The 144,179-nt window shown below is 39.6% G+C and overlaps 1 protein-coding gene across 1 annotated transcript; it reads right to left on the reverse strand.

Annotated features, from left to right (window-relative positions):
- Nucleotides 1–31,629: 31,629 nt before the first annotated feature.
- Nucleotides 31,630–112,556, reverse strand: RET (ret proto-oncogene; the record flags this gene model as incomplete). Its single annotated transcript, XM_082002213.1, has 20 exons — nt 112,209–112,556; nt 68,034–68,285; nt 66,156–66,449; nt 65,441–65,682; nt 63,553–63,754; nt 62,906–63,105; nt 58,260–58,518; nt 57,010–57,135; nt 56,010–56,120; nt 52,105–52,224; nt 50,310–50,566; nt 49,035–49,182; nt 46,604–46,711; nt 44,783–44,997; nt 44,552–44,674; nt 41,613–41,683; nt 37,497–37,634; nt 35,481–35,580; nt 33,688–33,835; nt 31,630–31,787 (listed from the first exon to the last, which is right to left on the reverse strand). Exons 1-20 carry the CDS (start codon nt 112,252–112,254, stop codon nt 31,630–31,632), a joined length of 3,318 nt encoding a protein of 1,105 aa, XP_081858339.1. The 5' UTR covers nt 112,255–112,556.
- Nucleotides 112,557–144,179: the final 31,623 nt, after the last annotated feature.

Below are 144,179 nucleotides of genomic sequence, written 5' to 3' on the forward strand. Positions count from 1 at the left end.
AAGCCACTCCATGCAGAAGCTAGCACATATTAGATCAGTCAAGGGATACTGAAAAATGATCAAACTACCCGACTTCCGTAAAATATTGCCAAATCCAGTCCCAACTATTTTTCATTGCACAGCCTTATTACTGCTGTCAAGAACAGCAGCATTTTTGCATCGCCGCATACACAAACACAGCTACCGCACCACTACAGAAACCAGCTTTTCAAGTTATGAAGAGATGCTTTTGGTACTGGGGACAGGGTAGGAAACAAGGCTGAGTCTTACAGCTCAGCAGGACACAAAGAAGAGAGCCTTGTGTTTTTCCTTTACCTTTCTCCTCACTATTACAGGACAATTAAAGAAAATGGAAGCATGTACTAGAAAGCAGGAGCTAGTATTTCTAATTAAGACTGTTTTATGAGATTATTTAGGCTACCATGGTACAGTTTGATAATAGGCAGTGCAGGCAGCTGCAAATCACAGCCAGATTTGGTTCATGACTGAACCTCTAATGTAAAGCCACCTCAGTCATGCAACCTCCTACCACCATGGGCTTCAAACAATCAGTAACTGTTGTTAAGTGATAAATTGACACCCCTGAAGCTGGGACATTAGCCTAGCAGGCCTTTATTCAATTCTTGCTCTACCAGTAAATTGCCCTGTGTTCAACTTCGATGAGTCACTAAGTTTCTCTAGGTCTCATTCATGTCTTAGAAGCAAGTGACAACAGACTTCCTGATGTGGTGTCAAGAAGACACAATGTACCAGGAGATTAAGATTCCCTCCGACAATAGCAGAGGGCAATGAAAGAACAGCTCTGTTCTTAATAACTTTTTAAACTGTGGCCAAACATCCATCGTTACGGTAAGCATGGATTAAGAAAGTCAGCACGCCTCCACAGGGACTCGCCGCTTGCATTGCATCACCAACGCAAGAACAAAAGATTATTAATAACTGCAGATTTCTAAGCCTTCCTACTGGCACTTTACCTATTTACACGAGAGGGCTGGTTTGTGGAGCACTGCCTTAAGGGGTGCTTAGGGAAGAAAAACCATAAGCCGTTTCTGAAGCAATGGAAACTACATGTGGTGGGCTGTAGAGAGATGCTCGCTCTTTTCCTTCTAGGCTCTAATTATTCCCTCATTAGTCGAAACTCTTTTCTAGTGAGCTAGTGACAATCTTATTAACAAGACAGCCTTTTTGCACAGAGATAGGCCTTGCCTATTTAACAGTTTTCGTGTGACACCATAAAGAACCGGCATTTTTCCCACAGTAGCTTCCCTGTGGCCTCTAAAGGCAAGGAACATTTGTGCAACCGCTTATGTTAAACAAGATTAAAATTCTAAATTGCACATGGAGAGCTGAAGGGGTAAGTTAATTTGCTAAAGCAGTGGGGACAGAGCCAATCTGGAAATCTCCCCCCCTACCAGTATTACTTGTGCTGAGGAGAGTCATCATAAAGGAGTCTGACACAGATTTCATCTTGCATCAAAGAGCGAGTGAAGCCAGTAAGAATCTTCATTCTCATCCCATCAGAAAAGGAGGGTTTATGAGCCCTCTATTTCACTATCCTCTCTTTTCAGAAAAGCACTGGTTTTGCATATGTACAACCCGAATTTGATATGAATTAGGTCTGTCACGGCATTATTTTAGGAATTCCAGTAACTACCCCCAGGCTGTAGAAGATGATTACAAGAGAAAACTGGCTGTGAACCCCAGAATTAGCAAAAGCACACAGGAACCCAAAAATCACATCAGGAAAATTAATTCAGTGTCACATGGTACATTATGAAGCTTACCTGGAAATAAGTAATCACGCAGTAGTGCCTGGGATCAGCATTTCAGTGTTTAAAGATTAAGTTCCAAATCTTTAAATTGCACATGCTGATATCTCACTTCAATTCTTCGAAACAAGTCTATTTGCAATACTCCCTATGATCTCCAAACAACGAGACATCTCAGGCTTATACAATGCTTATAAAGATGTGCAAGTTTTCCAGAAGCAACTGGTTGTTATTCTTTCTGCATTTCCAGGGCCTTATGTATATTCAACTATGGAAATGTTTCTGTTCCTTACAAAAGAGCTCATTGATTCTCTACACACGAGGGAATAGACCAGCATGCTAATTGAAAATTCTTTTAAATTTGTTTTTATTATATTAGCATTCTATTTTGGTTCCTTGTTGCAAAGGATGACTATGTCTTTCTAAAGAGGGGAAACATTCACACTTAAAGCGGTGACCTAATTCAGTATGCACTTGGCTTCATGCCAGACTGTACGGACATTCCTCATTTTAGCATGTTCTACTTTAGACATGTCCTTTTCATTCGGCATGCCCTAGATGGTCATAGTTTAGCTGCTTATGAAATTCCGGTTGATTTTCATAGTTATTTTATTGTTCATAATTTCACCCAGATGCCACAGATATTCACTGTCTTAAACCCCCTCCACACACACATACATCTCTCCTTGGCAAGTTACACATACATAAGGTCCAGTATCATCCCTTGAATATTCCTTCTTACTCTGAAGGGCATCACTCAAAACAGAATTCCTTGTGAACGTTAAACACTGTGCACGCAGTTATTTTCTCGCTTGCTGAAACCAACACAAAGCAAGTTGGCCATCTTTGCTGTCACAGACAATCTTTGCATAAACCCTACAGTGAGAAACCTCAAACCATACTTTAAGCGTGCAGAAACACATCATCTCTGCTTAGACAGTCCGCTGAGGCATAACTTCAGAAAAGACACAAAGAAATTTCTTCAGGGCTTTATTATACAACCCTAGTCAAACGAGTACCAAAGTCAGATTTTTCAGCTGTTGGGAAGGTTGATAGAAAGGGAAATGCAAAGAAAAGAAAAAATATCCAAGAGAAGAGCTAGGGACCGTAGTTCTCACTTTCCACAGAAAGCTAATCTTTAGTCTAGTATCTCACCCTCGCTGGACAGACTGTCAATAACATGTTTTTATCACAATTCCACCATCTGATTTGCTTTCAGCTACAGTTCTGCACATGCAGTGCTGGATGGGAGAGAACTTGAAAGCCACTATCAGTTTATGGAAAGAATATCTACATCCAAGAAAACCAGCATGAAAGTAAAAATAATCACTAAATATTTTAGACCTAACCAGTTTAATAAATCCTGAAGAATTTGCTTATAGCAACATTTTTGCCCACAAATCAATCACAGCAGCCACAAGCAGCAGCTTATTTTCAAATTTTTGCAAGTTTAGAGCATAATACATTGTTCCAATTCATCACAACACGTAAATTTAGTTTGTAAGCACAGAACTTCAGCTTTGCTACTCACATTATCTGGCTGATGCTAACATGACTTTTTCCTCCAGCTACCTCTTAAGATTTTCATCAAAATTTCCTCATGGCCTCCTCTGTACCTTCCCAGCATTCCCATCATACGGCATACTACGTCGGCATGCTCACATGGGCAATATTGTGGACAATACTATATAGGACCAAACCCATAAAAGCACACACCAGCCCTCCTCAACAGGACAGAGCAGCTTCTGCAGAAAGTTATTCTTCCAGACATTGCAGATCTAAACCAGAAGCCCAAGAGTTAAAAAAAAAAAAGAAAACAAAACGACGAGACATCTGCCTTGGCAGACTAGGTGACAGAATCAGCTCTCCATCAGATCTAACCCAACCCCAAAACCTGTGATGCTTAATTCTTACAAGCTTTTTAGCTCCACTTGGTTGATAAATACAAAAAATGGTTGCATGGGCTCACGACCATCAGCCAAGCAGCATGAGCGAGGCAGTCGCCCGTGTTACCGCAGCCAGCCTCACCTGGCTGCTCATCCGCTAACAAGCCAGGATAAGGCTGAGCGCTGCTCCTGCTCACTCACAGGGTTGAGGTTTTTGTCCCCCTTTGCTTTCTTTGTTATAAACTCTCACTGGTAAACACTGCCAAAGCCAGAGTCCCACTGGGGGACAGGGGAACGACGATGACTTCGCACTGATCATCTTACTTCATTTTTAATTAAGCACATGGAAAAAAAAACCTCACCACACGGTCAGCACAAGAACTACTGTATACATTATGAACAGCCTGTGATAAATTATAAAGTGCTCAAGCGTATCTGCAATAGGTAACTTCAGGCATTTGTTTGGCTCCTAAATGGGAAGGAAAAAAATTCACGCCTTTGGCACAAGGATCATAGCAGTACTCACAGTACACCAGTAACAAGTAGTTCAGGCACGGGAACCTGTAGGAAAAAGTCACTTCAGTGACGGGTGACAACAATCACAGAATTTATTACTGAAAAAATAATATTCCCTATGCAAATGGTTTATTTTACAAAAGCAACACTGTTTTTGCCAGCAGAAATGCTGTGCTCCAACATAAAATTAAGAGGAACCCTCCACAAGTTTCCACTGTCACATTAAGGACTCCAGCACATGGGGAAGATATACGGGCTTATCTCCTTTGCTTCAGCAATAGATCAACTCGCTCTCAACGCTAGAGAGAGACTTTATCGATAAGAAATTCTGCCTTTTTCCATGATCTGATCCTGTTTATTAATTGCATCTTTTCAGGAGATGCACCTGAAGCAGCACACTTTATACCAACAACCTTCTTTAAGAACAAAACACAGAAAAAAGTAGGGTTTCATTTTAATAGCCAAGTCCAATCATTGTAAGATCACGTTTCCCTAGGCTTAGCGCATGAAGAACAATCAAGCAGGTCTTGCTCTTCACAGCCTTCCCAAACCCTCTCTTGCAATTTCTGCCTCAGCTTCAACAAGTTCACTGGCGTGTGCTTCTACAAACCAGACCACCAGGGCTGTGAGAAGGACTCATCCTGCCCCTGCACCACATACCCCTTCCTCACCACATGTACATGACCAAAAGATAAATCAGCATACCGAGCAGACAGAATAGGAAATCATAGGAGTTTTATTGTCTCCAGTCTCTGAGAAAGCAAGCAGGAGATATCCAACAACCTAGAAATGGTGGGGTTTTTGCCACAGCAGTCCCTGGAAAAAGCAGTCATGCTGTCATCCTCAAATGAAGGAAATATTAACTGCACTGAAACGGCTTAAATGCAATTCTTACGTGATCCACTGTAAAGTAACAAGGAAAGAAAATGGCCTTTTGCTGAAGCAGTTTTATCTCCCGTAAGTTAGAGAAGCAAGCAAGTTATCATACGTTCTGTCATTTGTCGCTCCTACACAAAACCAAATCCATCCCATAGTTAAGCGGACAAATGAAAGAACAACATTATTCGCATGGTTTACTTTATACCTAATCAAGGTAAGCAATGAGCTTATGAATAGGAGCCCTGCTTTGGCTTCAGTGAAGCCAGAGCAAGCCCATTTGTCTGGAAATTGCCGAATTGAAATTGGAACTTGAAACCCAACCAGCTACACCTTAAGTACGCGGGTCAGTATTATCCCATTTCAGATAAGGCCAGGAAGTAACAGTCAACTCATAAGCTGCTTTACTGTTTTTATGAAGAGACATCTGCTGGGCAAGAAAGCAGCTGGGTAAAATGTTCTAGGTAAGACTAGCTGAAGGAGTTTTGTTTGCTTGCTGTTTTTAAAATTATTACTGAATAGCTATCCTGAAAGACTCACTCCCTTCAGCTTCCATAAGGTAAATAACACTTTTATTTTACACACCTTTTCCTATAGTTTATACTATTTAGCTTGTGGGTTCTTGAATTGCTGTAGGCACTATTCGTCTTTTTAAAACTGGCAAAAACCCCCACAAACTCCAAACTTAAAATAAGGGGGAATGCTTCTCTAAGGGAATGAAAGGAACAGCAGTATTATATGACTAGGCTTATTTTGCCTACCCTATTGGTTGCTAAAGTTCAATCTAGAAATGGGAATAAAAGTACAAGTAGCTACAATTGTCAGGGAAGCACTTTCTCCTGGTAATTCCTAACATCTCGTAAGTGAAGTTATTTTTTACATGAGCATTAGGCAAGAATCTGACCTACTTTTACTACGTGCTTTGCAATACCCTTATTAACAACATACCCTCCATGAGGGACTGCATAAGTTATATGGGCAACTGTAACACGGCAGCGAGGTGGGCTGTCGGTCCAGGGCACACCACCAGAGCAACCTCACCTAACTGACAGCAGTACTCAGGTCGGTTCCCTGAAGGCTGGCGGAATCTCAAAACAGTGCAGATAACACTGCACACTCAGACGAGGGCAAAAGGACAGTCGCGCTATGGTGGCGGAGACCTACACCAAAACTAAATCACAGTTCTTGCAACTTTAGCTTATCTTCAAGGATGCATAGTAGTCTCAGAGCACATAGAGCAAAATCTTTATACTCCTCCTTCAAGTAGGATAGAGCAACAGCTGCAGCAAGAAGCAGAAATAAAGCTCATGATGCCCAGTACTCTTCAAAAAGGTAATGCAAAATCATCTGTTTTAGGACAGAAAAACCAGTTACACTTAAAGTGCATCACCTTACAGTGTATGAGGAAAGGTAAAATACTCTTTAGACACCCAAAGTGTCTAAACATCTTAAGAGGCCCCAGCTAAATATTTCCCCCATACAAGCTGAACATGCTCCAGCAAACGCGATGGAACAGTAAACGGTAGCTAGTGATCCTAGCTTGCGTGCAGAGCATTTGCACAGAACACCCACATTTTCACTCATGCCATTTTCTAGTCATTAAAAAACCAAACACTAAAAATGACTGAAATTGTCCATGGTAGGAATGGTAGCAGGCAAAACCAAAGAGTTGAGAATGATGTGGCTTTCTTGGTATTGCTTCACTTAAGTACCACATCAAACTAGGTTCTCAGAATCAAGTCATCCGCTGTTTTCTCACATCTCTCTAATTATCATCTAGTTCTCTATGTATGGAGACCAAGACAACGTAGTTACTGTACCCTGAGCAGAGTGAAAATATATATATATGCCAATAGATGTAATCTCTTGTGCTATTTTTAAAGGGCAGCTGTCATCCAAGTTCATACACAGAGCCAGTGGAAGATTTCCCACTGTGGGAGGTAAGGAGAAACGTCATGCATCCAGTTTCCTTATACTTGTAACGCAAATCTGAAAATGCTGTGGAGCACATTAGATTCCCTTTGGGGCTCTCAAAGGTACCTAACAGGTGGTTATCACATACAAACGTCTTTTTTTACTCTGCGAAAGGAAGAGATGGAAATGAACAGTTCTTAGCCAGGGTATCTTTCTAATAGTTGCACAGGTAATTAGCCAGCGTTTTTAAAAACAGTTAGAGACTTAATCCTGTGGAGTTAGATTTTTTTTGTTTTCATTTTCTATTATTTTTCTATGGTAAAAGCTACGCTGTTTTCAAGGAGGTGAAAATCCAGGTTATGATGAAGCTGTAGCAATTGAAGTGAAAATAGTGAGAACTTAAGTTCTCAAGTGCACCCAACTTTCTTAAAAAGACTTTCAACTTCTATCAATATCTGCCTTAAAAGAAGGAACATATAAAGGCAATTGATTTAAATTTCATTAAAAAGTTTCACTGGACAACTGTGCACCAAGTACTACCACAGCAACATTCTCATTAAAGTTACAATTTATTGGCAAATTTTGTGGGGGGCACCCTGGACGAAGTAATATTTGCACAGAAATCTCTTCATTGCCAGTTTGAAGAGTTTAAAAGCCCTGAAGTGATCACTGGAAGACATTTCTGTGCATTTTGTCCCACTGGTAGTTTGGCTTGAGAGTTTTAAAATATCTAAAACCAGTTTAAAATATAATTTGATACAGAAGTCCTGAGAAAAATGCTGACTTGAAAATCAATGACCCTGAAGTTTTTCGTAAATAAACTGAATCAGATAGCTTAAGTTTACATGTGGTATTCAAAACTGGGCTCACTTTGCTATTCTCAGTCTATGAATCGGAGATGGAAGGAGGAACACAACATACAAATATTTTTAGAATGGCTAAAAATCAGCATAGTAGTTTAGGTTCTGCTTTCAGCACAAATCAGCCATGAATATGTCACCAGAAGTGAAAGCTGGATGCCAAACAATTGAGAAACACCTGGTGCGTTCCAGAAGCACAGCTAGCTGCACTTATGTCATCTGTAATTTTTCAATTTGACATCATAACTAAGCATTAACTTACTCTTAAAGGACTAGCAATACCAGGCTTCACTGAAAGCAGAGAAGGTAGCAGCTTGTCAGAACCATCTATCTTATTAGTTGGGTTTTTTTCAAGTTGCCTTGCATTGAAAAAGACACCAGTATCAAAAACAGAAACACCAAACATACAACACTTCACATTACCCTGCTCCATCTCTCTTTGTTTTGTTTTTCAAGTCCCTGAGTCCAGTCTTTGGACCACTCAGACCATTTTTTCCTCCTCTTCTCTTCAGAAAGATGATCGTGATTTGGAGGGGAGAGAAGCCAGGAGCTTCTGTAAGCATCTGCTGAGTTTTTGCAGGTCCCTTGTGCCATTCTTCCATTGTGCTTGTATTCCACAACTCTTTTTTTTAAAGTTTTGCTTCACAGCAGGGAAATACAGGTTGCTACCACAGACATTTACTGTAAACTATCTATTCAGGCTCCCACATTTGACACATGATCCTACTGGCAGCAACTTCTGCTACACTATTTTAACACTGGTTTAAAAGTTGGTTACTTTCTCCTTTTGCCCCTTCAGACAGCCAACTTAAATCCCTATCACACTTACACCTCCCCATCTAGCTAGGTAAAATTCTAGGACCTTACACAACTAAGGGTTAAGTGCAAAAAAAAAAAAATCGAAGTAATTTGATTATGTCTGAAATCTGTGGGGGGGAAAAAAAACCAAACAAATTTAAAGGAACAGGGCTTAGTAGCACTTAATAGCAGAATCTGATACAGCATGTCGGATGTTAATACTCAGTCCTGTTCCAAGCACGGAGTGCTAGGGCAGAGTTTGTCCTGTACAGACATCTTACCGGACCCCTGCTTCCAGACCGCGGGGAAGAGGCAGGCACACCACTCACGCCAGCCTCTGTCCAGCCTGCAGCAACCACCACCAATACTCAACCTTCTATTTGCAAATCCTATGGCTGTTCTCCAGAAGCCTTCTATCCATATCAGAAGCTCCCAGGTCACATGAATGATGGACTAAACTACTATCACTCAGCACTCTTAATTTCCACTCTACCAGAGCACTAGGAAGACATGCAAGCCATCTGCTGCCCTCAGGGCTGCACGTAGTATCAACAGTGCTGACAAGTGTCTTACCATTTTTGACACCACTGCTTGGGGAAAACTTTAAAAGACAGCAGAAGTGCTACTACAAGTCATCTGAAAGCCATCACCCAAAACACTCTTCCAGGACAGATTTTATTTCATAGGTAATAACGACTTAGCCCTCCATATAATCCCAGGGACTCTAAACTGTGTGCGAGACTAGCATTTTGTATTTTCAGAGTGCTTCAAAACACAAGCTTGTTCACCTCGTTTCCTCTGCTTTAATGCATTTCTACTGCTTTAATGCAGCAGTGTTCCCAACGGGCTTCAGATGCTTCCTGTGCATCACTGCTCAACACCTGCCCTTGCAACAGCAAGAAAAACTCAACCCAGAAGAATTGTTTAAGTAGTATCTCTGCCATTTCTACGGAGAAGATACACATATGCAAACACCAGACATGGACACTGGAGTAGCAAAAAATCTGCCTGGTTAGGTACTTTGCTACAATTAACTATCATATGTTAAATGTCATAGGATATACCTGCAAATCAAGCTTCCAACATGTACAAACAGAATTATTTGCAGCACCTCTGTAAAACAGCACCTCAGCCATGAGCTTTAAATGCGCAGGGCCTCCTGCAAGCCAGAAACTGCCCTTCCACGTCGTCCTCTTGCAACTGGCATCTGAAAAATTACTAGGGCCCTTTTTCTTACAAGATTATCTGGGACTAGTCACCTTGATTTCCAAATCCTAATATGCTAATACAAAACTAGCCTTGCTTCGTATACAACTTTTTTTGAGAACTCAGGTGTCCTACAACTTTGGTCTTTTCTAAAAGCGCTGATCTACTGTCTTGACAAAAAGCACAATTAACAGTGCAGACACACTAACCTCCTTTTGTGGTTGATGTTCATTTGTCAAAGTTAAATGCAAGAAGCAGATATCTACACAGGGATAAAAAAATAAGCTGTTTAGCAACTGTACTTGGAAATATTTAACACGTGCAAGTATCATATTTCTAAGTCTACGTTTAACTCCTAGCTGTTGTGCATTGTATTATTTTACCTTTGAACAAATGAGAACCAGGCTTGAGTCATGTTCAGCTCAATGACAGCACTGCTGTCAGTGACAGCCACTAAATATGTGGCAGGACCCACCTCCAGAAGATTTGTTAGCCATGAAATAATTTTACTTCTGTTCTACAACTGGAATATTGGTCTCCTTTAACAGAAATTCCCTGCAGTATGCCAGAGCAAAGTAAAATTAGTTCCTTTAGATTTTGGAAGAACAAGTGCCAAAACCCAACCTTCTCCCAGCTCCAGTCCAGCCATCTCTACGCTGCTGAGATGACTGCACTATTTCAGTTCCGGACATTTTTCTCTTTAGTCACCTATTGTGTACTTGCACTCAAACTCCCACAGGTAAACATTCCTACCCCTCCATCTATTGAATGAAGTAATGCATTAATTGACAATTCAGGTAATTTCTGGCCATTAGTAGAGAAGTTGATGGGAAGACCCATTTTTGACACCAGAAGGACACACATGCTGGCCATCAAGTACTGATCCAGGCTTTCCCAACAGCTGCCCTAAGTGACATCCCTACCGGAAAGCCTAGTACCATAAAGGTGAAGGATCCTCTTCCAGAAGCTGCTTCACCAGTGAAACAGCACCATTTAGTACGGGGGCGGAAGAAAGGGCAAGAAAAACAGTGAGACAGACCTGCCCTGTATCACCCACCCACTCCAGCAATGAAAGACTTGTTTAATACAAAGAAGGAAGAAGGTGAAAGAAAAACACAGGCAGACCTGCCCTTTCTGTCACCCACCCACACAGTTGCCAACACCACGATCCTCAAATGCACCTACCGAGGAGGCATACTCACCCTCCACCGCAGGCCGGGGAGGCAGACAGGGTCCAGACCAAGACCTTCTCAAGACCACAGTAAGGGCAACAGAAAGCGATCAGACCCAGGAGCATGGTGTTGGAAGGCACTTGTACTGCAGGCAGACGCTAATGAGCAAACAGGCCAATCACTACAGTTATTCTTGACTACAGTCAGAGATGATTAAGAATGGCAGGAAATGGTTAGATTAAAAAAAGTACGTGCAAGATTTCCTCACGATAGCTTCCTCACCTCAAGTCATATTCGGATGCTCTGAGCTTCGCTTTCAAACACTGGTGCTCTACTGATGCTCTTTCCAAAACTCACATTTGCACTCACAGCACCTGCAGTGGCTTGCCAGCTTTATCAACTTGCTAATAACAATTTGGGTTGTGAATAGGAAAAGCCTTTAAAAACAGGCAAGGTAAAGCAGAGATCACTCCAAGATATTCTTCCCATCATACTCCACCCTGAAATACTTGTGGAGCAAGTGTCTCCTGCCAGCCTTACCATAAACAAAAGAGAAGCAGTATGGACAGCCTAGTGCCAGTATAGAAAGAGTACAAGTTTCTCACACGTTTTAGTGTGCCATATTTTCACATGCAGCAAATCTTCCAGGATTAAGAAAAGCAGCGCATTTTCCTTTCCCCCTGAACCTCTGATCTTTAGTAACTACATATAGCTTGCAATGACTATCAGTTACTCTTACTTTTTAAAAAAAGTTTCTCAGCTAGCAGTGACCATCAGAATCACCAATTTAGATTAGACATGCACCAAGGTATAAGACACCCAAGAACTATTAAGCTAACTCGCCTGTCTACATTTTTAGGTACACGGAAGATACCTGCAGCCTTACTACAAAAATTTTTAAAGAGTCTTAGATGAAAACAGCAGCTAGATGCACCTAAAAAAGGGACAGTATCTTGTCCCACTCCCTTCGCATCAGAGGACACTCACGACAAGGAGGGCTGCAACTTGCAGAACTGTTCCTGTCTTCAGGAATGTTTTTTGGCTTTTTTTTTTTCCCCAAAAGAGCTTCATAAAAAAAGAAATTAAGAGTATTAAAGTCATTGTACACTGTCAATTTTTTCTAATAAACAACGATATTAATGGATGTGCTTGACTTTTCTAATCAGTATTTAGAATGAAGCAGTTCTGGCAGACAGTGAGAAATGTCCTTCCACAAATAATTCTTACAAGCTGTAGCCATATCGCAGAAGTAAAACTATATTCCCATTCCCTTAAAGCAGCATTATATTTCTTTATGAACATCTTGTGAGTTATGATCTCATTTTCCAATTTACAGTACTGAGCTTGCAAGAACATAATTAGTTGCACAGATAAAGCACAGTACTTTTTCCTTTTTTACAAAAGCTCTTATGCTCCTCAAACATTTTCTTTCTATTGTGCCCTTTGAGAACGCTTTTCCACAGACAGTTGTGTTTTTTTTTTTAAAGAAAGTCATGTGCTTGAAAATCCTGTTTATTTGCTATTTTATTTTTCCAGAAGCAATATTATCTCTTGCCATATTTTTATTCTGGAAGGCTGGTTCTTTAAGAGGGCAGAAGACAGATGAGTTAACAGAAAGCCAAGCACATTATCAGTTCCAGTGCTTATCCAAAGCCTAAGTTTCATCCCACCTCCATCATTCTGCTTCAGCATTATTTAAAAATACTGCAAGTCATAAAGCTTGCTTCATAATGACAGACTGTTTCAGAGTTAAGAAAAATATTGTGCAATTTGTTTTCTGCAGGAAAAAAAAAAAAGCTTCATATTTCTCATTCCCTCCCTTCCCCAAGGTCAGTTTTATCTCTTTTGAAAGTTCAGGACATTCTGGTGATCCTTTTTACAAAGAGGTCCACAGAACACTTCTGGCAAGCACTAAAGTAGCAGACTGTGGTGCAGGGGTAGAAATTGTTGTGCCAGATATGCTTGTGGGTTTTCTTGGCAACCGACCACAGCCACTTATCATTTAACTATGCCCTCAGATGATGTTTCTCACTGACTTGGGAAGACCCATATCCCGGGGCTGGAACTTAAAAGCAAAGACTGTAAATTCAAAAATAATTTGATGCAGTTTCTACCATGATGCAGCAGCCTTAATGATAGGTTTGGGTTTTTCTGGTTTTTTTTCTTCCCCCTTTAAGCCCACGGAAGACACTGAAACTAAGTCATGGGATCAAGAAAGGAAAGAACTATTCACCATCAACTGATCTTAATCACTCTGAAGTTTTCATGGGTTTTCTCCAGGAACAGACGAGCTAAACAATTTCTATTTGCGCCTTACGGTCCTGTACTTCAGAAATCACTGCTCCTCCTTCCATCCTGAGCCTACTGATGGTCCAGGACAGTGGTACTGTAGCAGCACTCAGTGTGGGTCTCCCGATACGACAAGGACTTATTGGCAAAGAGCCTCCCATAAAAGCCGCAGGGTATAATTGAGACCCATAGCTAACACCCCATCTGAAAAATATGCATCTACCTCCACTGACAGCTACTGGGAATACTTCCAAGCCACCACCTTCGACAGTGTTTGGGACTCACTATCTACCTAATAAATAAAGGGGAGCCAGCAGTCTCCTTCAAACACACTGAAGCAAAATAGGAACTTTCAGCTAGTCCACAGTGGAAAAGAAGAAACTGCCTTACTCACATGCCCAGGCATTTACAGTGGCCAAGAAAAAAAGAATTGTTACTGTATGACCTTAGCTTGAAGGATATTCACTCTGTGTTAAAACGTCACTCATTTCTGCAGCTCTTCTGAGTTACCCATCAGAGCAACAGAACACACTTAGTCCTTAGCCATCAAGCTTAGGAGAAGCGACCGGTGTCTCAATTTCCGCCTGAGAGAGGGACTTGAAGAGGAAAAAAACCACAAACAAACAAACTAGAAAAACCACAGAATAACATAAACATTAATTATGCATATCTGGATTACACTTCACTGAAAACATGTAGTATCAAGTTTAACTTCTTGTATACTCAGCTTTAAAATCTCTTTTTCAAATTGACACCCCCCCCCCCGTTTCTGCTTTAGAATTCCTCCAATAAATGAGTTCATTTCAGGATTAACAGACTGACAACAACGACACAATTTTACTTTTTACATTGCTCAATAGCCAAATGTTCCAACTTCCAAAATTTACAGAATTTACCGATCAAGAACCCAGCTGACAAAAAGCAGGAGATGTAAGCCGTTGTTAAGCAAGTCTGAAAAACCCACTGGAAATGATTAAGTGTCTTCTTATCACTCTTTCGTCTACTTTTTTTTTTTTGCGGGGGGGGCGTTGGTGGAAGGAATTTGGGTTCGTAGCAGTTCGAGCAAGTCAAAAGGCAACCCCCAGCCAACGCAGGCCCTGGGCGGGGGAGGTGTGTGTGTGTGTGCCATGATGGATGACCGCTCCCGCTCCGCACTATCGCGCACCGCGCCCGGCGGCGCCTCCCGCAGAGGTGTCGCGCCTCGCGGCCGTGCCGAGGCGGCCCCCGGTGCCTGCGCCTCCGAACCCGCGCCCTCCCGCACGGTTAAGCCGGGTAACACACTGGAAGCGCAACCGTGAGGGGGAAGAAAGACGAGTTTTATTGTTGAGGTAGCGCTGGGACAAAAACCGAATTCGGTCTGTACGGCGCCCGCCACGAGGCCGGCTCGGAGCAGCCGGGGCTACCGCGGTCCCACAGGGCGCGCGCCCCGGGCACCGGGCGGCCGCGAGACCACCGACCGGCCGGCGCGCGCGCCCCCTCTCCCCTCCGCCCGGCTGCCACACGCTCCCGGACGGGAGACGGGGACGGACCCGCCGCGCTACCGCTACCCGCCGGCCGCCCGGGCGGGCTCCCGGGGCGCTGCTCGGCACCTTCCCTCAGCGGCAGGGAGGCGGCCGCGGACCAGCCCCCTCGGTGGGCCGAGGCCGTCCGGCAGGTGAGGGAGCAGGGAGGCGGGGGAGGGAGGTGCCGAGCGGGGGGAGCGGGAGGGCCGGAGGGGCGCGGGGCGGCCGTACTCACCGCGCGGGCCGAGCCGCGGCCCCACTTCCTGTGTGCTAGGAAATGAGCGGGCGGGCCGCCTCCGCCGCGGCCCTTAAAGGCCTCGGCACCGGCCGCCCCCGACCGCCTCCGGGGCGGGACCGGGCGCCGGCGGTGGGAGCGCCCTCCCCCCAGCCCTCCCGCACGTGGCGGCGACCCCCGGGTTGCCCGCGCGGGGGCCCGGCGGGGCCGTTACCGAGCGGCCGATAGCGCGGCGGCAGCGGCGGCAGGGAGGGGCCGGCGGGGCCCCGCCGCCTCCCACCCGCCCGCCCAGCGCCCCGGCCTCCACACACCCTGAGGCTTGAAGGCGCGCGGGGCTGTGGTGCGCCCGCGAAAGGCCGGAGTACGTGCCTGAGGGCTCGTGCTAGGGGTGCAGCAAATGCCCCCGTATGTGGCCGGTAACGAGCAGCACGCAGATCTACCGGACAGCGCTCGCCTCTGCAGGTTTGTTCGTCACCGCAGGGCCCCAGCCCACGCGGGGCGCGCACGGACCGCGGCAGATGCGCGGGGGAAGGGCGCGCTCGGTCCAGGCCCAGCCGCGATCGTTGCCCGCCTTGCCAGTGCCTCCCCGCCGCCGCGCTGCCCGCGCCCCGCCGCCTCCCGCAGCGGCAGGGTGCCGACAGGCCTTCCCTTCCCTTCCATTCCCTTCCCCGCAGCGTGCCGGCGCTCCTCCATGGGCACGGGCACGGCTCTGCCCGGGTGGGGTCGGCAGCCGCTGCTGTTCCAGCCCTGGAGCTCGGCGGCTGGCAGAGGTCCGGCAGCAGCACGGCGGTGCCGATTTTTCAAATGTTAACAGAAGTGTAGAATTCTCATGTAGCCTTTATGCTGGAGGCGTGGGCTCTACAACAAGCAGAATTTGCTGATAATTATTTTCTACTTACCCCCCAAATACTTATTTACAGTTCTGTATTTCCAGAAGAATATTTCTTTTTTTTTTTTTTTAATTTTCCTGCAGGGCTTGACTTGAAGCCAGGCTTAGGATCTCGTGCCCTTTCCGGCTGTCTCCGTGAAGGGTGGCCTGTAACAGCTTAAAAGGGTAAGTCCAAGAACAGCTCAGGAAGTGGGTGAGGTAGTAATGCTCTTTCATAACTAGCGTTTCTGGCCCCACTCATCAAAAACAGTCAGATGCACTCAGAAGCAAGTAAAGGCTTATTCTGTAAAGACCTGTACCTCCTGCTTGTCATCACGCTGGTTTGCCTGTGACTGCTCACCTGCCCGAAAGGTGGGCACTGAGTGCTTTCCAGAGTAGAGCCCCCAATGGCCTCAGCAGCAGAGGCCAACTCCTCTTGGCGGTATTGCTCTGTCGAGGTCTGCACCCTGTTTAGCACAGAGCAGCCCTTTGTCTTCAGGCAGGCAGAAACCTGTTCGTTCATAAATAGCTATACTGCACAGCCTGGGAGGGGACTGGGTGTCCAAGGATCTGATCTGTTCGAACTAGGTATCACAGAATCACAGAATCACAGAATCACTAGGTTGGAAAGGACCTTTAAGATCATCAAGTCCAACCATTAATCCAGCACCACCATGTCCCCTAAACCATGTCCTGAAGCGCCACATCCACACGTTTTTTGAACACTTCCAGAGATGGCAACTCCACCACCTCCCTGGGCAGCCTGTTCCAATGCCTGACCACCCTCTCAGTGAAGAAATTTTTCCTAATAGCCAATCTAAACCTCCCCTGGCGCAACTTGAGGCCATTTCCTCTTCTCCTATCACTAGTTACTTGGGAGAAGAGACCAACACCCTCGTCGCCACAATCCCCTTTCAGGTAGTTGTAGAGAGCGATAAGGTCTCCTCTCAGCCTCCTCTTCTCCAGACTAAACAACCCCAGTTCCCTCAGCCGCTCCTCATAAGACTTGTGCTCCAGACCCCTCACCAGCTTCGTTGCCCTTCTCTGGACACGCTCCAGCACCTCAACATCCTTCTTGTAGTGAGGGGCCCAAAACTGAACACAGTATTCAAGGTGCGGCCTCACCAGCGCTGAGTACAGGGGCACAATCACTTCCCTACTCCTGCTGGCCACACTATTCCTGATACAGGCCAGGATGCTGTTGGCCGCCTTGGCCACCTGGGCACACTGCCGGCTCATGTTCAGCCGGCTGTCAACCAGCACCCCCAGGTCCCTTTCCGCCGGGCTGCTCTCCAGCCACTCCTCCCCAAGCCTGTAGCGTTGCAGGGGGTTGTTGTGGTCGAAGTGCAGGACCCTGCACTTGGCCTTATTAAACCTCATACAGTTGGCCTCTGCCCATCGATCCAGCCTGTCCAGATCCCTCTGCAGAGCCCTCCTACCCTCCAGCAGATCAACACTCCCACCCAACTTGGTGTCGTCTGCAAACTTACTGAGGGAGCACTCGATCCCCTCATCCAGATCATCGATAAAGATATTGAACAAGACTGGCCCCAGAACCGAGCCCTGGGGAACACCGCTTGTGACCAGCCGCCAGCCAGATTTAACGCCGTTCACCACAACTCTCTGGGCTCGGCCATCCAGCCAGGCATATTTAAGGCAATACCTTAAATAAATGGTGATTTTAAATAGACAGGGTGTTTCTGTATGGACTGGGAACCTTCTTACTGCTCTTTGCTGTCAGGCTCCACTTCACTGCTCTAGTCTATTAATGGGGAAAGCACACTTGGCTGGTGTCACCAGCTGTCCATGCAGGCACTTTCCTATCCTTTGAAGCTTGTCAGTTAGGCTGGATCATCAAAGCTGGGTATCCATCAAAAGATATATTTGAAGAGGAGAAGAGAGTTATCAGAAGGTTTTAGATTTTCACGTATGCGCTCCTGAAGTAGGTAAACCTGGGTTCATTCGTTTTTTTAAACGGTATGTGAATGTACTACTATTTTAAACCTGACCTCATGCGAAATTTGTGTTGCATATTACAGGTGACTGTTGAGTACCCCTCAGCTCCTGCTGTCTTCCGTGTTGTGATAAACGGGTGGCAGTTTACGGGACACCCATGTTATTTTACTGATACTGGAGGCTGCGGTGTTCTGCAGACATAATATTCTTTGGAAATACAAGAAGATAATAGAATGGAAATAACTGATATTACTGATTTCATTAACTAATGCTACAATGTAGATCTCAAACAAACTAAAAACCCTGCCTCGCCCACTGGTCGGTCTACAGAGAGCAACCAGGCTCTGAGTATTGTCCTTCAGGTTTCCCAGGTACCACTTTTCTGCACAAGAGCTAGTTGCTACAATGTGAGGAGATCTCTACAATGCCTTACAGGAAAGCGTACAAAGAATACTTCTTCTTTAAGTGTCAGTTTCCTCTGTTTACTAGAGTTCCTTCACGTCCAGAAAGATTTTTTTTTTTCACATTGAGAGAAGGAAAGAATAGGTTTCATAAACTCTAGTAACAACAACTTGGGTATTTATAGTCGTCCCTGTATAAGAGGTCTACCACAATGATGTTTTTGCAGCGATGTTGTGTATTACATCCTTACTCTGCTATCAGAATGAGCTATTCCAAGATTAGACATTCCTTCATAACTCAGACCTATACTTGTGCTGACAGATGTTGTAGTTCCCATTTGGTGTTAGTCTTACAGGCCTACAGAGGAATTCCCAGATTTTTGTGAATAAAGCAGACAATAAAACATTCAGAAAATGTCTGTGTTTTAAGACACAATTCATTTCAGCCTGGGGATTCTCCTTAGGTATTTGCAGACCTCCTAGCATCTGAAAGCAATAGGTGTATAAATATAGGTGAGACAGCTTTGAATTTTATTAAAATATTACGATAGGATGATTATTTGAGAGACATAGAAAGGGATTGCAAAAATGTTTTGCTGAACTTTGGTAAACAGTGTTCTTAAATTGGTACAGTTAAGGGAAAGGAAGTGGCTGGCAATAGCTGATTCAAAAAAGAAGAGTTTTCCAGAACAGCATTAGCTCCAGCCTCTAGTGGTTTTTGGTTTTTTTATTTTCTTTTTTTTTCCTTGCTTTTTTTTTTAAGCATACGTGTGGGCTGGAGGGGAAGAAACAATAGGAAAAAAGAGAGAGGAGCTGATCTGAGAATATGATGCCGAAGTGAAACAGTAATGTAAATGAGACCAAAGGAGAGGGGGAAAAAAAAAAAAGCAACCCTTCAACAGTGGAGATTTTTGTTCTCTTATCCTCTTGAGCCGAAAAGAAATGTGTATGTGGAATAAGAAAAATGATCTGTTATTTTTCCTGAAAATTCAGAGCTTTAATTGCCAAACAATAGTCAGTAGTTTGCCTTGACACAGCTTTTTGTCAAATACCACAGCTCAGCCTTACTGGTGGCACAATTCCAACGTGATCGCATATGAAGCTGCTTTATCCTTGTTCTAATTGTAGCAAATTATTTATAACAGATATTGAACAACACAACAAAAAGTATAAAGAATTTTTAATAGCCTGAAATAAACAATCCTATGTTACTTTAGTCATCTTGACTTGTATTTTCTTCCCTTAAAATCCTCATTTTGAGTTTGATTCCAAATTATATTCCAGAACCCTTTGTCACCGGTCCGATCCAAACACATCTTGTTGCTATGGGCTATAAAAGAAAGAGTCATAGGAGAGGTGGTATACTACAGTAGAATTAACTTATGTCTGGCTTGGGGAATGCTAACCTCGACCTCAGGCTCTGCTGACAATGCCGTAGTGAGAGCATCAACCAGGTCACTGAAAGGCTAACCTAGGGCTCCCTTTGTGTGTATCTCCCAAAGTAAAAATGACACCATTACTGTCTTACCATTTTCATGGGGCATCTACAGTGACTATTAAAGGTGCTTGGAAGGTCTGGATATTTTACTTCACTGCTTTAGAGGCTGAAGTCATCTCTTGACTTACGATAGGTTTAGGAGGCACAGCGCATATGTAAGCTTACTTTGTACCAACACACCAGAGCAACTCTACCATGCAGTTATCTTCCTGTATTCATTGTTATCGTTCCCTTTATTTTGCATTGTTGCAACATTTGGATTTTGGCAGTGCTTAGACTTTTGGCCTCTATGTCTTTGAATGTTGAAGGACTGCATTTATTTATGTAGTGGTTTGGTATCAAATAAATACTAATTCTTTGGTATTATAATGTACTGAATTTTGGACCCACAAGCATATAATTTCTATAATGTTTGGGAAATGAACTGCTATAGATTGCTTTTTCTTGCCATTTTGGGATCACAGTTGCTAAACTGCTTCCTTTCAGAAATTCTCGTTAGAGAACAGTCTGTACAGACTGTATCAGCCAACTTTAATTTCATGTAGAGTCTTTTCATACATTAAAGCAGACTCAGTAATTTTTATGCTCATTCATGAAAATAGAAGACGCTCCTTATTGGAAAAGATAATCAATACAATCACAGCTATAAGTTAATGTAGATAAGATTTAATGACTTTATCTACCGTCAGAAAAAGCTTTCTTCTGGTGACAAAAATGCTTATTATAGTCTACTTGTTTTTTCTTTGAATTGTGGTAATTTAGTTTAACTTTATCAATGGTACTGGCATCTGGTAAAGTTGTTTGGATACAATCACTTACAATAACTTTTTCTTTTTGAAATCAATATATAGTCGCTGTTAGCAACAAGTGTTTGCTGACCTCTTTGAGGGTAGCAAATGGGTCCCAGAAACATTACTGTACAAGAAGTACGGGCGTCACTTTGGTTTGTGCTGCAGAGGAACGGGAAAGCAGAAGGGGAGTTGGAGGAAGCTGTGTTAAGTGCCCAGGCTCTGGTCCCCACTGCAGCTGGGAGCAGCAAGCAGTATTCTGCAGCAGGAGCTGATCATTTTTCCTGGCCACATGGCCTTATTTTTTCTGGCAGGCACAATGGGTCATATGCCCACGGCTCCACCACCCACTTGCAACTGCACCAGGGTATCACACCAGACTAACCAGTAACAACACGTATGGAAAGTAATCGACGTAAGTAGTGCTGGAATTCTATACTGGTTTATTTCTGACTATTCCAAGACACCTTTACTAGGTGTCTTTAGCTTCTGTTTAGTGACACCAAGAGGAGCTTTAGGCATTTTTCTAAAAAGAGAAGACAATTTTGTCACAAATATATTGACTATAAAGCAGCTCTGAAACAAAGTCCAAGCAGCCATATTCTGTACCTAGCATGGAAAACAAATTAGGAGGACTTTGACTAGAGGACTCAATATTATGCAAAACATATAAAAAATGACACATTCCTTTTTTTTTTTCTCCTTCTCCAGTATTGCAGAACAGTAACCTGTTAAAACTATAAAGTAATACATTTTAAATCAATCCTATTACTTTTTAAATTGTAGATTTCACTGTATAGGATAAAAAAGAGTAGTAAGTTAGATCGTTCTACATGTGAGATTAAGACAGACAATCTTTCATGAGCCCTCCTTGTCTGAGAAGATAACAGTATAAATTATCAAGGTCTTTTGGTTGGTTATCTGGTTGGGTTCCTTTTTGTACTTGAAAACCTCATGCACCAAAGCTCAAGTTATTCAGATAAATATCTACGTTAAATACAGTATCTTTATAGAGGGAAATATTTGGGCTTCCTTAACATGAGATGCTTCATGTTTTATACAAAATACTCAGTATATCAGTATTTAATACACCTTACTGCCTAATCTGTTGTACCCACTGGGTCTGTCCAGAAGTCAAAAAAAACCCACCACCACCTTCCAGACAAAGACAAAGCTGTAGGCAGGTGCAGTACAGAGATGATCATCCATGCTGACAGATTAGCAAACAGTACAAAGCCTGTGTTCATTTCTTTGTACAACAGACAGGACCAGCGACAAAGAAGCTTCTCATGTTCATTGTCTGTACTGTGCTGGCCCATTTTTGGCAGTATCTGTCTACTCCATTCCAGTTTTGGTTGTTTTTTTGTTTGGTTGGGTTGTTTTTTTTTTTGCCAGTGTTAGCTACAGACTCCCTCTGAGTCCAAACTCCAGTCAGTTAGTTCATAAAATAAGTTATGTTTCTTCTCTTGTTTCTGGTACCATTCATTGTTATGTATACATTATTAAAATGTTTTTAAGTGCAACATTTTCCATATTTGTAAACTATTCCTCCCATAAAATTACATGGAAATAATAAAATCACATTATAACTTTGATTTTATTAGTAGTGCTTTATTAAGGACTGAAAAATTCATGCAGCGTTGGAACAGTGTAAGACAGGGCTAAAGGAAGATGGGATGTACAGTATTCCCTTGTCAAAAGGGAACCCTCCTGGGTACCACAGAATATCAACAGACAACCAGAAAATAATACCTTAACTCAACTGAGCAATTGAAAACACTGTGTTTAGATTTTTTCATGGAAATAGGCATCTGTTCCTGTGGTGCATGAAAACAGTGGCTGATTTTGAGAAACATACTAAAGCACCCTGTTGAGACTTCACTATTATCGCTATAAAAGCAACTGGTAAAGGTAAACTGATTTGCAAAGTCAGGATCAAATGTCATTGCACTACCTTCATAGCAGCCTCACAAGCTCCTCTTTAATTTTGGACTTGTAACAATTGTTTTGAAAAACTATTATTATTTTTTTCCAAAAAAAAAATTTTGAAAAGAAAAAGCTTTGCTAATAACACTCTTGCAATGGCTCACATCTGTCGGTAAAATGGAGCTCCAAATCAAATTAATTCAAAGCAAGATTTTACATTAGAAATGCAATCCTAGGGCAGCCAAATAGCAAGATGCTTTGAAATTCACTTGAATTTGTACCCACTTCTCCTCAAGAGCAAGGAAAATTTGTTCCTGCTTCTCTTTTCCTGCTCCTATTTTTATAACTAGAATGACAAAGACCTGATCTGGCAGCCTGTGCCCCATTTAAATTACGGAATATCAGGTTCAAAAGTATTTACTAGAAGGAACTGAATGGTTATAAATGACATTTCTATTCAATTTTTTTTTCTTTAGTTTAAATTTCAAGATTGTCAGTTACCAGTTCTTTGACTGTGCTAGACAAACAACGATTTGTACTATTTTAAAAAACAAATCATATCTATGATAGGATAAGGACAGAGATAAAAAGTTTTTAAAATTGACTGTTTCTGCAATGCAGGCATCTTAGAAACGGTGTGCAGGCTGCATTAAAGTTACTGAAGCGTACTGAAAACATGAGAATGTTCATTACAAATGCAGACTGGTTTATAAAATTTGTCCATGTATAGCAGATGAGAAAAATAGCTTACCCTGTGAATGCTAACAGGCTGCTGATTATTTTGTGTAGGTTTGCATGGGGCAAATGTTTACAGTTTTGATCTCAGTCACAAGCCAGCTGCTTGAGAGCCACAACTGGTACAGGCTGGCTCTAAGATTTGGTAAGACCTTGCTAAATGTGAGCAGCTTGTCGTGAATCCTCCAGCTAATAACGAGACATGAGGCAGAACTGGCGATGAGGATGGTGCTTGCTTGGGCTTCTGCACATAGGCTATTTACACGGGGAAAAACCCAGCATGGCTGGGGCTCTGGAAGGATGAGGGGGTGCCAAAGGGAGGGGATGCTTGGGCAACCCTTGCCCGAGGTGGGTAACGGCCAGCAGCAGCCCGGCACGAACTGGCACAACTTTCTGCCCCAGCTTCCCAGGCCAGCAGCAATCTCCCTGCAGTGGAGCGAGCTCAGGGCACAGCAAACCTAACGCTGGGGACGGGGACCCACCGAGGGACTGTGTGGAACAAGCAAGTAGGCTAAAAGCTCTAACCTCAGTTTTTAACTTAACTCCCATATCCAGGTTAACTAGGGGCTCTTGTTTACCTGTGACACATGAGGAGGTGCTACTGAATTGCTGAGGGGGATGTGATATTTTTGTGTGCTTTCTGTTGTAATGTGGATTATAGGGTCAATATGCAAGGCACAGTACTATACCATCCTCCTCTGCTCCCCTGAGCTATGTTCAAATCTTATTTAACAAGGTCTTTACTGAATGTTTGATGCCTTTTATAGCAATAAAGATAATATGTGCTATTCATATTACTGCATTTCAATGTCTAAGACCCATGAATAGTGTTCTGTTATGTGTTGCCTAATAAAATATATGATTATCATTTGAAATGGTAACTATTATAAGTAATCTCTAGTTTAGGGCCTAGTATTTCAAAACATTCATTTCACATTTCGTAACATTAGTAAACCATAATGGCGACTCAGTTAAGCAAGTCAAAATGATTCAGTAAACATTTCTGTTTGGTTAAAAAGTCGTCTCTGTTGACAACTTGTTGCAGTCTAATTTGCTTACTTTATCTTTGTGCACATAAAAATAGTGATAAATTCTTTCGGTATAAATTAAAATATTCTCAGTAGTGTTTTTACAATAACCCATGTCATCTGTTTCTGCTCAGTATTTAACAAATTCTCACAGTTAATTTTAACAAATGATCCTGGAAGAGCACCACAGGGTGAGACTTCTAACTGTCATGTTTTAAAGTAAAAAACTTTACAATCAGCATAGACTTAATGCCTTTCTCTTTGCTATGTCTGGACCAGGCTACTGTTCAGAAAGCTCCTCTGCACAGGAAAACCAGTTAAGTAAGTGTTTGAATGATTTCCTGCCTCAAGGCTAAAAATCTCTCAATTATTTATACCCTGTAGCAGAAAGAATCATTTGTGTCTTCTGCTGTCAAATCAATCACTAACAGTCCTGAAAAGACAAAAACTATCTTGGAGAACAGTGAACTCTGCTTCCTTCTTGCTGGCCGATTTCTTGAAGCTGCATACGCATTTAAAAAAAAATATACTATAAATCTGGTATTTATCTCTTGGATATTTCCATAGGCTTTTCCAACATCTCAGTCTTTACAGCGCTCTTCCAAACTTTTCAATCATCGAGGATGAACCCTTTACCAGCTTTTTCAAGGAACAAGAGCAGCCCCGTCCACTGTCATATCAGCCACCCCTTGGGATTCTACCCTTTTGACATTTTCCTTCCCAACAGATATAAGGTTCTAATGAAGCTACTCCAAATCTTTTTGGTTTTTTGTGGAATACTCTTGAATAAATGGAAACTATTCTTGTTATTGGCAGCAATTTGGTAAACAAGTAGCATCAAAGTATCCTACTCTTTTATTGATTTGCACTGGGCTATAGTTTACTTCTTCACAAAACCTGAAAGAGGAAATGGAATGCTTTATTTTTTTTTCCAAAATAACCGTAAAATTTACCTAAATACAGGCAAGCAAGATTCTTAGCAAACCCAATGCTTATAATACAGGTTCATTTGATGTAGTTTTATTAAAAATTTTAAAATACTTCCATCCTTAAGCATAGTAAATTCAGACAGGAAATTGCATCGGCAGGGAGCTATGAAAATAGCACATGTTGCAAATAAAAATCAGTGCTCACATCAAACTCTTTCAACTATGATCACATTAAGAGGGAAAGCCCTGAACAGCTGAAAAATTGTATAAGGGCTTTAACAAGTACTTATGTGACCTGCAGAATGCATAAAAATTAAGACTGGAAACTGCAATGTTTTATTAATAACCAGATCTAGGCTGAGTTTCTACAGGAATTCAAATCTGTGTCTATATCATGGGCTAAAAAACTCAAGGTTGGCAGTCCGAAGTTTCTTGAGACCTGAATGAGAGGTCTACTAGCATAAGGCAAAAACTTAGAGAAATGCATGTGTGTCCAAGGAAATTTGCTTCATTTGCATCTGAACACAGACTGGATCTGTTGTGTATCTCTCAATCTCCTAAAAGTTTATTTTGGCATTTCTAAACTTTCCTTTTGTAGCTGGCAATTTGTTGAAATTAAAAATCCAAATGTTTTTGGTTAGTGATAATTGCACGTTTAGAGACAATCATATAAACAGATTGGTTAACAGTGAGAACCCGGAGTTAGAAGTGCCAAGGGGTTTTAACCCCTACAGATTTCTGTGAGAGGAGGTGTTTTAGCTACGGCCCCACTAGATGATCTTAAAGGTCTTTTCCAACCTAAATGATTCTATGTAAGGATAACTCCCTATTTTCATACCAACCTCAGAGCTTTGGGAATATACAGTCACAAACCATGCTATGTATATTATACATATATTGTACCCTGTCAACGTCAGAGGGTACACGTACATTAACTTCTCAGTTCAGATCAGGACTATACTTTTAAAGTGAACCTCCGTTCTTTAACTTCACGTTGCTTTTGTTACATTGCAGGGCTTATGAACGTGAGCATGAGACTGGACCTGTGCTTCCCAGCGAGCCTCCCTGTGAGCCCTCACATAAACCCTCTGTGTGGCCTGTGCCTGGGAGGCAGGACATTTGTCTTCTGCTGGTACCGTCCGCTCAGTAGCTTGTCTGTTCACAAGCTTCAAGAGCGAGAAGGTAGGGAACCCCATCCTGAAGAACATGTATAGAAGAAGGGGTCCCCGTCTCCTCACCATCTCAAATCCTGTCCCTGCAGACTTCAGCACATTTGCCCTGTGGGCAAATCCATGTTCCTACCCAGAACAGATGAAATGGGGAGTAAGGTAATCTTGGGGTGATTGCAGAGAAGAGACCACACATCTGCTCTTTGCAGTCATCTGTTGACTCCTTGTCCAACAGATGTAGTGCTAGTGTGGTATGTAGTAACTCTACAGCTACTTTTGGCACTAGTGTTGTGAAAGATTAAAATCATATGTCCCTGCAGTATTCAATAAGAAATTATTTTGCAAACAGAATTCTAAAACTAAGGCCCTAGATGTGTTGGCTTACGTCTCTTCTGTCCTCCACTTAGAGGAGATAATGAAACACATAAAAACCTAGTCCGGCTACAACAGACATGCTTTCTAGCAGGGGACCTCTATTTCTCTTTTGGACTTGCCAAGACATTTCTGAAGTTAAGAAATAATCATAATATCTGGTTCTGTTAATCACTTGCAGAGAAGGTGAGAAAATGAAGCTGATCTATCAGCTTCCCCCGCCCAAGTTTCTAACTTCATGCTTTATTTGTATGTTTGTGTTCTTTCCACTACATCAATATTGTGATAAAATAAGCATCTTTTTATATTGATATTTTGAGTCAAGATTTGCACATTGGCTATACTTTCTCTCCATGAAAATCAGCAGAGGTTTATCCGGGACGCAATGGGAGGTGACCTAGGTCAAAGCTGAGTGCTTTGTGAAAACCCAATCCATTTTTATATGTTGGAGCCAATGAAAAAAACCAAAACAAACAGAAACACCTACTGTAAACATCACTATTTATTAAAAATATGCACATTACTTGCTATCAGTGTAATGGTTTGAACCTCTACAAACTTAGCTGATTAAATGGAAAGCTTTTCTCATGGCAAGGTAAAAATGGACTTAAACCAGTTATATGTTAATACACATCTGCTTATATCAGCAAGGATAGAATCAAACTGTCTGATACCTAAAGACAGCAATCATTACATTGTCATTGACTTCAAAAGTTACTAATTTTTTTAACTATGTTGGAGATGAACACATTTTTCTTTTGTTCTCTTTTCTAATAGAGAAACTTGGAATGTTACTTCTTGACATGTAAAGTACAACTGCAAGGCTCTTAAATTGTTCATACCATTTCAGATTGGCCTGTAATCCATATGAAACAGCTCCCAGATGAGGTGCAGTTAGATTTTTATGAAAGGTACCTTATTAGCCCAAAGGAAGGAGCTAATTATTTCAGATGAGTTTAAGGGGAGGCGTACTTGTCTGTACTCAGGTAGGCAAAACCTTTTTACTTAACTTCAGAACATTATCAGCAAAATCAACTTTCATAACAGGTCAAAGAAATCCGTTTTTAGCAAGAAATTTGTTGTGTTGAAATACCACACAACCCTGGTATAAAACCAGGTAAAACCAAAAAACACACCAGGAAAAGAAAGGAACTATTGATCTCAAAATGCATTAAGAGTATATATGTCTCTGATATACATAGTCTTCGCTCTGGAAGACACAGGTTGCTGTCCCAAAGAATTAGAAATGAGAAACTTTGAAACACAGCTTGAGTGACTCATCTTTACTGAAGAACTTGAAAAATATTTCATTCGCTGTCTAGATATACATTAGAGAGATATTTGTGCTTAACCTGTCTTCTAGTCTCTAGTACCTGCTTCTAGATAGACAAGTTACAATATTGTGCTAAGGATGGGTAGGCCTGGGCTATTGCTACTTTGTCCATGTTTTGAAGATATCTTTTGTACTTCTGCTAGCAGACTAGTGGAATATTTGATTTTGACTAATTTATTCATGAATGATCCCTCAGAGGGGCTACTTAAATTGTATGAGGTTAGATGTGGTGGACCTGAACAGCTTAGGTTTTCTTATTAAGATTTTATACACTTTTATACATCTTTTGTGAATCACAGGATTCTTTTTCGGAAAGAATGGACAAGCTGTACCTTGTTTTTGGGGAACGTTGCCCGGTGCTACCTAGGAGCTGGTGCTGTTGAACATCATCGCTAGTATTTTGTTACAAATTTACCATTGTAGCTGCAGTGAGCGGCACAGGGCTTTTATGTGGGACAAGTTTGGAAACGACCATTTCAAAATCACAAGTAATTTTTTTTGAACTTTCAAAAATTATAATAGAAATATCCTTTTTGGATATATTTTGAGGCTTGTATTATCTGTAGAAGATTGATTATAAAACATCAAGGAATAGAAACTTGCTTTTACTCTATGTTTTTGAGAATTACTTAGGTCCAATTGAGTGTACCGTAGAGATTCACGCACATTTTGCATGATAAATTGTAGATAAACCCACATGATTTAATTATTATGTACCTTGTTTTCATGGGACAATATTTTTTAAAAATTTCTACTATATGAAATGGGCTAATACCTGCAGATTAAAATCTGCAACCTCACAGCAGATTTTTCCGAGTATCAAATCTCTGAAAAAATTTATAGGAATGAATATTACAACTTCCTTGTGGTGCTGTAATGACTGGAAGAACACATGGGATTCACCCTCTCCCCCATCTGTCACAACTCAAAGCACAGCCCAGGTAAACCCTGTCATCTCTGCGGATATTTAGAAAAGGCTGGCAGAAATTTTTAGAAAGTTATTCCCTCCAACCTGTACATTTAGGTGAGTCATTTGTTCCCTTCGAATTCACTTTCCTCAGGGCAGCCAAGGGCATAAGTATTTTTGGCACCGATGGAAGTAATCATCTGCAGTATCACTTTTTTCCCACATGGGAAGTACATTTACTCCCTAACGGGGAACTGAAACAAGATTGTCACCATTCTGACTAATGGCAACACAGAACAAATAGGAAACACTTTAAGGGAAATATTTATGAAAATAGCATACATGGAAGACAGAAGCTTTCATATTATGAATAAATACTTGAAAGTAATAATCTATTTCTTAGCAACATTCACGGGCAGGATGGGAGTCAAAATTAGTTGGATTAGGAAACACTTGTTAAGAATTTTTCATTAAGCAGCACTTAATGCAGGTAATTGTGTATGGTAACTACAGTTACGAACTCTGTATTTTATATTCAGGATCTATGTCCAGTAACATAGGGGACAATAACTATTAGTGAAATTTTTCACAGGAATTAATGGTTGAAACAACATTGACTTACCCTGCAAGTCTAAAATACAGCATACTTTCTGCATCCACTGGTTATTTCAGCATCATTTACTATACCACTCACCTGTACAGCTGTACAGCAATGTCGTTGCAGGGCTTTTCAGGTTAAAAACTGGGTGTTTCACATCTCCCAGTTGAATACTGTTGCTGAGGATAGCTGACAAAAAGAATTTTTTAATTTAAGGAAGAATAAAAACAAAACAAAATCAAAAATACCTACAAAAATCTTGATGCCTTGACTGCTCATGGCAAAGAATTCCCATTTACAGACAAAAAATATAGGAAAAGGACTGGAAAAGCAAAAATTTACTTACTACAAGTGCCATTTTTCTCTCCTTTTTTCATAGATCTCCCATTAGACAAAAAAGCCCATATAATGGGCTTAATTTTCAGTGCCGTTTATTTTAAAAGTATGCATTCTGACAGTTGTGTCATGCTAGCGATGATCACCGTTATATCACAGCTGAACCCCTTCTGTATACATAGCTTTATCTGCTTATTGTACATAAGCATTACACAACACAGTAAATGTTTGTAACAAAGAAAAAGTCACTCTGCTTAGTGCTTGTCTGAAACCAGGGCAGGATCAAATATGATGTCCAGCGCTGAAGGTGTCTAAATTCCAACAGAGCACTTTATATCCCACTTTTTGTAAAATGAAAATCTGCATTCGGGTTTGGCAGTCTGACTCTCTTGTTTCTGAAATCACAGATTTTAATGGAAACATAAAGGTGATACACAAAACAACATCTGAAAACAGCTACATTGGATTGTAACTGACAGGAGCAAGCTTTGGTAAAAGTGGATTCTTTAGAATAACCGTCACAATGCTAACAACGAGTCACTCAGGATTTACATCCCAACATTTGTAGCAAACAAGAAGTTGTCTTAAACCATATTAGATTGCAAATAAAGACAAAAGTAGTGCTGATCATTTACTCTCCCACATAGAACACGACTCACAGTCTGATCATTCTGCCAAATATCAAGTCAGTGTTGTAAGCACAACATTTTTAGATTTCACCTTAACAAATTCTGGTGATGTTTTCCTTGTGTAGTTTCATTAACAGTAGAGTTTTAGACCAATTTTGCTGTGCAAGTGTCATTTACTCATGACTTTCAAGGTAATAGGTTTATTTGGAGTTATGTCATGGCAGTGTCCTGTGCATGGCAGTGTATCCAATTTGGAGCTGAGAGGAGGACTCCAACCCACTGAATATGACTGCAAACCAAATCTCTTCACTTGAATTCAACCTAAAAATCCTGTACAGTCTATTCTGAACTCATAAGAGGAATTATGATTGTACAAGATTGTACGTTTTAACATCAGTAAGATGTAGGTGATGGAAAGTAAAACGTGTCAGACAAACACCCTTGATTGCCATCAGTCTATAGAGCTTATCTTGTATCAAATTTATCTTCATTGTGCTAAAGGTAAGATAAGTTAAAACTAATAAAACAAACTCTCTTCTCATTAAGACAAGACAATACATTTTACAAGACTTCAAATGTTGAATCTCAAGTCCTCTGTTGAGTTACTTAATGTTTGCTTCCAAACCAAGATACAGGCTTCGTTAGTGCCAACATCATTGTAACACTTCTCATTTGATAGCCAGCTCAGTAATTTGGGAGCCTATCTCCCCCCTCCCTTCCATATATTGTTTGTGCTTCCTGCTTAGATCAAGTGGTCGAGTGCTAACAGCCACTGTAAAAGCAGCAGTTCAAGTACATTTTCCCGTCCAAGCAAGCCGTAACACAGGATTGTCAGTCTGAAAAACAGCAAGAGGCCATTTGCAGTAAGAAGTTGCCAAACGGAACCGTATGCAAAATGGCAATCTAGAAAGAAGTACTGGAACTACAACTCTTATCCAGCTTGATATGTTTTCTGAAAGGGGAAATCACCAGTTATAGTCTTCCGCATGAATAACACACTTTAGAAACTACCAATAAAAGGGTTTGCCAATTTAAAAGTTAGTTGTTGATTGTACAAAGAACGAGCCAATGGACTTTCCATTCTTTGCATCTTTGTTCCCCTCAGGAGTCCATTACCTTTCACAAAGAAAATTTTAGCTATCAAACTTGTCCATAAATTTTGCCGCTGAGTGTGAAACCATCCAGTTAGCATATACACTATCATTTGCATATCTTGAAAACACAGAGTTAGTGCCATCGAATCTTGTGAGTGGAACGGGGCTCTCCTCAGGCCAGTTCGGGTATGACATGCCTAAAAATGAAAACAGATAATTCGTTCTGCACTGAAGAACCATAACTTCATGTGCAGACAGTAAGGCCCTTGGCAAAACTCCCTTCAATATTTTAAGCCAGTCCACTGGCTTTTGTCCCAAACCAATTCATAAAAATGACGTTTCAAAATCCCTGAAGCACAAATTCAGATGTAGGCAAAAACCTTGAAAAAATAAAGTGCTTACTTGATAAAAAATTGTGTGCGCACACACAGATGTGCATAATAAAAAGCTAATAATTTTTCTTCTGATGAGCCTCCAACTTGCCGTAATTTTCTTTTTTAACAATCGTGTAGCAATATACTGCTTTGCAAGAGGAAGTTCTTGCTGTACAGGAAGTGCTCCAGGAATTAATAAACCTATTTGGGACAGGCTCCAAAGTCCATTCCAATGACTGAGAGTATTTCCATTTACTTAAATGGGCACCTTTCCTTTGGCTTCAGTGAGGTTTTGGGGACACTCTCGCATCCTCACCAGGGATCCCCTGCTTAATTTTAGGAAATCCAAGGAGCACAAGTGAGTAAAGTCCAACAAAGTCCTGAGCACTCTTGTCTTGATTCAGCATTTAAACGTGTATTTCAGGCCTGTAATTATTTGCATTGAGTCCAGTAACTGCTTCTCAGTTTAGGCACAGGTGATCACCAAAATGGAAGCAGAGTGCTTAGCACCATGTTGATCCAGCTGTACAAGCAGAGAACCATACCAGGGTCAAGATTTTCAAAACAGAAATCTGATTTTGTTGCTTATTAAGCATTCAGCATCTGCCATCAACCTTGGTGGCAATTTTTCCTGTTACTGCATTCTTTTAACAGTCTGGCCACTGAGTGCCCCAAAGTGAACGTGAGGTGGGGGAACCTATTAAAGAAAATTATAGCTAGGGTATAGATCAAAAATAGACCCACAGCCATGTAATAATGGCAACTTTTAAGCTAAAAGATCCAACTTTTCAAAAGTCGTACTGCTTGAAGAATGAAAAAAAATATCTGTGATGTTAGTAAATATCTAAAAACATGTAGAATATTTAATCAGGAGACAAAATGTAGGAGTTTTGGCAAGAACCATTTTTACTGTCCATCTCACCATCACAATATGAAAGCATATATTCTTTTTCAAAACACTTGCTACATCATTCAATCAAGGTTTAGTACTGACATTTTCGTAATAAATCAAAGGACGTGAAAACAGCTGAGTGTATTTTCAAAATGCCCATTGTTAATTCAATTTTCAAAGGACTTTACATGTTGATTTATTCCGTATATAATACTTATATACAGTATTTCTACCTTCTGTATATAATACTCTGGTTTCATTCTATGATACATTAAATAGACATTTCAGCTTATGGATCCAGAATGCATTAACAGCAGCTGAAATTTAGAAATCCATCTTGATAAACGAAAAATGTTACAGATGGGTCCTATCATTGAGCTATGGCAAAAAAGCAGTATTTTTAAAAAAAAGTCTATTGCTTAAATTAGAGGTGCAGAATCTAACATACTTTAAATGTTCCTAGTCTCCCCCAACAGGATAGTTGAATTAGATACTCGTTAGCATTTTATATTTCCCCTGAGAATACTTCCCTGATCTTTTTTTCTTTTAATGTATGATATCTAGTCATTTTACTTATTTTCACATCCTTTTAAAAACGTTTATTTTAAACACAGCTGCAAAATGACTAAAGGATGATTCTGATGCAAACTTTGACATTTACCAAAAGAAAAAAACAAACAAAAAACCCAAAAAAAGCTTCCAAGCAAATTTTGATTGGCTTCATTCAGACAAGAAACACTGTAATGGGGTTACAGAGTCTGAGAACAGTGCAGAAGAAAAATCATTTTTTTTGGTGTTGCTAGAATCTAGTAAATGCATGTGAAATTCTACCATAGAGTTTGTTTTCAATCCATGTGGAAGGGAGGGTTCGAGGGAGGGGAGCATTATTACAGTCCACGAGTGGTGTCTCCTCTTCTGAGAGCCCATCATCATAAAGTAAGGAATCGGAAGGTGTGGATGCCGCAAGATCTAAGTAGTCCTAAGAAGCGAACACAGAAAAAGCTGGGGTTAACCTACGTGGCAGTGTTACTGGTTGGGTATAAAGGCTAAATGTGCATCTGGTTTCTTTAAAACAAGTAACTACAGACCTCACTGCATTTGTCCTCTGATAGTTCCTCTAGCACCTGAGTAGGCTCTCCCGTTCTGCAACCACCTTTGGAAGTATCTCATTCGCCAGAACATTAGATATGCTAGAGACATATTAATACTTCCCTTAATTCTGCACATCAGTAAGTTAACCAAGAAATTAAAGGGCTGTGCTGATTTGTTTGACATTCAGTTTCTGTAATGCCTGATACATACATGTGCCTGAAATATATATATATATATATATACGCACATAGGCACACTTGAATGAGAAGGTACGCATATCTTGTCATCATTTTACAACAGCTATTACGTAATCACATATAAAATTATCTGTGTAAATATTGCCAAATAAGGCTTTTGCTGCTGCTGTTCTAAAACTAAATACTTAGGTCAACCCATAAGAATTCATAGGTTTTCATCTATGCTGCTGAATTGCTTTGATGCAAAAAACCAAGTGTGAAGCATTTTCAACCAATCTAAAATTTTTTTTTCCTTTGAAAATGGCCTTTCCTTTGGAAATTTACTGAAACTAAACTTTAAGAAGGTAAAATTACCCAATTTTATAAATTGAAATATCTCCAGAATTTTTCATTCAGAAAGGCATGAAGAAAAAAGACTAATTTGTCGAGCTCTGTTTTGGATTCGTTTCGGGTTTAATTATGATGAAAATTTCAGAAAACTTGCCAGCCTCTGTATTACAAGTCTGTCACTGCACATGTAGATTGTTTGCATACTGATTCTCAGCAGCCATAAGTGGTTGACAAGTCAGTGATTTAATGTACAGCCTAGACCTTTCCCTTTGCCATTTTTAATTTAGAACTTATTTTTACATTCTCATTCTGAAAAAAATTGTTCCCATTTGTTTATCAGTTCTCTTTGCACCCAACGTAAACACCATCACATTCTCAAATCTGATAATGGTCACTGTATTTCCTCTAGTTTTCATTTGCAACTGCCCCCTTCACATAACTAGTAGATTTTTTTTTTTTAAATTATGTGTTTATGTGCAATAAGGTATGCATATATTTTATAAATATATGGAACTTTGACTTATTTTTAGACTTCAGCATCTATTCATTCAAAGAAAGTCTATACAGCTTTACAGTAGTTTTGAAGTAACTCAGAATGGTGGAATCATACAGCTTTAGTATCTCTGTTGCTATCGTCCTGTAACTAAGTAAGATTTAAGGAAATACTGCATTCTTCTAGTTCTAGGCTTCCTAGGGTTATTTATTAAGGAGTGCAATTTAGGAGTAACTTTTCACAGTAAATTTTAAATTTTTTTTTTATTATTTAAGGAAGCTAGACAGATTAAGGATAACTCATCTGCATTTAGGGTTAAGTCACCAAAGCCACTATATAAAGTGGTACTGCTTTCAAAATGCTGGATGCATTTAGAAGAAACTAGATACTTAAATGCTTTAAAATTTGATCAAAAGTAAATTTTCATTTTTTTAAAAAAATCATTATTTTTGTATATTCAAACTGAGATGATGACAAAAAACTTTCAAAAATTCATGCTTTCCCACACTTACCCTACTCTTCACCATCATTTTCTCTAGTTCCTTGCTGATCTCAGCAAATGTTGGTCTTTTATCGGGTTCTTGCTTCCAACAGCGCAACATCAGGTTGTACCTGTGACCCACCGCAAGGTGAAAAAAAAAAATGTTAGAAGTGGGTCATGCTTCTGCCCAAATAATTCACAGTACTGAAGTTGAACTGTGGCATGAAGACCACACACAAGTACATCAGTCTTTGTTGTGTGTTCTGTTGAACATTCCTCTGAATCAACAACTGACATTCACAAGAATGGGTTTTTATTTTCAAGAGTCTTTATGAGTTTAAATGATGATGCACTTGACTGTCCTTGAAGGACTGTAGTCTTAGATTTCTTCCATTATTTTCACTTTCTCAGAGGATCACCTCATGGAGGCAGCATGCCAGGTTTCTAAATGATTTTGTTTGCATATGACTTTAAAGATATTTGTTATCATCACTGATGTGTATCTCTCAACCTGAAACACTGCAGTTATATCAGAAAGTAGAATTTTGTTCTTCATCTGTTTAAATTCTGAAAAGTTTCTGTAAACTTTCCTTCAAAGTGAAGTGTAACCCAAGACTATTTGCACAAACTAGCATTCTTTTGATTACTTAGATTATGTCTATTCTTACTCTGTCTTTAACTCCCTTCTGTAGCATACAGCGTAGAAACGAAAGGGAGCAGAATTAAAGTTTTATAGTTGAGTGACTCTCAGACAGACATTGTCCAAGCTCTGGAAATGTAACTCTGCAACCTGTGCCGCTCATGTTATTTTTCTATCTATCTCAAGTGTTTTCAGGACTAAGTGATCTAGTCACAAAAGTGTTCTAGTTGTGGAAATAGTTGGCTACAAGAACTACAGCAAGCTATTGAAAAGCATTACATTTTTTACCCTCATCCATGATCTCTCTCTTATTCAACTGGGTAGAGCAGAGAATGCAATTTAAGAAAAATGGTCCTTAAAGTGGACTCTGAAAAGCTGTCAGGAAAATTTCTGAGTAAAACAGAAAAAATCTAAACCAGTCAGAAAACCACGGTGTGGCTTGAATAAAAAGAGAAATTCAGGCACGGTCAGCTTGCCTAACCTTATATTTATCAATGATATAACATATGTTTGAGGAATGAAGTCTTATTCCCTGTTGGGATGAAACAAACAAAAAAAATTTAAGTATTTGCTAGAGGATATTTGCCAGTGACATTTATAAACTTCTACCCTGCCCTAACTTCAGAAACCTTTAATGTTTTTTCTCTGTACATGGTCTTAAAAAAATAAAATTAAATTATTTATAATGTATTTTCTCAGCCTGGACGTGGCCAAAGCATCCTTCATACTGAAAATCAGTCAAAAGAGATGTCATAGTGATTATAGCCTTGTAACTTTCTAAAAAAACCCTGACCATAACCAGATTTGCAGGCTAAACATAAAATCATGCCTCATCTCCAAATGCCATGGAAGAACCACAGCGAGAAGATATTTCACATTGAGAGTGTTTTAATAAATCAGCCAATGAAATATGAAAGTCTCCAAATAGAAAAGAAATTGCCATGGACTTATCAAGTCACAGAAAATTTGTGTCTTCCAGGGTATAGATTTCTGGGTCGAGGTATCCTTTTCTCCTATGTAATGCCAGGACGACTAATAGACAACGACTGTGGATGGAACATCTATCTCATTTGCAGAGAAGTACTGAAACGTTTTCCTGCATACTTCAGCTACCACTGTGTTTTATGAAATTCTCCTCCTCCCCCCATCCTCAAAAGTTTTGAATAATCAAACTCTTTTAATTGTTTGGCAAGTGTGTTATGCAAATATTTTGGATGTAGCTGCAAGCATTCTGTTGGCAGTTCTCTTCCTGCACTTGACTGTTCGCTAATTTCATTACATTCTTTTGAGCACTACATATTTTGATTATACCTCTGAGATATACAGGATAGTATTTAAAAGCTTTTTTAAAAAATGTATTTATTCAAGAGATGTTTTATGAATCTAATCAGATCAAGAGCTACTTACATTTCTTCACTGCAGTTTTCTGGTCTCTCCATTCTATAGCCTGTTTTTAGGAGGTTAAAGAGTCTTTCAGGAGCAATACCTGGGTAAGGATTGCCTCCCAAAGTTACAATCTCCCATAGCAGAACTCCAAATGACCATCTGAAAAAGAGAAAATGATCTTAGTGTGGCTTTCACCCAACAAATCTCTTTCCAGTATTTTGAGAACCCGACCAAATTCAAGACATTGCTGAGCTAGAGGGGCTGTACAGATGCATGCAGGGCCATCCTTGTTCCCAAATACCCTTCGTTAAAAAGATCAGCAACCAAGACAGTAGAGATAAGGGATAACTTTCTTTTAACCATTGACAAAAGCTAACTATCCTGCAAAGGCCCATCTTGTCTAGACAGCAGAAAGAATCACAAAGGCTTGTTCCTCTTCTGTACAGTGTTCCTGGAGGTGCCTCTCTTTTTCCTTTGACTACAGAAGGAGTCTAACCTCCCTAATTAGCCCTTAGAGTCCTATTCAAAAGTAATTGTCTAAATTTACACAGGCTGGCTCAACCAGTTACCAAGGGGCTGGTCTGCTGTCTTGACTGTGAGGTTATGTTTCTTTATATGCACAATGTGTTTATTTCAATCATGAGCAACATCTTTGATTTCAGCTGGTCTGTTGGGCCGTTTCAGTGATTCAGGACTTAATTTTCTTCTTACAGTTGATGAAAGAAGAGGAAAGAATTTATTCTGGAAATGCCAAATGCCTAAAATACAGTTTAACGTAGAACAGAAGACAGAAGAAACTGTTTTGTGAAACGAACAGAAAAACCTACTTTATTGACGAGCTCAAACAAAAAGACCTTGCTCAATGGGTTGGAAATATTTAGATAGATTAAATTAGTCCATTTTTGGAGGGCAGGCAAGGAGAAGAGAGGCAAAAATGTTTTTCTTTCCTTCGTGGAAGGCTTTTTTGAGACACAAAGAAGCTACAAATTCCTCTTGAATCTGCTCAACTGACAGAACTGCCAAAATTTGGATGTTCAAAATGAAGGAAACCAGCCAACACTGTTTCACTCAAAGGGGATATTCAAAGGGATGCATCTGGAAGCAAAATTACATACAATTTATGACAAGTGTTAGCATTTGTGCTTTCATCATTGGGTAATTTCTGTGCAAACTCCACTTTCAAGATTTTAGGAAGTGTTACAAACCCAATGCCAAACCAAACAGCAGTGTCTAATTCCCTTTAAAAATTCCATCTCAAAGCGTTAGCCACCATCCTCACCTCTTGTCTGACTACATTCTACCTGTGCTTCTCACATTTTAAAGAACAATGATAACCGCAAAAGTCCAACCCCTCTGTCCAAAAACAGGCAGAGAAGCCAAAGTGAGTCTCACGCAGACCTAAGTGATATGCTGCCATTTTTCCCCCTGATGCCATTCATTGAATTAATTTTTAATCAGTCTGCACATTCTTCCAAGCTAATTAATATTTATAGCATCTTCATATACTTTATTAATATACCTCCCCATACCCTTTTTGAAGCCAATTATGCTCTGCCATCAGGTTATAATTCTGTCCATGACTAATTAAAATAAACTTTGTAGCATAGCGTGTTTTATTTTTAAAATCCATCTCTTCTGCTCAAGAGGAATTTTAAAGAATACAGAAGGAGGGATCAGATTAATAATTTCTTGATTAAAGTTGTTTAGTAAATGGTCATATTAGAACAGAATGCTGTAGAATGCTGCAATGCTTTCAAATCATTATACAAATTAAGTACTGTGGGAGGAGAAACGGGAGTTGAAAAATTTCCTACTGTCCTATGTTTATTGCGGAATAAAAATGTGATCAGAAAAAGCCAGGAAAGAAAAATATGTGAAGAGGAAGACAGTAGGCTAGCTTTCCACTGATGTCATCAACCTCTGAAGCAAAAAGGGATTTTGTGAATGCTGGCAAGTGGTACTGCTATTAAGCACTGCTAACCACTAACTATATAAAAAGCCTTTAGAAGGAAGAGGCTGGGAAATAGAAACAGAAAGTATCAGAAAAAAAGAGCATATTGGAAGGGTTATTGAGTATATTAATATATATGTTCAACTAAAATATAATTACACCACCACAAACAAAAAGGAATACTCATAAAATAATATTTTCAGTGAGTGTAATTATCTAAAATAACAATCAATGCTGCAAAAAAAGTGCTTCACTGATCAGTTTGCTGCTGTTGGAATGGCATTCGTGGAACCTAGTGCTGGAGAGGATTTGCTTTGCCAACACCATGTGTCAGTACTGTTCTGTAGGGACTTGTCTAAATTATGAGCTGCTATCTAACACTTAGATTACTTCATGTATAATGAAATGAATAGTGAAGGTAACCTCACTAGTGAGTCAAAGGCACTGTGTAAGCGTGGCAGATATTTAGACCTTTTATGCCATTGCATTGAAGTGAACCCACAAAGCCCAATGTAGTGCTCTGTCAGGAATGCCTGATGCTTCTCCAAGAAAGCTGGTAAATCAGCATGGCTTTACACGGACATGCTAAACCGGATCTGGGAAGCAGTAAAGCTACGCAGCACCAGGGTGCAGCACCCAGGCTCAGAGCTAGCTTCCCTAACACCAGCTGGGCAGTCTCTGCGTGGTCTTGTAGCACACATACAAGAGGTGGGCTCCTGGGCTTAGAAGCAGCCCATCAGGAAAACAAACAGGGAGGAATAGTATTAGATCTGGAAGATCAACCAACAATCAAAGAACGGGCAGTTAGATGACAACACAATCTGTTTTGGCCCCAAACCATAGCGACAAATCTATTTTGCAGAAAATTAAGAAATTAAAAATATGCTAAGAATTTTTTAAAGGAATTTTAACAATTCTCTGGGAAAAGTCACTGTTGAGAAGGTCAGCACAACATTTATCCTCTGAGGAGGATAAAAAAAGAGACTTGGAAAAAACCTGAAGCAAACCTAAGTAAAAGTGACTTTCTCCCAAGAATTACCCCAATCTTTGTTTCACTTGGAGTAAGAAAAGAAAAAAGTAAATGAAAATATTTTGGAATTCTTTTTGTAAGGAATTTCTAAGGCAAGCAAAGTATTTTATTTCACTAAAACTGCTCTGACCTGCAGAGAGGAGAGTAAAAGGTGAACGTAAGTAATTTTGGAAGTACAAATCAAAAGGTTCCTATTTGCACATACTGCTATTACCAAAGTGTTTTCCCTCCAAAGGGAAATGTCATTGAGATTGGTATGTTTTACTCCATTTGAGTTTAATGAAAACATTACTATAGTCAGATCCTCTTTCAAGGGAAACTTGGAAAGTATCAAAATGGTACCTAGCAGAAAATAAGGCATAAGCACTGCTGCTTTTGCAGTCCCTTAGAGGTTTTTCTCCTAAATAAATAATACTTTGTTTTACAGTGTCTGCCTGGCGACTAGTCACAAGCATCATTCATTCCAGAGAGAAAGAAATTAAAATGTCTGATCCTGAGTAAAATGTATCCAAACGCTCCTCTGCCTGGCTCCTTCCTTATCAGCAGTGAAAACAGCTTAGCTGTGATAGCTTTGCCACCTAATCATCACAGGTGGGGAAGGAGCATATCCATCTTCAGGATCTGTTTCCCTAATCATGCAAATGAACTTGCATCTTGGCACTGGAACTGGACTATTCGCCTAGATCTGAGCTGGCTGTCATTAAAATTAATTGGAGTTTTGTCATTGATTTCAATAGAAGTGAGGTCTGGCGTTAAATTCTTCTCTTCTGGCCACCCTATTCCTCATCTGCCAGCAAGTGTGACAGACAAGTGATGAACAGGAACTGGGAAGTTGGGGTATGATCATTATCTTTAGCAAAGACTAATAATTTGTGTGTACGTATTCAAAGGCAACCATGTCACATGAACAGATCCAACCCTGGTTGATCTCGACAGGAATCATGTACCTAAACACCTCTGATAAGCTTTTCTTCAGATAAAATTCAACAGCAAAAATCTTACATATCTTTGCCAGCTGATAGTGCCATCCAGGCTCTGTTCTTCATGCCGCTTTGTAAGAGTAACAGCTTCAGCTACTATGTACCGTGTTGTGCTTCCACCCTCATTTCCATAAACAAGTCCATAAACCATAAAGAATGCAAGAATGTACACTTACACATCACTTTGTGTTGTATAGATATGATCGAATAGGGACTCTATGGCCATCCATTTAACAGGTATCCGACCCTAGCAGAGAAAAAAGCAACAATGCAATTACTGGTCAGAAAATTAAGTTTCCAAGTGGAAAACCAAGGTATTTATCTTCAAAACTGTAACAGATAATCTATCCATACTCTTAATAATTTTCCAATGGGCTGAATGATTTGGCATTTCAGAAGAAAAAAAGTGAGGAGAACAATTGTACAAGTTTTTAAAATCACTCATTCATTTCATTCCACCCACTTCAGTAATCTAATTATATACAATAAAGTGGTGTATTTTTTTTCCAGATGGTCACCAGTTTAAGTCAGATAAACTCAACTCTAATCCTCTTAACAAAGAGCTTTATCCAAAGAGTTATATTCTTCAGACATGAATGTCCGTCTTCTAACATTCCTCATGGCTTTTGGGAAATGTGCAAATGCAAAAATGATGGGGAATGGTGATTAATGAGGAAGAGCTATCTCATTTATATCAGGGATGATGCATAAATGGAAGCACCCAGCTGTTATGATACCTTTGGTTTCAGAACTGTACCTGGGCAGTCGTATTTGGTTATTGGTTACTAAATTGAATCTAAAAGTTGCTACTTTCCACTGGCAGAAAGTCACTGATGAAATCTGAGAAATCTTCACCAGATATTCATGAAAATCGAGCTTTGCAAAATTTCCAGGATGCTTCATAACCTTCACAATATCACTAGCATTTATACGCCTTACTTCGTGTTCTCATGAAATTCATACATATATGCAACAACTGTTTCAGTAGGATTTGAAACTTCTCCTTCTTCCTTCCTCTCAATTTTTTCTTTTCCCTGTTTCCCTATGCAAGCAGACAGATGCTTGTTAGGCTCTGAAGAATGCTACGGCAACGAGTGTCTCGGAAGCAAAGAGAAAATATCCATTCAGTACATCAACACCCTGACAAATAGAATGAAACTGCCTTTATGTAAATGCGTCACACTTAAAATACAGAGCAACTGGTATAGATCAATGTAAAACACATACATCAGAAGATAGCTAAATGAACATGGCAAAGCCCTTTTACATGTGATCATATTGTCCAAAAAGTTTTTTTAAACATTCACACAAACTGGCCTGAAAAAAACAGGGAAAGCTAAACTGAAAATTCACAGTATTTATGGAAATCTTTTAATAAAACTCTAAAATTTTCACATGCCAAAAATTCTGTTGGCTACTCTTTCATATTTAGTCATAGAGGGAACTGAACCAACACTACTCATCTTAGAAAGAGTCAATAGAAAATAGTGTCAGTGAACATCACAATCTGGCCTGGGATTGACTTGTAAAAGTCCTGCAGATGTCAGTGACGGGTGGATGCAAACAGGCAGGAAGCAGAATTTGACTTGCTGTATTTGACAGTGTTTTTTACAAGAATAAATAAATGATAAGCCTTAACTTATCTTCGTAGTCTCTAAGTTATTATGCTCAAACGTTTCTTTTCAGTGATGTGACTCAACAACTTGTCCATCAAATTTCCTTTGCACAGTCATACGGGTGAAGCGTTGCAGCATGCTGAGTCCTGCCGTGAGCACGGCGAGCAGACAGAACTGTGTCTAGGCACCTGACAATAATTTACTGTGGCAGGCAAAATAGAATTGCTTTAAATAACCTCTGGCAGGTAGCATGAGCTCCTAATCTACCACGACCTGTGAAGTACCATTTTGATTAAGATTTGATATCTTTCATACATTTGGAAGTATTTGGAGAAGGCCTTTGCTTCAAGTCTTCTGCATAGATGTGATAATTCCTGAAATTAGGATCTTTATAGAAATTGTCTAAATTTTTTTCAACTCCTTGGGATTTTTTTGTTTATATTTTTGATTATAAATAGGAAAAGAGACTGAGAAGAATTATGGTGGGTTTTGTTTGTGTTTTCAAGCAGTGGGAAGAGGAACTGGATAAGTAAGAGGGCCCACCTCATTTTAAAAATGATCTGCCCTCTACCTGTAAAAAAGTTAATAGCTAAAAGCTCCTGCAGTGAAAAAAGGTGTCATTCTTCTGTATTTGCATTAACAAAACACATGCTGTTTTAAAGCATCCTGGGTGAACTCTCTAGCCTTAAGAAATAATTTATTACAGACTATTTGGCACATAGCTTTTAAAAATGAGCAGATCTCATCCTACTCTTTACGTATTGACTTGCAACTTTTCACAGGATCACAGAACCACTGAGGTGGGCAGGGACCTCACCCCTCTGCTCAGAGCAGGGGCAGCCTCAGCAGGTTTCTTGAGATTATTTCCAGACAGATTTTTAATATCCTCAGAGATGGAGATTCTCTGGGCAGCCTGTTCCAGTGTTCAATTACTGTTACAGTAAAAAAGTTTTTTCTTTTCTTTAAATGGCATTTCTCCTATTTAAAATAGTGCCCATTGCCTCTTGCCCTGTCACTGGGACACAGTCAGGCTCTGTCAGCTTTATTCCCTCCCATCAGGTATTTATACACATCAGTAAGATCCCCCTGAGCCCTCTTTTCTCCAGGCTAAACAAACCCGGCTCTTATCAGCCTCTCCTTGCATGTCAGATGTTCCAAGACCTTAATCACCATAGTGACTCTTCTTTTATTAACTTTTACATATTAGAAATAAATTGCTTTTGTTGACGAGTCAACAGAAAGAGGTGGAGAAGGTAATGGTGACTTAAATATGAAACTTTTTTTTTTTCTTACACACACACATATATATATATTACTGTCCCACTGATTAAGCTCATAATTTTGCTTTATCTTCATTTTTATTTCTTTAAAATAGACAATTATTCTAAGTTCATAAAAAATAGCTATTGTCCTTTTCTTTTGTGCTCAAGTCCTGCAGTATAAATTCATTCTCTTGATGAGGTAATAATTCCCACTACTGTCTTTAATATGCACTGTACCTTGCTCCGCTTGACATACGAATCTTCTTCATATACATCACGGGAGAGGCCAAAATCAGAAATCTTCATTTTGCGCCCTTCTGCCACCAATACATTTCTGGCTGCTAAGTCACGATGGACAAGCTTTTGGAAGAAACCAACAATAGTGTTTATGCTTCTTGTGGAGGAACTGACTGCTGACATGTCCCTCTATCACAAGGACATGCTCAGATCACTGTTACACTGCCCTACCTTCATTTCTGCAAGGTACTGCATTCCCCGTGATATCTGCCATGCAAACGATATCAGATCTCCCATTGTTAAGGCTCTCTCATCAGGGTTATCCAAATAACTTGAATTTCTGTTGCCGTCACTACCCACGTAGCTTGGTCCTACTTTTCGACTTTCCCTGAGAAAACTGCGCAAGGAGCCGTATTTAGCATATTCCACAATTAAATACAGTGGGCCTGAAATAAACACACACACAGATAAGTAAACAACTAATAAATAACCATTTTAATTTTTTTCAAATAAGTGTCTTCTAATCAACACATTGTTTTGAACAGACAGAGGCTCCAGACACCTCTGGCCTTTACGTAAAAGGCACCGAATCAGTCATGGAATCGTAGAGTATTTTTAGCTTACATCCTCTATGCAAACTGAGGGAGTTTCAGCCTAAATCAAAGCAGAATTCTAGCTCTTGCCTAGATTCCCTCATCTAAATAATTTGAAACTAAAAAAGAGACAACCTTCTTACAAATCAGATCTGTGAAAGAGCTCAACTTGGACAAACTTTGAACAAGAAAAACTAAAATCAAAATACTTTTCTGGAGTGTGTGACACTGCGCTCCCAAATCATCTGCTAATTTCAGTGTTGTATTTAAGGTGCCTTTTCAGAGCACTTAGAAATATTCTGACATTGCAATCCATTAGTTTCTCCTCCCCATTACCCACAGGAATAATATACACTCAGTGCTTTAATGCTAAATACATCTGGCTGCTGTATCAAAGCCCTCCCACCCCATACGCTAATGAATTAACTTGGTATTTATTAAAAGCCTGTGACTCAGAAATAATTCACTTCCTTTGGGATGAAAAAATACATTGTACTGAAAAGAAAAAAATACGTGTATCCTGCCCCGCTGTTCATTACCTTAGTAAGACTCAGGGATGACGCAGTCCTGAATTATATTCTCTGTCTACAACTGAAAGTGCCACTTGCAACAGAACCAGGTGGGCAAAGGCGGCGGGCCTTTGCCCAAGGTTGCAACATGCATACTGTGATTTTCAGCTGCATAATTAAAGATGCAAAAGGAAGAGGATGTTGCCGTGCAACTTCATTTAACATGGACAGAAATTATTCAGATCAATTCCTATGCACAACAGTGAAAATTTGCTTCATTGGCAGTTTATAATGTGTGTCTGAAAATTTTCCTCCTTGAAATATACCTTTCAATGACTGTTGCTTTTAGCAAATATTTCACAAGAGGGAGACAACAGTTTTGTGACGGAGGAGGAGAACTGAGCATCAATCTAACTAACGAGCTATATTTTAACAAAAGGATCTGTAGTTGTCTTTTTTTGTTCAGTTGGGTTTTTTTGTGGGTGTTTTTTTCTCTGTTTTGTTTTGCCCTTTTTTTTTTTTCCAAAGGGAGAACTGGCTCCCTGGCTCAGGTCTCAAAGCATTGTTTTCCTGTGAATAATAACAATATTGAAAACTCCATTAAACTTTAAATATAACCCATATTTGCAAACACTTACTTAGCATCAACATAATACAAAAAATACATATTGATTGGAAGAGAATTGGTAGTAGATTGGTTAAATTTAAAATAGCTTCAGAATCAAATTGTGCATTGAAGAAAACCACAGGAAGAATACTTAGTTACACTGAATTAGTATTTCCCCTTCCCTTCAAACATTGCTTTTCTTATATGTCCCTCATTTCTTCAGCCAGCAGCAAAATTAAAAGGTGCTCAGCCGTTATTAAGCAGTGGTACAAACCCATCAACAAACTGCTTTTTATTTCCTTGCTTGACATTTTCATCTTACTAACGAGCTTCTAATATTTACCGTCTTGACTGCAGGCTCCATAAAGTTTGATGACATGAGGATGGTTCACCTGTTTCAAAAGGTTGAACTCTGAAAGCAGATCTCGCAGCTCACTTTGGGAAGCATTTTCTGCAGAAAGTGTCCAAACACACAGTTGTGGTTAGGAAAGCATTACTCAAGAGTTCTCTACCTACCATCTGAAGTATGAGAACACAGCCATTTCTCCTGGGATTAGCAAGAGGTTGGCAAACTCCGTACTTCCCCACAGGAGAGAAATTCCCCCATCTCCACTGTCCTGCAGTCATTCATACCAGAACCAGGTGAATGGGACTGCTGCTGTTCTGGCTTGGTAACCTGCTCTAATCATCAGTCTGCCCTAATGCAAGTGACTACAGAAAGAGTAGGTCAGACAAGAAACAGGACCAGAGCCTGTAATGTCTTGAAGATGCCATGAAATTATTACAGACCTTTCCTAGTGTTCTAAAGCAGCTTTTTAGCGTGAATCAGTGCAATCAAAGCTTTAAAAGCATAAAGAAGCCAAGAGTTTTATGTTGATCAAACAAAAAAGACTCGCTCAGTTAACTCCCATGATATAGCCCTCCTCCTCCTAAATACATTTTCTGATGGAGTAAAAATCCACTAATCTACTGGCTTACACGTGTAGCACACATCCAGGTTTAGAGTTCAGAAGCTAAATGTACAGTTCAGATTGATTTTACTGGAAGACATGTATGCAAACTTTGCTGATGTCAGGGGGAATCGTATAACAATATATAGCCCCTAGAGGCTTCCTTACCCTTTCAAGCACTTTGTTTTTGCAGGATTCTTCTAACAAACTTCCTCTTTGAACGCACTGGGGCTTGAAGGAGATCTTTAGTCATAAAGACAACATAGGTCAGAGATAACCCTTTTTCTACCTCATTCTTAATCTCTCTGACACACAGAACCTCCCTGGATAGTTCCTACAGAGTATTATTACTGGGTAGCTGACAAGTATGTGGTCACCTTTACATAAGGCTAATAAAAAACAAGCTCAGCTTCTGCTCTTTGGTGCTGTACTGTATGTTTTTCCATAAAGGCTGTAAGCACCAAAGGATTTATTTACATATCCATTTAAAATACATGTGCTAATAGTTTGCCCTGGTAATGATAATGCATTTATTTCTTTAGTAAAATGATGATATGCAGCATCTTTGCTCTCAAGCAGCAGTTGATGTGGTTTTTTGTTTTGTTTTAAAAACAACTTGACATATAATAGAAACGGTAATCAGTGTAACATTTTCTTACAATTACATGTTTTTACTTATAAGCAGCAGTGAGTGGTTGAGGTCATTCAGCTAGAGCTAGCAGTCCAGCAAAAGGAATCCTCTTGCATCCGTAAGCCTTTCTGAAGGTTATTTCCCCTCTTTGTCTCATACATTCCTAGGTGCCTGATACATAGGGACTACATGCACATATGAATTAGCACACAAGACAGTAGAGGAGGACACAATTTTCGTACCTATTTCATCTTTCAGGCTGTGGTGAATAAAGGGACTTCTGAAGGAACTGGTTTAAGCATTTCCACTGACCTCCTTCACTATCATTGCATGTCTAGTGAAGTCGTTATTGGAAACCAGGCTCAGTCATTAGATATGCAAAATCTATACTCATATATATGTAACAGTAAAGGCGGCAATAGCCATGCATTACAACCGCTTCCACCTGAAGTGTACAGTGATAACTGGAGACTTTCTACTTCAGAGACCAAACAAAAAAAATCAATTTCTTCATGCATTTTTTTTCAGTACAATTTCTTTTTCTATATGGGAAAGAAGCAGATATATTTGGGTCTAAAAACTACTGAACAGAGACAGGAACAAGAGCTCAGGGTCTCATGTTATGATCTCAACATTATCTAGGCATTCTTTGTTTTCCCCAGCTTTAAAGTCCTAGGGAAAAATGAAGACACCTGGAGACAGCACTGGGCTATTCAAGCCAGTCTGTCAGAACTCCTCGTAATCAGACCAGAAAGTATAAAAATAGATGGAATTCTCACTCAGAAAAGTAACTTAATATGTCTATTATGTCTCTTGACATTATTATAACGTTTTATTTTAAAAGCTTTGTCAAAGAAAACTGGGTAGAGAAAAAAAAAAATCAGGAACCTTTAACAAGCCCTTGCAGTATTTCCATCAATGCGAAACAAAAGTAATACATTTGCTATGTTAAGTCAGGGGCTCCTTGCACATCATGAATTAGAATCTTTTAAAATTACGTATTTGGACCTATGTGATGCCAGCTCCTAAACTAAGCAATCTGTCAGAATATAACAGAATGCTGGAAAAAATGGAGGCTGTGACAATGGTTGACTTCAGCTGACCTTTTACTTTCATGCTAGTCCCTCTTAAAATCCATTCAGAGGTTACAAAAAATAGTTTTCAAATAATTTCAGACACAGATGGGAATGTACCTTTTAGCATTTTCACTGCCACCGTGGTATAGCCAGCTCTTCCCTTGAGTCGGAATGCTGTTGCCTTGACGACCTTTCCAAATTCTCCTTCTCCAAGAGTCTTGCCTAGAACCAGGTTCTTCCGAGGAAATTCCCACTTTGGATCTTCCTGCAGGAGAGAAAAGGAGCCCTATAAGATGAAGCAAGAAAAGATGTGCCTAGCTACACCCAAAGCATTATTGTTCAATAGGAGACCATTCTTCAGGGATAAGTACACTTCGGTGTGCAATGTTTGGTTGCTCTTTATATCAGTATCAGAGTATTCCTATAAAAGCTTCTGAATTCTAGCTATTTTGAAAGTGGTTTTCCATTACCTTGACATCACCTACTTCAAGAGGCTCTACATGTAGTCTATGGATAATGGATCGTATTTACAGGTCTGGGAAATCAGATACAATTGAAACATGAAGTGATACAGGGTTGCTTTCAGAATAACTAAGAATATGTGACCTTGGACTTCACAGAGGAGGTTTATTCACGGAATAAGGCTTTCCCTTAAAAGTTCATCAGAGACAACAATCCTCCTCTTATGAAATTAGTGTTATTAAACCTTACAGTTGCAAAATGATGACAGATGTACAGACCAGACAAGAAATTAAAGCCAACGGAGCACAAGGTCTGTGAAGACCTCAATATCGAACATCCAAATAGATTTGATGTTGCCACATATGTCATATAAAGTGGCAGTGTTTCTCTGCCATGTTGGTCCATGAATACGCACCAGCTGGCAGGCACCCTGGATAGTATGCGATTCAAAACAGAAAAAAATAAATTAAAGGTATGATAGTGTGACTACGCAAAAATCCTTAAAATGTGGGTAAAACTCACACTCCAGCTGACACCTACAGCCTGTTCTGTTTTAAACTTACCCTTGTGGTTCTATCACACCACCACAGAGACCACAAACCTACTGATTATTAGAATTTAATTGGACAAAGTAAAACTACACTACTGTCAAATGTAGAGTTACATTTAGAAAAAAACATTGGCTCAAATTAGGCTTCAGATATACATTATATTAAAACATAACAAAAATAGAAAAATATATCATTAATCAAATTACTCATTAAGTCCTTCAGTTCCCTGCCTGTACACATGGTTTCTCTTTAAGTTATTTGAATTGGATATTTCTATGAACAGATTGCATTTCTGTAACATTTTCTGCACACATAAACAACTTTCTTTAGAAACAAGAAAGACATAGAAAAAGAGCATGCAAAATGACGTCAGACTTACTGGTATTTTAAAGGTGTCTACAGACACCTGGTTCTCCATGGAATCTAAAGAAGGCCGGCGGACATTAGTGGAAGAATAACTGATGGGGTAGGACTGGGCTGGGCGCCGGAACGTCATTTCTGCAGAGGCAATAGGCGGCTTCGGAGAATTCTTGTGGTACCGATGGATGAAATAGGAAGAAAGCAGCACGGAGATGATGAAGGACAGCAGCACTGCCCCTGCTATCACTGTCTTGCACACATCATCACATAGTTGCTCTGTGGACCAAGAAGAGCTTCTTAGAACTTTGCTTGTTGTCTCCTACTTCCGATTTGGCAGTACATGACACACACAGGTGTGTGACAGAAACAGAACTCAAAATAATTTCAACACCTAGAGGAAAGCCTAATAACTAATTCCCACTGCACCTACTAATTCTTTTTTATTTTGGACACCAGCAGGTAACTGTTTGTCTAGCTACCTGTGTAAATGTAAGGATAGGTAGCTTGACCTCATAGGCCTTATCTTTATAGACGTAGGCTGCATCCGACAGTCTTAAAACCCAGCCTACCGTATATTAATTTTCTGCTACCACTTATCTCTGTGGAGAAACATGACTGAGTTTTGCTTGTGGAAAACAGTTTGTGCTAGAGCTATTCAACCCATTAAATAAAATCTTCTTCAAATGCAAATTTAATTCATTATGTCAATCGTTAGGCATTAAAAAATATTTCTCTTCAACTTTTTAGATTATAAGGAAATTTAGAATATCTCTGCTTTGTATTTAACAAAATTATTATTTCTGAAAATGTTGCCTAATGGTGCGACTGCTTCTAAAGCAATATGCATTTTTTCCTCCCTATTTAACTACCTCCCCTTTTGCAGAAGCACTTTCAGTGTCTTACTTTGGAAACTTAAGTTTCTTTAAGTCTGTGTACCCCTAGACAGCATTCCTAGGGAGTCGCTTCCTGAAGTAACTGGGATATCCAGAATAGAGTCCTTGTGCTGTTGTTCATCAGATAATCCTGACTTCAGATACATAGTTAACTTGGCTACATCTGCAACGTGGACCCCGGAAATAAATGGAAACAGCACAATATCTTTCTAGAAACAAAAAAAGCAAAAGCCAGAAGCTTTATACTTCCCCTTTCTCTTCTTATGCCTATTGAAAATTTACTCAAGAGTAAATTGAGATATATTCCAAACAATTCAGTTTTAAAATATTTTGTGTGATATTTATCATTAGCAATAATAATAAGAATTTTTTTTTTTAAAAAGTCTAAACAGTATTTAATCCTCATCAATCTTTTTCAAACAACTGTGTAGAGCTTTTCTGCTTAAATAAAGGACAATGAAAACAGTAATCCACTCCTCCTCCTAACACAATGGGTGCTGGCTATCTCTGACATTCTGAAGCTGAGATTTTCAGAAGTGATTAGGAGACTAGAATTACTTGCAAGTAATAAAGGTCGTTATTCTAGTTCTCCTAGCTGTCTTTGCAAATATCAGGTGAGTCTCACTGAAACGCAAATGCTGCTGGAAATGAAAGGATGACCAACCTGTTTGTCATGGAGTAATGGATAAAAAAAGAATCTTTAACCAAGGATAGAAATAACCCCCCTCTGGAGATTTTCAGGCTCCGCAGTAGAAGTCAAGGTGCCAGTCCTTAATTAATTTTATATTACCAGTCTCTGACCAAAAGATATTGCTTATTAACATACCCACAAGTTTAAGTCATTGTATATGTACAGATGGTAGATACAAACAGAGGAAAAGATTAATAGGAGAATAGCAGGTAATGTTTAGACTTACTTACCCTTGATATCATCTTTCTCACAATAACAGTTTTGTCTGGGGAAGCAGTAACAAATCCCATGTCCTGACTTAATTCCAAGATTTCCAATGCCTTTCCCATGACCACCAATAATGTTTCCACCTAATCAAATACAAACACAAGCTAAGATTCTTATATGTGTTAAAGGAAAAAAAAAATAAGGCTCAAAGTTTTCGAAGGGTTTGTCTTAGTATGCATCTGAAATTTGACAGGGTAGCACAGTGCAGTGATAAAGACTGGGATTCCCGAGAATTACGGGAGACTCTAAATTCTGAAATTTCCAAGATCCTGAAATGAGATGATCTTGGACTGCTTGAACATTAGCCTTGATTAGCAGTTATTCTCATTATGGAAGATTCTGGATTAAAATTTATCTGTAATAAAAATAGAATGGTTCTCTTTGCATTGCATAGCTGGGATACTTTCCTAATTTCATATGTGCTTAAAACCTTATATAGAATCACATTATTTAATGCTAAACATCTAACTCAAACGGTCATCTCATGGCAGTCCTGACTCAGTTACCTCACATAAAGCATTATGGTTCTGTATCAATGAGGTGTTCTTACATTTTAAAATTCTCCCTGAAATATCTAGTCTACTTATTTTAGTTTCTCTCTACCGTTGCCTTATGTAGTTTTTTATGCATGAGATGATGTACAGTCCAGTGGCATAGACCAGTGGTCTACACACTTAAGTTCCGTTCCTGATGCTGATGCCAACTTCCTCCTACCTTGGAAAAGTCAGCATACTGTTCTAGATATCATTTGTTCCATTGTCAAGTGGAGATAACAATACTTAAACACGTCTGTAAAATGCCGCAGGATAGTCTAGCAAAAGCACTGAGAGTAAGTGCCAAGTGTAAGTGATAAAAAATGAATCTTTCATTATCTAAAAAGGCATTACTTAGTATTAGGAGAAAAGTGCAGCATCTCATACAGAACTACTCTTCATTTCAAGGAGTTCTTCATGCAGAGTGATTGCAACTGTATTTCCAAGTATATAACTTTTTTCTGCATATATTATAAAAATGACCATTAGTTGTGACATTTTTCATCTATAAACTGCCTTTAATCACAAACAGCATTGTATAGACAGAAACCAATCAAGTTCCGCAAGTTTAGCTGCCTTTCAGAAAAACTGCCTAAACCATAAAGGGATTCAAAAGATGAACAAGTTCTTTTTCAATATAGTCGTCTTTCTGTTGCAACTCATTTTCCTCCATCCCATCTAAGTCGATAGTAGAGTCAATAACCATTTCTTTTACATTTCTTTGGATTCAACATGAATTGAGGAAGAAGATATTTTTTGGCAACATAAAGGCAAGCATTTTTTAGAAGAAGTGAAATGGGGACTTGATTATTTAAGCAAAATAGATTTTTACCATCTTTCTAGAGAGGCCACAGGTACTAAACTGTATGCAGCTCAGCTAGTTCATTTTGGAAGAAACTGTGCTGAGTCTGTCCTCTGTGCTGACTCTTGTTTGAAGAAGTGTTGGTGTTCCCAAAAATTCTGGATTATTCCCTGACCAGCCAACTTTCTCCGTTGTGAAGAGGTGATGAAATAAAGTTTCCAGTAGCCTCAGAAAAATCCTATGTATTTATCTATGTCCGCCTATGTTTGAGGACCTGGAGAAGGGTGAAGTAGGGGATGAGCAGGTCCCATCTAGCCTGTTCTTGAGTGAGGGGTTTGAAGGCATAGGGTTTTTACACAGCGGGGAAAGGCGGAGTACATTTTCACTGCAGGTGTACATTGGAAACATGGAGCTTCCCCTATATGCATTCCAGAGACCCAAAAATGTATTTTTCACCAATGCGTTGCTGGTACGGAAATTACAAGGGTTATCAGTATTGTTTTGAATCGTGTGGTGTTTCACATGCTCCTGTTTCCATTGCTCTGTGGCGAGAAAGGCTTTCCCTGCTACTAGGTCATTTGGAAAAAGGAAGAACTGTGGCCCTATCCCACACCATATAGAAACTCCAGAAATTCAGAAAGTAAAAACACTAGATGTTGGACAAAACCAAAGACGATGTCTGACTACCGCTGAAAACAAAGACATACAAAGCAAGGTAGAAGCCTAAGCACTGTATTTTTTTTTCCGTTATCAGAAAGCCAAAGTTCAGAGGAACCTACAAATACCAGTCATTTACAAATTTTTAGCCAGATTCACACACTGCAACCAGCCCTGAAGCAGTTACTACAAGAAAGTCTCTTGCTTAGAATGCAGTTAGGCTGCCTCTGCTTGTTAGGCACAGCCACAACACCAGTTGTTTCAGCCGAATGTCCTTGAATGTAATATTCATAGTGTTAGTGTGAGAAAGCGATTTTGGGACTCAAGTACATAGCCATCCTAACGATAGATGAATTACAAAAGTAAGTATTTTAGCAACTGTCTGTACTTAAAGGATATCCTTGATCTTAACGCATCTGGGGCTTTCTATTTATTGCCTGCCATTCCCAAAGAAACATCCCCGGCCAGTAAAAGCTGGTATCATGGTACTCCTGCACCTCTGAACTCCCAAAACACACTCATTTCTTTGTCTGTAAATACACTGCTTTTGGGCACCAGCCCACGTCCTGCATTGCATCAAATCATATACAAAATTATCCATCTCAGGCATTAAAAAAGCATACATAACATCTTGAAAGCTTGTCTTACTTTCCTGTTTCTACTATCTAATACGACAGTAATTCTTTCAGGCTTCTGTTGAGCAAAACATCTGATGTTGCATATGTTGCACATTACATACTTCAGCATTAACAGCCTCTGGCACAAATATTTCCACCTTTAGAATGACAACTGATTCCGGTTATTACCAATAAGGAATTCTCTTCAGATGATTAGACAGTCATTTGCGTTCATTTCAAGCATTCCTGCCACTTTAAGGATTGTTTTTATGCACTCTAATGAAAAAATTATCTTTGCGATAGAAGCAATTTACAGTACACAATCACATTCTTGCATGTAAGAAATACAAAGATGCCTCTTTATTCATTCATTTTATAGAAGAACATAAGTCCTAGCCTGTGAGAAAATGCTAGTTCCTCTAAGACTCCATTTTAAAATGTAAACTTGGAGTAGACAATGTCAGAGCCAGAAGAATTATTCAAGAAACATCTATGTCTTTATTCTTGAATTATATACTAATAGATAAAAAGATCCACTTAAAAATTATCATCTCATAGAAGACTGAAATTGCTTAAGTGCAATACACTGTTTTTCTAATATTTATATCTTCAAGGGTGATTTGTGAACTTGCAGGTATGAGCGGGTATACGAGTGGAATGTAGAAAGATGCATTCAAGAAAAAACACAAATGCATTTCAATTCTTCCTTCATAAATGTTGTTCATACGAATCTCTCCTTTTATCTTCAAATATATAAGGTACTGGATCATTTTAATGGTCACCTGCCAAATAAGGCCAGGTGCATCTCCCCAGATGATCCTTTGTAAGCACATTTATTTTAAATTGAAAGTTGTTTCTACTTTCTTATTTAAGCTGGAGTTCAAATAGGCATGGTTTCTATCATATTGTGCTAAAGTTTGGAAATTGGGCATTAACTTGCCTAAAACCTATACTTTTTTCAGCAAATACCTCCACTGAAAAACACTACCTGTGAATTAAGAGGGGGAGCAGAATGAGAATTCCTGAGAAAAACCTTCTCTTTCCATCACTGTCAGCCAATAGGTGTTGGCTGACTGGCTTAAGAAAAGAACAAATTTAGTCCCCATAACCTTAGCTCTCTTGGATGATTCAAATGCAGGTATGACCACGCAGAGATGGTAAATATGTTGAACTTGTAAAGGTATCTGGGATCAAGAAAATGGAACTTGAACAGCAATCAGCAGTGACACAGAAAAGCCCATCCTAAAGCATTTCCATACTTGTGCAGTCTTGGGGACACACAGCTGGATCTTTGCTCTCAATCACGTCACAGGTGCCATCCGGACAAGTCTTGATACTCGGGGTGCACGTGGAATAGTTTGTGGTGATCCCTGTGAACACAGAAACAGACGGCTGCACAAATACCATGAGACTTTGAAGGAAAGCTGATAGCATCTTAGTGTATGTTCACACACCAAAGAACAAGTCACTTTTCTTTTTAAAGGAAACACTTATGAATATCTATAAATACCATCTGCTGAACTAACAGACAGGACAACAGCTAAAAGCAACTGGAAGGAATATATTTTTCACTATGTTTTCTGCTTTGTGCCTTTGACAGTCCTTTGGGTGTGTCGCAGTTACAGTGAGTACTACTTGAAAAAGAGCTAGTTAACCATTTTGAGTCTGAAGAGCGGCTTTCGCAACTAAGGATGTCTCTACACTATTTCACATGTATTTGAATATGAAGTTACAAGTAGTCGAAGAGAATTTGTGATAGTCATGTAGTTTGAAGGGATAAAGCATCAACACAGAAGCATTGTTCTGGAAGAGTCAAGAGTCACCCGTCACGTGTCTGCTGCAGACCACAGAAAACAGAGACAACAGACACTGCTGCCATGCTCACTGTCTGCTAGGGCATGCCTGCTCAGAGGCTCATTGCTGTGTTCCAAACTCAATTTGTGACCACAGAGGTTATCTTGCAAGCCAGAAATCACCTGTTCCAGTGACAGTGGTGCAAAACCAATTCAGTACCTTGCATGTTATGTGTTGTGTTCAGCATTACCAGAGACAAGATCAAGAACGACCATTCCAACTTAACAGCATTTTCCTTCCTAGTGGATGTTTTATTTGGGTATTATGATCAATTTTTTTAGCCACAGCTGCTGTGTAGTTTATAATACGATGCTGTCCAGTCAGAATAAATCAGATTCTATCTATGGAAATCAAATGCACAATTATGACTAAACAGAAGCTTGATTTCACTCGACAGAAACATACCTTTTCCACTCCCCTGTCTCCACTGGCATCTTCCTGTTAGCACTCCCAGGCCACCACACTCTTCACATTCAGCATGGTGCTTACTCACAGCACAAGAGTCAGGGCAGTCCTCCTCTTTTTTTAAAACTGTTGGGAAAAGTGTTTGGTGTCAGTTCAGGACAAAGCAGATAAATACACAAGCAAGTCAGCTCAAATCAGAAGGAAAACTCCGTTCTTAGGGGTGGATAGGAAGGAAAGAAAGATGAAGAAAGGGAAGAAGGATGCAACACTGACTGATGCAACTATCAGTACACTTAAATAACAATTAAAGAAAAGTCCAGATGTTTCTTTTCTGTGAACTGTAAGATAAACATGATGGCATAGTTATCTTTGCTTAATAGCCCACTATCAATGCCTAGAGCCGTAGAAATGTGCAAACATACTGATAGAACAGAAAAATAGGGACTGTAAGTACTTCATACAAAACCTTGTAATTAAGGGAAAACACTTAGTACTTGGGCTAATGCAATAACAGGCCACAGAGCAAGAGCTGGAAATGTGCGATTTCAGACAGCACAAGGCCCTTGCAAAAAGAAAAGTCCACTGCAAGCTTTTGTTTCTTCTTCCTCAACTCATTTGCTCTTAGCATAGGAGTTGTGATATAGTACAAGGGAACAGAGGCAACTGTCAGGTAGAATTGTAAGGTTATGCACAAAGGGCAATATGGTTTGGAGAGAAATGATTACGTTTCCAGTGTAATCTCCCTCTGCTGTGGATGTTGTTGAATATTTCTTCAGTAAAATGGAGTCAATGCAGTTGCTACATGCACGTTAAGGAAAATTATTTTTATAAAAAGTAAAAATTGGAGAGAGAAGTAGGGAGAAAGATGATTGAATGAATATACTTAGGCCAGAGATTTGTGGTTTTCTATATATATATGCACACACATATATATTTTTTCCTTCCATGGGAATATGTGAAATACAAAATAAAGGTCATAAAGACACACAAAAGATTCTTCTAAATCAAATATCACAATCATTAGGAATTGCGTATAATACACCACCTTCCTGTGCATTAGTTCAAGCAAATACCTGCTACAGGCAGGACTGAATCAAAACTCAAAACACAAACTTTGCGATCCGTATCTTGTAGTTCAGGCTCATTTTCATTGTTAATGCCGTCAGTTTATAGATCACCCTACTAATGCATCATCTAACACCCGTAACACTTGTAAATTGTAAATAGTTCTAACTGACTCGGGTACTTACGAGTTCCTTCCAATACAATAGTGAGGAGGGTTTTGGTATGTTTCCTGCTCTGCTTGTCTGTAGCTTGAATAGTGTATTGTATTTCCTTGCATTCAGGTCTGCGTAGCACAGAGGAATCATTCACATAAAGGCTTCCATATTTGTCTTCTCGGCCTTGAAGTATGCTGACAGGATAGCAGCTTACGTTGGGGGACAGTAACTTGTAGGTGATGTTCACACCACGGAATTTCATACAGTTTTCGATGCAGGTTTTTCCTATCTAGATTCAAACACCAACAAATAGATCACAGATAACAGAAACAAAACTATACATTAAAAATACTCTGTGCTTCCCAAAAATATCTGAAAGAAAAAGGAGCATATTGCACCGTGCAGAGTTCAGCATTTATCTTGGGTTTACAGATTTGATATTTTACTACCAGTGCAGTACATGAATGCCTCAAATGTCACTGATTCTCAGTAAAAATGAGAGGTAAAGCGTTACCATCGTCTTCAGCCTAACAGTGGACATGCAAAAAGCCTTGACCTTTCAGACTGAGACTCAGTGACACTTGGTGCCCACTGCTGATAGTCAGCAGTGTTCAGTGAGAGCAAGACCCTGTGATTTGGGAAAGTCTGAGTTCAGCCCCTGCTCTGTCCCAGGCTGTTCAGTGAGAAAAACTTTGGTTTTGCTTGAGAAAGCAAACAGCTCAGTGTGAACAAAGCTGAGGCTCTTTTCAAGTATGTTAGAAATAGAAATTGCTAATGCATAATTTTCATAATGTTGCAGTCATAAAGTTTCTGGCCAGCAGAGTTCTCTGAAAACCTTAAAAGGAATAAGAACCTCATTGTTTCCCGTTTGCAATTTTTAAAACATTTTTATCTAAAAATGAAAATATATTGGTTTCCCACATTTGAACTTGTGCGTGCCAGAATATCTATGCTAGAGCACTCTTCAGTCTGAAACAATTTATTTAAGAAGCACAGGAATGTAAAGCCCTGTCTCATGTCCAGCTCCTATAGGAACTGATCCAAAGCTCCCTTTGGTTTTTCCATTTACAAGAGTGGGATTCGGATCAGGTCCTGAGGTATTGGCTTTCCTTGCAGGGAAAACCACAATGTGAAGGGTGGGGTGTTATTTAAGGGAACTTGGTGATGAATTCTTTTCAAATGCTGCAGTAGAGATGTGTTTTCAAGTAACACCACTGCTGCTAAAGGTACATATATCTGTACACCTTGGGTTTAGCATTCTTATTAAAGAATGTTAAAAAAATTTTTTTTTTTCTTTGTACTAAGACCTCTTCCCATGAACCTGAACTATTTAAAATCAGAGAGGAAGCTTTTGCTGTCCTAGAAGCTTACTTTGTCATAGGATAGTCCCACTTCATCTAACTTATTCCCATTCACATCACTGACGGGTCACTTGGCACCATTTGCTGGGTTTTTTTGGTGCGTTTTTTGGTGGCAGGATAACATACAAAGACCATTAAAGCAATCAGAAGCTAGGCCATTTCTTCCATGCCATCTCCTCTCCACATGCTGTGACTGGCAGAAAGAAAAAGTACTAAAGACAAGACTTTCCCTGTTCATAAACCCTGTCTAGACACAAGGTCTAGACAGGTCCCTTCCAGAACGACGTCATCTTAGCTTTGGTGCTGCATTGCAACGGGCAGTGTTTTGCAACTGCTTAGATGTTGTTTGATGCAGTAGAACATAATGACGTTCCATGGCATTAACCTTTATATAGACTAGATTAAACTGTCCTTTCTGCCTACTCTGTCATAACGGCTTTTTCCAGGCATGTTTTTGATCAACAGAAATTTCCTGCAAAGGGGATGGAGAAGACCCCATAAATTCAGGGTCCCTGACGAGCAGATTATGCTTACAGTAGCCCGTGGGCCAGTTTTGCTTTCTCTGTATAATCTGAGGAGAAGCTAAAAATGGCCCCCTCAAGAAATTTCTACAAGACAGACAGGCTTTCTCTTTTTGTGTGATTCCACTAGGGAAAGCCCAAACTTGTAACTTTGTCCTGCACCACAGGTTCTGGAGGAAGCACAGTTCTCAGACGCCGCAGAGCACAGCCCCAGGGGAAGGAGACAGAAGGAGGCAGTTCCTCTTTCTCATGAGGAGGGTGAAAAATAGCCTGGTAATCAGGATTAACATCAACATACGGGGAGGAACCTACAAAGGTGCATTTTTCAAAACTCTCAACAGTTAACACAGAAATACCATTATCAGAAATGGGAACGGAAAAATCCATCTTTTGTGCTCCAGAGTTTAATAAAGTCTGGATAATGATAATGTTCCTCTTCACTGAATTCCAGGGACATTTGGACATATAAGCTCTCTAAAAATCTCGGCCCATGTTATTCATCATTTGACTCAGTAAATGTCAATAGAGCTTTAAGTCCTTTGATAAGTTAAATGCCACTGGGCAAGCCTGTACCGTCAGGCCATGCTTTTGTTATTCAATTCATTTAGCTGCTCAAACAGACAAATGGCATCAGCCCAGCAGTTAATCATTTCTTCACGCTCTTGCGTTTTCCTTAGGGCAAGAGACAGTTCAGCCTTCATATTGATTTGGCCCAGTACTTTTCCTCCCTGCTCTGGCACATCACGGCTAATTATGCAAGTGACTTTAACAGTGTGAAGTGCTGGGGACTAAGCTGCTTACATCGACTTGAGCTCCAAGCAGAGAGCACGCTGTGAATTCAAACCCAGACTCGGAAGTAAGTGGATGACACTAACTGATCAAGAACGCTATCTCCAGAGCCAGGATGAGTTTTGCACTTTGTTGGCCGAGAATCAGAACAAAATCTCTTGGTGAATTTGTGTTTAGGCAGCACAAAGGAAGATCTCTTCCCACAGACTGGGAATTCTTCTTGCCAGAAACAGTTTTCCCTGCTACTACTGCCACCCAGTGAAACTGCACGGTTAGCGGGAAGCGCCGTTGTTTCCAGAAACCCTAAAATTCCCTTTCAGGTGTCTGACTGTGCTGACAACACGCAAAACCAGCAGCTTTAAAAGTTAATTGGGTTGTTTCGTTCGTTGGGGGTTTTTTTTTGTTTTGTTTTGCATTCTGGAACTAGAAAAATATATAATCCCAAACTTCAAACAAATGTGTTCAAGCAATCTAGGATATGCACAGATAAACTTGCACAGATAAACATGGCTTAACCAAATTTAATTTGGAATTCATTCAGTCATAATATTATTGTATGCATACGCCTATATATAAAATCTATATACATATATATACACACACAAAAATCAATTAATCTATATTCATACATACCTAACATGATGAGTTTCCATACTTTTTACAGTTACAGTCACATTGTGACATACATACATTTGGGGCCCATTTCTAGATGCCAAGAACTAGACTATGAGTATCTTAGACACCTATGCTATTATTTCTTTTAGGGGGAAACCCACTGGTTTCACGCTATCTCTAGGCAAGAGGGTTTTTTTTACACTGCTGAGAATAAAGCTTTCACAATCTGGCGCTACAAAAAAACCCAAACCTAACATAAAAAATACTGTGATCTGCACAAAAAGCACAGAATATGTTCTGAAGTGTCCAATAGACTGCAAATTTAAAAGTTGCAGCCACAAGTCATCGCAAAATGTCATTAAAAAGTAGCTTTTCGTGGGGAGCCCGCTACGTGAGCACACTTGGTATCTTTCTCTTATTTAGGATATTCAGTGCAGACTCTGGATAAGAAGTCCCCTGACGAAGCTGCAGCGTTTTTATTGCTCATGTAAGGCCTGCTCCATACTCTGATGAGCTATCAAGCCACAGTGCATGTCATTAGACTAAATATAAGAACACACAATATATCTTATATATTTTTCTTTCTTTTTACAATTAGCCAGAGGCTTAATGATTAATGACACTGAATTCTTCCTTAGAAGTCATCTAAGGAATCTGTTTTCTCTGCAAGAGGGATGATCATATTTTAGTCTCAGTCCTCTTCTCTGCTGCAAATACAGCAGCAGTTTTATAGCTTTACTTAGTTACGAGGTATACTTCCCAGCAGCTCTCCCAAAATGGCTCACCACTGATGTTTTTAATATTCACTTTCATAACATCAATTATATTGAACTAGTTCCTTTTTAATGTACATGTTCCATAGGAATTACATTGTAATTTTTACCTGATTAATGTCAACGTGTTAGAAAGTGTTTCTGGAAGTCATTATTAATGGCAATGGTGGTGATTAAGCTAAAATAAGGGTTAAATTAGGAAACACATTAATTACCAACTAGCCATTATCTAGAGAAAAGCCATTAACATACTGAAGTAGGTAGAGCTGGGACTCCAACAGCTGGAACAAATTTCTTTTTTTGCCCTTGATTTTTTTCCCAGTTATTTATGCTTTAGCCACTCATGGTTGCAAGTCCTCCTGTCTATAACACACGTTATTTCTCACTATTAATACTTTCAATGTGTGCCCCCCCTCGCCGCTGTTGTTATGCAAGGAGAGCTAGTGTTCAGGCTACCTGCTACCCACTGCATCCAGCAACAACCATACTGATACCACATTTTTCATTGATTCTACTTAAAACTGGTAAAACTAATGCTTTAATGCATCTCGCCCAGTGATTTATTTATTAAGCTCTGTCTCTAACAGAGTGAAAGTATAAATTAACACAGTTCTTACTTGTGCAAAGCGTTCAGCATTTCTGTTCACTGTGAACTGGTAAGTCATGTTTGGAAACTGAATGCTGACAGGGAGGATGGAGACATTGAAATGAAGCGTCACTGATCTTTCTGGACCATGAAATTCTGTGTCATTCACCAAAACGTCCAACTGGAAGGAACGATGCTCTGTGACTGAAATACTTTTATTCAGTACCAGTTCTGCAAAGGAAAAGATTAGCCCATTACCGACCCACGTTATCTGCAAATGTGTATTTTGATACTTCGATCCCAACAAAATTGTACATATCAAAATTACATGTAACAGGAAACAGAAGGTGAGTTAAATATGAAAATATGCTCCTATGGAGTTATGCTCTGTGCTATTCAAGATGTTTGGAGAGGTCCTCTTCCTTTCCACCTACCACGCTGAGAAGCCTACAATCAGAACCTCTTGCTTCTCAGTATACACAACATCATCCTGTATTCTCCCTATCCCAGAGATGCACAAACTCCATTTTTTCAGCACATGTTTAAAACTCAGCGTTTGCTTAACTTGCAACTTCTCAGCTTTCTTTGTCTCAATACTTACAAAATGCTTGGAAAAGTTCAAGAGCTAATTGGTATTTATTAATAAGCAACTTCTTTATTTGAAGAAAGAGACCTTACTGTACTCATGTTGAGTTCCCCTCACTTGGCTGCCATTTGGGCTGAAGTGGATTTCATCGAAGATGTGCTCTACGCGAAATGTTTCACTTATCCAGGGATCATCAGTAATGATGGTTCCTGTGTATTTCTTTCTGCTGCTTTCAAGTGGATAAATAGGTGTGGTGTCTGCATCATATACAGTTAGCGTTGCAAGGACAGTTCCCTAGAAGGAAATAATAAATGACATTGCTGAATGAGCTGAAGCTTTCTTCCTCTGATATTTGTTTGGGAGATTGAAATATTGGTCAAATAAAACCTTACAAGTTTTACTCAAGCTCACTTTCATTCAAATTCATTTTAAACTTCAGGTTACCACTATTTCACACCTATTTGGATCTGAGTTAGAAGCACAAAAGATGAAGTGAAAAAGAACTTGTCATATAATCATTCAAGTCTATGTCTAAATACAGCACTAAACTTTCAGGGTAGGAAATGAGGGCACATGCACAGCTCTTGATTTTTTCATTTTTTAAAATCAATGTTATTCTACAATACTGCTAAAAAAAGCAGGTGAGTAACATATGCACTTAAAAGACCTGGAATACATTCAGACAGGTCAAACTCATTACCCAAATGACAGAAGTGGCCTGGGTTGTCTGTCTTCTGCTTAGTCTACTAGATTGCTGTTCCCTGTCTGGACACTGAAGACTAAGAATTTATTAGCAATTATGTTGTTTCAAATTCGTTTAGTTACTACAAAAGATTGAAAGTTTCCCAATAGAATGCTTTTTTTTCCACTGAAAAATGCCAGTGGAATTCACTACGTTCTGAACACTTTGCAAGCATGTAATTTCAAAGAGAATATTCTACTTCATAAAACAGTTCTGTAAGACTTTCACCTTCTATTATTCAGAGCTAAATGAAAACTCCCAAATCTCAAAATTTTCAGAAGTAAAAAGGAATTTATGCCCAGGCAAATGTGATGTGTTCATAGGTGTCTTGTCCACACATGTTCTAGTCAGGAGGTGGCAGCAAACTTCTAAAATCATTCTTTTCCCTTCCAGACACAAATATGAGCAAAATATACTTCGAAGGAAATTTGACCACAAAAAAAAAGATGTTGTTGTTATGAAACAGAAGTCATCTCACGAAAACTGCATCATTTAGGCTCCAGAACTGTCTTCTCAATACCATTGATTTATAAAGAGTTGTTGCTCCGGTGGGAAGAACCAAAGAGCCCACCTGTATACCTCTCTACTGAAGCAAGGGCTGTACGTGTGCAGGGGGCACACATAAAAACACCCAGGGGTTCAGACCTCTTGAAAGATCACCTTGGCATGGCAAGGGAAAAGCGTGAGGGCAGCATTAAAACAAGATCCTGGAGCTCTCCTCTAACAGCCTGATACTAGAAACTTCAACTCCTTTGCAGGTGCAATATTTGTCTGCAGAAGACAACCGCTTCTCCTAACTTTCTGTACAGCATCCTAATAAATGTTCTGAGTGTAGTTCTGATATCTTCTATAGATTTGCATATATGAGAAGGATACACACATACACTTGCTCTACAACCACTCCATTTTAGTCACCTGCGGGAAGCAACCCTGTAACAAATACAGAGTAGAGCTCAGTACGGGGAGTTACAGTGATCCTGACCACAGTCTCAGCAATGGTCCATCCTGACCTCAGGAAACACTCACGTTTCCTTACACTGTTTAATTCCTGACCCAAACTCTTGTAATTTGGGGTCTGAATTCTACACACTCAGCATTTTACAGTCACAGCTCTAAAGAGCACCGTGTGGTCAGGTGCTTGATGCTGAGACCCATTACCCAGAGCATGGTGTTTCCCAGTCATTGTGCCTCCCACCGCTGTGCTCCTACTTCAGGGAGTAGATAAAGGAGAACATTACCTCCTTCCTGTTGAACTCCACGACAGCATCTGCAGTATCAGTGCCATTGGGAAGGAAGGGAGGAGAGTCATCTTCATCTAACACGTTCACCAGGAAGGGCACCCCGACCTGCATTTCCCTGAAGCCCTCTCTCACAGTACATTTGGCAATGAGCTCATATCTCTCTCTCTCTTCTCGATCTAGGCGCTGCGTCACGCTCACACCAGTGGTGTTCTCATTGTACCGAAAGGGCATACCTTCAGCTGAAAAACACAGCCACAGTATAAACAGGGACAATCACCTCCCATTATAGGGCTCACACTTTTTTTTTTCTTTAATACTCTTTCAAGTAATCAAGTAAATGCATTTGGACATCACAACTGCACGATAAAAGGCAGACTCAGAAGTGAAACAGTTGTGGGACTCTGTTAGGGTAGACAGAAAACATGGAATTGATGGGAAGATCCTACAGTCTAGAAGAAGCACAATTTAAAGCTCAGGCTATTCCCAATCTGCTCTTAGCAGGTGCAAACTTCTAAAGCCAATCTTTTCCTTAGGGAAGGAGATAGTCCTCCCTCCCACCCCCTCTGTATATCTCAGAGACAAAACCCTCAGGCTTAGTTCACGTTTGCAAGAGAATTTCCTTTATAGGATCAGTTTAGAAGATCTCTTTATAGAGATCTTAACAGCTCAGCTGTTTATGGCTGGTATGCAAGTGATTCAGTTCCAGTTTTACCTGCCAGCAGTTTATAGGAAATGCTGAGATTCTGACACAGATGGTGAACTGAGGGTAGCTGGAGCTGATGAAATGTGCCAGGTGGTTTATTCTCCTTGATGTGAAAGGAGAGATCCATTTCTGTGAAGCAAAGCTGCCTTGCTGTCAGGGAACTGCAAGCTGGTGCAGTAGCATTGATCAAGGAGAGGAAAACCGTGGTGCGCATAGCAGAGTCGCATTCCTTCTCTTGGAAAGGGTGGGATGAAAGGAAGACATAGAGCATCACCTTTGATAAGGGCATCCAGTTTCCTACAGCTTCAGAGAAAAAAAAACACACCAGAAGAAATATTTTATAGAAGACAAGCCAACATTTCTTTTACCCATTTTGTGCTCTAGTCCATTATTCCACAAAACAACCACATATAATATTAATACCCCCAATAAGCCAAAAAACTATAGGTGTTACCACCAGCCTTACCTTGTAGAACCTCACAGAACTATATCAATGTTCTGTCTGTAAGACACTGACATAAAACAGGTTACTATCAGTAATCAGCTTTTAACAGGACGGTTTTTTGGAGAGACTAGAGCAGAGTGGGTTGGCAGCAAAACAGCAACAAATATTCAGGACAGACTCACAACAACTACTAACTGTCCTTTAAGTTACAGCATTCTGAGAGTTTATACCAGTGGAAGATATAGGCCAAATTATTTATATTTAGAGGACAAATCGCTTCATTGTTTCAAAATATAAAGAGTTGGTCAAAAAGTAACATAGAAGTTAAAATCAGCCTGTGGCATCTGCTAATACACCCTCAAGCCTTAATTATTTTGATTGCCTTGGTTTGACTACAGACAGAATGATAGCATCTCTGTAATAGATCTGATTCACTTGAAAAGATGTTCCAGGTCACTTTGATCCATATGAACAAACCAACTCTCAAGTTCTGGATAGCTATTCGTAACTGAACAAAGGAAGAATAGCTATCTGATATTCATGAACACAGACTACCAAAATGCAGCAAAAATGGGTGAGATATCGAGGATTTAGCACTTAAAAAATAAAGCAGTAAGCGTCTGAAGTTGAACATTTAAACATCAAGGCACCCAAGCCAAAGGGTAGCGTTGATATACGGCTCTTACAAACTCAAGACAGTTAGTACAGACCCTCCAACAGCAGAATTTCTGCAACTGATCACAGTGGTATGCCATTAACTCCTCACCCATTTCCTCCTCCACCATCTAATGATACCTAATTTCCTCATAGATCAAAATCACCAAAACCAATTTACTGCTAGAGCATAAAAGAAGGGGGAAAACTGAGAAAATTAATTTCTGTAGTTCCATAGTAAGCTTCTCTAACAAAGCCAAATCTCAAGAGAGGGAAAAGAGGTACACTTAACCATTTCTTCCAAGAGCTGTTTCGTGTTACACGCAAATGTACTTTGTCAATCCGTGTGACCAGAGTTCAGGGACTGTTTATATAAACGTTCGAACTAATCTAACTGCATTGGTCTGGGCACTAAGCGCCCAGCATTAGCACAGTGCAATTGGTTTAACTTGCATCAGCAGATGAACAAACTGCAAATCTCAATGTAAAGCTGTGACTTATACAGCTGTGAAATGCAGAAAAAAAATATTTCAAGTAATGCAACTTTCCCACTGCATTGGAGTCCGCAGTGTGAGCAACTGGATCGGTCCCAGGTCAGTGTTTGCCTTGGCTTATTGTTCCCTGCAATTGCTGTGGGCTTCATTGGGTCTGGTTCCTCATTTTAAAAGGGCAGATGTGTTTTTTCCAAATTTGATGGTCATATGCTGATGGATAAACCTCATGATCTTAATGTACTTTGCTTTAACAGCAGATACTTCAAGAAGAAATGTTAGCCGTCTCATACTTACACAGCATGTTAAAGTCTTCTCTATCCAGGCTTTTGCTGAGGTAGAGAAGTCCTGTTTTTTCTCTGATTTGAAACCAGTGATTTTCATGGGATCTCGCTCGAGAAATGATGAGGTTCTGGCACAGATGAAAGTGGGCCACTTCCCCGTGTGAATCCCTCAAGGCATGGATGCGCAGGAGCGGCGTACCTGCTGGCTGATCTATGTAGACATTCTCCGAGTACTCTTTCCTGGGGAAGTAGAGACCAAAGGCAGCTGCAAAGGAAGGCACACAAGAGGAGACGTGCTCCCAGTTAAATGATTTTTGCACTAGCATTTTCTTGAGAGATGCTGTCATGGTTTAGCACCAGCCAGCAACTAAGCACCATGCAGCTGCTTGCTCACTCCCCCCCACAGGGTGGGATGGGGGAGAGAATCAAAAAGACTCGTGGGTTGAGATAAAAATGGTTTAATAGGACAGCAAAGGAAGAGGAAAAAAATAAGTAATACTGACAAAGGAATCTACAAAAGCAAGTGCTGCACAACCCAACAACTGCTCACCACCTGAGATCGATAGCCCGTCCCCGAGCAGCGATTCCCGCCCCCCAGCCAACTCCAGTTTATGTACTGGGCACGACGGCCCACAGTCGGGAGTGTCCCTTGGGCCAGCCTGGGCCAGCTGTCCCGGCTCCTGGGGCACCCCCCCGCTGGCAGAGCGTGCGCAGCCGAACGGTCCTTGACTGAGTTTAAGCACTACAACTACTTAGTATCAGCGTGTTATCAACATTATTCTCATACTAAATCCAAAACGCAGCACTACACCAGCTATTAGGAAGAAAATTAACTCTAACCCAAAGCGGGACAGATGCATTTCCAAAGAACCGAAGGCTTCAGAATCCAAGAATTAAAGCATGAAAAAAGATGTGGAAAAGGCAAATTCTCATCTGGTGTAAATAAATATAGTTTTACTGCACTCAAGCCAGGGACATAGCCACCAAAAAGTTGGCTTACAGTTTATGTTCAAGTCACAAAATCATCTGCTTTTTGAAAGCAAAACTGCTTTGCTATAAACATGGCCCACTTTAAGCAGAACACTTAATGAAGCTCTACTTGCCAAACTTTACTTAAGTTCCTATCTGGAGCTCTCAGCTGTAATTCCATTATCTCACGAATGATATTCAAAGAAGGAAAAAACCTTTGATGAAATCGCACACTTTAAAGGCCTAAACACACTCGCTGTTGAGAGAAAACACAGAAATGTATTAATGGCTTGCACACTTTCCCTTGGATTACATAAAACTTCTTTTACACAGGAGTCCTTTTGTGGCTCCCTCCCTTTCTAAACAGGCCAGCATGATACTTCTGGTACAGAAAATGGGTGCTGTTTAAATAAAATTGATGTGAAAGTCTTATAATTCTTTTAAATACAACAGATGGGAAAGCTGAGAGCTGGCTTGCCCGAGGTGGGGAGGGAGATGTACATTTATTTTCAACGCAACGGCTGTGACCGACCCATTGTTCTTCTCCGCCATTTCCCCCTCTGACACTGCAGACATTTACACGTTGTAGAGCTCAGCTGCCCCTCGATGCCTGTTTCTTCGGCCGATCTCATCTCACCAGGTCACTTTGCAATGGCCTCTCTACCCCTTCCCAACGCTTCCCTTCCAGTTTTACCGCTTGCAAACGCGATGACAGTGGAATGCTTGATAAGGAAGGAAGGCACAAAGTGATGCTCCCTGCACTCATGCGCACTGAAATACTGGAACTGTCACTCTTGTACTTCACCTGCACAAGACAGGCAGTACTTGCTCCCACACAAAAGAATGCTTGCATATTGCAGAATTTTGCATCATTTCATCTGATTTGATAAGGAGTAAGGCTTATCAAATGTAAAAGGCTCACACATCTGCTGAACAAATGAAAATAATACCGGTTTCATATGTTACTAATACAAGACTATCTTGGCTTAAATAAAGCCAGATACAACTGGAAACGACGGTAATACAGCAGTAAAATTAAGGATGTAATGCCAAAACATCTTCAAAATAGCATCACTCTATAGCGCATATTTTTTTATTATTATTGGATCCATACACTGTTCTACTGAATGGAGAGGACCGCAAACAAACTGTAAACAAGAGACCTCTAATTTCGTTTGGAAATACCACAGAAACCACTGTACCTTGCAATGATTCATGACATCATCAGTATCCCTGGCTGCAATTACATCCATGAGATTTACAGAGGCTCGTTATTTTTTCTACATGTATTTTGCAATATATGAATAAAGTGGTAAAGTAATATGGTAGGTGAATTTGCTCCAAAGTAATTAATTCAAAGGGAAGCCAACAATAATCTTTCTGAGAGTTTTAGAAAAGCATTAACTCCTGACGTCCCCTGTCTGGAAGAAAACTACTACTTCTGATTCTGGTGCTACCACCACCTTTTTTGTTTGCTGGATTGCTCAACATTGGTAATAAATTCCAAATATTTTTCCAGCTGCTTTGTCTGTCTTTTTTGAAGTGCAGGAAAAGCTGGTGAATATGCACCACTAGAAGTCCTAACAAACTGCTTCGTTAACAAGAGGAATAAGGTGATCTCCAAAGAGCAAGCCCAGTCTCAGTGCAAGGAAATAGATTTCCTTGAGGTATTTTCTATAAAATCTTGATTCTAGAATTATGAAAACTTCCTTACGAAAAATTCAAGACTGAGAATTCACTGCTCAAGCCCAAAAAATGACTTTTAACCCACTGATGTATACAAATGAGGCTTATACAACATTAGCTAGAGGACAGAGAAATATTTCCTTATTTCCTAGACGGGGGTGAACAGTTCTAATGGGAGTGATGCTGGGTGCTCAGCATCACAAACACATCACGTTGTGCAAGAACCGGCACCACAGCAGAGACATTAAATTACCTCCCGTAAAAGGAGCACATAGAAAATAGAGTATATATAAACAGTACGGATGCGTAAAGTGTGAAACTGGAAAAAGGAAAAATGGAGTATTTTGAGTTGTAATTATTTATTTCCATGTGTTAATCTTTATATGCTCTGCTCTACAAATCTGGGCCCACACTGCATGCTAGTATTATTTACACAGTTGTGTTCAACAAAGCACATGAATAATTATGCCAGACATCGCCACTTGACTGTCTGAAACGTTGCATGCAACCACACCTCAGCAGAGGTCCGCATCCTGACGGCTCAGTATTTGAAAGAAAAAGTTAGCATTTACTCTGCAGACTCTCTTTGGCATGAGCTCACAGGAGCAGTCTTCTCCATTCTCAGAAAAAAGGGGGAAAAAATCCTGTAATATAAAAATTGGATTTCTCTGTACATAACAGAAATACAAAACAATGCTTTGTATTTTGAAAAGAAGAGCGGATTCCTTAATAAAAAAATTTAGAATTTGCATCATTAATTAACCAGAAATGTTTTTCACAAATATAAAACCACTTCCAAGAAATTAGGAAAAGCCACTGTACGAAATTTAAGCAAGATCTTTTTCTCCCTGATTCAAATCTAAAAGCTGATAAAAATAAATTCTGTCCTTCAAAAATGCTAGCTTTTGGTACAGACCATACGTCTATATTAAGGACAACACCTAAGGATAGTTTTAAGTGACACCAGTGGATCTCACATACTTCCATGTTTTACTTCGTATTTCAACTGAAAAGTTTACAACACTGTAGAAACTTAGATGGTAAAAATAAAATAAATAATAAAAAAAAATATTTAGCCATGCAACAAGATTCACCCAGTGCTGCTGATATTGAAGTTACTGGATTTTGTAACGTGGTTTGTGCCACACTCTAACTCCATTCCAAGCACTGAAAGAGATGAGAGGTATGCAACCGCCTGCCCAGGTCACAACGACACTCCGCATATAAATCTTTGGAGGCTGATTTTGAAGGAGACCTTTGAAGGAGAAATGTAGCACCCACTTCTCTGAGCTGCATTCATTCCTTTAAGCCCTAGTAAGTTAAAACCAGATTCAATAAACTTGCCATCTGGCGAGTATGCTGCAGGAGGAAGAGGTTCTAATCCCGGCCACAGTTCCTTGTGTCCCGAAAAAAAATAAAATAATCAAGTTCCAAGGACTTGTGCAAGCTTCCTATGGAAGCCAGATGGAGTTTTTATTGAATCTGCCATTTAAATAAAGAGGAATTGAGATAGTTACACTCAAAACCGATGGTTAAAGTGCTTTTGCTTCGGAATTAAAAGCAGAGAAACATTTCACGTTGTAACCTTGAAATACACCACAAGAAGGTTGTGCCCTGTAACGTACATGAGTAACATAATATACATAAAGAGTGTTACTGCAGTATTTTGTAATCTCTGAAATTATTTTTTTTAGAGGATGCTTCAGCTCTCCTCTATTCTACAATCAGCACAGAAAACATGGCAGCCTCTGATGGATGAGCAATATTACGTGATAATAGCATATCACTAACATACAGAAGAGAAAAGTGATCACGTTTAAGCAGACGTAATGCTACTGACTAATAGCTCCTACAGGAAATAGATACAGTTATGACAGCAGTTTTCCAGTTCAGGGAGAGAAAGCAGATAAAATGAGAGCAGGGAAATGAGATTATATATACTTTGAAGCCTTCACGATTGCCTTCTGAAATAAGGCAATTTTTCACGTGGCTTTTTTCAGTAGTGAATGATTAGGTAAATAATGCCTTTTTTGATACAAATTGATTTTTTTGTACAAAATTTGTTACAGAAAACTTCATATGGTTTTAGTGCTTTTTATGCTTGCCACTATAGAGTTGAGTAGCATCGGCCGACTACTCTCGATGACAACTATTAAACTGACTATAGCAACATTATACGCTTACCATCAACCACTATGAGGAAAAAGATAATTTAACTTTTTAATCACAAAATGAAGTGGCATGCAATTTTTTATGAGTAAAGAGGAAGACTTCACTGTGAAAGACAGTCTCCCAAACAATGTTTGCAGCCATCTTTCAAAGTAAAATTGCAGACTTCAGAAAACATGTTTTGAAGCAAATTATCCCAGTCGCAAGATTTCCTCTGGAAAAGAATGTGTTTAGATAACTGGGGAACCACCTCAGGCCCACGTAGATCGCTTGCAGAGTCTCAAAGCACGTTGGAGATGGTGAGGAGAGAGGACAATCCGCAGGAACAGTGAAAGCAGGGCACTGGTCAAATTCAAGGCCCGCCACGTAGCCATTTGCACCAAGCTAAGCGAGCAGGTGTCTTGCGCAGCTCAGAGTGAAAATTCAGAGCTTAAGTGACCACTGCTTGGTTTAAATTACACCATGTATTTGAACTAAAGGCCCAGTCCTGGTTTAAAGTCTTCAAATGACTGAAATCTAACATATCACTTTAAAGTTATTTTGGGTTTCATTACTCAGGTCATCCAGAAAATTACTCTCTAGTGTAAATGTTTGCTACTGTCCAGCTTCTTTTCTCCAGTTTATCTTTTCAGTTACAGGTTTTTTTCCACTAGATGAAAACCTTCATAAATTTCGTGGCATCTGCTGGGTGAACATGCATTTAAAAACACAAGCACTGCGTTGTGTTTTTAAGAAAACGTTTAAAAACAAAACAAAACAAAAAAAATCAGCAAAAGGGAAATATGACGAGGGTTGTTTTTCATTCAGCAAGTAATATACACCTATATAACCCACATCTCACAAAAGTTATTCAGAGCTCCCCGGCATTTTGGACGACAACACAAGAGTTTATTAAGTACAGAACAGACCTCATGCAATCAAAATCCTCAATCAAGAATTGACATGCATCTCCAAGAAAAGGGGTATGCTTTTAATGCAACGATAGCCCTATCTTTGTAACATACAGGATTTAATGATATAACAGAAGAACATGGGAGTCTGCTGTTAACAATCCCCCATTTGTTGCACAGCATCAAATTTCAACAAACAATTATCTGTCGAGGTTAGTTTAGTGTTCCTGAAATATTTTATCTTTAATTTTGATGAGCAGCCATTATGTTCCATTACTAGTATTAATATACCCAATGTTTGATTCACAAAAGAACAAGAGCAGCAATGTACTTTTATGTTTTTAATTAAAGGACTCGCCCACTTTATGTCCTTCTAGCCCCTACAGAATTAAGAAATAAACTCGTCCTCATAAACCAAAAAGTCAGTGATCTAGAAAAAACACTGCCATATAATGGAAAGGTAGCATGAAACAGCACATCTGGAAACAACACTATGTGGACTGAACACCCTGCAAGGTACTCAAGACAATATCCACCATTTAACACAGGCTGATCCACCCCATAAGAATAACAGTGGTTTTACCAGCATTTAGATGAATGTCTCTTCAGTCAGAAACAAGTTTAACAGAGAGAACAATCTCCACATTACGCAGGGAATGGCTCCAACCTTTCCTTCAGTTCAGCAGCAGGGCTGTAAACGAAGGACTCCTCACCGCACTGTCTGTCATTGCACTGGGACTCATTGAAAAGACAATCGCAGAAGAAGAACTATTTCCAGTAGTCCTGGCTGCACATCACCAGAGATAACCCCTCAAGAGAACTAACACTCACCAGGGCAAAACGTAACCATGGCTTGAACAAAGCACCCTGAAAAGCTATTTGAATATTTCCAAAAGGGACCTGTCTACAAGGAACGGCCCTGGAGCTCAGCTCCCACCTGCAGTTCATGGCAGAGCACAAGCTTCCTTTCCTAAGCCCGGGTGAGAGTTTCAGTGTCAGAAACTGCAGGCTGGGGAAGAGCTGGTGCCACGCAAGGCCACTCACTCATCACCTCTCTCCCAAGTCTCGGCTGACCAGGCGGTCACGGCACGAGACAGCCTGTGCCAGCCTGGGACACAGCACCGGTGGCGGAGGGACCCCAGGTCGGCTGTGCCCCGCTCCGTGTGCCGGCACAGCCAGGCACCAGGGTGAGCCAGCCTCCCCGACTGTCCTCACGGCACAACCACCGCTCAGGGGAGACTGTTTCTTGCACAAATACAATAATTACAAATTTCTCCTGATTTCATACAGAGGAGTCCAGTCAAATTCTGCCACCAGCTCACTGAGTTTAGGCTGCAGTATTAGTGCCTAGATATAATTCCCTGTGCATTTGAGAGTCGCTAGAACGATGACAAATAGAAGAAGTAGGGAGGGATCTGGACAGGCTGGATCGATGGGCAGAGGCCAACTGTATGAGGTTTAATAAGGCCAAGTGCAGGGTCCTGCACTTCGGCCACAACAACCCCATGCAACGCTACAGGCTTGGGGAGGAGTGGCTGGAGAGCAGCCCGGCGGAAAGGGACCTGGGGGTGCTGGAGCATGTCCAGAGAAGGGCAACGAAGCTGGTGAGGGGTCTGGAGCACAAGTCTTATGAGGAGCGGCTGAGGGAACTGGGGTTGTTTAGTCTGGAGAAGAGGAGGCTGAGGGGAGACCTTATCACTCTCTACAACTACGTGAAAGGGGGTTGTGGCGACGAGGGTGTTGGTCTCTTCTCCCAAGTAACTAGTGATAGGAGAAGAGGAAATGGCCTCAAGTTGTGCCAGGGGAGGTTTAGATTGGATATTAGGAACAATTTCTTCACTGAGAGGATGGTCAAGCATTGGAACAGGCTGCCCAGGGAGGTGGTGGAGTCGCCATCTCTGGAAGTGTTCAAAAAACGTGTGGATGTGGCGCTTCAGGACATGGTTTAGGGGACATGGTGGTGCTGGATTAATGGTTGGACTTGATGATCTTAAAGGTCCTTTCCAACCTAGTGATTCTGTGAAGTAGCGTACACTTAATTAACTAGCAAGCCATTAACACCGCTCAGCAGCATGACATTATTTATTTTTAGGCGTGTTATTTTTAAGCAGATCATTACAGAAATTGTAACAGATGCGATATGAGCCAGAGAACATAAGAAACTGTACCAAAGTGAAAATGAAATGAATTCCTTTTTTATAAAGCTGCTAGTCTGGACCCTAGGTTAGAGCGGATGGGGTAAAAGATCACTGCAGAGCTTCATATGAGAATTTTCTGAAAGTATGCTCAAAACTTCATGGAGCTGGATAATTGCCAAGTTTCACCTGTTGTATACATTTAAATGCAGCACAACTGTTAGAGAATGACACAATGAATTTCAATTGCAGCAGCAGCAGCATCAGTAAAATACATGTGTTCTACAGAATATGATACTTCCAGAGGGAACAGGTCCTTACAAAGTGATAGTAAACAGAAACAATACTTAACTAGAATATATTCCAGACCTGTTAAACTGGTCTGCTTTAAAGTAATTGCCTCTCTTGTGAATTTTTCTCACCAGATTCCCATGCTCATATCGAAAACAACTGTGAATTTTAAACCGAAAACATAGAAATTAAGTAGATACAAGCATTAGATTAAAAAAACCTCAGTTGACCACCTGTACTGACCTGCAAGTAAGGAAAATGAGAATGAATTCCACAACACATTAATAAGATAGACCTGGTAAAGCCAAAAGATGGATCAGACAAAAAGAAAATTTGCTTCCTGTAGAAGGCAATGTGAATATAAATTTTTAAAAAGTCAAGATCAAAGACAGACCCTGAATTTGTCAAAAAGAAAATATTTCAGCTGGAGTTGTGAGAACTGTCAAGATTTTCATTTTTGTCTCAGTTCAAGACTGGCAAATCTGTGCAGCATGGTATCCACCAGAGAACGGGACAACACTTCTACTACGGCTCTACCACTAGTTCTCTGATGCCCAGTTCAGACCCAGGTCAAACCTGCGCTTACACTTCCCTTTCAGAGCCTGTACTTCTAGGTAAGTTTTAGAAACTCACTTTTGAACTTCCTTAAGTGCAAAAAAGGCTAGAAGCATCCTTTCTTTTGGTTTCTTATGCTTTGCTGAGTTTTTCTACTTTAGCAAGAAGGCCAGTGTTTGGTGCTTCATTGTTCTAAATAGCAGCGTTAGCAAAACTTAAACCATCCCTTATAGAAATTAATGTGCACAGAAGGCTTCTGTAAGAGATTGCAGGCGTTTCTGCAAATTCTTCAGATCCTGATTCTGTCATTCCTCCTTATTTGTGTGACAACATACTCCTTCATTTCTAAAGTATAGCTTAATTGCTTGAGAATAACTGGATATAATTTTGCTCTGTATGAGTACAGAGCTGAAACGTCAGACAAGGAAACTGACTGACTATTGTATTGCAGCACAAATTACATTAATAAATGTTTAACAGAATTTATTTACATCTGGATCAAATTTAGGGTGTTTACAAGGCAGCATAAAAAAATGAAGATGACATAATGTTTCATTTTTATACCTCTCCAATTCAGCTCTGTACAGACATGATTTATCGTGTTCCATACTTCCGTATTTCCAATGACCTCTCTGTATTTTGCTTTGACAACTAATCCTGAGTTTACAAGCATCAGCGAAATGATCTTACAAAGAGAGCCCATGCTAAAAGCTGCAACGCTTGAGGCTTTGTTTCGGCATGCTTACAGTAGGTGACAGGTAAAAATCTTCACTTAAAACTTATGAAGGTAGAGAGCATGTGTGCATGTACATAGTTACATATATATTAAGATTAAAACAAGATCCTAAAAAAAAAAATCAGTCAGATTATGAATTTGTGAAAATATACAGGCATACACACACAGAGCTGTATTTTCAGAAATTTCTTTTCTTTAAATAGTTCAGCTAGAACAACCCTGGCTGTAAACGTAAAAGAAGTATCGATCCACAAATCCATAATGACAAGACATTTTCATATATTACCTGATCCTGACGTAGCTTCTATACAAGTGTCTAACAATTACGCAAACAATAAAAGAAACAGGATTAATGATAGGTTCAAATCGTGTCCCCATGCATAAACTCCATAGCCTTTTCCACTTTTAATATGGAAAGTTAATTGGAAATATTTTAAACAATGATGTTTTCATACTTGCATAAGTATTTTGCATACTATGCATAATGCAAATCACATTTTTGTAACTAAGTAACATCTTATTCAGTGTGAATCTGTCTAAAGCAAACGGAACACTAAGAATAAAAGAAGTTTATTTTAAAAAACAGTAGTTCAATCTTTGGAGATAGACAAAGGTTTCAGCATCAGAAACCAGGAAGCATCTCTGCTGAGTTTGCTCTAAGTACTTCCATACCACTGTAAACATATATTTTTGGGTTTTTTAAAAGGTAATTTGGAATAATAATGGTTCATAACATGCATTCCCTCAACATATTCCCCCCCAGCAAGAACTGGAAAGGGCTAGGGGCTAATCTAGCACTGCTGAAGACATACAAAAAAAAGAGATTAAAGTAATCGAAGGGTCATTTTGCATTTTAAATGGCCCTCTCTTTTCTGCATTATATACGTTTGTAGAAAGTGGATGAGTTTATCACGAAGAAAGGCAAAACTGAGCCTAAGTGTTGCAATACCATCTTTATAAAACTCCCGGCTCTGCTGTAGACAGGCTCTGCAACCATGGGGTCACCCGAATCTGCCACTGCTTCTTAGTCATTTTCTTTAGTTTAGTACTTTAGTACTAAAAATTACTAAAAATTAGTTTAGTAATTTAGTACTAGTTTCAATGAACCTTGACAACGCAATACATTCGAGGTTCATTCATGTTGCTCATATTTCTGGCAAGTGGAATAATTCTGCATTATATTACAAGAGATGCCAAGAAGGTGGACTCAAGTCTGCTGTTTTATTTCTAATTTTTATTATAAAGACCTGTTTGTCTGTTCATCCCTTCTGCACACTCTCTATGTGCCTTCTAGAACACGTTTGTGTATTATGTATACGCAGAAATTGTGATACATGAGAAGACCAGCGACGCAGGCATCACTGTTCTGTGCTAAAACTGACACACTAGCTGTAAATCTCAAAACCATAAAATCCTCAATTAATAATGTAGTGACACACAAGTGCTCTGAACTCTTGTTCAATTAATAATATGGCAACGTACAAGTGCACAAACTCTTGTTCTAAACTCTATACTTCAATTAGCTTTCACATACATTTGCTCCAACAGCGCTGAGCTGATATGCAAGGTAAACATTGTATCAATGATTTGGAGAACAAGGTACTCACAACTAAATATATTTAAGTTTCACAAAAAATAAAAATAAATCACCAGACACTCCTATCTGTGGAAATTGTTCAGCATACTTGATAAGATGAAAGGATCCTTAAAGGTAAAGACATATAAGCTTAAATTCATTATCTTAGTCAAAAGGACATCAGTATCACAATGCGTTTTCTACCTTATGATATGGATATAGATCACTGTGCTGCTTCCTTATTAAATATAAAGTACTAAATTTTCACAATCCCAAGTCATGAAAATTAATGCAAAACAATTAAGTGTTGATTTACGACAAAGATTTGTACACGCACAAAGTTTGTACATGCACAAACTCCTGCATTCCATTACTACTTTAGCTCAGGTTTCCCATTTCCTTTCCTCCAGCTGCACTCGATTCTGTGTCATCAAAATGAACGCGCGTCTTCCTGTCAATTATAAATAGAGGGAGTGAGACATCAGGGATCACTTTCTGACAGCTCAGTGCAATTCTGATGCTAATGACCCCAAACACCTCCATCTATTTCCTACCCTAAGCCAGCCGCACAGAGCAAGCGCACTCGAGCGAAACACGTAACGGTATTTCTCACAAATAGCTTTTCTCCCCCTCACCACCACTGGACTGCAACAATTGACAAAATGGTAACCCTTGACGGAATGGAAACAGTATCGGGTCGGGACAACCGCACAATGTCTGATTCTTCTTGTTCAACAACAGTGGCTCCTCTTCCCGAGTCACGGTAAGAGGAGTCTGGGTTTCAGAGAAAAGGTGCACCCGACACCTTCGCGTTTTCTAGAGAGTGGATTACTTTACAGCATCTCGATCGATTTTTACTTTGGATTCTCCACTGTTGCATTGGAAAACCTATTTTCTATATTTAGTACAGATGTGTAAAAATTAGTCTGCTAGACCTTATGTAGTGACGTAGGGAATAGCTCAGCCTGAATTGTGTTTTATCCATATCTAATATCTCTGGCTTCCCTCATTTTCCCCAATTCCTGCAGTTCATGAAAGCAAGGGACGGCAGTATCATCACCGCCTTACAGCAGGAGGCAATCGATGAAAACTTTTGCTGCTGGTGGTTGAAAATTTGCCAGAAAAATGGTAATGACATGAATGTCCACCTTGCACAGGAAAAAGCGCTGTTATTAAGGGCTGCTATTCTCTCTCCAAACACTCAAGGGAGCTATGAGCCTGCAATTCAATTTTTCAAGCCAGGAAGTGAAATCTCAGGCTAATTGTGAGCTTATTCATTTATTTATTTATTTACAGTTTTGTCATGAATTAACAGAGCATTTTGGTACAGATTATTATGTTTTGCATGTAGATTATTATATTTCAGGTGATCTATGAGATGAAGTGCAGAGATAAGGTCTTGTCATTTTGTTATTTTTTTCATTTTTAATTTCTATTATTTCCTTCTAAGAAATATACATATATGCCTCAAATGAAAATATATGAGAAGACCTAAAATACTGTTACAACACATCCGCATTTGAACCTCTAATTCTTTAAGACACTCTGGCAGAAAATACATTTTCTTAAGTGCTCTTACAATACAGACTGCTTTTAAAATAGTTTCATGAAAATCTGTTTTAAAAAATATGCCATCATTTAAAAAAAAAAAAAAAAAGACAACAAGAAACTCTCCTATCCCAGCTGTGAACATCACTGTTTTATTAAACAGAAGAACTTTTCCTTTGGGGACTTTTAGTCATTACCGCACAGTCGCTAGTCATTATGCCGTTGTCGTAAAGCGTAAGCGTTACCAGCAAAAGGGCAGAAATTGCACTGACAAGGCTGGGAACCGGCCGGCATACCGCGAATGATAGCCTGACATTGACAGCTTTTCTAGACAGCTCTTCCCAACTGGCTTTAAGACATACGTGAACAACATTGTATTCCCGATAAGTTGTAGGAAGGAACTAGAGCAGTCCAAAAGAAACAGTATTAAAAGCAGCAGTAAAGCCTGGAATAGCAGGGCCCTTCACAGGAGTTTACGAAAGCTTTATTTTCCTTTAAGTGAACTTCTGGGTTCTAGCCCAGCCCTTGCTAGAGGCCATGCCAAACAATCACAGGTACAAAACAAGTCTACTCTGATTATTAATGATGGGATTTGCTTAACATATTTCATAGCTATTTCAATGCCTTTTTTGCAGTAAAAACAGATTTAAAGTAAAGTTAAATCTTTGCCCTATGTTCATCTCCTTCACTGCCAATAGAAGAGAAGACAATTCCTTTGTACTTCTTAGTCACTTTTGATAACGGTTTCAATAATCAAAAAGCAGCAGCATTTCTGTTGGGTACTTCTGATCACTTACTCTCTTTAATTACTAGCAATTTCTACCACACCGAGGTCTGAACTGAGTCCTGGGTTGCACTGATGCACACAGATAGCCGTTGATGTTGACATTTATTCTGAACTGTGAGACTACCAGAATAGTCATTCTGATCACACGTTTTTGATGTACCAACAAAGTGTAAGTAACAGTCCCAGAGTCAAAGGAAGTACTGTCATCGTTCAGAGGCTAGCCCTTGGGCCATCTGACCCAAAAAGAATATTGAAGCAAAAAGTTTATACATTTACGTTTTTCTCAGATGGTGAAATTGATACTTTCTCTCTGATGCTTTCTGCTCTGTTTCCGAGCTGAAAACACCTCTGTTGTGACTGGAGATGCCACTGAAGTAACCAGGTCTTGTTCTAGCACAGTATCTCCATGCACATTTTATCAAGGCATTTTGATTTTTTCAACTCCCCTGCAAAGGTGCTTGCCGCACCATTTCATTACAATCTCGTGTTTTAAATTTAAGTGTCAGCAAAAAAAACTCATTTCCTCTGCTTCCCATCTTTCCTTATTGAGGCAGTAATAGTCACCGGCTAAAAGACTGTAATGCATAATGAAAATAGAAGTTCAGATTTCAACGGAATACCACAGAAACATAAATTCAAAATTGCAGGTGTAGTCTCTCTGCTCAGGAACACTTACCTGTGCCTTGAAAAAAAAAAAACCACCAAAAACAAGCCCCAAAAACAACAAGCAAGCAGCCACCACCACAAACACATTGGCATCAACCAACCAAGAAGGACTTTATGTCACGGCTACGACTTTGCATTGACTTTTGGCAATGCACAAAAGTGCATTGACTTTTCCATGAATGCTTTTCATAAAATAGAGTTTCCCTGGATCAGGAATAAATAGCTGCCTGGCTTGATGCTTCTTGTTGTAAAAACTTAACAAAGCTTAAGTTTAAGCCATACGCTTATTTATTGCCATTTTATCATTAATGATAGCTGTTACATTTCATGCCAAAAGGCAGCCACAACATGCAAACCTTTATAACTTTCATATTTCTTTCTATACTACAACTACCAATAAAATACTCACAAGTAGGGTGTACTCTTGCTTTCATAAATCTCCTCTGCTGGCAGATTTGGGACTCAAGACTGAAGCTAGAATTTGTGAAGTCAGTGTGACAGAAAGAAAAGGAAAAAAACCCAACCTGCTGGACTAAACTCCTGGGATTCTCATGCTACTTGGGATTAAAAAATGCTGGATGAGGAAATTTCAGATCAAAGTTCCTATTAGCAGTTGCAATTAAAAATAAAAATGGAGAAAAGGAAGAAGGAGGAAATAAAACACGATCTCCGTAACATAATGAAATGTCCAAAACAAAATGTTATCTGTATATCTTTGTACTCAAAACGTGAGCAGAACTCCAGAGATGATTCATCTGGGAAAAAAGGTGACCTAAAGCATTGTTTGGTAACCCAGGCTTTACTGAAAGTATGAAACTCAGTTTCAGTTTTAACATGGATCCACATTGACACTAAACACTGCTGCTACATGTTAAGTGCAAAATGCATAAAACAACTAAGCCAGGTACCTAGGAACTGTCTGGAGTAACACTCTCCTAGTTTCAGGCTGAAGAATAAAAGGTACAGTGTATAAACCACTCTTCATGTCTTTGAGGTTCATTGATGAGCACTAATGCTGTTTCCCAGAGGATTCACCAACCACAGGTGTCCGTTTTTACGTGTATTTGGTGCGCGTTTCTTTTGCTGATGCACTAATATTTTTCTGAGTGAGGACAACAAAATGCACTGGAAAACTGCTCACTTTTCTAGCGAGACCTCAGTGTGAGGAAAGTGACGGCACAGTTGCTTAAAAGTCTTTTGTGGCTTTCCTGTTGCTCTGCTCTGGAATGAACATTGACAAGTTCTACTGGCACTCGCTGGGAGTTCCCACACACCGGCTGGCAAAGATGAAAGTGGTCAGAAGGAAAATAAATAAGTGTCAGTCTCTTGCATATTTCTCCACTTTTAAAGCAATTCCCAATTTAATAAACACTGATTTCAAGGAAAGAGATAAGATTCTGCCTTAGGCTTGCATGAATCAGTCAAAGGCACGGCTGTTTCCAGTGGCTATTCCCTACTTTTTTTATGTTGTTAGAAAGGGTCTGACGTCCCATATTTCTCCATACACTGGAGAAGACTTTGCTCAGCTAGCCAACCCAACTGACTTGTGCATCTGGAACCAACGTACCCCTGGTTTCTGCTACAAAGGAACTGCCAGCGAAGCCTGGCACCCTCACACCACTCTGCCCATTCCTCTGGAGGTACTCTGCGTAGACCTGTCTCAAGTGCTTCAGTATACCAGTTCCATCTAACGCTGCAAATACAGTAGTCCCCTGAGAGACGAGACAATTATGGGAAGTAATTTAGATAACGGCTATCTGATCTGCTCCAGAGGTGTCCCCCTCACTAACATTTTTAGGTATAGCATCACACATAGAACATTTTATTATATAATAAATAAAAAGTCAAGAGCACTGGAAGCACACAGCCTGTAGCCCCATTTCCTATCATGCAAATACAATATACCTCTCTTACTGACTGCGTGGTCTCCCACATGCACTTATACGCTTGCATATAAAACCGAGCACTTCAGAAAGATGGAAAACAACTAATAAGCATCAGATGCTTAGTTACATGGATTATAGTTAGCGTTGAACTTAGGATGGAAATTTGGGCAGCAATATTTAAGGGTAAGATTCATAGGAATAGACCTACTATTTGCCAACACTTCTGACTAATTTTCGAGCTCAGCATCTCAGCAGTCTCGCTGGAAGAGGAGAATCTTGAAAACCACAGACTGATGACTGTGTCTCATTAAAGGATGCACAGTGGGCTCAAGCATTTCCTTAAATGCTTCAGGTTTTAAGGATCAGGTGTTTTTCATCAGAAGTCTTGGCTCTTAGATTGGAAATCATTTGAGAAGAGCTGGGCAGAAGGTATAAGCTAACTGGCTGGGAGATATCACCGCTGGCACTACTGTGCCAAGCCCGTGCAAACCTCACAAAGGAGAGCCTGGCTGCAGAGCACTTCAGCTCTCCTCCTCAGAGGCCACGGGTTAAATGCACATCTGAGTTCACACTACCGTGTAAATAATGCTGAGCCTGTACCAGACTAGAGACTCAGATCAACTGACAGTGCAGTCACATCTTATAAAAATATCTATTTTTAATACAATCACTGGCCTCATCCAAACTTGCTGAGGTCAAGAACCCTATAGACTTCACCAGGTTTGAGACTACAGGCAACATTTTGCAAACACTTGCAGACAGGTTAAGATGACAAATTCTAGCGTATCAACGATGACATAAATGCGCAAGAGTATGGGTTACACCTAAGGAGAGGAAGATGTATGCTTGGGGACTATTGCATAAAAATGTTAGTCAAAAAGAATGAGAAAGTGCTATGTTTTAAGAACTTATGCTAAGGAAAACATATTTAAAAGTCTCAACTCCTACTCCCCGGGTAATGATGTATGTTGTTTTAAACTTCTTTGTCCAGAATTTAGGTTCAAAATGGTATTTGGACTATTAGCACTATTCTAAGAGTTTAATGTGCTTAATGTGTTTCTCTGTAGCTGTAATTCAGTCATGTTTTGTTTTTAGGGTTGGACAATATTCCCTTTTAAACCAAAATTAATGTAGCACATCGACTGTAATTCTTCAATGATCCCCATCCATTTGAATGAACACTACTTTACCAAAAAGCCCAGCGGAGTCAGTGAGTCTACATATCATTAAAACCACTATTTTTTTATTGGATGCCATAAGGACTTTGTGGACCTACTCAACTCAAAGCTCTTTGGCTGACACAATTTTGTTAAAATACCACTTTTTACAAAGATCACATTGCCCTGACTCTCAAAATGGGAATGCCTAGCCACACTTATTTTGTATTGTACTTCATGCATTTGATTGGCGAACCTCAGAAAGGGTCTCGCATGTTGCTGCAGTGATGATCAACAATGTAATTTTTAAATTAGATTTATTCATTACGGGTTTAATTCACTTTTCTTTGAATAAAGGCAGGGTAAATCAACTTATACAGCTGTGTGACCAAAATATAACTCTCTTCTGGAGCAACAGACAGAGAGTAGAGTTATACAGCAGACCTCCATGGTCATAAGGCTGAGGTCCAGAATAGAAAGGGCAACCTCCATGGCCATACAGCTCGGATCCAGAGTAAAGTGGCTTGCTCACTTGCAGACTATCTTTCTGTTTCCTCAGCATTACCCTAGTCATGGTAGGTTGGTTCATTTTTGAGACAACTTGTCCATCTCTCAAGCATATCCAGTTATCAGTATCTTTTCCACTTTTAAAGGAAAATTGAGAAGGCACAAACAGATAGCACTTGTTCAGAAACCATTGTCTTGTGCTATAGATTTTTTTAAAAACAGTGCATCACAGAATCACAGAATGCTTGAGGTTGGCAGGGACCTCTGGAGGTCATCTGGTCCAATGGCCCTAACTCAAACAAGGCCACCTAGTGGCACTCGTCCTATTACTTAAGATAACCTCTTTTATGCCGAGTCCAAAAGAACACTGGCCAAAAGACATTTTGATCACAGACTTTTGCAGTCACAGTATTATTTCCTAGATTTTACCTTTGATTCGAGAAAATTTAAAGTTATAGGTAAGTGAAAGATGACCTTCTTAGAAATATTTCGTTTTATAAAATGAGAACAATCTGCCAAAGATGTAGCACCATGCTGAAAGATTAAAAGTAGCAACTCTTTAATGCAGCTATGGATTTGATATTTATAAAAGCAAACATATATAAATAAAATCCACACAGTAAATATATATGCTAATACAAACAGCACAGCATAGATCGTAATTATAATCAGAAAAAAAAATTAAATTGCTTATTTGAACTGTAATCATGTTTCTTCTGGAGCAATTTGAATTAAATCTGTCTCTTCTTAAGTATGCAGAATACCCTGTTTTCTAAAACAATTAATTTACCCTGGAAAGCTTGTAAGTGAAGCTGCTAGCTAACATCCAGCATATCAATCGCTACAGAGTTCAATGTTTAAAATACGGAAACAAAGCAAGGACAAGATTAATACTGCTCATATTTCTATTCTGATTTAAACAATTTACATCTCAACACTTAAATTTCATATTGCTTACCCACAGACTAGAGTATGTACTAGCACATGTGCGTTCACAAGCATGAATACACATCTGGGAAAATCAAACAAAAGCAGTAATACAGATACACACAAATAGAATTTGAACTCTGATCTTTTAGGTTCACTCAGGAACTGTTTAGCATAACTGCTCGTATGCTTTTTTCAAGATAGGATATTCAGTTAATGTGTACAGATTTTTTTTATCTGAATACATGGCTACATCCAGTGGACCTTATAAAGTCGTGATTAGTTTTTCCAATGTTAACTTTATGGGAGCCTTGTTTTTCTTATAGTTTCACACCGCTCCTAACCTCCTGCATTGCTTCATTTCCCAAGTTTTCTTTGAATTGTTGCAAGATTGGCACCAACAGCGCTCCAGAGCTCAGGCAAACAGAAAGCCTTCTATTTCCATCTGAACTGGCCTTCTAGTTATCGATGGATAAAAGTGAGTGAAACTGGATTGTTTCCTAAAATAATGCACTGCAATGGAGTTTCCAGTCCTGGAAACACAGTTCATGTGGCTAAATATAAGCACGTGAGCGGTTCCCCTGAAGCAAAGGAAGTTACTTATATGCTCTGTGTTGAGCTTGTGCCTCGAGGCTCTGGGACCTTAGTGCCACAGACTTTTGTCGTTATTGGCAACACCAGCAAAATGTTCAAATAACACCCACATTTCGCCTTTTCCCGTCCCGCACCGCCTCCTCAGCTGTGCCCACGCATTGCAGAACTGTGCGTGACTAACGGACATGGGGTTTCAATCAACTCTGCCCAGAAGAAGGGTTGTACGCACAACGCAGACCTGTGGTGCCTATGCAAGCGAGAATAGCAACCGCTCACCCATCCTTTCTCTCTGACAGAGGTTGCCAGCCAAAGCTAGGAAAACTTAACTGTTCTTCCAAAGTTGCTGTTTACAATCCAGTCTCTTACGATAAGCCAAAATAGCCTGAGTTGAAGATGATTGTGGTTCAAGGGGATTTTGCAGAAGTTTTTCACTTGCCCCCAAAGCGCCACACGTTCCCTGGGAGAGGAAGGCCGGCAGCCGGGGGAAGCAGGGGCAGCACTACGAGCCACTGCCAACAGTGAGCTAAAGCTTTACAGTTTCACTAGATCAAGCTCTCTGGGTAGGACTTCACTGACACTGCAACCAAGAGACGTTCATTGGCACAACCGACGGGATTGATAAGATAGCGGTGCCGAGTTACTTGTTTGGGAGATACGTGCGACTTGTCCATCTGCCTGAGAAACGTATGCTAAGGTCTTTTCATGAGGACTACATGCAATGTCTGATAAGAGAACAGGTTGCTGCACTACCTCTTCCGTGATAAACCAGACAGATTGTCAAGCACAGACTGGGTCATTTGTATGTATTTGTATTTTTATTTTTATTTTTTGCAGTTCCCCTGAAAACTAACAAAAGAAACACAGCAAAACCTCAAAGTTGATGGCTTTTGTATTTTGACATTACTATACTCTGCCTTTGGGATGATGAACTTTCTCACACATTTGATTGATGTAACTAGCTTAACTGATTAATCACTTTGCCTCCTAGCAGTTCCTTCCTGCTTATATCCAAGGAAGCAGTCAATTAGGACTATAATTAATTCTTCCTCTCATGATGGGGTAAATTTGGAAGGTTGTGACCACATGAATGCAGGCAGTGCAGCTGGTTAATCTGCAACCCTGAGCCTCATGCTCCTAATGAACGAACTACAGCTCTTGCACTTCAAACAACAGACAAAACACCCAAATCCTTTAGAGTCTGTTTGGATACCTACAAAATAGCACATGGAGGAAATGCAACATGTAATCAGGCAGCTGAACTGAAAAATGATGAATATGCTTTTATGTCAAAGATGTCTTAATGGATAAGTCAACAGAAACCATCAGAAACTACACGGCAAAAGATACTGGAAACTAGTGCACCAAGATTAAGCACATCCAACAACTGCGTGCACACAGCTAGAGAAATAGGAGTAAAATTTTTAGCACAAAGATAGAAATGGAAAACCCTATCTGGATATAATGCAGATTCTCCACCGTGACTTTTTTAACATCTAAACTAGTTATTCTTCTAAAACAAACTCCACCATGACAATAGACCTTGAAAAGCAGAAATTCATTCAAGGAAACTGCAACCACAGGCTGTTCTAAGTCAGGCTACGCAGCTACCACACACCTTTCTCACCTTAAAGTAGCAGCGCTCAGCAAACATCAAAGGAGGAATTCGGGTAGTATTTTAGGAGGTTGACTGCACTCTTACAATTTCCAATGATTTATCTGCATTTATAGCCCGATAACATTAACTCCACAAAATAGAGACACCTCGTCCAAGGTACTGTGAGTTTGGAGATTATTAGGCTATTTTTGTGAAGTAGTTTTTGAAAACATGTTCTAAGCATCTAAAAATTATTCTTGCTGGTCAGATGACATGAAATTTGTAATACTTCAAATGATTTAATGTAGTTTTATATTGAGTATAATTTGCTACATAAATCTGGCAAAGGCAAGAGACAGAGGCAGATTAGCAAACTAGTGGGAATAAACTTCTGAAATTACAAGTGAGCTAAAGAAGATGCCTTAATTAAAAATTTTTGGAGTGAGTGAAGAGGTGATACTGAGTTCCATGTATACAAATTTGCTCTCAGAGTTACAGATCTGGATCAGACTTCAGGCTGAGAGGTTTGGTTTCCTGCCCAGATCAGCTGCAGAGCGATTGCATGAAATTACCACAGTACAAGAGAAAGACATGAAAAATCTTAACCCCTGTTTTGCTTCAGCCTTAAAAAAGGCTGAATTTACATACAGTTTAATTTGGGTCCATCCTTCACTCCTTGGAACATTCCAAATGGAAATATCATTATTAACTTAATCCGAGTCAGCATTACCTCCAGACACTCAGCTCTCCCCCCTGCCTTTCTTTTTCTAAGTCCCAGTGACAGGAAAAATTGCTAACAAACATGCTAAGTAATGTAGCGGTTCCCTATTGCTCATCATTATGTACATGGAAACAGCAAATGGGTACTTAAAATAATGATAATAGTGGGTTGGTAATTTGATCACAGATTCCAGATGATTTCCAATGTTTAAGGCATTAACCACAATAAAGTTTGATTTATTATTACGTTTTCTCTATTTATTCTCCCATGAATGGAACAAAACTGTGTCACAAAGGAGCAGCTATGTAAGTCAACAGTGACCTTTTATTACCCTGCATGTGTATAAACATGTGCACCCAGAAAAGCACTGGAGGTACTTTTAATTAAAACACAAAATATTTCTTTTCAATCAAATAATATTTAAAATAACCACCCTCAAAAAAAAAAAAAAAAAATCACATTAACCTCATGCCAATTTTTTTTTTTTTTCAAATAACCAAACAGATGTCCCAAAGAAATTTGCCACTATTCTTTCCAGAAGGAGAGCAGCCATGATTTTTCCTATAACTTCAACAGAATTCATTCCAATTCTGTTTTCCTGGACAACGTAGTAGGAAAAAATGGGAAGCTGCTTTCCTGAACACTTCTTCTGAGGAAAATACCATTAAATCAACCTTCATTGATACTACACCACCAGACTGGGCAGGCAAGCGCCATATTCTGCATGCTGTTCTACTCAATGAATTTGTTCTTTACTTTTCTTAAAACCTGATTGCAAAGATTAACTGTTTTATCAAGGTATCATACAAAAGATACTGTTGTATAGTTAGGTGGCCACAAATACAAATCATCACTTAGTATGCCTTAATAGAAAAGTGCCTCTGTGTCTAATCAGGATATACTGTTTCAGTGTAACTGTTGCCCAGTTTTTCTGTCTATTTTCCTATACATTCTTAAAAACATGGGTAGCATACCGCTGAACTCTTCCCCTTTTTTAGGTTTCCATCTCTGAACTAGATTTGTAGTGACTAAAAATTGGCCAGTTTTCCATTTAAGGACAACCACTACAGCTGTTCACAGAACTGGAGGAAAAAAACACCAAAACAAAACAAGAAAACCGACCAACAGTGAAACTGAAGTATTAAGATATTTTGTTGCTATTGTCTAGATATTATTAATGGGAAAAAAGAGGGTCAAAGTAAATGAATTTGAAAGTAAATTTTTGTCAAGAAGATAAGTGAGGCGCACTGGAGACATTCTCGTATCAACCTAAACACCTTAGAAAATGAAGGTACCCTAGTAATGCATAGCTGACACGGCTGTAGGCTGGGAGCCTAGCAATTGAGTCCTGATTTTATCGGCACGTAGAAATAAAGGAAGTCTACCTCCCATCAGGAAACCACGCAAATGAGAAGCCGCTGCACTGATCACTGTTCCAAGTCACTGATCCAACAGAGAAGGCTTCGATAGCTTGGGAAGCAAAGTCTGGACCGGGAGCTCTAACAACTAGTTGAAAAAACACCCGCTTAGAGTGGCCTCCTGGATCATCTCGCACTGTTGGCTAGATCATTTCAGTTTCCTTTGGTTGCGTACGTTGTCAGGTGGTTGGAAAAAAGTCAAATCTGAGCTTAGATGTTGTTCCTGCCCTGAGAATCCCCTGTAAGTATTCAGTATGTTACTTCTGTTCTCAAAGAAGTAACATTCACTGAAAGATGGCTTCAAGGTTACTGAAAAAATAAGGTTTCTGACAAGCGCCTGATGGGGTACTGCCACTTTGAGAACCAAAATATCCAAAGAATCTCACTGTCCAAGGCCTCCCAGTCCGCACTTTCTGCTGCCCCCCTTCCAGCATAAAATGATCGAATACTCTTCATGCTGACTGGATGGGTACCCCTATTGTTTAATAACATATGAACAGTAAGAAAAAAGTAGTCATGTTTGTTTATGCATTCATATTAGTTTGGTAGTGTAAGTAAAGCTTTTAAATCCCCAGCATATTTCTTTCATCCCTTTTCACAGACCTTATGCTCTTTTCACAACATCTGACTTAGGACAAGAACAAGCATTTCCAACACTAGGCTGATAATTACTTACTTGCCCAATCAGAAAAGCGCAGGTCAGTTTGAATGTGCAGTTCTGCAACAGCTATAAGCTATTTTAAGATGCAAAAGGTTTCTTCCTCGCAGAAGGTTTTCATAGAATAATGAACACAAATTACACAGTGTGGTTTCTGTGTGGATTAGTGTTCCCAAGCCCTTAAAAACATAAATGTGAAATAATATCTCCTTGTTATAGAATCCCTCCCCACCACTGTAGTACTAAGTAGTCTCTCACCATGTTTGAATGTATTCCCACCTCCTCCTTGAGTTGTCAAGAATCTTATCCCTATTTTACACCTGGAGAACTGGGGCACAGGGAGGTTAAGGACCGTACCTAAATGGCTTGTGCTGGCAAAACTATGTCCATCAGGTAAAATCTCTAACACAGATGCATCTTCAGTACAGACGTAATCCATCTACACTCTGTGCCTTTAAGGACATAATTTCCCTTGTGAAGAGGAGCTGGAAGTGGTAAGGGAGGAGTTATGATCCAAATACAAAGTTCCTCTCTAAGAGTGCTTTGCACTGACAGTCCTAATACACTGCATACCAGCAGGCCCAGGGGCCTTGACCAAAGCCACACACCCTGCTTTGTCACAGGCACCTCATTTAACTGAGGTCTAATAAATAATAAATTAAAGCCCTGGCTGCAATATCATCTCATCTCTTGCTGTGATTCTTGTAAAATCGTACAAAAAGGATTTAAAAAAAAAAAAATTAAAAAAGGTCTCTTTATGAATGCAGGTGTGAAGATTTAAAAGTAACAACAAAATTCAAGGCATTAGAGCAGGACTTCGCTCAGATGATACCTGCTAATGGCCACGGCACGCGCCGCAGCGAGCGCCGCAGGCAGCTCCTGAGCCGCTGGAGGAGATGTGAGCATCCTGCTCCCACGCAGCGCGTGGGAGTAACCCGGGGTCTGCAGGGTGCTGCAGAGCCCCAGTGGCTCCTCTGGTCTAACTGACCTGAGACCGGGGCTGCCGGGCGTACCGCACAGCTCCCCACCGCACAGGGAACATCATCCAACGCTGGCTTAAATTTCATGGATTAAGACAATGCAACAGTGGTGTTACTGAAAGGGTTTTGAATTTGGCTCTTAGGTGTCCTTGAGTTCCAAGATTTTAACTAATTTTTTTGATGTTTATCCACCAAAAGCAGAAGGGGCTGATAGGAAACGATCACCGCAAACATCAGCAGCTGCTATGCATAGATGCTACTGATACAGAGACAGCTGGGTACACACTTCTGCGGTCATTTCCTTGATGAATAGAGAGTGCCCTGTTGCACATAAAAATGGCATTGTCAGCCTCTCTGAAAACCCTATAGGTTCAATCCCGATTTGAATGACTGAGACTTGTCTTTAAGAGACAGAAAGACTCCAAAATCCGTCAGTCCTTATCCTGCTGGCATTCCACTCCTAGGAAGACAATAGCTTTCACCAGCAACTCTCAAACTGATAAAACATGCATCTGATTCTGCAGAAGGTCACAACTGACATGTCACTTAAGTACCCAGAGAACGGAGGTTTTAAAAAGGACACCCATTCAGCCAGCTAGGTCCGTGCTCCAGCCGGAGCGAGAAAAACATGTCGCAAGCCCTCTGGGAAAAATGAACTGCGAAGTGCTCTGGGCGGGCAACCCAGGACAGTTGGCAAAACACCGTATGAAAGAGTAAATCTCCTCCTCCAAGGCTAAAAGGGAAAGAGGCAAAATATGGGCATGCTGCAGCCTGCTCCTAAAATGTCATTATTCGAGAGGAAATTAATGACTCTTCCCCTCGTCCACAGGATGTGTTCTCCCACCATAAGCTATCATTTAAAGAATCAACTAGTACTAACTAAGCACGCTATTAGCTGTTGATATTTAATAATACAGGAACAGAAGCTACAGTGCTGGCCTTGCCAGGCCTCTTGATTAAGGGCAGCTTTGTAACTAAGATGCCTTTGGCACTCGGACAGTTTCAGGAGGTTAGTGTGACAGGATTTGCACATTAGTGCTTTACTGAATCACTGACCAACCATTCGGAGAAAAAAACCCAAACCCAAACAAACAAACAAACCAACCCTGTTGTTTCAGAAATAAATCAGCAAAACTAAGAAATTATCTCATAAGGTATTGCTCCTGACCTTTAGATGTGGTAAAGAGCAAGGCAGCAGCTGCAAATCTCAAACAGTTGAATTTCTGCATTGTATCAGCAAAATGAATATTTGGTAATTGATAACTGGTGCCCCAATCAAAAACCGCCCAAGAATGACTGATACCCCAGTACCTCACGGTACAAAGAGGGAAACTGTCAATAACGCAGATTGCTGACGAAGAAAAACGCAGAGGCACTTCCCAATTAAAGCATTCTAGGTCAGTAAATAGAAAAATCTCAGAGCAAGGACGCAGCAATTCCTTTCTATAGAAACCACATTTACACCACCTGCCACACTCTAAATGCTTAAATCAGTTATGACTGTCACAGCCCCCAGAAACAAATCAAAACAAACAAAAAAACCCTCCATACAGCCCTACAAAACCAACAATCCAAGCAACAAAAATTTTGGCAGAAGATACCAGCTACATTAACCAAGTACGAGCTTTTAAAGGTTGTAAAAATACAAGAGCAGATATACAAGGAAAAGTATAAGCAGATGCGAAAACAAGACCAAAACCTAGGAAAACTCTTTTCCAAGCTTCCTTCTAGTGAGACAAATTAGACTGTGGAACAGCCTCCATTGCTTGGGACAGGTTGAATCAAGTTGGACAAAACACTGGAAACGCACACTGCAGGGAAACTTTGAAACCAGACGCCTTCAAAGGTCCTTTCCATCTTCAACATTTATTAATCTATTATTATTTGACAACTAACAGGTCTCAATTGTTATACAGTTATGTAGTTTCCACATTTTCACTAAAACAAGGATGAGATATTTGTCATTGCAAAGCCGCTTCTAACAGGCAGGCCACAGTAGCTCAAAGAAACGAGATAAAACAGTCAGATGTCAGAGCTCTCCCGCCGAGTGCTCCAGTCCGAGCGCTCGGTTTAGCAACACGGAGATGTTTATGCTGGCTGCAAGAGGACTTCAAATGGCTTGTCTACAGAAATTACTTTAGAGGAATATTATACATGACATCATCCAACTACATTAAGTCAGTTCAATTACTGCTAATCAACTTAGAATATATCTGTGTAGTTATTTTTAGAGGTTTTACTGAGGTTTATTAGGAGAACATATTCTAGTACTCCCTTTATTAAGATGCCATGATGCTCAGCTATTTTGAAAAAGGACAATTTGATTTTTATGCATTGTGTGTAACATTTAGATTTCTCAACAGTTTTATCCTTTCTTACACTCCCCAGGGTTAATTTCTTCTGAGGACAACTGTCCATTGATTCACAAAGAAAACACACTGGTTGCAGAGAATTTAATTAGGGGATAGACTACAGATTGCCAAGTCTAACTATCCAGGAATTTGCTTCTCCCTTCTCATTTGAAGCTCAAGAAAAACACTCAAAATCCTGACAGCATCCAAAGCACTTGTTTCTTGTTTTCAGAGTTCAAAATAACATCCATTGTGCAAAGGACAGTAAAGTTCCCAACAAATACACTGGGGTAGACGGTTTTACATTTTGGACACTGGATGCTGCTGGGATGCGGGACTACTGGTGTGTTTTGCTGAAGAGAAGCTTTAGGTCTTCATTTGTGCCTTACACGGGCAGAGCAGGGTGCTGGTCTGGAGCAAGGCACGAAGCCCAGGCCTCGGGCGCTGCAGCGGCTAAGGACACGCGAGCTCCGTCACTACGGTCAGCGAGCCGCACGCCGTGTCAGTAACGCAGTTGCACGGGGACCCTGTGCACCCCTGCCGGCACCGGTGAGGGCCGCCGTGCACAGAGCCTTGGCCAGACAGACTCAGCACTACTATTTGCTACTGTGCAAAAGATATCTAGCGGCACATTGGCATGGCAGACTCCTCTACTGTACCACCACGACATGGGAGAATTTCTCTTCTAATTCTTTTTGGAGCAGGGAAGGGGAAACCTTTTCCAGCTTCTTTAGTTTTCTCTCTCATTCTCGTTAGAGTAAGTATATTTTGAAGTCATCTTCTGCTTACCTATTTCATATGGATCTCTTCTTACCTCTCATGCCATAATGAATTAGGAGCGAGTCCATAAAAATAATATTAAGCTAACGTTAGTGGAGTGAGGATAAGTTAAAGAGAAGGCAAGTTAAAAAAAAAGTCACCCTCCCACTCCCTACTTCCACATTCTCTTTAGACGAGCTTTTATTACTTGACCAACATTTTTTAAGGGTCTGGTTTTGCTTTCTATACACATGTAACTCCCATTACTGTCAGTGGAAATTATGTATGCACATCAGTAGCAAACCAGACTGCAGGATATTTAGCTCTCCAAGGTATCCATGTCCCTGTTACAGTCATGTTTCAGGAGAAAAGCCAACAAATGTATTTGGAATTCTGCCTTTAAACAAACACCATATTACAACAGGCACAAGTACTGCCTGATTCTTCCAAATGGAAGAAATACCCAAGAGAGAATCCTACTTAAATCAACAAAAGAGTGAATTAACAGCATTTATCTTTTTCCACCATTCCCATGATCTCACAGTGTCTCACACGATGAAATTGATAAGAAATATCTCTAGAAGAGAAACAAATAAAGACAAGGTTTTCCACTAAGCTATATGCTGGTTAAAAATTTACACCAATGCTTGAAAATAGCAAACAAAACTGTAATATTTAGTTACTAGAACTAAAAGTACTTTTCCATTCACAGAACACAAAGAGCTTTTACAATATTGGATCTCTATCGCCATAAATTGAAGGAGGAAATAAAGGGTGAAATGGAAGAGATTTGGCCAAGAACCGAAACGAGAAGGAAACCATTTTTCCTAACTCCTCATCTGACATTTGGTCCTCTGCAGCCTGTCAAGCACTTCTTGACAAGCCGGTGCGATGCCCTCTCAGCAGCCAGAATCCCATGAGATCATGTGGGCTCTTCTTTTCCACATAAAGAATCCCGATAGACAAAATCTCTGCAAATAACTTGTTCATTCAAGTTCTTATTATTTTCCAAAGCATGAACAAACCTCCCTTCAGATACCTATGCTAGTTTTCTTTCTAAGGCATTTATGTTCACATGGCTCTTAAGTGTTGCTCTACTTCTAAAGCTGAGTGAAAAATGTACATTAGCAGCATCATATTCATCATCGTATGCCTTAAAATCACAGAAAAGCACTTGATTTCCAATAAGAGCACATCTTTTCATTCTGCCACTAATCATCTGACACTGCAGTGTTTTCCCCAAACCACACTTAACGTTTTTATTAAGAAATTAAATCCAATCATGAACGCAGGGATATGAACTGCAGCATCTTTGGGCACAGCCTCTTGTCCTGCCAGGTTCCATACCACGGGACTACAAAAGCAATCCTGGTTTCTAAAACTCTGTATTTCCGCAATGAACTTACTGCTCGCTCTGCGCCAAATGAAATTCTGACAGGGTCTCAAAACCAACACAAAAGGTGAAATTGAACTTAACGAGAGTTTTGCAGCTGAAATCCACAAAGCTTGATCCTACCCGAAGTTATTTCACTTCTATCGCAAGGGGAAAATTCATAATAGACCTTAAGCTCCCTTTGAACACCTCTGTTTGAAAAAACACTCATATTAGCAGTGTATTAGAAGTCACAAACGCTAGTCTAGACATTACAGCTACAGCCTGCTTCTTTAATCTTCTCTGACTCATATATATCTGCATGCAGCAGGTTGTGTTTGTCCACATTGTTTTCTTGGTAATTTGAATATCTCAAAGACCATGGTCTGAAAATTGCTCTATAAATATCCAGTGCATCAGTTTTACTTATAAAAGTGATTAACTGAAGAATCTGAGCTGTTACTACCTTGAATAGGAAATAAAATGTCATTCAGCAAGCCATAAATCCTGGAAGCTGCCAATAAAAAAAAGCCTGAACCATACTACAAGTCAAAAGCATGTAAGCATACTATCTGGAAAAAACAAGCATATCCTTGCATCAAAAATATACCGATTACTTGTTTTATTAAACAGCTATAAGCTTTTCAGACAATAGCCAACTTTGTGCAAAATATCCTTCCCTGATTTATCATGGATAATAAGTTTGTGGATGCAAACAATCAGGAATTTTTTTTTTTTTTTTAAGGGGGTCAGTCATAAGGATTAATCCAAGCCCTCTGAAGGGAGCAGAGTTTGTCATAATGTTTGGACGAAGCTTAAACTCTTCCTGGTGGATTGCTATCTTATTTCCTACTAATTTATTTATTTACTTACTTTTTTTTCCCCTTAATCATTTAACATACTGGCATCAAAGAACTGCTTAATTCTCAAGTAACATATTGACTTAGTAAGGAATAAGTGAAACAAATTAATTCATTTAGTAAAACTTACTTGTAATGGAAATACATCTATAACAACAGGATTAATTTTATCAAGTATACTGTCCATTAACTTGTAAAGAAATACTGGAAAATAAAAGCAGCCGTGCTGGCATATTGTATTGTTTTCCATAAGGTGTTTGTTAAACAGCATAGCTACGTTGTGATAATGGTTTTCACTGTAGATCTGTTTATTTCATTAGTGGTTTTTCCTCTATTTTCAATAAATCTCTTTTGCATGTGGTAGCATAAGAAGAAAGACCACTTTAATAAGGCAACTCCTACTTCGCTTTCCCAATGACTGTGGAGAGATGGCGCTGAATATTTGCTTTATTTGTATTTGACAGAGCTTATAGACAGAGAGATGTTAAGCATGTTAAAATGTATGTTCACATTTTAACACATACAAGCTACCATGCGTCTCACCATTTCACAGTAGGAATGATACACAACAATCATTAAGAGTTCTCGATGCACGGATCTAGCAGTTTTCTAATAAATCAAACAGCCCGATGAAGAAAGGTATCTTAAGTTGCATTGTTCTCAGGAAATTAAAAATGGTTCAAGGTACATGATACTTATCAAGAGTTGTGAGTAATTATAATCATAGCCTAGCAAAAACAATCTACTTCATAATTTTTTTTTTTAGTGTTTGTGACTGTCATACCTAAGTGCTGCCTAAGTTTCCCCATGAGCAAACAGTCTGATCCTCAATTTTCATATGCTTTGCTCTAGGTCTTGTGCAAGATGCCTTGCTCCAGAAGAACACAGTAAATCAAGGGGTAATGCTCTAGACCACGTCCAAACTTAGCAGGAATGTTTTCTTGATCCCACCCCCACATCCGCAGTAAATAACATCGTTTCTCTGAAGCAGCTAATGACACCAGCAGCGATCTGGCTGTCAAACAAAACAACTAGCTTTTGCTTTTGCCTACCAGAAGCAAACCCAGGTAATGAACAAGGAAGTACGGATGGAACTGTCATATGAAGAGAGCTAGATACAGCTTGCTTCCAAAAAAACCTACCTCTCTGAAATATCCTTCTATGGCTTATTATTACATTAGATTTTTCTTGTCCCTTTGCTGCAGCTGTCTTTAAAAAGAAAATCTTAAAAAAGCAAACACAGGTGTACTCAAGGATCAATTCACCTGCTGTTCCGCTGTCCCACCTGCCCCTGTTGTCTCACTACCTGGTCCAGCCATACAGCTGGGCTGACTCATCTCTGCACAAGTACATTTTTAAACGGTGTATTTTCAGGACTTTGTTTCTGCCAAAGGAGAAGGAAGGATAAAAACCTTTCCTTAATACCACATCAGTTTGCACCTCTCCTTTACCTTTTTTGAAGCAGAAAAGGCACAGTGGTTGAATCCTTCAGGCTTCTGAATGCCAGGCTAACGTGCAATTCACCCCCTCATAATGAAAGGCATCATAATTCAAGGGTGTCTGCACCATCCTTCCCCAAATAACAATTTACCGAAGCAGTGAAAAGGAAAGAGCTTTCAAAGTTTGTTGCAAAATTTCAGATCCGCGTTTGAACGGAGCTGATGGATTTCCAGAAGCAGAGTGGGGTGATCTGCTTTGAATTAGCCATTATCTTTTACATCCCTCCATGTTTCCTGTCATCACAAAAGAAGATGAGTTACCCTTTAACTTACTGTAGAATAATCTCTGACTACCAGCAAAGGGGTAGTTAATGCTATTGGCAAGGATGATTTAGGAGACAATTTCAAAGCTCAGTTAACTATAAAAACAGAAGTCATACTAAAACAGCCTCATTCATTCTGCATACCAAGTGTGAGGGAAGCAGGGCTTAATAGCACAGCTCTGGGGAGATGTGACAGTATGACGGGAAACGGTAGTTTCTCACCTTCTCACTTGACAAATGTATCCAGCTTTGCTGACAGGAATAGGTGTTAATCAACCATTGCTAAAATACAATATATAAACTATGACATCAGTGCCCAGAACTGTCCCAGCCCAGATCTGACAGGCCGAAGTGTACAAAGAGGAAATCCTTACCTTACAGATCAAGCAGATTAATCCTTACTCTACAGATTTCTTATTTAAGCAAACCAAGTAACTCGACAGCTGCAGACAGACCAGACAACCCTTTAGTATTCAGAAGGCTTGATTCTAAATTTGTTTTTAAACATATTTTTAAGTCTGCTATAATGAAAATGCCCATTGTTTCAGAAAGTTACTTTACAGTCCTTTTTGTATGCCTTAAGAACAGCAGCAAACAAATGCCCTCAAGTCATTTGATAGTCAGAAGTTTTTGTTTGCTTTGACTTTTTTCTTCAATTGGCTTGTTATTCTTACATCATTAAATATGTACGCTTAAGTTTCTTCCACACAAAACCAACACCCCACTCCACAAAGAGGAGGGGCAGCTGTGTATTCAAAATTGTTTAATAAAAATTTTGTTCACCTACAATAAAAATTTATCGTCACCTACAAAAGGGGTTCCCAGCATTTTATATCTCTGTACGTCCCTCGCACACTCCTCACCCTCTCTTGTATGACAATGTGTATGTTTGTCACCAAGGTTTTAATTGCAAGCACTACTGAAATAGTTGTTTAACATGGCTTCTCAGATCTTTACCACGGTACCGTCAGCAGCGTGAAGGACACAGTTCAAGAAGCAGCTATCAAAACATAACACATTTTCCCATGGATATTCAGCTGCTGGAGGCACCATACGGAGACACTGACATAGAGAGAAAGACCACCAACATCTCCGGATCATGTATTGAACTAAACCATAACTTCAGAAATAACACTCCAGAGAGAGTAAAGCCAAATAAACTTGTACATATTTATCTGTGTACTTAACAACAAGACGACTCTTAATTTTATAATGAGAAATCCAAACTCCTGCAAATGTAAAGCACCTTAAACGTACCTGATTCTCCTCTAACATTTTCAAAATAACAGTAACATTATTTAGTGAGATAAAAATCAGCAAAACAGTCCATGTGGCATATTTAATTTCTAGTGTACTTATTTTATGTCAGTCTGTAACCTCCCACTTCATATATTACCATACATCATCTTGTTATTGAAAAACCACCACAGATATTTAAAATAGAGGGGCACTGCAAAATTCCTGTGTCTTACTCCATCGGTAGGATTGCTAGATGGTCTTTGCCAAGGGCTTGAAACCCCTGTTAAATATTCACCTAACCCTGGCAGTGAAGATGCCCATCACCGGCCATTTGTTTCCCACAACAATCCAAATGGGCAACTTGTTTATCCAGACAGCTCTACTAAAACAATCAGCAATGAGAGAGTTGCCAATGACCACTTTTAAACGAATTTTTAAGACTTCAATGTTAATGTCTCAACAAAATAAATAGTGCAATCCCTCCCTTTTACAGCTTTTATTCCAAAGTAATTTGCAAACTCTGGAAGCTGTCACCAAATTAGGCTTTCGGTACTTGATGTTGGGAAAAGTTAACGTGGCAGAAGGAACGGATACTAGTCTCAACGTGGTCTCCAGAAGCAAATATAGCATCTTTAAAAGAAAAAAAAACCCAAAACCAACAACAACAAAAAAGCCACCACTACTAATTAGGGTCGATTTCATTCTTGTCTTAATTATTTTACAGTCTACAGGCTACCTGAAATCTAGGGGAAAAACCAATCTTCATTAAGTGATGCTAGAAAAGACTATGACCCCATTAAATGCACTGGTGAACCATTACATGAAAATCTTGCCCATTCAGCTTTTGACAGTACTTTCTGCATTGACAATTTCCTGATTGCCCCTACACTTCAGTCTGTTTTCCCTCGTTGTAAATCTGACATTAGCAACAGAAAAGAAACATGCATTTTAACACCAACTTTGCTGGAATTTCCCCAAGCAAGACAGGCACAAAAGCCGGTATGTAGTACCTGAATTCATTTGGGTTTTCTAATTTTTAATTTATTCTCTCATTGACAACTGTCTTTTTTAAGCTCACTCTTTCTAAGCAAGGCTACATTTGAGGGCTCTGGTCAACCCTAACTACACACGAGCTAGCGAAAAAGGATACAGGCAGATCTTTGCACAAAAACTTCAGTGCTGTTGACCGTTTAGGCAATATACCCCATGATACATGGGTGTATCCACATTTATTATCTAGTGATATCTAAGGGCAGTCGTAATTAAAGTTGCTAAAAGGAAATGTCTGTTGTGAAAAGAGAAAGATGGGATGTTCTGTGGTTTCTCCAAGTCAACTTTGTGACAATAATGCTCCTTCCTATCCTTTTAATTAATGAAAAAAGAGTTAAGGCTCAAGGTTTTCATTCTATTGCAAGACTGATGATGGTACTCACAAGCTATTAAAAAGTTAGATGTGAAAAAAAAAAAATCCAAATAAAACATTCCTTCCAGGCAAAATCACATGTCTAAAAAAATCACAGATGCTGTGATAGTGTCTGCACTTTTTATCAGGATATTTAGAAAGGTACTCACGTAGCCCAGTGCAATTTCATTTTCAACATTTCCACACATTTGTAGGTTTTTGTCCGAATGCCAGAAAAGGTGACAAGGTAACAATTCTGCTTTAAATCAAGACTAACTAGGATTGAATTCAATCTTTGAAAAGGAGGAATTATAGTCTCCCTCTTCTTCATAGTGATTTCCTGCATTCAGAATGGGATACAAGCTACTGCTATACCATGCTGGCGCATACAGGGTAAATGAAAATCTTCTCAGAATGGGAAACAGGGTAACGTTATAGGATTGCACCATATTCCCCCATAGTTTTATTCTGTAAATCACCTTATCAGTTCCTTCCATGAGACCAGTACTGCCAACCAACAGCAGTTAAGTAGCTCACGACCTAAACCCCTTTTTAAATTAAACACACTTAAACATGAACTCGTGATTTGAAAATGCTGTACAATTAAAATGAATGCATTATTGCAGTAAAAGTTACTGTGAAACAGAACCAACAATGAAAAAATGCAAGCTGCAGTTCTTAAAAGATTAAAATCTAGCAAAGCATTACATTGATAAAAGGGAAAACTAGAGGAGCGTTCTCAGCAGCAGAAGTCACAGACAGATAAATGGTCCTGGCAACTGCAATTTAGGATTCAGGGTGGGAAATACTGACAGTAGAGTTACAATCCCAGCGCTGATTTTTTCATGGTCTTTCTGCTATCATTAAATTCTCATTTAATAAGAACTGTCTAACAAACCATAAATCCAGTTTAATTCTTAAGAAAATGGATCCTCAAATCCTGTGTCTGCTTCAACAAACATTACCACTCCAATGCGTCTCCCTTTCTGTCTGAAGAAAACAGCACTCTGTTCTTCTGGGTGACAAGGTTAGGCCATACGTATATAGACTTTTTCAAAGCCCTAATTGGAAATGCTCAGTGCCAGTGCAAGGTCCCCAACTCACTGCCTGGGATCTGAGAATGCTGAGCATGGTGTTAGAACTTGATTTTTAAAAAGACAAAGATCACCACATATCAAATATATCCCTGGGGATATTCTGGAAAGCAGAAACTCCAGAAGCTTGTCTTGACATCAAAGGCATCTAGCTCCTGTCTATTCAGCTGTTGATGATTAACAATATAAGTACTTTGATATCAACTCTCAAATTGCACCAACCACAGACTCAAGTTATCATGAACTCTTAGGGAGCCCTGATTGATCAAACACCAGGTATTAACTTCACCAGACATACAAAGGCTGCATTTGTCCTATTTCTTACACTCTAAGCACAAAACCGTAAGATGAAGTCAAAAGTTTCCAACACAGGTCATCTAAGTCACCCAAGGTAGGACCTATTATACATAAGCAACATCAATACCTTGCTGTCCTACCTGTGCTTAAGATACAACCAGTGACAGAAATCTCATGGTGACTGCAGGCAACCGATTCCCGTAGCTCCCTGTTACCAAAATGCTTTCTGAATCTTAGTTGCCAGGATATAAGCCCCATGTGTCTTGTTTCCACCAGCACTCCATTTTCCCCATTACACCCATCTTTATAATATTTCTGCATAAGCTGAAAAATGTGAGCTCTGTGCTTTCTCAGTTGTCTTTGTGAATAAATATTGCCAATCGTTTCTATTTTTCTTCAAAACCAGCATTTCCTAAACTTCTTGTTATTATCCTTTGCACTCTGAGAAGTATGAAGGCCAAAATAAACCATTCAAAACTGGATACTGCCAACCATCATCAGGAAATAGCCTACTGGGCCAGGTGGACTTTTAGTGTGACTCCATGTGGTAATTCTTACATTATCACCATCACCAAGGATTAACGGGGGGGGGGAAGAAATAAAATTAAATCTTCTGTCAGAGGGATTTTTGAACAACAGAACATTTTATAAAATAAATAAAAGTCCTCGTTCCTAGTCTGTGGTACTGACACTATATTCAAGCTAAACTGAGTTTGTGATTACTAATCTAAATACTTAAATAATGTACCTTTCCCTTATTGTCTCCGAGAAGTTGTGTTTTGGACAAACAAATTCTGAAAGGTTGAAGTAGAGGCTTGTACAGATTCTTCTAATTTGTTTTCTAATTGTCAGGTACTTAGGACGTTTATGCCATGATGACAAGATTTCTTGTGCAGAGACAAAGGAGAGGATTTTTTCGATAAAGTGAAAAATTCCCACCTAACTGCATGATGCCAGGAGACAAGCCTTCAATAAAATATTGAAAAATAATAAAAATACAAAGAAAAATAGAGTCTGCAGCAGCCAGATTTAAAAAAAAAAAAATTTATATTCTTATCTATTTTCGTTAGGCATTTACTGCCCTGAAAATTTTGGTCCAATTTTTATTTCAACTTTTATTAGACTAAAATCTAAGAAGAGAAAAAGTTAAAGATTCATTCCCCAACAACAACAGGCTCACTTAAATGCCTCAATATTGTAAGAAAAAAGTCATTCTATAAACGTTATCCTTTTTTTAGAGGTTTACGGGTGATTTATCGCAGTCTTTTAAGACGATCGTGCTTGCTGAATTTACAGAAATTAAGTTTTAAATATTTGAGTTATTTTCTCGCTATGTTTTTTTAAATACAAAAGAATCTGGAAAATGTATGTTATAAACTCTCTCTCTATCCAAAAAGTCCTTAGGAAAGCAATTTAGGACAACTCTTCTGATCGTCAAAAAGGCAAAAGTTTATCAAAGCAATAAAACTGCTTAAAATACTTTCTCATTCAGAGCACATCAGCAATGCTGAATTGAAACGTGCAATAAAATTTATATTACAGCCATATTGTTTCCCCCTCATTACTTTAAAACTTAGATGTTCAAACTCAAAATTTAAACACTCCCATTGCTTTTTTTGTTTCATCATTAGGATCGGGATGAGCCATTGTACAGAAATCCTGCAAAACAGCAGGAACACTAGTGGTCACAGTATCTTCCTCCCAAACACGCAGCAGCAACACAAATAGCTACTTCCAACCTGATCGGTAATTTTTGAGGAACACAGCGGCAGCGAGTGGAGAAGATAACCTAGAGGATCAAAGCCAGTCTCACCAACATAAACCACCCATATTTCTTACATCCTCGTTCCTCTTTGCACAGAAATACTTTTCAATGTCTACTTTTAGATAATAGGACATGGAAGCCCACCTTACCAGCAAAGGCAAAAAACTCCAGATGCCAATCAGTGTAGAAGTATGCTCCTAAGGGAGTCAAAGGGAGCTGCTCTGCAACATCCTTGTTAGGGACAAACCTGAAAGTCTCAGCTCTTGAAGTAGAAATGGTGTGGTAAAGAACTACCCAAAATTATGCATCTACTCTTCACAAAACCAGAGGAACTTCTCTGTGTCTTTAAGCCCCTGGGAGATTTATGTCTCATCTCCCAAGTCAGCTTTGGAATGAAAGCACTACTGGATGCCTGCTCGAATTCTGTGGCAAAACTAGTCTTTAAGGGGCTTCAGAGATGTGGAAAACTCTGGTCTACTGATGTCAATATGAGTTTTGCCATTTCACACATGAAAAGAACAGATAATGGAATTGTCCCTAATCAGAAAGCTTGGTGTCTCTGAATTAGGAGAAAAACCTAGGTTTAATTTTATTATCTGAGGTTGAAATTTGTCTCACTTAGAAGAAAACCATAATGGACACTAAAATAAACACCCATTACAGCAACACAAGCAACTTTGTTATATCAGTTAAATATAATGTTTAATTAGTTTTCTAAATGCATACACTGAAAAGCCATTAGACAGCCATTAGGAGTAATATATTCATCTTCTTTTTACAATCACCTGATTTAGTTAGCCAAATTTCTAAAGTAATTCAAACAGCATTTTTGGCACTATTATCCCAGTAAAGTTTCCAGTTCCGTTTCTTGTCTGCGATCACTGTAATTTTCCCTTGAGTAGTGATGATCATCTTCATTTCGGCAGATTTACAGAGCGTGTCTTTTAGGTAAAAATTCATCTGGTATGTTTATCGGTCCCATTTCAAGATCCAGAAATCTGAAACTATTCAGCTATTTTTATGAAGTAATCTTTAAGAAAACCATTTTTGTGTTCTCCTTATGTGGGGAAAAAGGACAAAACCTCTGAAGAATAAGATGGCTTTAGATACCTTTCAAAAAAACCTGAGCTCTAAAAGGAGCAAAATCCATCTGGCTATTCACACCTCAGCTGACTTACTATTTTATTAGCAAAAACTTTCTTAATACCTTATTAGCTGTCAATATACCTAGATGAAAACTTGTCAAAAGGCTCATGATGAAAACATTGTGGAAGTGGCCAATGTATCTCACTGATGAAAGACAAGAGCCCATTGTAAAAATAAAGTCTCTGAAGAGATTTTATTCTACAGCTACCTGCAGATTCTCTGACGTTTTTGCTTGATGCATCACCACTCTAGAGATTCAGTAAAGTTTTCCAGTGTATCTTCCCCACTTTGTGTCTGCTCCAGTATGCCCCAGTATGGGGTTGTGTGATAGGCAATCAACAATGCAGATGACATGCAAAGGAGAATGCTACTGATGGCGGTACTTCACAGAAAACTAAGACAGAGTGCGAAACAATGAGCAAATCTGTAGCACAGCTGTTAACTGAACTTGAATCCTGACTCAACCTCAAATCTATCCTTCTCCTACGCCAATTGCTTTATTTATCCTTGCAATGCTTCAGTTTTCTTTCCAAGATGTAATAGAGAATTAAAAAGAAAATCATCCGGGGAATAAAAAATTCCAAAGTTTCTTTTGAATAATTTGGTGAATTTTTAAGCTCTGCTTCTGCCAAACCAAATGAAAGCAAAAAGTAAGAGCGCTAAGAACAGACTCTGCATGAATGGCACCACGAACGTGCCTCAATCCTGAAAGAGCATGCTCTTAACGTACGCCTTCCTCATGTAGGGAATCACCACCTGTGTTAAAGGAAGTTTTGTAACGTTACTAATACAAACGCTCACACCCAGTAAGCAGTCTCAGGCAATTTGTTTCATTTTGAAAACCAAGAGACAATTCCAGTCAATCGCGAGCTGGCACCACTCTCACTTCTGCCGGAAAGCTGAAGGATGCCGACGTATGAATAAAGCAAACCCTCTCCTCACCGCAGACAGACTCTAAGTGGTCTTTACGCAAAAAGGCTGTCTAGAAAACACCGAGCTCCTGTAGCATGGATTTTTTCCAACCCGTGGCACATTTGTGTTTGCTAGTTTGCATTAGGGGGCAGGTAGCAGCCCAGGAGGAGTGGGAACTATGAATGTTTGTTTACTGTTAGTGCATCCCCCTTAAATGCGCAGCATGCATAAAACAGTACTGTTGCAAAATGAGGTACTGAGGAGGGAGCTACTATTGCGTTTCCCTCAAACCAGTCACCTCAGTTCAAATCCTAAAAAGACTAGAATTAGTACTCGCCTCGTTACCAGCCTGAGCAGTGGTGCCAAGAATGCAAGTACAGCAACAAGCGAGCAAATCCTTTCCCTCCTGCCAGGGGCCAAAGTCAGGGAGAGGAGAAAAAACAGATATTAAGAAAATATATGTTTTGTCATCAGTTGTGTCTGTTGTTTCAGTTAAAAAAAAAGTTAAAAAATTAAAAGACTATAATATGACATCCTGATGGGAAACTGAACATAGGCATGCTACTGAATGTGCATCTTGTATGCAGGTGCTGAACCACTACTGTCATACGAGCTGAATGCTTATGTTAATACTACAAGAAATCTTGTCTGTTAATCAAAGCCTAATGAAGGAGGTTTTTAGCATTAAAATGCTGGCTTTCTGTAATCTTCATATTAATTTCCTTTATACTGTCTTTATTATAGTAACAAAACCCAACACAGTACATTTCTTTTTGTGAAAATGGAAAATGCTGCAGGTTGTGAACGGAACTGGAAGGTGAGGGACCTGGGAACAGGAATAAAGTGAGGAGAGACACTAAACCTGGAGGGCCACAGAGGGCCCAGGCACCTTCCTTGGAAATTAGCAGGAGCGCTGGGATGAGCCCTGCAATCCATCCTGTGCGAGTGAAGCAGCACTTTCATGGTCTGTGCAAGTGGAAGCAGGTGACCAGCGAGAAGGGAAGCATGGGCACCACCAGCAAGCTGTGAGGCTCCTGGGGAAGAACCAGCCCATAAGATGCTAAATCTCTGGGCAGAGAAAAATAACCAAGTAGGAAAGAACCAAAATTTCATAATTAATACTCTTTTACCTACCAAAAAAAAGCAGCGAGGTTTGAAATTGCCTCATAACTCTTAGACCCTGTCCAAATAAGAGACATAAGATCTAATGAAGTGTCTCTCACTTTTCTCCACAGATTCCCTTTGCCCTTGTCCTACAGCCAGGGTTATAATCTAAAAAAGTAAAATGAAAATCACATACTGTCTGACCAGATCACTGCCAAAATGACAGGCACACAAAAAAATTTATATCTATCTTCAGCCTGTTCCCTGACTCAAGTCAATGGTCTGTGTTCCACCATTTCATCTGATTAGCACTGTTTTTGATCTAAAGATGTTAGCGTACAGGTGACCTTTTCTTCAAAAAATCACACACGTGTTCTTTTCCTAGGGAAAACATCCATTTTCTATCATGAAATACAAGTATTACACAGAATATCTAAACTCTGGGGAGAAGAATGTCAATATTTGTACTGCTGATTTCTAAAGTCCGTCCTTGATCTGGATGCATGAGTTGAGCCAGGACTTGTAAATTGTAACCAGTCAAAATAAAACATTAACAGTAACCGTAGCAGCATGAAAATGCACTGTAAGAATCAATCCAGTGCTTAAATGAATATTGGAACTAATACATTCATCAGTAGTTTCATATCATAGTCAATGAAGTAGAAAAAAGTTTGAATAGTCTGTGTTCAAGAGTGCATTTGTTAAAGTTGCATCTCTCCATGTAGAAGCAGGTTTCCCTTCAAATTTTACAAAATATGCATGCTGTAATGCTTACAAACTTTATTTTATTCACTCAAAATAGATTCTTTCTTCAAAAGTATTCCTTTTAATAACAAAAATTACTTTCCAGACAAGACAATCCTACCAAGCCTTTCCCACGGGCACTCTTTTCTACACTTAACTGAACAAGGTCTTTCTCTTAGATCAATGAGCTTTCTGAAACGAATCAAAACTCCAGTGCCAAACAGCAATGCAGCACAGTGTGCAAGTAAACACCCTGAAGCCCTCAAGTGACAAGATGTAAAACTTTTGAAAAATACATGTGCACACTCCACAATAAAAATCTGCATTTCTTTTACTTTATATTGATGAAAGAGACAGAAGTCTTAATTTGAGAAGAAACATTCCTTTTATTTTCTTTAGTTCTAGGCTGCTGTGTGTTCATACTAGCACCTGCAGGGACTCACGCATTGCTTATGGTGCAAGGGCGGCAAGGCTGCTGCCTTTCTGCTTCAGAACAAACACTCCGGTGTGCTTTTTAAAGCCCGCCAATACAAAAAAAAAAAAAAAACCAAAACAAAAAACCCACAACCACCCACACACAGATCTAATCCTTTCAACTAACGGAATGCTCACCAGATTGGTTAATCCAGATCACATGGTAAAATACAATCTTGTTCCAAGTTAGAGAAAACCTTTGGGTTAGTTGTGAGCACATGTTTTAAGAACTACTGCAGTTTTAAGCTTTCCAAAACCCCACAGTTAGAGCAACCAAAGATGTACCAACCAGAATTGAGCGCAAGGGTATCACCACATTGGCTGGGAATCCTCTATGACCAGGTCTTGCCCAGGTGCGAGAGATTCCTTCACAACAGCCAGCAAGAGCATGACATAGTTACCATTGAAGAATCTCAGGTTTTCACTTAGGATGGGGCGCACTGACGTTTCACTCCATTCCTCCCCTCACCGGGGGACCACAGCATCACACAAGAGCTGTTTCTCAACTGGAACTCTATGCACGCAGGGATTTTGCTAATACCTCCAAGGCGTAACGACTCATCTTACCCCTGTTGTCAACTCAGCTTGTATCACAAAAATAGGAATTAGTGTCACACGTCTAAACAATGTGAAACTCTGCTTCTCCAGCAACAGACACCTATGCAGCATTGCGAATATGCCAGACTTCTTGAAATAACTATGAATACAACTACCCGAAAGTGTGATCCTAAACATACACAACTTTTCTTCCCATAGTTTTAGTAAAAATTAAGGGGAATCAAGTATTGAGCCTCACCAGTCAAAGCTGAGCACATAAACAAAATTAATATTTGCAACTATTATTATAAGCAAGCGGTATTAAAAAAAGGTCTACTTGGCAGTGTATCTACTTAGTTCCTATAATATTCCTCCAAGATATGGACAGATCCAAGAGTTAACAATATATGGTCACATTTAGTAATAAAAAGTCTTTCAAACTGATTTCCAACTGCTTAGGTCTGATACTTAAAGAAGAAGGGTTTAGATATCTATCTTGAGTGGGAGAACACACAGAGACAACTCCCTTTTCCACCCATGACTGTCAGGGTGAAATTCGTATAAAGTTATACAACTAAAAGTAAAATCAAATGACGGTCCAACTGAAAGGGAAACAATGAAGGAAAAAAAAAATGTACTAGAACACAGCTCGGGAGTTCCAAGCACCAATTAGTTCAGTACATACAATATTTTGGGGCATCACAGCATGAATAGGAGTAACTTCATCTGTCCAGCTTAAACAGAAATCACTGAAAGCCATTTTCAAGCAAATGCATGTGACTCATTTTGGCTAATGAAAACATACCCCTCAAGTGAAGAACTTAGGTAAACTCCATTTCTCCTAATTCTGCCAAAAACATTAAAGAAAATGGATTTGCAAAAGATAAAAGCAAAGTAGGCGTGAAAGATCACCCATTAGCAATACAAGAATGGCTAATTCTTCCTGACAGTGAAATGGCTCGGGATACAACCCATTCTATTCATTTATTTTTTTTTTAAGAAGCGTTTAGACATAGTGTATTGCACATATTTTATTTCCAGACATCCTAGGTTCGAATACCAGTGAGTTTTTAGGAAGAACAGGCCTTAACAATAATGTACTAGGAAAAGAGCGAGCAAGGGCAACTTGAAGTATTTTAGCAGACTAAAGAAAAAGTAAAATAAAAGAGAGGCTTTATAATCTCTGCAAGTTACAGAAAGTAGTTTAAGATTGTGTGAACCAATACAATCAATTTGAAAAAATAACCAGAAGGAACAAGTTGCACATTGTATGGGGAATCATGAGTACAGAATCAATATTGCACTTTACCCCCTGTTATACCTATCTACCTACTCCTATATAATTAGTGAGCTGCGGGGCTGGTTCGGAGTTTGCTTTTTTTTTTTCATAAGTGCATTTTTGGTGCGCAAGGTTTTACTGCACCGTCTAACAAACAAGTTTGATTTATTCATGTAAACATCACAAACGGATTGGCAAACAAAGCCATATGGAAGAAAGAGAGATACAATGGATTTGCCGCTTGCTTTAGAAATTTGACATCTGTGGATAGTATCGTCTATGTTACAATCCAACCACTTCTCATATTTTGGTCATTTTCATTTACCAATCCAAACTCCATTTAATTTGATGATGCAAAAAGATCCAGGAGGCGGACAACAGAGAAGGACTAAGGTTTTAGAAACTTAAAATAGGAATACGCTTGAATATCCTTCCCTTTCACATCATAAATTTAAAGAACAAGGAAACTCACATCTGTTCTAACTTAGCCTCGGAGCTTAAAAAGCAAAGGAAAAGTGTTAGGGTTATTTAGAGCTTGTTTGTATTTTGGGAAAGATGTTCGGAGCCGGACCCAGCCGCCGGTGGCACCGGTCACCCACACCCCGCCAACTTCCCGCGGGGCCGAGTTCGGCGGTACTTACCGCCGCAGAAGAGGAGGCAGCCCGCCGCCCACGCCGCGGAGGGCATCTTCCCCCACGCCAGGTCTCCTGCGGCCACGCCTCGGCCGCCGGCGCTCGGGGCTGCACCGGGCGGGCTGCGGGCCGGTCCCCGCGGGCTCTCAGTCGGGCCGGCCCATGGCCCGGGGCGGCGGCAGCGGGCCGCGATGGGGCGCGCCGAGTCGGGCAGGGAGGGGACGGACCACGCCGGGATGCCTCCTCGGGATGCCCCTCCGCCGGCGGTCCTCCCGGTCCCGCCGCGCTGCCACCGGCACCGGCCGGGAAAGAGCGTCCTTCTCCGCGCCGCGGCTCCTATCGGGCTCTGCGGGGAGAAGCCGAAGTCACGGGCGGAGCCGCGCCGCGCCTGCCGCCGAAACCCCAGCGCTGCCCGGGCGGCGGCACCGCCCGGCCCGGGCCAGCCCCCCGCCCCTCCTCCGCGCTACCCAGCCCGCTCGGGGCCGCCCCGCGCTCACCGCCCCGCCCGCGGAGCCGCCGCCGCGGAGGGGGCGCGGCGGCAGCGGCTCCGCCCCGAGCATCCCCGCGGGCGGCGGGCAAGGTGCGGAGGCCGGGGCGGCGCGGAGCGGGACCGCCTTCCGCGGGGCCCCGGTGCACCGGCCCGCATCCCCCGGCCCCCGCGGGGAGGTAGCGGCTGCTGGGGGGAAGGAGGACACGCGGGCCGCGCAAACACAGCAGGTGCGAGACAAAGCGGGGACGGGCGCTGCGGCACCAGCGTGTATCCACGGGCCGCCCCCCCCAATACATTAAACATGTTGAATAATTAATCTTCGGGAGAGGAGACGAATTTTGCTTGATGGCAGAGGGATGCTGTAAGAGCTGAGCTCCACCTGGCAGGCAACCAAAGTAACCCGGCACGCCAGCACCCCGCTTAGCGGCTAAACGCCACTTTCAAACCGCAAGCAGGGGAAAAAAAAAAAAAAGTAAATAGCTTAAAAATGATCTAACAGAGTCAAACCAAAAATTCGCTGGAACAACAGGTCGGGCTTGCCGAGAAGAGCAGTCCGACAGAGCCGCGGCTGACCAACACCGCCCAGCGCACTCTGCGCGCCGCTGCCGGACACGCCTCCGCCGGCAAACCCCGCCGCGCCCGCGCAGGCTCCGCGCTGCCCAGCGCCAGGCAGCGGCCCCCGCCCGCCCGGAGGGGCCGCGGCGGCTGAGGGACAGCCCTGCCCCTGCGCCTCTCCTCCCGGGCCGCGGCGGTCCGCCGGGGGGATAGGGCCTACCCGCGGCCGCGCTGAGATCCGGCCGCCCGGAGCCGGGGGGCAGCGCAGCAGCCGCAGCGCTCTGCGCTCCAGCCTTCGCGCTTCGAAACGCCCGAGCAAGGAGACACACGCGGCAGGACGCTACTCGGTGCGGTGTCACCTAGCAAGAACGGCTGTAGACTACTTAAGGACAAATCAAAGAGGAAATTCTCTCTCTAGCCTGGTAAGGACTCTGCTTAAAATCCCCACACTGTAAGCAGCAAAAGAGACGAAATGATGAAAGAACTGGCCTATTTCAACTTTTCCGTTAGATCTCCATCAAGCATTCCCATGTTCTTCATCAGGCTTGGGAAAACAGTAAGCAAGTGCAAGCACCTGAAGGGGTAAAATAATAAATTTGACACAAACACTAGCAACCACCCCAAATTAATTGAATTTGGAGCTGCCCAACAGATAGCATAAATTAAACTTTTGAATACTCACGCTCACAAGTGTTTGTGGGGCTTTCACAAATGCCTGGTAATAGAGGGAACCAAGAAGCGTATTTGGGGTGTCTCCATAAACCACGGGAAAGTCTATGGCAAAGAAAGGAACATATAAAACATTAACATTAAATCAATGCTTTGTGGAAAAGTGTCTTGCTTTAAGCTGAGCTTTATCTTAAATCATATTTAAAAGCGCACACAGTATACAAATCAATATTGATGCCATCTAAAATACACCACTATCATCTGCACTGATAAATGCCAGTTTCCATCCAGGACAAAGTGACTTCTTGGAAGAATTTCAAGGACTTCCAATCTCTTCTGGCATCTCAGCAACTGAAGCCAGAGCTGTACTCTTCTGCCAGCTTCAGGCTCTGCTCCAGCACATTAAAACTGGTTTTAGATGCCATCGTGTTCGTCATACAAGGAGCAGAAGTAAGGTCACCAGAATAATTTTTTCATTTGATTTCCAGGCTTTTAAGTTAAGGAGATTTATACATTTTCGGAGGATCATAGCTTAAGCACAGCGCACGTGGGGAAAAAGTTGCCAACTTGGAGGAGAAGGGGACTAAATACTAGCGTCTTTGGTGTTCCAGCTACTGTGATTAAGACTCTAATGTTAATGTAGTCGCCATCCTTCCTGGAGCTGTTCTCTGTTACAGTCTCCAGTACACTGCAACACTTCAACAAGGAAAAGTGATGGTATATTGAGGAAACATGGTTCATCCAGGAAACATAGCTTACCATACAGAAGACCAAAATAACTTAACTGCAGCATCTCGCAAAACGCTGCAAAAGCCTATCAAAATGGAGTCATTTTGAATTTTCACTAAGAATTCAAACTTCAGGGGGAAAAATCAAAACACTCCCTGCCCAGCCTTATTTCCACAGCCCTAAAGAGGGCCAAGCAGACTGTGAAGCATCTGCCCTTGAGTTAGAAGAGGAATACAAGCCTACAACCACCTCCTCCTTCCAACAGCTAACTTCTGCTGATATGCCTAAAATACACATTCATGTCATTCACTTGATTTCTTTGTCTGAAGGCCTTTTGAAAACTGAATGAAAATCAGTGCTGCTAAATGGGGAATAAAACAGTAGGTGCCCTTAACTCTCCAGACAAGCTCAAGCTTTATAGTCATCTCCCATCACTCTCCTAGCAAAAATACTTTGGAAATAAATTGACGCTTTCCTGCAGGCTGGTGCATTTGTGAAACTATGGCTCATACTCCCTTTTTTTTTTTCCCCTCTGCTTTGAGTCATTCATTTGGCACAGCAGACTGAGCTATTAAATTATTGTATTTTTTTCTTTTATAAAGGCACCCTGAGATGTCTTGATATGATAATGCTTCCTGAAACAGATGCTAATAGATAACTGTTTCTTGGTTTCATCAGAAGTCTTAGGTCATGCTCATTTAGCATCAGGGCAGGACAGTTGAGGACTGTTCCACCTTTCGATGTTCTCCAAACATTCACGCATGAACACCGGAATATTTTCATAGACGAAACTGCTCCTAGAACATTGTGTTTGAAATCCAATTCTTCATCAGTTCAGGACATAAACGCTTTTTCCGCATGCTATGAGGCTGGTTGTTGTAGAGTCTCAGAGTCTGAAGTGCTGTTGTTGATCATGTTAGGAAAAAATAATTTTAAAATTATAGAAATTGCTTATTAACACTTAACACTACTTTGTGATCAAACCATCAAGTCTGTCATAGTTACGACTAAGGTGCCACTGAACAGGTATTCTTCCTGAGGCAGATGTAATAGTAAAAGGAGAGATCAAATTTTGATCCTGACAACAACAAAGAATTTATTTGCATGGCATCCTTAACTCAAGTTGCTATATATATTTTTTCCACAATCCATGGGCTTTATTTTCTTATCCTTCTGTCTACTTCTTCATACACTTCTTACATACAGCTAACATTTAAACTGTGCAATATCCACACCATCTGTTTAATTGTTGTCCATTTGAGATCACTGAAAGAGCTAAGAGCAGCGTGTTTTCCTGGAGTACTCATCCAAAAGCACTCTGAAATGGTCAGAAACACCCATGACTACGAGAAAGCAGCAAACCTATGCTAAGGGATGTCTCCATCGCAGCACCTAGAGAAGGGAACCAAGAAGATACTTCTTTCATGTCAGGAGGAAACAAATCATTCTTGTGGAGAAAGAATGTCACCAATTGTCCTGATCACAAGAAGTTTAAGCAAGTGCTCAACATTGTTCAATGCGTAGAGTTCATGGCAAAACCAGGATTCTTACAAAAACAGTGACAAGGGACTGGCATACGCAAAGGTGCTGTGTGAGGGAAAGAAGGGCAGCAGATCGTGAGCCTGGCCTAGACCAGGGAGAACCAAAATTCTTTGGCGACCTGACAAAGCTATCCCTTCTGTGAACTGGCTGCCGCAGGGACTGCCCTCATCAGACCCCACTGCTGCTGCTTTGGCAATAAGAGTGTAAATTCTTCCAACAAGGGGTAGTTTGTGTCACTGTAAATATAACACAGAGCTTTTGAAAATACATTAATCCGCAACAATGCCTGATTTCTGTCCATCGGATTGTTTCACTTAAAGCATAAACTTAAGTATCAAAACCATCATGAAATCACAAATCATAGCCATCTGTTTTCTTGGGCAAAACAGACCTCCATGTCTGATGCCATCAGAAGTCAGTAATAAAATAGTTCTCAAACCATTGATTTATCTGAAATTTTCATCTGTTTGACTTTATTGCTGCAGGTTTATGTGAAGCACAGGATGACAATGCTAGAATGTTTCCATGCAAAGAGGAAACAAGTTCTCCCAAAACTTGGGAAAAATGTGTGTTTTCTTCTTTCGTTTCCACTAATAACCTCAGTTGTCTTCCACCCGTCTGGTTACTTTAGCCTTCAAAACTGACAGAAAACTATAGCTTAGTTTTCTTATCATTGTTCTAAGGGTAGTCCTGGGAGTGCCATGAATGCTACACGTTGTATCAATTAAAAAGCATATGGAGTGTGTGTTCACCATAATGCACACTGACACTCAACTCTTGTACTTTCAGTAGCATGAGTTTCAAAACTCAGAGTCAAATCCAGGTCTGCATTTTGTATACTGTTATGGACCATCAGGATTACAGGAGTGCGATTAAAACGGGATGTAAAACCTCTTGCTGCAACGATGCGCACTGCCCCGTGCGAGAGAGCCTGTGATGTCACAAGGCTGACGTGCACGTTGCAGGGCATCCAGCAGAGCTGCACCAGCACCTTCCATCACTGAAGGAATATCCCCCAGCTAGTATCAGGGACAGCAACAGGGCTGGTGACTTGTGATTACCTCATTTGCACAGACAATCCTTTTTGCTTGGAACCATGCTATAACATAATCCCAACAGTTGTAACCCACAGGCACCTTGGCATTGAGGCTCAACATTTATTCCATTACTCAAGAGGCATTAATTTTCCTGAGGTATGAGCGGACATTAGTATGATAAATCTCTCCACATCAGTATGAGCAGTAAAGTTCTTCCAAACCTTGAAGGCTGGATTTTTCTAGCTTTTAAACAAACATTTTGAATCTGCCTGGAAACGTTCTGAACACGCACAAGCACATTCACACATCCCCCATCAGAATTTGAATGGTAGGGGGTAGATATTTTTCCAGAGCTACAGTACAACTAGTTAGAGAAATATATTGAAACTGGCAGCTGATAAATTAAAACCAGCTAACAAAATATAAACCATCTTTTGTTGACTCTTCTCCAGGTTCATTTCCAGTAGATAATGTACTACTAAGATCATAATGATAAAAAGGTTATTTTCATCCTTGTTTCTTAGAATTTCATGTCAAATATAATAGCCCACCTGAGAGATGTGAAAGCTTAACTCCCTACTTATTCAAAAAGAACTTACAGCTCGGGTTAAGGCCAAGGCATCCTTCCTGCTCACTGTCCAGCTAAACTACCCCTACAGTGACCTGGAGTAGGTTAATGTGTTAGAGAATGATTCTGTTCAAAGTACAGTCAGATCTACCCACCATGTTTTACAACTCATCAAAACCATTTCTGAAGTATGTAGATGACCCTAAACATACTCCATTACCAACTCTAATAAAAATAGTAACAGCCAGATAAAGCTGGGATACTTCCTAAACACTCAGTAAATATTTGTGAATCTCAGCTTTCATTTCATTTCTTCCTTAAGTAGTACACTTGGCTGCAAAGAACTTGAAAGCATGACCACAGCATACCTTAGAGATTTCAAACACGAAGAGCAAATCTAAAGAGTTTCAAATATGAAAATTTTAAAAATAACTAAAATTATACAAATGCTTGGGGTTCAATACGAAATGTAGTTAAATTGGACTGACAAAACCATATCTTCTTTGAGCAGTATAAAATCTGAGTTGCTTTAAGTTCAACAACTAAGGTCTGAAATCTTTTCAGGCTTACCTTTGCCACATTGCTACTGGCCTCACTCTCCTTGCATGGACATCTCTGTGTGGGTGAGCTAAGAGAGTTTCAAGCCACGCTATTCTTCCTGCAACCCACAGTAAGGTTCGGTACATGCCATAGTGCCACCACAAACACAGATGGGGTTCTGCCAGAGCCGGCAGCCTTCAGTCCTAATGGGATACCATAGTGGGAACCAGCTGGTTGGAAAAGCACAGTAGCTGCTGACTCACCACCTTGCAGAGTTCCCATACAGATCAAACAAAATCCGTGAACGAGCTTCTACAGAGCCCAGGGTGCGAGGCATGAACTCTCAAATCATTCCGCCTCCCACAAAAGAAGCCACCGTCAGCAGAAGTGATAGACCCTGCTACTCCTATGTATGATCTAGTAACAGAAGAAAAAATAATAAATAAAAAAAGGTGCATGTTCTATATCTTCTTTGTAACACAACAGCTTTATGGTAATAGCAGGTAAGGTTCTCAGTTGTTGTAAAATTTCTAGGTTCAGAATGGAGTTACGATAACTTATATTACTGGGGGATGTGCCCCAATACCATAAGGGGAAACAGTGATCTGATAGTTTTCAGTCTCCTACATCATCAGGCCAAATTCTGCCAGGGAAGAGCTGACAAAATCATGACCATTATTCAGTTATCAACATAAGCAAGAAGGCACACTAAAGTTAATGAAGAGAAGATCACATTCAATGGAATAACAATTAATTTTGTCTCTATAGGAATTAGTATAAAAGTATCAGATTCAGGACTTACAAGGGACTTCACCTCTAAGTTAACCTGTATTGGGTTAAATGATCTACATAATCTGATTTACTTTCAGCACCATATGTTACTAAATTGTAATCATTAGAAACCAGGAAATATGATCCTAGGCTAATTCAAGAGATCTGGATTCACACTAAAATGTATCTTTAAATATATGGTATCATGGTCATAAAAGAAAGCACTCAGATAGTCAGGTCACACATCTTCATTCGTGCCATGGTTTATAGAGGCACGTTTGCCCCTGCATTCTATCGATCTAACAGGATGTGTTTTTCTATTACACATGCACACGGTCTCTACATTTAAAGAACATTACATTAAGAATGAAATCAAGAGCTTGCCTGTGAAGAAATGTGAGAAGGGAGATTGCCCCATACATTTTTTATTTGCTCACTAATACGCCTTCTAAGTCTCGTTCAGGAACAGCTAGAAGTCAGTGTCAGAAGTAGTGCCGGAACTTGTAAATTCCTGGGGTCCAACCCAAAGATTTAACCTCAAAAACAACATACCCGTGACAAACAGAGGACTCTGCTTTGGTCTTCCTGTGCATTCAGTAAGGCCTGAGTCCTGTAAATGCAAGAATATACAATTACATATACTCTAAAAAATACTCTGCACAAAGGGATTGAACTCAGATTGAAAAGTTAAACTTTGTTCCTGTTTTGAGTGCTTAATATTATAATGCTGTCCTTGAATGTAAGCTTTTCTAGTATGTCATTTCCTAACATCTTTTTTTAAATCAAAATTTCAGGATTGCATCATATGGAGCCATACTGAATGCTGCATAAGTTGCCACAAGAGTTTAAATGGCTGAAAACAACAATTTCAAAGAAAAAGATCAGTCTGTTGGACCAGTTCCTATAGGTAGACATGATATATTATAAATATACAAGATGCCAAGCATATTAGTATAACCTGGTTTTCCTTAAAAACAAACAAAAAAAACCCCCAAAACAATAACCATAAAACAAAAAAGTGCCATGACTCATGCCTATCTCAACTTTGGAATTTGACCATAATTTGAGCTTAAAAAGGACTAGACAGTTCTTAAAATCATAATGAGCTATAAAAGGAGAAATGGATGCTAACTCATGGCCAGCCCAGTAGATATTCACCCTGAGACAAGAAGTCCCTGACCCTTTAACATCCTTCATAGCCCTAAGGCTCTGTAGAGCAGAGAACACATTACAGACAAATGGACCACTCTGGGATTTTAGCAGAAAGTTTTCAGAAAGTGCTGGCTGTGCAAGTTCCTATAGTTAGATGCTTAATACAAAGGAAGATGTGGGTTGATTTTCAAAGACATGGGAAAAACACAGTTCTCTCTTCCCTTAGGTCCCTGTTCAGACTGCCAGGTCATGACAAATTTTCAAAAAGTATACACTGAAAGAGCATTTCCTACCATTTCTTTTAGAAAGACACACCTATATAAAAGTACAAAATACTGTATAGGTTGTGTTTTGGGGAGAGGAGACAGGGTCTCTGTCACAGTTACCCATTATCTAGCACAACAAGGCTCTGACTGCAGTTCCTCTAGTACTAACAGCAACAACAGTGTGACATAACTTTAAACTAGACTCTGCCTGTAATACAGATTTTATAAAAATATTATAAAATGATAAGTATTTTTTTGTCTTGGTGTTGCAAATCAAATCACCAGGACAGTTTCATACTTGGTCTCCCTGTTTTCAGATAGAATAAAATATTTATGTTTTAGTGAAATTACACCTACCTTTACACACATGCATAGAAATAGTATAAGCACTTAGAAGTTCATTCTACTATCCCTTTGTGTCTTGACTTCAATGAACTTAGAGAGTAGGAATCAGAGCCCAGGAGAGAAAGACAAGAGGAACTTTAAACGCCTGAAGTAGATAACCAAAAGTAGGTTAGCATCATATTTTTAATTTATGCATATTAGAAGACGAGATGACAGTCAAATATATGTCTCCTATTATCAACGGCTAGGCAGTTTCTCTTTTAAGCTAGCACAGTGAGTTCAGCTGCTTAAAGTCTGTTTCTATTTGTTTGGGTTGTGGAGTATCCTGTATTTTAGCTCCGAGAAACTGGTTTTGCTTAGAATTTGAGAGGGAAACAGCTTTTTGTTTCTACATCACAACTACATGGTAACTCAGAGCAATTCAATGCAGCTGTTTCAGTTTTGTTAGCAGGTACAGCAACATTTAACTAAAACTAAGAGCTCAGTGAATACAAGCACGGCCACACAGATGCGTTTGATGCGGGGCGATAGTTATGGAGCAGGAACACCACCCATTAACTGCAAGAGAGAATTTTGGAATATTGGCTATTATCCCTTAGACTCTGACAAAAAAAAAAATGGTGAGATACAATCAGAAATTATCTGTTTTCCTATTACACTTTCTACATTGAAATATTGCTCAGTTAACAGTTGGGAGAAACTGGTTTGACTGGTCGGGATAAAGAGAAATCAGGTAAATCAACGCTCTATCAACTTGCAATCAACATTTTTACAGCTCCAATATTTCTAAGTTAAACCAGACCTCTTCAGCCCTTCTATAATACGTGTCATGTAAACTAGGCACAGCTGGTCTCTCCACCATAAATCAACTGTTGAAGGAGTAACAACATATATACAACTAAGCACAGACAGGACAAAAGATTGTGATTGAAAGAGAAACCGTGCGGTGAACCTAAGAAGTCAATTCAGAGAGTCTTGACATGTTTCATCAACATGTACCAAGGAAGTGCTCCCGTGGGGAAGGTGGTTTTGTCTTTTTTTATGTTGGCTCCTCAGCAAATGCTTTGCATAAGGCATCTCTGAGTGAAAGGGATGTCCGGTTTATGAAAAAGCTGCAATACCTTTAACTACTGATGATGGAGACTGGAAGAAATAAAATCCTAGAGCAGACAGCTGTAGGGATGTTGACCTACAGGATGTTGACTTCTGCAGCCAGGGAATGCAGTCCCCTGTCACACTGGCAGGCTGGTTCTCCTGAAGGTGCCCCAAGTTGTGGTGGAGCCACGGAAGCACCTTGAACTGGTAAGGACTCCCTGTATAACACAGTTGGACTCCCTATATAATAGTAACTATTTATATATTAATTTGGAGGGAATTTTTAATTGCAGTCTGCTGACCACAGTCCCAGCTCTATTGGGAAAATATTGTAGAGGTGTTGTACTTGCTTTTTTTAAGGGGTTCTGTATGTCTACATTGAAAAGATGCTTAGTGTCAAACCAAATTAAACAAAAATTATATATTGATGGCACACAAAAAAAATTACCTGTTTGAAACAAAGTATACATATCTTTCTATGACCGCTGGCCAAAAAAACACCAAAAAGCATTGGCTAAGTGCACCTGAGACTTGCATGATAGAGTATTCCAAGAAGCTAGCTGGGAGACTGCCTTTTGTTATTTTGCACACCTAACACAGTAATTCTTAATGAGATTCCACAGATAAAAGGCCATGGAATTAAACATTTTGCATTGAAGTACAATGTTAGACATTAAGCTGACAGTCCTCAATACCTACCATCTAAGAGGCTAATAGGAAACAGTGTCAGAATAAGATGACATTCACAAGAAAGAACCATAGATTAAGACTCTTTAACCTTCTTAACTATGCTAGAGAAACACTGGTTGTCACCTGCTGACATTTTATTCATCAGAAAACTGAAAACAAGAATGCCTGCTCTGTCAGAACTAATTTCCAAGTCACTTGGGACTCAAAGAAGTTTAAATAGACAGAAAATGACAAGAGGCTTTAGACCAAACCAATTGAAACCACACTATCAGAGTATGAAGTCCATAATATTCAGTGTTGATGAGTTTCTGCTTAATAGCTTCTTCTAAGCTATTAAACAAAACCCCCAAATCACAACCCAGAAATCATCTTAAAGGACCTACCATCTTCCATCTTGGATTTCAAGGCTTTAACATCACTTAACAGTGTCCCACAGATCCTGAATTTGTTGGTGTTAGCCCTAAAATAGGAATCAAACTATTTGCTGGATATTTTCAAGCAAAATTATTTGGCTCTGTGCATTCATTGTGAATCCAATCCAGTCTTTCTAAATACATCCTGAAATCCCATTGTACCTGGGTCAGCAACGTGTGTATCTCTTCAAACTTCCTGTGATTACTGAGGAGATGGAATGCCTGAGAATAGTTTTCTCTCCAAGAAATGCTTGAAATAAGACTGAAAAGAAGCTTCTATTGATTATTGCCATAAGAAACCTGCAGTGACTTCACAAAGATGATTCTGAGTTTAGCTTAGGCAGGGTGACTTAATGTCGCTACAAAATCCTACATGAAGAGGAGTTCAAAATATGTCCATTATGTTATCACACTAAAAATTTGTCCGCTGAACTTTCCTTTTTTGTACTTCCAGCTTCCTCCATGAACTTTGAGGCACTCTTTCCACTTGTCTACATCTTATTGTACTCCTCTATATAATTCCTCTCTCTGCTATATGCATCTCCTGCTCCTGTTCAAGCTCTTCCATGAAGACTGTATGTTGCCACTAAAGGTAACACGAGGCACAGTGAAGGGACCTGAACTAAGGACGTGCATCGTTGCAGTGAATGCCATCCAACAGGACACCCTCAGGCAAGGCAACCTTGTCAATGACCTGCCCAACAGCCACCTTCTTAGCACCAATGTTGAGTAAGACATCAGGATTGACTTAAGGCTTCTTACCTATATAAGGCCCACCAGGATCAGCTTCCTGATGAAGTTAGGGTCCCACGTCCAAGTAGCCTCTTAGACTTTGGTACTGCGTGTCTGCAGACCAGCTGCAAGTCACAGAGCAGTAACAAAGTGGCCCTGAGCCTGCTGACAGAGCCCACAAGAGTGGCCTTGTTGCTCCAAGCTGCTCAGCAAGCCTGGGGAAGTGGTTTTGCTGCCACCCCTGACCCAGTACAAATTTGCAAGCAGCTCACATGTGGTTCACATCAGCCTGCAATCTATGTAGTCAGCATTTAAAGCTAGCTCCAGGTGTTAGAGCCTGCATTGTTTGGGACAGGAGCAATGATCAAGTTTAAAGGCAAAGGGAACAGTCAGGAAATTTCTTTCCCAAACAGGATGTTTCACCTGTTCAAATGTTTATCCCACAGCACAGCACAGAGACCTCAACTCCACAGCTAGGAGAAGAAGGGCTTCATCGGCTGCACTGGGCTCCAGTGAATAAACCCAGCGAATTTGTCGCCAGCCGGTTGAGACTCAGAGCCTGGCTGAGGCAGCTGCGCTGCGTCTCCACTGAGTGAGTGGACATGCTCCGAAATACTGGATCTGGCAGTGACAGTTTTCCCTTTTGCACATCATCTGCTTCACTGCTTTTACATACGGGTGATCTAAAACTTAGCTAGAAATATTACCCATGCAAAGTAATTACAGTAGTACTCTTCATTTGCAGAAAGCTAATCATTCATTAGCTACCCAAAATAGCTGAATGGCTTGAGAAACTATAGCTAACAATAGGCATTTAAACCATCAGGTAGCAAAGAAAAGAGCTACCATGCCTTAGCAGGGGTGGAGTATTTCTCATTTACATAGCTGCTGTGGCAAAAACGTTACTACTATTTCCTATCTAGATGACAAAAAAAGAGCTCACTACAAGTATTAGAACACCATCACTGGAAATATTAAAAAAATGTGTAGACATGGCACTTCAGGATATGGTTTAGTGGGCATGGTGGTGTTGAGTTGATGGTTGGACTTGATGATCTTAAAGGTCTTTTTCAAACTTAATGATTCTGTGAACATCTTTTGCTTTTGTTGCTACTATGTGAAAAATCTTATTATTTATCTTTCTGTAGTAGAAATACAAAATTGTTCATGGAAATAACTGTTGCTTTTAGTGTTGCATGAACATTAACCATATGCTCTCTGTTCTCAGAATTATGTTTCCCATCCCAAAAGGGATTCAGTGAAAAACACATTTACTATTAGAGACCACAAGGGTGGACTGTTGAGTGAGTGAGTTGCCCAGTGTCAGTGGCATGGCTGGGAACAGAGCTCAGAGCCAGTATCTGCAAACCTGTTCAGTGGACCACAGTAGCTGGCAGGCAGGAGGAGACAAAGGGAAGTTTCAGCGGACTGCTGGAAGCTGGCAGCGAGCTTCAGGTAAGTTTGCTGCATACATTCCTCATTCCCTGTGACTTACAGTCCTCACAAAGCACCCACTAATTGACATGGTTGAAAACTGGTTGCTAGGCTGCTTCATCTTGAGTCAGTTTGATGTTTTCTCCTTAAGCCTCCATCCTTTGAAAATCACAAAGATGTAATTCATTCTGATCCTGCAGGGGTTAATCAAACTGCTAGACCTCTGGATGAACTGATGATAGTCTTTGGAGGACTTCAATCATGTTACTGTGTTAATGTTCTAGGTCACTAATCTAATAAAATGCATGTCTCAAGATGGAAACAAGGAAGCATGAACAGTTTTTCAATCAAGAGAAGCAGCCAAGGTGGTCAGTGACAGGCACTGGAACATAAAATAAAACGGTATTCAATGCTAGAACAGTATAAGCCACTGAGATGAAGAAAAATAAAATTGAGTCCCGGACCATATGCCAGGAGAAATTGCTTCGCTTATCTGATTTACTTAGGTTCTGTTTTATTCAAGGCTCACACTTTAAAGCCTAGCATCCAAAAGTGCTACAACCCTACATGTAGTACAGCTCAGTCCATTCCCCCTGGAAGGCTTAGTTTGACAGTTTACTTTCTAAGTATGTATTTAGATTGCTAATATTAATGTCAGCTTAACGGCTCCGGGCAAGATGGGTTGTTGCTTTTTCCGTATTTCCAGGCAGTCTGCAAACTCATTTCTGGTGTGTGTCTGTGTATATATGTATGCATATATGTATATAAAATATATTTGCCGCTCTATAGGTACTATCACCAGGTATGACAGCATATATGTGTGGAGAATCAGGGTCTTGTGAGCCAAGTCAATGTCATCATTTGTTTACTGTGACAGGTCCCGTTAGCTGCAGCAAAACCTGCCTCAGATTTATGATGAGCAAATTCACATGCACATAACTACCCACCATAACAATTTGCCTATTCAAAGCAGAGAGAACATTTGTGTGTGTGTGTATATAAAACTGTGTTTGAGTTGAGGTGCTAAGAAAACTGTAAATAAACTTTAGGTTCATTAGTTAGCAAATATAAGAGTATCTATGGATGATGATGCAATCAGCATTATTACAGAGCATAGGAGAAGTGTTATAATATTAAACGCTATCTCTTTCATAATGACAGAAATGTTGATTTGTGGCAAATGGCAGTAGATGTAAAAAAAAAATACGTGTCGACCCTCACAACTATTTCACAGAGCTTCCAAATTATTTTTATGAGACTAACACTGATCAGTAGTACCTTTAATATCTTTGTTTCCTGGCAGATGATTGTATTCCTTCCTCTTCACACCCTTTTACTTCTTCACTCCCTCAGAAATGATAAAATCCCTCTGCATTTTGATAATAAACTGTTTAGTTCAAATGAAAAATCACCTCATAATAAAGCAAGTGTTAGCCAGATCAAAAAAAAAAATCAATTAATCAGTGAGGACTTTTATTAGTCAATCACGTAACTAATTAAAGCCATTGACTGATAACAGTCAACACTGCAATGAAGTTATCTTACACCTAACCCAGCAAAATGGTCTGCCTGCTGCACATATAGATAGCATGGGATGACCTGCTTACAGATAAGTCTGCAACTGCTGACCAATCTATTTTTACTTAGTGGTAGTATTTCCCCAGCTCAGCACTTCTGACAGATCACAGCTTTGAGTCTGAGACATTTGTGAACCATCTCTTTGTTAGGCACAAATAGCAAAGTGCCCATCAATAAATCACACCCTTTGTCTCTTTCTTTTCCTTCCCCCACACAGTTGCTGCTTTTTCTTGTCAAACCAACCCAGGCTGAACACTCCTGAATCATCTCTATTAACCTGTAAGAAACTCTGAAGAACAGATCCTATGTAATAGAAAATGACCTCAAATAATTAACATTTTTGAAGTGGTTTTTATCTGAATTTTGTCCAAGGTACATAAATCATCATTCATCTTTCCTCTTCCTGGCAGTGCACTTAGACATAGCAAGTCTTAAAATGATGACATCACCATCCCATGATCCTTCATTATAAGTAATTAAAGCAGTAATATGCCTCTTCTCATGCACTAGTCATCAAGCAGACTTAGTCATATGAAGTCTCAGGCATAGTGCACCTGAGGTGAAACAAGAGAGCACAGGACTCAATGTTTTTGGTGAACTGTTGGTACTTTTGTGTGAATTTATTGCTGCCAAGAGAATAGTGCATGTTAACATGCAGGGAGACTAAATTCTGCTATTAATCCATGAGACAGGCACTGCAGAGGTAATATTAGGTTTCCTATCCACATAGAGTATCAAGGCCTTGACAAGGAAGGAAGGATTTAGTTTAGTCGGTGCCTTTGCAGATTTTGGCCTTTCTCATAAACACACTGGCAAAGCTATCAATGTTAACATCTGGATAATATGTTCGGTTTCAGGGACGGTATCCAACAGGAACTCTGTTAGACACTCAAACACCTTTGTGCAAAGACTAACGATGATGACAATTTTCTTATGCTGCTCAACAAGCTTTGGTCTAAAATCAGTAAGCTAGATCAGCTACCCAATAACAGAATACCCATCCAACAATGTAGTCATTATAGGTTTTTAATCTGTTATTGCATGGATTCCAGATTATTATTTTTACTCATTACAGAGTTTTCAAACATGCACTACTATTTTCTACATAGCAAACAATAGAGAATTTGTTTTCCATGGGCCATTGCAACACCATACCATCACATTATATTTTAATTCACATCCCACTTGGTGATCTCATCTATATATTTCTCTTTAATAGCAACTCCAAAATATGGTCTGGTTTGGAGGACTCCTTGAAAAGCCCCATTACAGCTTTAGTTGCTTCCATGTATACAACAGTTTATAGTCCTACTGCCATAGCCATATTCATACTACAGACTGTTCTGTGTAGCTCTTTTTTCTGTCCCATTCTGGATTCCACTGTCCCGGCAATCATCAACACTATTCATGTCACTGAGCTCAGTTAGGTGACTATCAAGGTTAGACTAAAAATTTCTTGCAAGTAGAGCAACCTGCACTGGCATTTGCAACAAGCATGATAAATGTGCAAGAAAAAAAGGCATCTAGGAAAGGAGAAGAATGCTGTCAAAAAGTTGTTCTTTATTGTTTTGCTTGTGACAAAATTCTGGATTATAATTAAATATTTTTATTGCTTCTGCAATTTACTGGATTAAATGATGCTTAGTTTCTAAGAAACCTTGGATGACTGACTATTTAGAACCCAATAAATAGCGTATAAATACCAATAATCTAGAACAGTACTTTGATTTATTTGGCTGCAGTGATTCAAACTACCTGCACGCCTGCCCCACAAGTACTTTAATCTTTCAAGTCTCCACCCAACCTGAATCCACACGGTGGCACTACACCACACCTGTGTCAAAAACGGCCCCAAACCTGCTGAGCTTAGAGCTCAGCATAAAAAAAAAAGAGGAGAAACCTTGCCAGAACTAAATGTCAGTTAGAACTTACCTTGCATCACTAAGTATAAAACTTCATTTTAACCTTCTTTCCAGCTGGGCAATGCAAATAGAAACAAGTCCAAGAGTACAGGGAGGATCCAGAGGCTGGGGCCATGATTCTGCAGGTATGATCAAACTTTGGCAAGGTCCATGGTATGCTTTTAGGAAAACCTGTTCCATTTCATCTGGAAACAATGAAAAGAATGGATTAAAAAAAGTGGGGGGGAAGGAAGGCAGAAAACATTCCACATGGTGAAAAATGATGAGGTGCATACTGACTTTCTCGTAAATCTTTTTAGATGGGTAACGCACAATTCCTTCCACACTCATTCTTCTACAAAGGTTATACAGTCTATCCCTTGCTCCAGAGAAAGATCAGACATGACTGTCGTTCCTAACTAATATATATCTAACTATTTCTTTTAAAAAATGGAAATTCCAGAGCCTGGCTAGGCTTTCTGTTTCAATGCTTTATATCCTCAATATTAGAGGGTAAAAAATGTTTTTCCTTGCTGCAACTTAATCTATCTTGCTTTATCAACTGTATTCCCACCTACCTGCAGTAGACAAAAAGTATAGTTTTCCTGTCTTTGTATGTACATTCCACTGATTAGGAGATCTGTTGTTATTTTGACCTTATTTTGCAGGTAAACAAACCAGAGAAAAATTTACTACGGTATTTTAAGAGTAGAGGGAGAAGTGTTATAAGAAGAGCAAGCAAGCAAACCAACTTGTCAGCCAATTTTCATATTAAAAAAAAAAAACCCCACACAAAAAACAACACATGTAACACCCCCCACAATGCTCCTAGAAATTATCACAGGAATGATACTACCCAGAGAGATAATAAGTTGTATCTAATTTAAGATTCAAGATATAATAGCAGGACCTTTTAAGAGCAGGTATTAGTCACCTTTCTGTATCATCATCCAGTATTCACAAAAATATATTTCCATAGATAGCTGTATTTTACCACTACCTGCAAGACAAGGTTGGCTAAAGAGCATTTTATATTTCTGACCAAAAAGATATGCGACTGGCTTTTTGCCTTGATACGAAAAATATCTTTTCTTTCCTCCTATCATTATAATCTCTTAATTAATCCAATACAAAGGGTTGCTTAATTAGTTAATTCTTCTATTTACTTAATCCATTTACCAAACAACATTTTTCATTAAAAAATTTGGACTGCAGGCCTTAACTTGTGATCGTGTCTGTAAGATTAATGTGTAATGCATATTCAAGTATGTACTGAAGCTTATAGATAATAGTTAGAAAAATACATATTTCCTAATTATAATTCCAATCCACTTCCTCTCTGTGTGAAAAACATTAATAAAAAAGGGGTTTCTATTTCTTTGTTTGAATGAACATTCAGTTACAATTCCGGTTTATTTGTTCAGACTGCTGACATTTCCATGGTCTTTTATTAAAGACCTGATTAACCTGCAGAAAGAGCACGATGTTTGTACAAAGCTTATGTTCTCTAAGTCTACTTCACACCCGCATATTGCCTTCAGCTAGGGGAACACTGGTAATGTCAGCATCCCCTATCACATGACACCACCTTCGGAGGAGTGACGCCTCTCAGTACAGCGTGGTTTATAATGCCAGGAGCCAGAACATGAGTAACATCAGAGTGTTAACCTGAGCCTTTGGTCAGCTGCAGCGCTGCTACTCGGCTCTGGCCACGCAGGAAATAACTGACCGTGCAGCTCTGCTAACACCTTCATCCACATCGCTGTCCGCTGTGCCGGCATCCACTTGCCACAATAATCAACTTTCTCACAGTAGGTTTGCTATTTCTAGACAAAAGTATTGGCTTAAAATAACCGAAGCCCTCGGCTTCCTCACTCAGATGCGCTGAGGAAAATATTCTTCCCAAGCTGATCACTCTTTCCCTGGTTTAGGAGTCTGAAAGTTAAAGTGTTGTCTGCATGGACATGGGGAAAATTGATACAACTAAGAAAATTTACCTACGTGCATTTTAAAGCAAGCTGTCAGAAAGATCTTGCATCAAGTAAAAAAAAAAACAAAAACACCCAGTGGTGTCTAAGATGTTTAATGAAACCAAATTCTTTACAGCTTTAGTATCTATTTTCCTGTTACTTGATGACTCGGGTTATGACACTCAAACAACAGCATAATCTAACCAACAGATCAGCAATTTCTCTTTCATCTAAGCCAAGTGTTCAACAGTTAGAGATTCTAAATTCAAAGTTAATTTATTAATATTACACAGTACCATGAGGTCCACACTAGAGATGTAAAATTGGTAACAGGTTATAAAATGCAAGATATGACCCTACCAAAGTCATTATCAAGTAATGTAAGATATGACGTGGTGTCACTAGAGTGAAATAAAGCAATTGTCAGGGGATGTAACAGGTAGAAAGGATCCAGAGTTCTGTAGTTACTGAGTCAAAGACAACTGCAAGCCTGAACTGATTAAGCTTCCTCTGAACAACACCTTTTCAATTCATTGATCTACTTTGCAGAGGCTAAAGCACCACAAATATCTCATAATTCTAAAAAATTATCACAGTCAGGAGTTTCATTTTTCCAGGCTGGCTGCATGCTGGTTGCCTTTCACTTGTGTATGATGTTTATATTATTTCCCAACTTTGTATTTTCTAGAAAAAGGAAGGTGACTACATACTCAGCCCCAAAGAAAAATTTGCAAGTGTAAAAAAGATATACCTAGGTTTATATTCCTCTGTGCATCTTCTCTCAGTGCTTCCTCGTAATCATACAAGATTTAATAATGAGTAACTTAGCCAGGTATTCAAGGAAGTTGTGGACTTGCATACCTTGTGCAAGTTTTTTCTGTCTTAACAATCTCTGCAGAATGCGATACTGTTTGTAGAAAAAATCTCTATGAAAATCTCTCTTATGTGATGGGAGTATAAACATGAAATTCTGCTTGTATATCCATACCTACCCTTTAAGGTACACTGCAAATTCATGCTTCAGTAAACCCTAGCTCTTTTTTTGACTCAGATAAATCGACATTATGTGTCTAGTCTTGCCAGATAGCTACGGGTTCCACTAAAGGGCCTGCCAAATCTGTGCAGCAAAGACTCCACATGACAGAAACACGAGACTTGGAGGGTGAGAAGATATTTTCATGCATTTTCTGTCTCTCTGTACATTTCCTCTTTAAATTCCTGTTATTCCCTTTTATTTCCTGTGTGTCTGTTAGCACCTCAGCTCAGCCAGCTTCCTGAGTGTTAGAGTCCCAGGAGGCGGGAGACAGCATTTTCCAACCAGCAAGGTACATATTGACAGTCCAAATCATCCAGTGTTCCAGGCGTGAAGATTACACATACTGAAAATAGCAGGTTAGAAGGAGAAGGATTGTCTTTGAGGACAGCAACCTATATTACCATGGAATTGTTTAAGGACTAGTGAGTGCTGGAGTAGTTGAGGGCCAAATTTTAAAGGTATTCTAAGTGTTAAACTTCCAGTGAATACATATACCTAAAGACTTTTCAAAAGCTGGATCCTAGATCTTTAGGAGAATACAATACCAAAAAAGTTTAGTGGAAATTACATATCATTTTTTTCAAAGTATGAGCCTTGAAAATGCTAGATGTAAGATATATCAGATATTAAACCAAAGCTAAACTTGATCTTAGCCAAAAGGGCACTTGCCTGCGTTCAGTTTTGAGTAACAACTATATCAGATTGGCACTCATAGCCTCTACAATGACCTTTTTAAAATTCGTTTTTAACATTTGGTTTTATATAAGCAGGAGAAGACTTTGGCCCAGAAGCTGCCTTTAACGGAGGGCATTTGTACTACAGAAGCGAGGAAGATGGGAAGTAAGTACCTCACAAGGCCATAGTTGTTATTCAAAAGAAAACAGAGCATCTATGTTATTAGAAGGTATAAAAATCTCTCTAGGATATCAAAAGCAAGTTCTTTTAACAGAGAATTAACCTTAAAGAAAGAACTGGATGTAAGCTAGGGCAGCGTGGTATGTTGCATACCTGTGAAATTTGGGATAAAAATGTAAGAGTGTAATGGAGTTGATTACTGGAAAGGTTTTTGGTTTTCTTATGGAAAGAACATGTGCTCCTAGTCCTGACTGGCAACTGAATAGTATAGAAATAGCAGAGCAGCTATCACTGACATCTAGAATAGGGCAGAATATTTTGTGGCATTTTGAAAAGGCTTTTCTTGTCCAGCTGGTTTTAAATGATACCAAGTATAAAGTCCTTTGGACTTCAATCATTCCAGCAAAGGAGAAAAGGGTTGGAAGAGTTTAATATCTCATTCAACCTAGTTGCTCTCTGTTCTAAGGATGCAGGGAAATGGCTGTTTCAAACTAATAACTTTTCCATTTCTAAATTCTGCCTCTCAAAGCAACAAAACAGCAGCGTTGTTCTGCTCGATCAAAAAATGAGACTTTAAGAAATGCAATAGCAAATCTTGGAGGATGAATACTAAATCTACCTTCTTCTCTGTACAGCCAGAGCTGCAGTCAAACATGTATGAGTTCTGCTAACAGTGCCTTCATCCTGGCTCCAAGTGACAGCAAGTGAAATAACGTAAGAAATGTCTGTAGGCTTGTCATGTGCTAATATCCTTTTGATAATGCAAACTGTTAATCCTAACCCAGGTAAAGAGAAGAAAAGAAATTGGGTTCTTATCTTAAAGAGTCCACATTGGCCAGATGAACACTTCAAGGTCATCCTGTATCGCTATAAACAAAACAAAACTATCAGCTCTATTATGTTGCTAAAATCCCATCTGGCTGCCAACATTTTCACCAAACACGACCAATTTATTTTTGTTTTAAGCTTTAATTAAGTATTATAGATTGAAGTGAAGCAATTAATAACTTTGAAGTAGACTGACCCACAGAGAGCCAATACCTCAAAATCAGGTGAAGCCTAAGGAAAGGAAATGCATGAAATAAAATAAAACAATTTTGCCCCTTCAGTCTCTCCTAGTAAATCGAAGAAAGGAATTTTTATATTAATTGGCAATGAATCTATGTCTAGTCTGACTGCTGACACTGTTAGCCGTAATAATAAAAAACATTTCTGTGGGAAGTGAAAAATGCAGTTTGAATGTTAATAATGTCTTCATTTTCTGTCCTGATTGATTAGTTTGAATAAAATTCAAGCAGCAGTGTCCCTGCCCCAGTTGCTTATCTTGGGAAAACCACAGAAATCAGTAACATATGAGTTAGTAATGCATATAAGTGACTGTCTATATAAGGAGTTCCATTTCAGAGACAGTTCTCGAAAAACATAATGGTGATTAGGTAGGAAATCATTGCAGAACGAGTTTCAATTTCTGAGCATTTTTCCATTCCACATATCTTACATTTATTACAGATAGAATTTGCTTAGCAAATACAGTACAGAAAAGGCTATTTAGTGCAATCTGGACAGTAAAATAAAATTACTTGCCCTATGTCCTAAAAAATTTAAAGTATTCAGACCACATTTTAACAGACTAAACAGATAGTATATTCTGACTCTTTCCCCCAAACCAAGTCTCAAAACCTCAAATGAGTAAGCACAAATGAGTTAAATCTCTCAAAAACCTGAGTCAGCTTGCTGATACATGCAAAGGCCAGCACTGGTGAACCAAGTCTATGTGTTAGATTTGCATTTTATTATAAAACTGTGTGCACCGCATCTTTTAAATATGGGCACCACATCTTTTAAATACATTTAATGTATTTACATTTCCATTTTCCAAACAGCTTAGGGGATATACCATTACTAAAAGCAGCATTCTTAATCTTCTGACACTAAAAACCCCAATTCCAATGTTTTCTTCATATGTTAAATGTGAATGACTGCTTCTCATGAAGCTCAGAACATTAGACTTGTGCTTATACATTTGTTAAAGGCCTCATAGGTCATTTAAGTTCTTATTAATATGGAACAAAAAGAGCTTAACATCACCCATAACCCACTAATAATTCCTGTTACATTACACGAGTCATTGTTTCCATATAACAAACATTTTCAAACACGGAAGCCTAATAGGTAAAATAAATCACTGGGTGTTTGCTGATTATTCTACTCTATAGGAAGAAGCAGTTCTTCAAAACATAACTGCATCTGACAAAAATGTGCCTAGTAGATTTGGAAAGAGCAGCTGAGCATGTAAAGTTTGGAAATTTCATTTCCTAGTCAAAAGGGAAGTAGATGCCAGTATTACAGAACAACAGCATTCATACCTTAGAACTATGAAAATCATACTGCAAATACAAACATCATCGATTAAAAATCTGAAAGAAAAAACAACTTTAGAAATTGAAACGTGAAAGGATGGCATGCAGCAATTTGCAGAGAAAGCCCCATTTCCCATATAGGAAAATAGGAATTAAAAGGGAAGAAATCCTTCTTGTGAAAGACATGAAAACTGATAGATTATTTAAATATCTCTTGTCCGAAATTAGTCCTGGAAATCAGACTTTCAAATGTTTTGCCCGCCCCCTCTCCCGGGGCTGAGCATCAACAGTACACTGCTGTGTACACGGAGTGTTGAATTATGACCTACAGCAGAAACAATATATTTGGCATCACAACTTCATAAATTACAAATTGATATCCCTGAACAAATATACAACTAAGTAGAGATTTTCCAAATGTGTCCAGAGGAGATTTTGGATTAAACAAAAATGATGAGTGATTTATGCCTGACTTCCCTTGGAAATATACACCCCATTTTCTAAGTGGTTCATAGTGATAAGCACTTAAAATACGTCAAGGAGCAGCCTTTTCACTTACTTGGATGGATATTATGGCATACTAGATGAGCAAGAGGGGTTTATTCACATAGCAGTTATTTTTCAGTAAGCCAAACTGTTCTGGGAACAAGCTTAGGGTCCTCACTGCTGAGCATAATTCCTGCATAATTCCTTTACTTCAGCAACAGAGCAATGATTTAGTTCCAGCACCCTCCGCAAGATAAATGAAAGCCTGGCCACTCTACTAGCTTTTCAAGTCAACATCACATAACATTAGTCTCAGAAGGACTGAAAAGAAACAAATTACTGTACTCACAGAGAGCAGAGATGTGACCAAAAAAAAAAAAAAAAATCAGATTGATAGCAGAGAATGCTGATAAGCCACCACCATTTACAGTGACCATGTCGATTTACTTTTCCCATTGCAGGAGAGAAAATCATAGAAAACACTCAAAGTGCACAGTAGCAACACCTTGTTGCATTGGCATTAACAAGATCAGCAAAATCCATGGACCTAGATCTAGATCAAGGTGGTCTAGCAGAGCATTGCTGCAGTTAAGCAAATAGAGTTGTGTTGTCTTTACTCTTGCTAAGGGGCTGTCCTTGGAGCCGAATGCTTCAGCTTTAGGAAGAGATATGTGGTTAGCTTTAACCAGTGCCATTAACAAAGACCAGTCAAGCTTTCTTATGTGCAAGGCAAGCATAAGTACTAAAATTCAGGCAGCTAGCTGAAAACAGTGGATTTGTAGCTGATTGTCAGCTGACAACAGAAGTTAGACGTATTCCATGCTAACAGGAACACCATGAGCAAAAATATTCACACAACTTTACTAGAAACAGAAATACTCAAAACATTTAAAAATTCTCAAAAAAAGCTTAATTCAAATTTCCAAAACCAAGTGATATAAAGTGTTCCAAGAAAGTTTCAAAAAACATCTTACCAGTTTGGGTGCCTATTTCAACCATACCAACTCTTTCACATATTTATAAGTCCATAATTTTATGAACACTCACAAAACAATTAAAACTTCAATGCATCAAAGTCTGGATAGACTTTTAAGTATCGAGCAAAGGCTGAAAGGCAGAAAGAACAGTATGATTCTTACTGACTTTCATGCAGGATTAATGTGTGTGATTCAGAAGTGTCACAGTGTTAGAATCATTTCCCAAAAGACATACTTGAAATTGTAGCTGGCCACTTCGTAATACTGTCATCTTATCTTCAAGGTCTTATGCTGAATTGTTCTGAACAATAAAAAAAAAGCCAACATTTTGGGTTGGGGCTTGCGTAAGCACAACTGGACAAAGCACAACTTTTGGGTGACATTTAGGAGGCATCAAGGCAGAAAGACTTAAGTTTGTAGTACTCTCTGAGGCCATGGGACATTAAATGATCTGCAAGGATTGACAAATGTGCCAAGGTGTATCCCTGGATCTGACCTCAGGCTTCTTACAGCAACATAGCCTTTTGTTTTCCCTTGTGTATTGAAGACTCTTCGCTAAAAGATTTTTTTTTTCTTTTCTGGGCCAAGATCAATACATGAAATCCTGCAAACTTTAGAAAGTTATAGTTATCTAAAAATGAGATATTAAATTGTTCTGAACATTTAAATGAGTAGCTGAAATTGCTTATACCATAGTGAAGTGTCACTTTGTATTATGTTTTTAATTAAAAAAACATTCAATTCCACTTTTTTCCCCACTACTGCAATATTCACAGTTTTAAAATGTGGAAAAAATACACAGTAAAAGTATTTAGCTGTTACATTTTCATAAAAATGAACACATTTACTCTGCTTATAAATGATCCAGGTAACAATCTAGAAGGTACATTTTCTGTTAGGATCTGTAATACTTTGGGAATCAAACCAAGATGCGTACTCTCCAGATCATTGCTTCCCATGCTTACAGCGTTTGTTTCCTGACTCTAATTCTAATCTTTTTCCTTAGGTTTTCTAGTTATCCATTTTAAACTTAGATGTCATTCCCAGAACATCCAGGATCTCCTACGATGTAAATTAATTGTTGGTATTATAAGTGGTGTCTGATTTCTCATCTGATTTTGACAGTGGACTTCAGGAGTAAGAAAGTGCTAGTGTTTACACATATATTATAAAGCAGCAGGAGAATGTAGGGACAAGGAGAAATTTTGTTATTCAGAAATGATTCAGTTTTTGGACCTAAACCTTTGTAGGCAGCTTTTATTACAGAATCACAGAATCACTAAGGTTGGAAAGGACCTTCAAGATCATCAAGTCCAACCATTAACCCAATGCCACCATGCCCCCTAAACTATGTCCTGAAGCTCCACGTCCACACGTTTTTTGAATACTTCCAGAGATGGTGACTATTAAAAATAAATAAATAATAATAAAAAAATCCTCAATGCACACATTAGGGAAGGTCAAACCAACAACTCCTGCAGTGCTGTCAAGGCTAGCTCCAGCGTGGAGTGGGATCCATGGGGCCAAGTTTCAAAGGCTTGGGGCAGGGAAGGAGCAATTGCCCATCTAACAACATACATGCAGTCCAAGTTACAGAGGAGGGCACCAGCTACAAGGACCCTAAGAGCTTTCTGATGGCAATTTCTAACAATTAGTTCAGGGGCCAGTGGTTATTTTAACAGCTGTGTTGACTGACCCAAACCAGACAGTCACTAGCATTGTATTCAACCTCAGCATACATATTAAGAGACAGGAATAACTCAGTAAGACAACTATCGAATGCTCCCCAAAAATAAGAAACCAGAAGTTTGGCAGACTATTAGACCTTCTAGACACAGGCATGAGGACAGATGATCGCTTGAATTTCATCAAAGGATTGCCCAAGAAATTCCTAGAAGCCAGCCTTCCCAGCAAAGCTAGAATTTTCACAGAAGCATTTGTCTTTTACATCTGGAATTACTATTTCAGGCCCACGCACTGCTTGTGAAGTCTGAAGGCTACATCATTATCACTACTCCATTTTAGAAAGCTGAATAAATAGCCAGGTATGCAATGAATTATTTTCTTGAGGCATAAAGAGTGAGTACTTAAAACTCTTACACCTCACCACATCCTTTCTTTAGTATAACCAATAACTTATTCATGCCTTCACAACTCATAAGTCTAATGCAATTATCCAGGACATGTGCCAATATAATCCTTATAGCATACACTTAAGAAGCTATGATACACAAAGTATTTCAAATATTTTGCATTGAAATATTATTTATCACATGTAAAAAACTTCTTTGTATACAGACATTTAAATTTTACTTAATTAAAAAAAAAATCTATTATTCTCTTGATACACCCTATGGAAATGAAGCCCTTCTTGATGTGTTAGTTTTGTGTTAGTAGAAGGCTGCATTTCACACAAGTAGTCCACATCAATTCCATGCTTTTTTCTCTGAAGCAGTTATTGCTAGGAATTCGTTTGCAAAGTATTTGAACACAGTAAATAACTCAAGCAGGCTCTTGTCAACATGCATTAACACCTTTTACTGCTTCGTTTATAAGAGGCGTTTCTCCTCTCTCCCTCTACAGCATTTGGATTGAAGTTAATTGTTCTACAAGTTGTATTGATGTTGCTGTGTAAAGTTCAGACTTAGCAAAGCTGCTTATCTGCATACTGCAATACTCTAAGTAGCTGCCTATTGATTTTGGCTTCTCCTTAAAACCATCATGGCTTCTTCCAATATTTGTCTTAAACACCCAATATAAAGGACTGGAAGATAGAACATAGACACACAGGTTTTCAAAGAAACTCGTAAAGTCTTAAGACTAGTTAAGTCTTCATTAAGAGAAATGCATTTCTTTGTATTTCATGAAGAATATAAAATAAATTCAATATCTTAAATGAAATCCCCTTTATTCATTAAAGAAATAAAAATTTAGAAGGACATTTTGAATTAATATATCATGCTCTAATCAATATCACATAAAAATAGTTGATTTCTCCCCCCCCCCCCCATTTAAGGAACTTCTAGAAGTACAGTAGCCTCACTACAATTTCTGGACATAAGCATTTTAAAAGGCACATATTAGAACCATTCAATTATGAAGACAGAAAGCAGTATTTTTAGCAAGACCTTTCTAGCAATCCATTTAAGATATATTACACATAGGTGCCCAGCGTCCTGTCATATATCTTGAGCATGGATGATACGTCTGCAAGAATGTTGTATTTTCATGACAATCTTTCAAATTCTATTCATGGTTTCAATAATTTCCTCATTTTTAAAAGATATCAGCTATTTTGGCCTTCAGAGTCCTGTCATTTTATTAAAAAGTCAATTTTTAAAAATGGCAGTATGGCTCTTAGCAGATAGAAATCTTTAGAATTATGCTTTCTTTAATGCTCATCTCAGTCCTGATCAGAAAGACATGAACATTTGGACAGACAAACTCCAGCCTTTATGGCTTCTGACAATTCTACAGGTGGGCATTTCTCCAACACGTTACATTAACCTACTGTCTTCTTTCAGTTATCAGACAGCTGCTCCTGATTTGGTATCTTATGGTGCATTTATTACCTTCTGGTAGACTAGGCACCTTTTTACATTATATGTGCCATGTTTGGTAACTTTCTGAAAGCTTTTGATCTGGCTGCTTTTTTGTATTGGTAGACTAGATAGACTGACAAAATATAGTCTTGAGCACCACAAGATGACTTGCTCTGTCCAGAGAAAGGCCAGTGGTGAACATTGCTAGCATTTTTTTCCATAATCAGTAGGCAAAATTCATGTCCTCATTCTGGTGACTGCATGATTCAGTTGTGATTTGTCTTTTGGCTAGTTTCTCAGTTTCATGCACGCTTTTGAAAAAGAACTGTACAAATTGTTTGTAATGAAATCCAAACCTGCTGACAGGTTTTATTATGAAACCTACATTTGGGCCCTTTAAAAACTTTCTCCATGATCCCAGACTGAGTGACTGTGAGCAGATTTATGATTTTGGGTGGAAATGATGCTGAACTCAGAGGTTTTGTATCATTTAATGTGAAACCAGGCAAATCTTAGCAATTTCAGATGACTTTTATCCTGTGCTCTTCCAAAGGTTCAAACATGAAAGTCAAAGGAAGGCCAGGGAAAGTAAAAGAGACAAAAGACTGCATGAATCTCTGGAAACAAAGTGGTATTTTTGCCCTTCTTGACAAACAAGTCCAAGGATTTATACAGCTGGAATACTCAAGAGTTGCCATTACTATGCAGTTTGCAATTTTCACAGCATTTACTCTTGATTTTGGTTAGACGGTATTTTTTTTGCTCATGGTCTGCTGTTCTTCTGCTTCAAATGACCAAAACGGTCACTGTATGCTTCTGTCACCAACGTGATGCACAGACTCCTTTTGCTTAAGGACAGCATGCTTACAGCCTAGGCAAGTGCACAGAGGATATTACTACTTCAGATGGCTACAGAGCATTAAAGCTGTATTTTTCTCGGGGAAGATGATGGCCCCTTCACCACTGATATATAACCAGCCATGGAATTAAAACACATGACACAGGAGATGAGATTTTTGAGGGCAGAAAGAAAATGGACGGATCACACACTGCAAAGGCAAACACTGATGAGAAAGGCTATGAGGTATAAAATGCAGGAGGAGTCAGAAGGCAGCCATAAAGAGTACATAAGGCAGGAAAATTTTAGTGGTAGAAAAATGAGTCTAACCTGGGTGGTGAGGATGATCACAAATGATAATTGTAAAGAGATAAGTACTGCTAGAAAAGGCAAATTAGAGGGCTCAAATAGTGATCTACAAGAACCTTGTTGTCAACATGTACTTTAAAGTAGGCTAGCAAGAAGTTGCACAGTATGCGCACATCGCATCATTTGCTTCAAATTACAAGATCTTACTGTGACCAAGGTCTTAATCTGCCACCTAATTAGGTGTTAGCTCTCATGAATGACCAGTGGTTTCAAATTTTTTCTGATTCTCAGTAACATTAATTGCCGTGATTCTAGATATTTTACTTACCTATATATATGTCTAGTCTTCTGCTGGAATAGCCACATTAATATTCTGTTTTGAAGTGGAAGCAATTTACTATTCCTTTGCCATCATACAGCAAATAATGAACCCTATACAGAAATATCTGAAGGAGTTTTTTCTCTGTAAGCTCCTCCAGTGGTTTAGTGTAAAAAAAAATAAAATCTGTAAACATGTCTGTCTGAGAACATTTTGATTTGTCCATAAAAAGTCTCATGATCATTTTGTATAGTATAAGTAAAGATAAATAAATCCATTTTTTCTTAGCCACTTCTCTATTCTGCTGGCTAGGGACAATAATATATTTCCCACCATTACTTCATTAACAAAATCATGTCCAGTTTGATGAAGACATCTCAGATGACTACTATTGCTACTAGTAAAAGCACATTAATAGTAAGGTAATAATATGATGTTTTTAAGGACTAAAAGGATAGTATTCAGGGTATTTTTAAAGGTTGATTTGTTAGACTTTTGATGTATTAGCTTGATTTCTGTGAATTGCTTGATCTCACAGGTTCATACATGTTTCTCTAGTTAAAAAGTAGATATGAAAGACAAACATTCCAAGTTTGACAGAAGAGGATCATTTTTTTGTTAGCTTCTTAGTAACCTTGAGAGAATCCATATGGAGATCAGACTTTAATTCAGAAGCATTTCATTTTCACTTCCTAGGCAAACCACAGTTTGGTCTGGAACTGATGTGGGTGGTGCTAGTTTTCAACTTTAACATTATCGGGAAGAAAAAAAGAAAAAAAAAGTAAAACTGAAAAAAGACTAAACACAACCCTGAAGGGATCTGCCAAACATGATAGGATCATAAAAATCAACCCCCCATTCAAAACTAGTAGTACAATTTCTGGCTAAACATAGTATTTTCTACTATATTTCCCCATAACTATCAACTCACATGCATTCTGCTTTGGATCTGAAAGCACTTACCAGGGATTTTTTTTTTTTTTTTTTTTTTTTTTGGACAAGAATGAATGCTTGACTTCGCATGCATTCGGTTAGGGCAGCCAAAATAATCCCCTTAGGGAGAAGAACCAGGACATGGGTCCATGACAGGCAATATCTAGTGTAGAAGTCACAGATAGTAAAGAGTGAGAGAAGGCGGCAGGCATCAGCATCCATACCAAGCTATAACTGTTCCTATTGATTGTATAATCGAAAGGCGAATTGCTCAATAGGAACAGCAGTTTATCTATACAGTACTGACAGGGGATTGACTCTGATTTTAGATGTGGTTCTACTGCAACATGAGAATGACAAAAACTTTTTTGGGGAAGATTTTATTAACTCAGATAAACAAACTACACTGATGTAGAAAGCAAATCTAATTTGATTGTGGCACAAATATGTACATTTTAGCTGTAGACATTAGGTAAAAATTATTTAGAAATGGGTATTATTACAAAAATAGATCTTTTGTGTAGTTTAATCTTAGCTCACGATTCTGTACTACTGAACAGTCTATGCTGTTTTTCCGTTTCATCTCTACCTTCTGATGATGAAGTTAATAAACTCCCAAAAAAATCTAAGTGAGTCTGTATCTCAGTGACGTTCTCAACTTTTAATTACCCAGGTCCCTTTTGAAATTAAGATATAGTTTCTACACTTTTTTGACTCATTTTTTTCCAAACTACCATGTGATGGCTCCTTTTATGATAATCTAACACATTAAATTATTAGGGTTTGCTTCAATTTTTTTTTGAATGCTGCCTGGAATTCTAGAGTCACAATCATAATTCTAGCACTGTAGAAACAAGCCTAGTTTCTGTAATAACATTTTTTCCTTTGTACTGATTCTATCCAATATTGTGAAATCAGAACAGCCAACAATACAGAACATTGAAGCTTTTCAAATGAAGCACATACGTTTTTAACAGAGCTTTTATTTTACAGTTTTGCTACTAGTGAAAAGCCTTTTATTTCTGTGGTCTCCCGCTCCATAGAAATAAGCTCTGTTTTTAGTAAATATTAATTTCTGGGAAAACAAACCAGCAAAATACAGTTCAGAAGATCGAATGTTTTCAGGACTATGAAAAACACAGCAGACAAATGAAAGTAAAACACAGGAAATTTTTCCACCATCTCTGTCTTCTTAAAGCCTAGTCTATTATTCAGGGGCACAAAAAAGATGCTCAGACCACTTCTATGTACACTTTGTAATAAATATTCAGTCCTTTTTGACTGCTTGCATTTTGTCTTCCACTGAAAAGAATTGTTCTTATTTCCTCATAAATGAGAATCACGAAATTCTTATGGCTCATAACTGCAGCATGATCAATACTACAAAGTGTGTGTTATAAATGTAGAGTTTTTACATTGACTTAGTTAAACTGTGCTTAATATTTTACTGGGATTTACTTAGCATAACCCTTGCCCCATTTTAAGCAAGCACTGAAGAAACATTAAGAGAAGAAATTTTGAAACTGCAACTACCTCTGGATTCTCAGAGTTATGCCCACCTAGACAAGGAACGTAATTAAACACCTCTCTCTTGCTCTTTGTCACATACACAGACATAAATACGTATATTAGAAAATATTCAATTTCACAGATCATTAAGGTTGGAAAAGACCTTTGAGATCATCAAGTCCAACCATCAACCCAACACCACCATGTCCACTAAACCGTATCCCGAAGTGCCACGTCTACACGTTTTTTGAACACTTCCAGTGATGGTGACTCCATCACCTCCCTGGGCAGTTTGTTCCAATGCTTGACCACTCTCTCCATAAAGAAATTTTCCTAGTA

Source organism: Phaethon aethereus (genome assembly GCF_964289735.1).
Source record: "Phaethon aethereus genome assembly, chromosome: 7".
Taxonomy (NCBI): Eukaryota; Metazoa; Chordata; class Aves; order Phaethontiformes; family Phaethontidae; genus Phaethon; species Phaethon aethereus.